Genomic DNA, 116,399 nt, shown 5'->3' on the forward strand with positions numbered 1-116,399 from the left:
CCAGGTGGCACAGGGAAGGAGAGGATCCCACCCCCTCTGCCCTGATTTCCTCAAAGGGCAGCAGGTCACCCTGTAGGCACAGCTCCCAGACCGAGGTGAATTGTAAAAAAGGGAAGGGAGTGGTGGCAGATGCCACCTGCCCATGGTCTGAGAAGCACGGGTGCATGTGACAAGAAACTGACCTAGGAGAAAAGCATTTTGTTTCCCAGACTTTCCGGAATGCCAAAACTAGGAGGAACCAGGAAGGTTCCACGAGGGGTTGAAGAGATGGAGAAACTGAGTCCAAAATGGGTTATGGCTTGCCCAAGCCCGAAAGGGAGGAGAGAGGACAGGACCTGTTAAAGGTCATAAGCCAGGGCAGGCAGGGCAGGGAGTACATGAGGGGCTGTGTGTGCGGGGCGGGGGGGGGGGGTGTTTTACACTGTCTGGCCACACCCGTACCTGAGTTCCTTGAGAGGAACCTCTGGCAGTGAGTCAGGCCAAAGGCGCAGGTGGCAAGGGGTAGTGGATGGGGGAGCCCCCCACCTTGGGTCAATGTACCCTCACCCTGCCCCAGGGACCATGCTCACCGCCTGGAGCCGGTCAGTCAGCTCCCTCCGACGATTCCTACACTTAGCTGCTGCCAGTTTGTTTCGTTCCCGGCGAACCCTTCTCTTCTCCTCCTCCTCCGGAGTCAGCTGAATAAGGGAGACAGAGGCCATGAGGTTTGGGGCATGATGCACTGCCTCCATCCATTCCAAACCTCCTCTTCTTCCAGAAGGCCCAAGGGCCAGAAGAGGACCCCTCTGGTCCTCACTGACTGTGGGCAAGATTTCTGTGGCACTAAAGCCTTGCTGGTCCCTCACCCCATGGGTGAGAAAGTTCCCACCTCTCTTGCTTCCCACTCCCAGCCCCAAGTTCGGGTGCCCCTTACTCACCGTCTCCTCTCGGGGTCTCCGAGGCCGGGCTCGGGCGGGGCGGGCAGGCCCAGGTCCACTGGTGGTTCCGCTGGTGGAAGGCCCACCGCTGCCACTAGCTCCGCCACTGCTGTAGCCACTCATGCCCGGCGTGGAGTAACTGGTTCCTGGCATGTCGTAGGGGTCGACAGCCGGGGGCTGGGAGGCCAGTGGTTGCCCCTGGGACTGGGCCATGGAAGAGATGAGGGTGGGTTGCACGAGCCACTGGAGGTCCTGGCTGGTTGTGATCGCGGTGACCGTGGGCACGAAGGAACCGGGCATTTCCCCGAGACCGGCGCACTCCTACGGGGTGACACATACACACACAGGCGTAGACACACAAACAGAGACACCGACACACACACACCCAACACACATACACACACCGACCCCGTGAGTGAGCACAGGGCGAGCGGGTGTGGATGTGTGTGTCACAGGCAAAAAGCCACAACACCCACCCTTCCACTACACCGTGACGCAGTGGTTAATGAGAGGATTTCTGCTCAACTGGCTTCTACCTCCTCCTTCTTCTTCGGGGAAAGGTTGCACGGTTCCAGCGGGTGGTGAATCACACCCCGGGTTGGTGACTCTTAGGTGGGGGGGTGGGGAGGAGGCTGGACACAGCCGGGTGACAGAACCCCCGGGAAGGAGTCACAGCCACACACACAGCCACAACACCCCACCCCCACCCCAGAGGCAAGGGGAGGGAGAGGGAGAGGCCTTAGGCCAAGCCTTCCTCCACACTCACACACATACACACACTCCTCTGAGCCGGGGGGACGAGAGACTGGAAGGTCCATGAGACCTCCGTGCAGGGAGGGGGGGTTCTTAGTTAAAGGGGTGTTGGGGGACAGGCCTAGGAGTTTAGAACAACGTTTCAAGTAATTGTCTCTCCACGGAGTGAGGCCAAGTGACAGGTTACGGTGGACGGACAGGTAGAGAAAAGTGACGACCCGGGTTCCCTCAGCCTGCCACGGGGAACGAATGGAGCAGGTCCTGAGCCCCCCCAGTCCCAGCGGCGCTCATCTACCCCCACCCCCAAATGGAATCCTAGAACTGCTCGGCAGGCTTAACTACTCTCCCGGGGGCGTGGTGAGGGATGGGCTGGCTCACTGGCCAATCAGAGCCCTGGAAACCCAGAGGGGGCGGGGCTCCTGGAGACCACCTGGCTGGTTCCCCCAGGGTTAGACCCTGGGTAGTCCCCTCTTCGGACACAGCGGAGGGCTCGGGCGTCCGGAGCAGGGGGATTGGGACTGTGTCTGTGTGTGCCCTGGGAAGAGGGTGACGGCCACCCATGTTTCCCAAAGAGATCCCGGCGCACGGACGCCCGCCGCCCCTGAGATCGGAGAGTCCTGATCCCCGCAAGGTCCTCGTGGATCCATTGGATCGCAGAGGGTCCCTCCTGTCGCGACAGGAATCCCATCACTCGGCCTCTAGAGGCCCGTAACGGAGACCCCAGTGCCGAGGAACCACGAGTTCCGGGGACGGAGGGGAGGGGGAAGGGAACTGCACCCTACAAATAGGAAGGGAAAGTTGATTGGCCAAAGCCCGCGCCGCGGCGGCCAATCGGAGCGCCGGGCTGCCCCCTCCCTTAGCAACGTGGCCCCGGCGTTCCAAAATAGAACGCTCCGGGACGTCAGGGGCGGGGCGGACGAAGGGGGCGCCGCGCGCCGTGCGTGCCCCGCGTCAGACGGAGGATTCCAGCGCGTCAGCCGTTACGCACGGGTCCCCCGTTACGTCTCCGCGCAGGAGGCGGAGGCTGCGCTTCCAAGTGAGGGTTCGAGGCCAGCTTGCCGGCGGGATCGAGGGCAACCCGATGCCGGAGTAGGCGCTCCGATGGAGAAGGAAAAGGGAGGAGGTCGTTGGCAGCTTCCCTGGGGTTTCGCCCACCTGCCTAACTGCGCTGGCTTCAGGTTGGGGACTGAGTCGGGAGCAGTCCCGGAGCGAGCTAAAAGTTCTCAGCCCTGCCACCGCATACACGTTGCACTGAACGGAGCATTCTCCCCACCCCCAAGCTTACCCCTCCGCGTTCCCTCCCTGCGATCCGCGCACACCACCAATTGCAAACGCGTCCCGACTCTGCAGTTTGCAAAGTGTGCGGTGAGCCTGTCTCCTCTCAGATCCTGAGTTTCGGTGCGTCTTTATTTGGGGAGAGGGGATTGCTCGCTCCACCCCGATTTAAAAAAATAAATGAAATAAAACCCGTAAAGCAGCACCCCAACCCTCCAGAACTTACCTGGGAGGCGGCGGCGGTGGGTGGACTGCCGAAGGAGTCCACCGAAGACAGATACTGAGACTCGGCGGAGGGTGAGGAGCTGCACCGGGAGCCGGAGTCGTAGTCTCCGGGGAAAGCTTGAAACATTTCCCTGGGCACAGGGGGGGCCCTGTGACCACGCTGAGGTCGCCGGGAAGCCAAGGCTATGGCCGGGTGGAAAAGAAAGGTGCGAGTCCGGGGTGAGCCGAGCGCGTCCCCAAAGCGCGCTGTCCGAGAAAACTCGGGATGAGGGCAGCGTCCCGCTCCAACAATGGCAAAGTTTCTGTGCAATTCCTCTGCGGTGCCCAGGCCCCCACAAGATGCCGCTGTGCCTCGAAAGTCCAGGCTCCGTAGGACCCAGGGGCGTGGGGGGGGATCGCTCCCCCAGAGGCTGAAAGCGCTGTCTTGCCGTACAGAATCTGCTTCGGGTGCGGTCTCCTCCACGCGTCCAGCGGGTCCCACGGGGGGAGGGGAGTAATAAAGAAGACAAAAAGAGTAAGTCGCTCCTCCAAGATAAAATGTAGAATTATCTAGAAGAATCCAGCCCCCAAAACTTTCTCGCCGGAAAAAAAAAAAAAGCTGAACTTCACAGCCCCCAAGAAGAACCACAACAATCAAGTCCCCAAGTCCCAGCTCCGCCTGTCCCTGCCGAGGCCGTAGCTCTCAGTTTTATGAATGAAGCCCAAAGCCGCCAGCCTGTATTTATATGCCCGGGGCCCGCCTCTCTGCTTACGTCACCCTACCCAAGCTCCACAAACTTCCTAAAATCTCTGGCCCCGCCGAACGCAGCCCCGCGCCGTCCGGCAAGAGGTCTGCCCTGGCCTCGGTCTGTCCACCTGCATCACCTTCGCGACCCTGGGGGTCGTGGGGGCTACGTTCCAGAGCCCTCGGCGGGAGGGGATCCCGGCCCCGCCTCCCAGAAGTTCCTGTGACGCAATTAGCCATATAAGGAGCTCGGCCGGCGCGGCTGAGTGTTTGTTTGGTATCCTAGCAATTACGTCAGAGGGAATCCCTCGCTCGCTCGCGCGCTCACCCCGCGCGCCTGCGGAACCCGCCCGCGCCTGCGCAGTACCGCGCCGCCCCGGGGGCTGAGTATTAATAGGCTCTGAAACTAGCCTGGAGAAGACCCCGAGAAGCGGGCACCCCTCACCTCTGGCAGGCCCCCTCAGTTCTCCCGGGGGTGCAGCGCCCTCGCTCAAGAGGAAGGTCAGATCCCCAGGAAGAGACCCTGGCTAGCGTGGCGTGAGTCACGTAGGTGGGGAAACTGAGTCTCGAGCGGAGTGGGAGGGGTTTTGCTGCTCCAGGTGAAAGTGGAGGTGGGGGTGGAGCCCCGAGGCTCTTGGAGGCTTTCGGCCCTGACTCGGGAAGTGTTTTCCCGCTCTGAGTTTCAGCTTCAGTTTTCCCGGCTGGACAAAGGATGTGTGTCTTGGAACCCGCTGGCCCCGCAGCCCGGCGTTCGGGGGAGGTATGCAGGTTCGGAGCGGGTAGAGAGCGAAATTTAGGATGAAGCGTCCCTGCTGACGGGGTTGGTAACCTCTCCTTCCCGCGTTATAATCCTACCTGTAGACAGAACGAATGTGTGCGTGAAGAATCATTAATAGTTATGATAGATGCTGGGCGCCTGGGTGGCTCAGTGGTTGAGCGTCCGCCTTTGGTTCGGGTCCTGATCCCGGGTGAGATCGAGTCCCGCATCGAGGTCCCCGCAGGGAGCCTGCTTCTCTCTCAGCCTGTGTCTCTCATGAATAAAATAAAAATAATAATAGATGCCCTGTATTTAACAATGACCAAATACCAGCTCCTGTACTAAGCCTTTGAATATGAGATTTGTAATCCTCGAAACGGTGTTTGAAGGTTAAGGGAGGAAAATCTTCACTTTCTAAAAGAGGAAAATAATACTCAGAGAGGTTAAGTGACTTGCCTGGGATCCGATGGCAAGAGATTCAAACCCAGAATGTTAAACTCCAGAGCTCCTACTTTCTTCCTGATTTCTGAGAACTGCCTGGTTCAGCGAAACTCCCTGAAGAAACTGGGTCTTGGGATTGTTGAAATGATAACGGTGATACTGAGCAGAAGCTCTAAGCCTTGCGAACCTGCCTGTCTGCTCACAGTGTACTGTTGTGACCCAGGCACAGAGGGGTAGAGTTGCTTCCCTGCGGCCCCTCCCAGTTAGGAAATAGAGTTCAGGAGTTTAATCTGGGTATTTGGGATGCCACAGTCCCTGGCTCTTAAGCGCCCACTGGAAAGGGTCCCACCTGCTGCTTCACAAATCTCAGAGATCCTGGGTTCGGTACTTCCCCTCCAGTGTGGAGCCAAACCTGGCCCTGGAGGGAGAAGCGCTTTGAGATTGCTGAAGCCCAGAGAGGGGGAGGCTCTGGCTCAGGGTCACACAGCAGGTCTGAGGCAGAGCAGGAGGGGGTGGGTGGACCCTGATTCCCAGCAGAATCTTCGTTCCCTGCTTTGATAGTGGGGAGGAGATGGGGAGATGTGGAAGGCTGGAGGAACACAGGGGGCAATCTGGGGAGGTCAAGGTTTCCAGACAAAAGTCCAGCTTCAAGCTTGCCCTCCACCCCATTCCCCTACGCCCCCTCTGTCTGCCATCAGTCTGGAAGTAGGGACAAGGACTAGGAGATGACACAGCAACCACCAGCAGGCAATGACTCGGCTCCAGCAGCAGACAGGGAGTGACCCCTCGTTCCCTGTCCTGTCTAAGCCCCTCATCTCTCCCACAGAATTAAGGAGACACACAAATACCCTGGCTGCCCAAAGATCTTCACACCCTTACACCCCGACACAGGTGGCCCACACGTCCACACAGTCACCGGCACATACTCACAGGGTCATGCGGGCACTCAGACATTCACCCACGACCAGCAACATATATGGCCACACAGAAAAACAGCTTCACCCACACCCACATATTGAAACACACAACTGTCATGTGGTCACTGACACACATGACCCACACACCTTCACTGTGGATGCACATGGACGCTCTTCACGTGATCATAATGAGGGCTAACTCTTCCCCAGCCCTCCAACTAATTTCTTTTCTTCTCACCACACTCCTGTAAGGTAGGAACTTGCATTTAACCTGCAAGGAAATGGAGGCCCAGAGAGGTGGAGTCACTTTCTTAGAGTCACACAGCAAATTAGCGGCAAAGCTGGGATGCCAAGACAGCATGTCAGAGCCCATGCTTTTATTTTGTTTATTTTTTTTTCAGATTTTATTGTTAAATAATCTCTACACCCATCATGAGGCTTGAACTTACAACCCCAAAATCAAGAGTCGCATGTTCCACCTGCTTAGCCAGTCTCGGTGCCCCAAGCCTGTGCTTTTAATGAGTTATGTATGTCAATATATTCACATGCATATGATTATGCTCATGTAGACACTTTGCATTTATGCTCTTGACAGGCAGACCCAGAATCTAGACACCCTGGGCTTACATTCTTGTCATACCACTTAGTAGTTGGGTGACCTTGATTCAGTGATGTTTGGAGCTTCCATTTCCTCATCTGGGAAAGGAGGACAGGAATAGTGCCCAGCTCATGGGGCTGGTGGGGGACTACATAAGATGAGTATCAGGAAAGCTTCTGGATCACACCTAGCACATTGTAGGGAGTTGTTTTGTTATGAAAACAGAGCCACCCTGGGGGACCTGGGTGGCTCATTTGGTTAAGCATCTGACTCTTGATTTCAGCTCAGGTCTTGATCTCTGAGTTGTGAGTTCAAGCCCTGTGTTGGGCTCCACACTGGGCATGATGCTACTAAAACAAAACAAAACAAAACAAAACAAAACAAAACAAAACAAAACACAGAAACAGAGCCATCCTGACCTTTGCAGATGTGCACCCTCCTAGAGATGTCACCCTGAAGCAGAGATGCACAAGGTCACATTATAACTCTCTTGAGCCATGGATACTTTTGTTTTCATTGCCTTCTTCCTCCATAAAGACATCTAAAATTATATTTTATGCAGCACTTGGGTAATTCAGTCATTTGGGGGTCTGACACTTTTGATTTCAGCTCAGTTCATGATCTCAGGGTCATGAGATTGAATCCTGCATGGGGCTGTGCACTCAGTAGGGAGTCTGCTTGAGATTCTCTCTCCCTGACTCCCTCTGCCCCTCTCAATCTCTCTCTCCCTCTCAAATAAATAATCTTTTAGAAAAATAATAAAATGGGATTATTATGACTGCATTGGTATAAAGACAGAGAATACTATATATTAGAACATTTTCTTTTACTTAGAAGTTCAGGGTTTTTTTTTTCTTCTCATGTTAAAAGAAATTGCATTTTGGGGGTGAGGCCCTAAAACTACCATAGGCTCTAGTGCCGTGCCCTCTGTGCCTAAGGGAAACGTTAGCCCTGGTGACCACACATGCACACACACACAAACACACACACAGGTATGCACACCTTGTTCACAGAGTATGGGGTGGGCAAGGCAAATCTTTCTTCACAGGGCTCAATCCCAGGGAGTTTCCAGGAGGAGGAGGACTGGAATATAGGGGAGAGGGCAAGACACACACACTCACTCACACACGTACATACCTGCTCTGGCTCTGGAGGGCTTGGCTCTGCATGGGGAAGGGGAAGAGGGAACCCTCAGCCTTCTGCCCCCATGGGTGGGGGCTGGGGTGGCAGTGCCAACTCCCCCTTGCTCAGAGGATCCTATAAGCAGCCCTGGAGGCAACTCTGCCAAAGGTGGACCTCAGCACATCCTTCTATCTTTCCCTGAACAAAACTCTTGCAACCCTGTTCCTCAGTTTCCCCATCCACAGAGCAAGACAGCTGGATGACAGTGGGCTCTGAAAGCCCTTTCTGGCTCTCTAATTTAATACTGAGAAGAAGGAGGAGGAGGAAGAGGAGGAGGAAAGCAAATGCTTAGTAGGCTGTGCTGGGTGCTTTCATGCACGTTACCTCAGTTAATCTTCACAGCGGGCCAGCCCCAGGAGGAGGTTGTGTTATTATCCACATTGTACAGAAAAGAAACTAGGAGGTGAAGCCTGAGAGCAGGGCGTCTGAGCTGTTGGTGTGATGGCGAATCAGTTGGGGAATCTGGTTACAGGGCTGATCTGATGGAGCCTTTTGCATTTCCAGCAAGCCCCTGGGTGATGCTGGGGCTTCAGCCCCCAAGAGAAATGTCTGTGGGGGTTTCTGCGTCATGGAGTAGGGTGGGGGTGGGATGCACCTGGAAGTGTGTGTCTTGCTGTTGTGACTGTGACCTCCATGACTGTAGGGCCAGGCAGGTTAGTTACTGCTGGCCCCTTGGTACCCAGCACTGAATAGTTTTACTGGCCAGCTAGGCCAGCTCCCCACTCAGCAGTCCCAGAGGCCTCCTGGAGTGGGTGTCTATAGCGTGTCAGGGAAGCCAAGTAGTCCAGATGGGGGACTCCTAGCTTGACTTTCCCAGCACATTTGCATTTGGAATTCAAACTCCTCATTCACCGTGGCCCACAAGGTCCACCATAACCTGGCCTGTGCCAGCTCTCCATGTTCTAGATGTCATGGTCTCCCTCCTTGTCTTCAGGTCTTTGAATGTGCTCTGTCCTCTGCCTGAAGCACTCTCCCTGTCCCTTGCTTAGCCTCTTCCTCCAGGTAGCCCTCCGAGGCAGCCCCCCTCCCAGCTCTGTCTCTCTGTATTCATCACCCTCTGGGAATTGGATCTTTCTCTCCCACCAGGCTGCATTGTAATTGAGGCCTGGGCTGAGGCTGTCCGGGTCACAGCCAGGTCCAGCACAGTGCTGGGCATTCAGTAGGCACTCAATAAACATTTGTTGACTAAATGAATCTTCACCATTCACTCATTTATGCATTCAAACCCTGACAGATTGTCTCAGACAGAAGCATATCGAGGCCTCTCTGTTCCTTTGCCATCATGCTCTTTGAGGGGGAAAGATGTTATAGACCAGTTGACAGGCGGGGAGGCTGTACGTGGGTGTTGGGGCCTGGCTCCAGGTGTTGATAAACAGTCGGCCTGCTCATACTTCCTGCCTGGATCTAAGGGGGGAACTGAGCCGAGCTGGTGACCTTGGGTCTTTCCAATCCTTGGTGAGTTGGATTGGGTTGGTGTGGACACATTTTTCAGGGGTACAGCAAAGAAGCAGGTTTGATTTACAGAATCCAAACCGTGGAGGCAGAAAGACACGTACATGCAGCAGATACACAGGCACATGCCTTTCACTTTTGTCTGCATAGATACACAGATAACGAAGTCAGTGCACAATCACACACACACACAGCCAAACACACACCATTGTGCATCCACAGCACAGAGGTGTGCATACACCAAACCACATAGGTACCGACATGCTCCTTTGTCGGTCTGCACAGACACACAACTCCACATGCACAAACTGGCTGAGTTTACCCCACTGCCAGGTAAGATCCCCCCAGAGCTGTGGACTCATGGAATTTCTTTGTGCTGAGATGCACCCACAGATGCATAGGCCCAAAGAGCCTCTATGGACTTGCTCAGAGTTGCATGAAAACCTATAGAACAAGGCACACAGATCACACACCCCACTCCAACATGCACTCACACACACAGTTCTACATCTTTGGGCCTGCAGACCTAGCTAAGCAGAGGCCACTCTCAGCTGCTGGCCTGTCTCAGGCCATGGGCCAGGGGTGCTGTGAACCCCTTCACTGTGCAGGTTAGCTTCTCATTCACCCCCAACCCAGACCCACACAGTGCAATGGTGTGTCACTGGCTATCATCACTCCAGGCATTGGTTGGCAAGAGTGGTCTGCGATGTTAGAGCAAGCCAGGAGAACTTCCTGGTAGAGGTGAGTCTGGACAACCACCAAGTCCTGAAAAGATTTAGATAAGGAGCGCTCTCTCCCTACTGTAGACATGTAAGACCAAAGAAGGGGAAGCAGCAGAGACTGTGGAAAGCTGAGAGGAAGGACCAACCCGAGGTGTTGAAGATGACTGTTTTGAAGACCTTTCTGGCTGGCTTTAGGATGAAAATAATCAGAATAGCAGTAATAATATGGTAACAGTCATTTAAGAAAATGACCATGTGCCAGGTGCTATGTTATGCAGAACCACTCTATCCTCTTCTTTAAGCCAGACACCCAGTGTGGGGCTCCAACTCATGACCCCAAGATCAAGAGTCACATGGTTCACTGAATGAGCCAGCAAGGCCCCCCTAGAACCACTGTATTTTTATTTTTTTAAGATTGTATTGATTTATTGATGAGAGAGACAGAGGCAGAGACACAGGCAGAAGGAGAAGCAGGCTCTCCATGGGGAGCCTAATGCGGGACTCAATCCTGGGACCCGGGGATTGAGCCAAAGGCTCAGCCACTGAGGCGTCCCACCCAGGCATCCCACCACCGTATTTTCTTGTTTAACCCTTCCAGTAACACCATAGGGTGGGCACTAGCTGTGTGACCCTGCACAAGTAACTTAACTTCTCCGAGCCTCAATGTCCTTATCTGTGAAGTGGGGGAGAACAGGACACCTCCCCCCAATCCTGGTTTTTAGGAGTACATGAGTTCATATGCAAAGTGCTTAGAATAGTGTCTGGCAGAAAGTATGTTCCCCGTGAGCTTAAGCGCTCAGGGCGAAAAGTCGTATCATCCCCATTCCCCAGATAAGGAAACTAAGGCCGGGAGCCCTTGCGGAACCTGCCCAACTTGCAGGCTTGCGTGTGGTGTGAGGCCCAGGTGCCAACCCAGGCAGGGAGGCCCCGCAGCCCCCGGCTGGATGGGCTGGATGGCTACAGGGCCTCACCACCTGGGGATCGGAGTGTGCGAGATCGCGCGTGCCTGCAGGTGTGGGTGTGCGTGTGCGTGCGTGCGTGAGCGCATTGTATGGCGATGGCCCTGTTCCCTGACCCCGTGGCTCCCTGCGCAAGCAGCGGGGCCCACCCCACCCCGGCAGGTCATCCAGCCGCGGGCCCGCAAGCCACAGCCTCCCGGTCACACCCACGCGGGCTTCCTCCTCCAGCGCTGGGGCCTCCCCGCCGCTCTCCGCCCCCTGCCCCCCCCCCCACGCTGTCCCTCCTGCACGTCGGGGATGCCTGCGGCCGGTGGTCCCCGCCAGTAGCCGCCCGTCCCTGACTCAGGCCCCGGTGCCCCCTCCCTGACCCCCGTGCGGCCTGCCGGCGGCCCCCGCACCCAGACTGGCCGCGCGGAGGTGTCTCCTGGGGGGGGTCACAGCGGGCCACGTGCCCGCGCCCGCGGTGGCTGAATTCCGCCTGTGATTCAGTCCGCTTGTCTGGGCTGCCGGGGGTGCCCTGGCTGGGTGATGTCAGCGGCCAGGTATGCGGCCCCGGGGTTTCTCTGAGGTGACTCAGGCGCCTGAGCTACCCTTTCCCTCCTGCAGCAGACACTCCGGGCATCCGTCCAGGGCGGGCAGCGGGCCGGCCGCTTGCCACTCCCTTCCCGGCCCCTTCCACGCCCTCCGCGGCGCTGAGCTGTGGGAACGGCGGGGTGGGGGTGGGGGCAGGCCCGGGGGAGGGGGTACCCACAGGCCGAGGGCCCAGAGCCAGCCCTGCATGCCCTCGGGCCTTCCCCACTCCCCCCCAAGACCCAGACTCACGGGTTGTTGTGGGATGAAATTCATCCACTCTGTATTCATCCAATCCACCAAACACACTCCTCAGCGGGGCCCCTGTGTCAGGCAGTCTAGCCACTGGTGTCAGAGCCGAGAACAAGACAGAAGTCCCCGCCCCCAGAGCCCCTAATGGTGTCTACACACTGTACCTTAAGATCATTGCTACCGTTACCCCCTCCCCAAATCCCACCAACCAGCCTGCAAGACTCAGACTGGTCTCTCTTCCTCCAGGCAGCTCTCCGACAGCTCCAGCTTCTTTTAATCCTTAGCCCTTCATGGTCCTTGGAAGAAGTCCTTTCTGGAATCTGACCTTCCATCAGCCTGCCTCAGTGGATACTTTTTCTTTTTTTCAACTCTGCGTTCCTGGTCCCCTTGAAGGATTTGAACCTCTACTCCTCCCCCCTCACCCCCAAACTCCACCCCTCCTTGGCCTTCCCAAGAACCTGAGCTTCACAGTGATGATCGTCACTGGGCCTTGTAGACTCTGAGTGCTCGTTGCATTCTTACACCAGGACCAAGACTTAACAGACATGGCTTCATTTGGCTACAGTCACTTCTGGAGGAGAAGTGCCCATTTTATAGGAAGGAAACTGAGACTCAGAAGTAGGTCACGACCACACAGCTAACACCCGAGTCTGTAACTTGAATTCAGGACATACGCATCCAGGGCCGAATAAACAGGAAGTAATAATACTGCTGACGATCAAAAGTGCTATTTTTGTAAATATTTATTGTGTGCCAGGCACTTTCTAAATGCTCTCTGTACAGACTCATTTACTTCCCACAACAGTCCCATGAGTGGGCCGATTACATCTCCATTTGACAGATGAGAAAACTGAGGTATGTAGAGGTCCTAATGCTAAAAGAGAGAAGCACACAGTTTCAAGTCCACAAATATTGACTGAGGCCCTCCTATGCGTCACATAGGGTGGCGAGTACTGAAAACTAGAGCTGCGCAGCCAGACACAATGCCTCCTCCTGTGATCCGAACCGCACAGAGGAGACCACCACCCAGAAGCACAGAACCACCCTCACAGTTACACCAATGCGTGCACTTGACATGGACACACATGATTCATTGATTTATTCACTCAACAAATAACTACTGAGTACCTATTGTGTGCAGGGCAGTGCTGGGGACCCAGCGGTGACAACAGCTCTGGGCCCTGCCTTCATGGGGCACACAGTCCAGTGGAGGAAACAGACTGTAGATAAACAAATGTATAACTAGTAGAAATTGTGATAAATGCTGGAGAGAGAACTCTAGAGATAATCTGCTCACTACAACAGGTACCTGCGTATAGTTACACGCACGTGACCTATATGAGATTCAGAACCACACACACAAAGGACTAGAAATGCAAACCAGAGGCAAAACCGTACACAGGCACTGTGCTTACACAGTTTCCACATATGACCACATGCAGAGACACAACTATACACTGGCATGCACGAACACACACACACATGCAAACACACAGAGTTAGCAGGGCTCCAAATACCCATATATCCAGATACACAAATGCAAGCTGGGGAAACTCTGAGTCTGGTAATTAGTTGCTCTTTCACTCACAAAGGAAGCCCTCATGATCATGCTTTCACACAGGAAATACCAGACGTACACATTGTCACTGGCAGAGTCATGCACCTCCAAGTCACATCCATTCACACTGTCACACACCCAATTTTTTCTCTCTGCTTGGACATCCGCCTCAGCCCTGGTCACATGAAGCTATTGTATGGGGGGTGTTGGTGGGGGGAAGAAGTTGGGAATGAGCTATTAGACCCTCCCAGCTGTGGACAGCATCTCCGACACAGGATGGAAGGACCACGGGGCTGCCTGTCTGATGAAAGAGGCTCAAGGACAGGCAAGAAATCAGAACCCGAGGGGGAGCGGGGAAAGGCTCGGGAGGGTGCTCTCTCGGGCTGTGGCTCCAACTGTGCGCGCGAGTACAGTTTTGTCTCCACTGGTTGACCTCCATAACAACAGTGCACCCAGAAACCCGGGAGGCTGAGGCAAAAGCTTGTGTCTATTTTGGTTGTTATTGTTTTGGGGGGGAATATGAGACAGCCACGGCGCGGGAGACGCTGGACAAACAGACATGCCGGGGAGGAGGGGGCCCAGACGAACAGATACCCGAGCGGAGGCGGTCCGGGGTCAGACAGGAGGAGCGGGCGACAAGCAGACGGCGGTTGTCTAAAGGGAAACCGGCAATTTGGGGACCCGGTTCTCCCCCGCTCCCATCACCGCAGCCCACCCCCCCACCCCGGGCTCCCGGTCGGCCTGTCTGTCCGCCCGGGCCGGTCCTGGTTGCGCCCTGTGCGGCCGCGCAGCCGAGCCGGGACAAACAGCCTTCACGTTGCTAGGCGACAGCGTTCCACAGCCCGTCGCGTCACCACGTCTGCGCGGGCGGGAGGGGGGGGTGCGCGGAGACGGCGGCCGCGTCGTTTGTTGACGTTGCCTGGCAACCACGTTGGTGCTGCTGGGCAACGCCGGCCGACTGTTCGCTCTCTTAAAGGGGCAGGAACCTTTTACAGGCGCCGGCCGAGCGGTGAGACGGAGGCTGCAAGAAGAGGAGAGGGTCCCTCCTCAGGGGTAGGGGAGGTGAAGTGGATTGCAGGCCGGGTTAGGTCCTCCTGAGCAGAGAAAGAATATGAGGCGGGAGCTCTGAACTAAAGTATTTAAGATGTTGGTGCTAGATGTTAGACTGGTTACACGTGTGCATGGGTGTACTGCGGGCACGTCTCGGGGAATGGGTGGCAGCGATAACCAGCCAGACCGACCTGGGTTCAAATATCCCTTCTATGACCTTGGCCTGTAACTTCATTTCTCCGATCCTCTTTCCTTCCTGAAATGGGGGTGATAACATCACTCACCTCCAGAACTGTGACTCTATGAAGTCCTGTTAAGCACATAGCACATAGTAAGTGCTCTGTACATAACGGGTGTAATTATGTTATTTAATAACTGGGTTCTGTCCTTACCTCACTGGGTTTTGGAATAAATGAGATGGTGTTTGTAAAGTACTCACTATAGCACAGTGCACTCAATACATGGTGGGTGTGGGTGTATTATTATTATTAGTGTCTGAATTTCTTATCCTCTGGAAAGCACATCAGAGGGTATTGACAGTCATTGTCTTTCTTGGTGCCTTGTGATGCAAAGGCTATGGAATCAGGCAGATATGGCTGGAATTCCCGTCCTGCTGGATCCTGGCTGTGTGACCCAGAGCAAGTGCCTTGCCCTCCCCTGGCCCTCTGCTTCCTCTTCAGCGAAACGTGTGATCCCTCACATCTCGCAGAGTCACTTACAGATAATGGTCCTGGGTGAGGGGGTCCCCTCTTGTTGGGTGTGTCGGGTCAGTGCCCCATGTCTGCAGCATGACTCACAGGGCTATGTTATGTAAAGCTCCTAGATTCTGCACAGAGGGCAGGTTATATAAATGCGTTTAATGTGCATCCTACATACCGGGCCTAGGGAGGAGACCTGGCTTGGTAAGCTTGCAATTGCCAAACTATGGCACAGGCTGCTTCTAGGAAGGAAGGCCTGTAAAACATGGGCCATGTGTATACTGTCTCATTGAAAAGAAAATGTTCCCTCTTGGGGTATCTCTATCCCCCTAAATGGCTTGGTCCTGCCTCTTAATGTGTGTGTGTCTCTCTGTGTCTTTCTGACCCCTGCTTCTCTGTCTCTGTCTCAATATCTCTGTGCATCTCTGTCCCTGTCTCTGTTCCCCTAAGTTCCTCTCTGAGGCTCTGCCTATCCCTGGTACTCCCTCTTTTCCTAAGTCTCTATATCCTGAGTCTCCATTCATTTCTGGGTCTCTCTTTCTGTCTGAGTCTTTTTTGATTTTATTATTTAACTACCAAGGGGATTCCACTGATTCTGGAAAGCTCGGAGTCCCTCACAGTGACTACTGTATGATGTTGGGATGGGGCCTCTGCTCTCTGAACTTCTGTTCTTCCCCACGTGCAAAACTAGAAGGAGTAACTAATGCAGGCCAACAGGGGTCCCAGTCACCTAGGGAGCTTTTTAAAGGTGGATTTCTCCAGTCCCCTACCCAGAAGCTGTGGGTCAGAATCTCAGAGAAAGAGGTGGCAGGGATTAGAACATGTGAGATCCTCCCCACCACCACCTGGGGTGCTTCGGATCAGCTAGCCAGAACCGCTGACCTAGGGCCTCCACATACTTGTTCCAGCGCCAGGTTCTGATGCCACATAATAGGTGAGGTTCTATGGAGACTGGTGGCCAGGGACAAGAGTGATTTTCACTGTAGGTAGAAGATCAGAGTGTGGAGATTCAAATAAGAGAAGGGAGTGGGAGTGGCAGTGGGGGGTCTGAGCAGACAGCAAGATAGAGACTTGGGAGTCAAAAAGAGAGGAAGAAAAAAAGAGGAACATTGAGGGATAGAAAGAGACAGAAGTTCAATGTTTTCTGCACAATGCCTACAAATGCACCTCCCTGGTGGAGGGCCACGTCCCTGTCTGCGTGCGAGCTGGTGACAGTTTAGCAGGTCGCTGCAGGCAGCGCTGGGGTGTGCCAGGACCAGCGCTGGGATTAAGCGTGGGAGGCAGATGCTGGGCTGGGAGGTTCTGGGCGGACCCTCTCTGCGTGTACCTGCCTGCCTCTGAGCAAGTGTCCCCGGCCAGCATGGGTGACTGGCTAACAACCTGAACACCAGTCAGTTGGCATTCTCCTGTTGGGCTACCGCTTTGCCTACTGGGTATGGCCAAGGAGGATCTTGCTACAGGAGCCCTGGGGCTCACAGAGAGGAGTTTGAGTGTAGCTCCGGGCACTGAGGGTGTTGTGAATTTGACAACAGTCACCTTGACAGAGAAGTAGAACCATAGCATCTTTGGAGCCTGACCGAGCTGTGAGTCCTTAGGCAAGTTGAGTGACCTCTTTGGGGCTCAGTTCCTGCATCTGTGAAACGGTGTGTGTGTATGTGTGTGTGTGATATGACTTCTATGGAGATGCTGTGAGCACCACCTAACATAATGGTAACTACTGCCATCTATTGAGGGCTTGCCATGAATGTGCTTGTCAGCAAGTTTTGTTGCTCTCAGTTCAAACACTTCCAGAATGGGACCCCTGCTGCCCCTAGTCCAGTCACCATCACCTGTTATGCAAAACACCTGGCCTGGGGCTCTTCCCTGGTCTCCCTACCTCCACCTTTGCCTCTCAAAATCCATTCCCTACATACAGACCCAGAGATGCTGCTCAAATCAACATCAGTTCGTGCCCCTCTTTTGCTCAAAACCCTCCCGTGACTCCTGACTCACTCAGAGTAAAAGTCAAAGGCCTCCCCATGGCCCATAAAGTCCTGCACAATCTGACCTTACTCCCTCTCCCTTGTCTCTGCCACTCTCCTCCCCTTGTTCTCTGTGTTCCAGGCACTCACACCGGACTCCCTGTTCCTCCAAGACTCCAGACATGTTCCCACCTAAAGGCCTTTGCACTTGCTGCTGGCAAGATGAGATACTTTTAGGTGGGATTCCTGCACGGCATCCCCATCACTCACCTCTGGTCTTTGCTCAGACACCACCTCCTCCTGTAAGCCTTCCCTGATACTCTATTTAAGATGACATGTCCAACCCTCCCTTTCTCCGCACTTCCCCAGCGCTCAGTACTTTCCAGTGGCTGCATACCTTGTTTATTTATGTTTATGCATCGTTCACCACCTCCCTCCCCATACCTAAAGCTAGAGCTCCCAGGAGAGCAGAGATCTTTGTCCTAGTCAGGTCGTAGACCTAGCAAATCATAGGTGCTCGATGCATATCTGTTGCACGAATGAATGTACGGTATGTGCCAGAACTGTGCTCCGAGCCCTAAGTCGGCGAATTAACTGAATCATCACAACAGCCCCACATGCTAAGCGCGCTACCCATTTTACCGACGCGGAAACTGAGACTCAGAGAGGGGAAGTCCCTGTGACAAAGTGCAAAGGCCCTGAGATCAGAGGTAGATTATCCAGCCTTCGGAGACGTCCCTGCGGGCCTGGGGTTGTGTTGTCCGTGTTCACCTCGCTATCTCGGTTTTTATTTGGGGGGCCCCCCGTCCTCGCTCGCTTTGACTCGTGGCCCAGCGTCCCAGACAGCTCCCTGTGCCTTCGGCCTCCAGGAGTTTCCCCGTAAGCTTCTTGCCCCGGGGCCCCGAATCTACGAGTTCCGCGTTGCTGGCTCCCGGTCTCCGGGTCTCTGTGCCCCGCAGGCCTCCAGGGGCGAGGGATCCCAACTCCAGTCCCGGCCCCGCAGCCTCGCCGCCCCCCGGCCCCGGCCCGGCCGGGCTCGATCGCTGGGGCCGCCCCGGGGGGGGCGGGGCCTGTTGCCCGGAGACCAATGTTTTGCGGCCGCAAACTGGGTCTCTGGGCCACCGCGGGGGGGCGGCCTGGGAACCCGCGCCGGGCGTGGGAGCGGCCGGGGAGGGGCGCGCGCCGGCGGGGCCTGGGGGCGGGGAGCGGCGGGAGGGAGGGGCGGCTGGGGGGGGACGCGATGGGGGGGGGGGGACAGGAGCTTGGGATATCCTGGTAGTTTTGAGAAGACAAGAGGAGACTTGGGACCGAGATCAGGGACAAGAGAGAGGAGTAGGGGGTCGGTTTAGGGACGTGGAGGGGGGTTTGGGGAAGACTGAGATCACGGTGGGGGGTGGGCCGAGGGAGAAGATTGGGCGGCCGGGGTAGGAGGGCGGAGGGGTTTGAGGGAGCCGGAAGAGGGGCCCTGGGATGGGTGAATGAGGGCAGCCATGGGAGAATGGAAGTTTCGAGAAGCACAGTGGCCGGAGTGAGGGCCGGGAGCTGGGAGGAGGCGGAGTGTAAATATGTGGTAGGTCGTGCAAAAAAAGCCGAGCTATAGGGGGTGCGAGAATCGAGGGTAGTGAGTTTGGGGGAGTTAAGGGTCCCCGGGGAGAAGGAGGAGGATGAAAGGGGCCGGAAACATGGGTGAATCAGAGAAGGGGGCACCCCTGCCACTTGGGCTCCTGGCAGGAGGGGCACTCTCCGCCCATTGTCCCCGGACCGGTCAGGACGTCCGGCGACATCCTTGGGGACGCGACGTCGGGTTGTGTAACACCGCCAGGCCCGGAGGAGGGGCCAGAGTCGGGACTCCCGGTTCCTCTCCACGCCGCAACCCAAGGGAGGGAAAAGGGTCGGGATCCCCTAGCGGCTTGTTACATCACATGTGGGCGGAGGCCACCGGAGGCGCGGACTCGTTTGCCTGGTCACCCCTTGGCCCCACTGGAGAAGCAACGGCTGGGGTCCGAGACCTTCAGTGGGGAGGGGTATTGCTACGGGCGCCTTTGGCTGAGGGGGTCTGCTGGCCACAGCTTTTAGGCAAGAGGGTAAACTGAGTCCCAGAGAAAGCTGACCCCTTTTGTTTGATGCTGTCATTCAACAAAGATGTATTGAGGGGGCAGTGTCCTAGGTGATGGGGACACAGCAGTGAACAAAGCATTAGTCCCTGATCCCAGCAGCCTCGGGCTGACCCCTGATTCTGAGCCCAGACCAATTCCACCCCAGGCCCAGCTCCTTGAAGCCAGACGTCCTTCACTAGAAACAGCCCCCAAAAGATGGGTCCTCACATCCCACCTCTGGGCCACCCTTCCCCAGGGCAAAGGACAGAATACATCTCTCAGCTCCTGAGTCCCTGGTCTTTGCACGCTGCCTCCCTGTCGCCCCCACCCCCACCCATGGCCTGTCACTTCCTCCTATCCTCATCCCCCCCCCCCCCCACAGGGCATGACTAGAGATGCTGGTTGTAATAGGCAGTTGGCGAATCACTCAGACGTCATAACAGCCCGCTGTGCTATCACTGTGTCCCTGAAATGTCATCAAGCAGCCCCAATCTCCTATAAACACCTCTGGGGTCCTGCGGGCCTGACGAGGGGTGCTGCCCTGCTGCCAGTGATAACTCAGCCACCTCCCCCCAAGGAAGTGATTTCATTCCATTCAAACTCTTCATCAGAAGGCTCTGGAAGCCACCTTTCTGACTACTCTCACTTCTCCTCCAGGCAGCCTTCCTTGACCCCGCCACTGTGCTCTCTCCCCTCCACCTCCTGCTCCCCCTCCTTGGTGCAGTTCCCCATGGGTCTAGACTCTAGCCTTATGGACCTTCCCTCTCTGACTTCATCAGCTCCCAAGCCTTCAATTTTGAAAAGCTGTCAGAGCCAGGCAGGTGAAAGGACTTCCATGCACCTCTCCAGGCCTTAGTTTTCACTTCTCTAAGATGGGCACAGCACTGGTGCCTAGCCCACACACTGAGTGGTGATTTGAGTGAGGTCACCACTCCCGGGCAGGGGTTTAGCACCGGCCAGGAAGGACATGGTGAAAGCTCTTTGTTTTTTTTGTTTTTTTTTTTTAAATTTGTTCTAGATCTTATATGTGGTTGTCTGTCTTTATAAGCATGCTTCAGATTAGTGTTCTTTCCTTTTCTTTCTTTCTTCCTTCCTTTCTTTCTTTTTTTTTATTATTTATTTATGATAGTCAGAGAGAGAGAGAGAGAGAGAGAATCAGAGACACAGGCAGAGGGAGAAGCAGGCTCCATGCACCGGGAGCCCGACGTGGGACTCGATTCCGGGTCTCCAGGATCGCGCCCTGGGCCAAAGGCAGGCGCCAAACCGCTGCGCCACCCAGGGATCCCCTGGTGAAAGCTCTTTGAATCCTATTGGCCAACATACACAAGAAATAGTTAACAGTGAGAAGTAGGGATCAGAGGGAGGAACAAAATAAACTTTTTCAAAGTATAACCAATATACTCTCCATAAATTAAAAAAGACCTTATTATTTAAAATTCACCATCTTTGGACTGGTTTTGGAATTTATCTGGGTATCCTCCACCCACATCTGCTCCTTCCTCCTCCTAGGCCTCATCTCAGGGGGATCCCACCACCCACCCTGATACCTTGGCAGGAACCTGGGCCTCATCCCAGTGGCTCCCCTCCGTCCACAGTCTCTTGGCCACCAAGTCTGGTCCTCCCTACCTCCCGTCTCTCCTATCTGCCCTGTCCTCCTCTATCTACCTCCATAAGGCTGGAAAGATCTAAAGCATAAATCTGTCCTTGTCTCTCCCCTGCTCAGAACCTGCTATGACTCCCCAGTGCCCCTGGGGGAGTAGTCTGAGCTCCTGAGCATGGCCCACAAGACCCAGTCTGATCTGGTCCTGGCAGACCTTTCCAGCTTCTTCATTCCTTGATTCCAAATACATGATTCTTCATGCCTTAGACCTTCCAGTTCAGTCCATTTGCCTGGTAGTGAGGTCCCCCAGCCATCCAGACAATAAAACAAGTAGGAATCTGGCTGAAGCTTGGTGTCCTCTAGGGACAGGGACCTTACGACCACCTGAGGCCTTCCATCCACAGCCAGGCAATTCTACCTGAACCAACATCTGTCTACTACATCCTGCTTTCTGGGGCCACAAAAGAACAGGGCAGTCCGTCTGTCCTGTGATGTTTCAGACACTAGAAGATGTAGGTGTTGCCTTTGGACCTTTAGAAAAATGCAATGTAAGATTCCTTGAAGCTGATTCTTGGACTAAGCACTGAAAGCCACAGGATATCAGAATGGGAAGGTGCCTTAGAGGATCCAAGTGCAAAGGGGTCACTTGGGCCCAGAAAAAGCAGGGTTCTGGCTGTTTCAATCAATGCCCATTCCCAGGCCTGGAGCTGTTGTGTCCAATCACAGACTTGCAAGGGAGGAAAGAACTGTGGTGGGCTTAGGATTGCTGGGAACAACACAGTGAGGAAGGGCTGTGCACAGAGGGCTGGGCTGCCGGCTCGGAGCCCCCCAACATTGGTGACCGGAAGACCTCCTGTCTGGCCCCAGCCTGAATCCTAAGGCTGGACATAGGGGAGGAAACTGGCACCGACCCAGACATAGACCTACCGGGTCCACTGTAGAAGCAAACCAAGAAGTCAAGGTGCCTCACCCCGGGCCCTCAGCTTGTCTGACTTCCTGTGGTCTCCCCACCCCCTCCCCTCTCCCCACAACCCACCCCTGCCCATAGAAGTTGGGCGGAGAACTGGGATGGGGGGTGCAGAGGCAGAGTCAGGAAGGCCTGAGGTCGGGGCGGCGGGGCGGGGAGAGCGGGGCCAGGGCTCAGGGACGGGTAGGTGGAGGGCCGAGCACCCGCTGGGGACGCGGCGGCGGCGGGGCAGGGCAGGGGAGCGGAGCGGAGCGGAGGGCCAGCGGTCGGGGATGAGGGCTGCCAGGGAAGCTGGGTGGCGGGGCGCCGCGGGGAGCGGGAAGCCAGGCTGGTGACAGGCGCGGGGCCGCCGGGGGCAGCGCGGTGGCCCGGGCAGGGGGCGGGCGGGGGGACGGCCGGGACGGCGCGGCGAGGCCCCGCGGAGCCCGGCTCCATCCTCCGCCCCCCGCTGCCTCCCCTTCCGCTCCCCGGAAGCGCTGAGTCGTCCTGCCTTATCTGGGGGCCGCTATTTCGGGCTCGGCTCCGAGCGCGGCGACTATTTTTAGCGGCGCTCGGGTAAAAATGGACGCGGCGCCGCGCGGGTTCCCGAGGCCGTGCGCGCCCCCTCGCCAGCGCCGGGGGCCGGGGGCGCGCGCCTGAGTCACCTCCCGCCCGCCCGCCCCCCTGCGCGGCGAGGAGCGCGGCCCGCCGGCCTCGGACGCCTCGCATCCGCTCGAGCCTCCCGGGTTCCGCTCGCCCGGGGCGCAGAACATTCCAGGGACGTCGGGACGCGTCCACCGGGGCTCGGCGGCCGCGGGCGGGCTGTGGGCAGGGGCGCCGCGCCCCCTGGTGGCCGCCGCGGGGATCGCAGGCAGGAAGGGGGCCTGGGGCCACCTGCCCGCGGACCCACTTCACTAACGACGACACTGAGACACTGAGGCCGGCGAGGGGCCTTGCAGCATGAATTGCGAGGTACGATCCCTCTGCTTCAGCCTGGATGCCTCTGCCAATGGGGGAGCTTACTGCCTCGCAGAAGTGATGTTTATCTCGTGTTCAAGGAATTTATCAAGGGCCGCCTGTGTGCCAGGCACTGGGGGCAGGTGACTGGGGCAGAGCCGTGAACAAGACAGGGATTCCCGATTCCTGCCCTCCTGAGGCTACGTTCCTTTTTTAAAAAAATATTTTATTAAAAACATTTTATTTATTTATTCACGAGAGACACACACACACAGAGAGAGGAGCAGAGACACAGGCAGGAGGAGAAGCAGGCTCCATGCAGGGAGCCCGATGCGGGACTCTACCCCCGGGGTGGGATCACGCCCTGAGCAGGCCTCCCATGGGACTGACGTTCTAATGGGGAGGCAGAAAGTAAATAAGATGCTTTCAGATTGTGATTAAGTGCTATAAGGAAAGTAAAATACGATGATTTGTTAAAATAAAGGGGGACGGGGCACCAGGCTGGCTTGACCTGGGAGTAGTGAGTTTGAGGCCCATGCAGGGTGTAGAGATCACTTGAATGAATGAATGAATGAATGAATGAGGATATTTTGGCAAGAGGAGTCAGGAAAGGCTTTTCTCTGAGAAGGTGAGCTGACTGCAATCTGTTGAGAAGAGGCATCTAAAACAGCCTTGTGTTTTAATTCAAACTCTCTTCCCATTTCACAGATCTGGTGACAGAAGCCTGGAAAGAAACCAGTTGGGCACTGAGCTTGCAGAAGGTAGACTGCATGAGCTTCCAGTGTGTGCTTGTTCAATTTTAGGTCACATCCTGTGCCTGGGAGCTCATGACCTCCCAGCATACAGATTCTGTTCATCCTCAGCAGTGGCAGTATTGATTACTATTTTATTTATTTTTAAAAATATTTTATTTGTTTATTCGTGAGAGACACAGAGAGAGAGGCAGAGACACAGGCAGAGGGAGAAGCAGGCTCCATGCAGGAGCCCGATGCGGGACTTGATCCCATGACCCAGGGATCATGACCTGAAATGAAGGTAGATGCTCTCAACCACTGAGCCACCCAGGGATCCCATTATTATAATTTTTAATTAAAATTAATATTAGGGATTCGTGGGTGGCACAGTGGTTTGGCGCCTGCCTTTGGCCCAGGGCGCGATCCTGGAGACCCGGGATCGAATCCCATGTCGGGCTCCCGGTGCATGGAGCCTGCTTCTCCCTCTGCCTATGTCTCTGCCTCTCTCTCTGTGTGACTGTCATAAATAAAATTTTAAAAATTAAATTTAATTAATTAATTTAATTTTTAAATTTAAATTTTTATTTATTTATTCATGAGAGACACAGAGAGAGAGGCAGAAAGACGTATTTTAAAAATAATAGCTGCAGAGGCACCTGGTTGGCTCCCTGCATGGAGTGTGTGACTCTTGATCTCAGGATATAAGTTCGAGCCCCATATTGGGAGTAGAGGTTACTTAAAATCTTAAAAAAAAAAAAAAGAGGTGCCATTTATTCGCCACTTAGTTATTTTTTGCAGAAGTCTGCTAAATGCCTCACCTGCATTATTTCTCTGAATCCTCTCTCTAGACCTAGGAGATAAGGTACTATTCCCATGCCTCGTTAACAAATGAGGAATCTGTTTCCCCGCCTCCCATTTCTCTGAGCCTCATGGACATCTGTAGCTTTGCCAGCCTTCTGCATTCTCCTTGTCCTTTGGGAAACCACCCCTGCCTAAATTTCAGTTCACCTGTATATCACACCCCACTCTTCCTTTCCCGGGAAGGGAACATGATCCAGGATCAGCGAATCAGAGCATTCCAGTTCTGCCTTCTGATGAAAGTGCTTGTTTCAAGGGTGGACATGTGGCCCAATCCAGTTTGTGAGTGATGGAACCACAGGGCAGGAGACCTTTCTTCCCTTTGGGGTCACTAAGAGGGTGGGATGTAAGCTCTAAGCTGCTGGGGCCATCTTTACTACCTCAAGGAAAGTCCTCTGGAGGAGAAAAAAAAATCAGAGAAAAATGGAACCTAGAGATTGGATAGTGACTTCATGTCATATTTGAGCTCCTGGATCAAGCTGTGACTGAAGGTGGTATTACCCTTGACCTTTACTTACTTATTATTATTTTAAAGATTTTATTTATTTATCCATGAGGGACACACAGAGAGAGGCAGAGACACAGGCAGAGACACAGGCAGAGACAAAAGCAGGCTCCCTATGGGGAGCCTGATGCAGGACTCGATCCCAGGACCTGAGCCCAAGGTAGACGCTCATCCACTGAGTCACCCAGGTATCCCATTATTATAATTTTTTTAACGTGAGACAATACATTTCCCTAAATGTGTTTGCACTTGAAGCTGAGAGACTTCTAATTAATTCCCTTTCCCTTTCCAAGCCCCTTCTAGGAACTGGTCCTGACACTTGCCCTGTCCCTAGTCCTTGCGAATGGATCTCTGTACTTCCTGGAGCCCACGTTCATCATACACTTCCCCCTGTGGAGGCATGGACTGCTTGTGTGCATCTGGGCTCTTCTACTGATCAGGCTCTCCTGTGGGGCTCTGGGCTTACCCATCTCCATGTCCCCAGGTGTAGACAGACATGAGAACCTGGGGGCCAAGGCTGCTGTGCTGGGCAGGGCCACTTCCCACAGTCATGGTTGCCCGATGTGAGATTACCCTGCTGCACCCTCCACCTCCCACTGTCAGGATTTCAGCCCTGTCTGAACTCTGACAGCCTCCTGGTCTCAGCCTGGCCAACTCTTCTGCCCTTTAGACTCAACTGTCTGGGCAGCTCTTGGATGTTGCCTCCTGGATGTCCCACAGGATTTCACCCTGACCTCAATAGCTTCCTTCCTGTGCCTCCTCCTCCAGGGTCCCCAGCTCAGGCATAGGCCCACCACTGACCCTGTCTCCTGGACCAGAGGCCTGGCCTCATCCTGGATGCCTTCTTTCTCTTTCCCCCCATAGCTTGTCCCTCCTCTTCATTCTATCTTTTAAAGATTTCATATGTTCTTTTTTAAAAAATATTTTATTTATTATTATTATATATATTATTATATATTTATTTATTTATTATTATTATTGAGAAGGAAAACAGAGTGAGCATGAGAAGGGGTGAGAGGCAGAGCCAGAGGCAGAAGCAGACTCCTCACTGAGCAGGGAGCCTGATGTGAGGCTCGATCCCAGGACTCTGAGATCATGACCTGAGCCAATCAAGAATCGGATGCTTAACCAACTGAGCCACCCAGGCGCCCCAAGATTTCATATGTTCTGGCTCTTCCCCCTTCCAACTTGATCCCCTATCCCCACTTCATCCTGCCCTCCACTCCTCCGTTTTCCTGCCCCAGTACTACCTACCTCCCATCCAGAAGGATCTGGCAAAAACACAGACTTGCTCCTGTCAGGTCTTTCTCCTGCTCAGAGCCTACTATGGCTCCCCAGTGCTCCAGTCCTATGACCTACGAGACCCTCTGTGGCCTGAATGCTGCTGCTTCTTCAACCTCATCTCTTGCCCCCCGCTTTGCCCCAGCACACTTTCATTTTGCCCTCAAATCACACCTGAACCCCCTTGCCTTTTCCTGATCATATTGTGCTCTGGCATGCTACCTGAACTTGAACTTTGGTTCCTTCTGCCAGGATACCTTCCCCATGCTTTTCCACCTAGTGAATATTTCTCCATCCTTCAAGGTCCATCTCAGCCATCCCCTCTGCTCAGAACCTAGCATGGAATCCCTCTACCTAAACCCCCACTTCCCCCCCTCCCTGCCTAAGAAATCTGGGCAGTGTAGATTATTTTCTGCTAGGCAGTGCGCTGGGCACTTTGCACATTCTACCTCATGGAGTTCCCCCCAATAACCCTCGGGGCCAGGAACAAACATTCCCAGTTTCTGGATGAAGGCACTGAGCCCCAGTGAGAACAAGTGACTTACCGAAAGAATCACAGCCAGGAAAGGGACAGAGTCTGTAGTTGACCTCTGGACCTTGAGGTAGCCTGGCTTGTCCAGTTATGTCGAGCATCTATCTCAGTTTTGTAAGTTTTTGTTTTATAGCATTCTCCGTAGAGGCACACACTTATATGAATGAAAAATAAACTCTAGGGATGCTTGGGTGGCTCAGTGGGTTAAGCATCTGCCTTCGGCTGGTCATGATGTCAGGGTCCTGGGATCCAGCTCCACATCAGGCTCTCTGCTCAGCGAGGAGCCTGCTTCGCCCTCCCCCTCCCTCTCTCTAAAATAATAAGTAAATAAATAAATAAGTCTTTTAAAAAAATAAATTATATAGAGTGACCACAAAATCCTATATGTGGTACTGTGGCCTCTCTATCTGCGCATGGTGGTGGAAAGGATTTTAGAAATTCCTTTAGGGGCCACATTTTGACCTGAGTATCAGTCACTCTACTTGACTGTTCTTCTGGGATGGATTGTTGTAGCACATGGGAAGAAATCTCAAGGTTCAGTGGCCCCAGAACAAATGGCACCCCAGCACCCAATGTCCTCCCGGATGGAGAACATGCTAATGGCAAATTCCGTGGACCAGAGCTGCCCGTGATAAATACGATGCAAGCCACCTGTGTAAGTTTAAATGTTCTAGGAGCCACCCTAGAAAAAGTAAAAAGGAACAGGTGAAAATAATTTTGTTCATGTGTATTATTTAAGCGGAGAGCTGCAAAATATTAATTATATCACCATGTGCTCAATATCATCAGCATATTTTTAAGTTTATCTTTTTTAGTAGTCCCTACATCCAGCACAGGGCCTGAACTCTTAACCCTGAGATCAAGAGTCACATGTTCTTCTGAATGAGCTACCCAGGCATCCTTCAAAACCAGGAACTTTTAGGATACCTGGGTGGCTCAGTGGTTGAGCGTCTGCCTCTGGCTCAGGGTGTGATTCCTGAGTCTGGGGATGGAGTCCTGCAATCAGGCTTCCTGCAGGGAGCCTGCTTCTCCCTTTGCCTGTGTCTCTGCCTCTCTCTCTGTGTCTCTCATGAATTAAATAAATAAATAATCTTTTTGTTTTGTTTTATTTTGTTTTATTTTTTTTTTATTCATGAGAGATACACAGAGAGAGGCAGAGACACAGGCAAAGGGAGAAGTAGGATCCCCATGAGGAGTCCTATGTGGAACTTGATCCCTGGACTTCGGGATCACACTTTGCACACTCAACCGCTGAGCCAACCAGGCGTCCCAAATCAGCAATTTTTAATGAAATATTTTACATTTCTTTTTCTGGCTGCACTAAGTCTTTTGGACCAACCATGTTTCAAGCACTCAAGAATGCCATGCAGCCAATGGCTGCCCTATCTGACAGCATAGCTGGACAATTTTCTGAGCACAGATCTAGGAGTGTGGTTTCCTCAAAGTCCAGATTTTTTTTTTAAGATTTATTTATTTATCTCAGAGAGAGAGACAGAGAGAGAGAGAGAGAGCATCAGGGGGAGGGACAGAGGGAAAGGGAGAGAATCTGAAGCAGACTTTGCATTGAACTTGGAGCCCCATGTGGGGCTTGATCCCAGGACCCTGAGATCATGACCTGAGCTGAAATCAAGAGCCAGCCATTTAACCAGCTGAGCTCACCAGGAGTCCCCTCAAAGTCCAGATTTAACATGTGATGGTTTATCTTAGGTTACAGTCAAGCCCCCAGACTCTGCACCCAGACTGCAGGGTTCCAGTATTAGCTCTGTAACTTGCAACCTGTAATTGCAACCTCCTGGCACCTCAGTTTATTTTTCTATAAAAGGACCTCAAAGGGATTTTGTGGGGATTAAGTGAGTTCATAGATTTTAAACGTTTAGACCGGGGCCTGGCATAATTAAGTGCTGTGTGAGTATTGCTTTTTACTACTGTTTGCTGCTTTTGTGTAGGAGAAGGTCCCTTGACCCCACATTAACAGTTGAAGAAGGGGGGGGTGCCCTGGGTGGCTTAGTCCGTTAAGTGTTCAACTCTTGGTTTCGGCTCAGGTCATGATCTCAGGGTCCTGACATCTAGCCCGCTCTTAGCACGGAGTCTGCTTGTCCTTCCTCTGCTCCTCCCTTCCCCTCCCCTTCCTCTCTCTCTCTCTCTCTCTCTCTCTCTCTCTCATTCAAATAAATAAAATCTTTAAAACAGTTGAAGAAAAGCTCCCTTCAAGACTTCCCATCCTCTGGTGACACCTGGGTGGCTCAGTGGTTGAACGTCTGTCTGCCTTCTGCTCAGGGTGTGATCCTGGGGTTATGGGATCGAGTCCCACATCGGGCTCCCTGCATGGAGCCTGCTTCTCCCTCTGCCTGTCTCTCTCTCTCCGTGTCTCTCATGAATAAATAAATTAATTTAAAACATGAAAGGACTTCCCATCCTCGGAGTTGAGGATGTCCAGGAGTAAGTAGGCAGCACACACACAGCCTCTAACAGTGACGTTCAGGTCACTTGGATTCTCAAGGGAGGGTCTCCACCATTCCACGCTGGAATGGGCATGTGCAATCATGAAGTTTTGGACACCTCCCAGTCTAACTGCCATGTATTCATTTCCCTGTTATGGGTTTTCCCGTTTGATCTGTGTCATGGGTTGAATGATGTACCCCTCCCCACCCAAGATATGTCCACCTGAGCCCTGTGGAGGTGAGCTGATTTGGACAAACGGTCTTTGCAGATGTAATTAAGGGGAGGATCTCGAGATGACATCATTTTGGATTATCCAAGCAGCCCCTAAACCCAGCGGCAAAGTGTCCTTAGAAGAAAAAGGCAGAGGGTGATGGGACTCGCAAGGTAGAGGAGAATCTTTGTGAAGAGGAACACAGAGACTGGAGTGATCCGGCCACAAGCCCAAGAGTGCCTGGAGCCACCAGAAGCTGCAAGGGTCAAGGAAGGATCTCCCCAGAACCTTCAGGGGCATGGGGGGTGGGGACTGTGGCCCTGCTGCCAGACACCTGGATTTAGGATTTCCGGCCTCCAGAACAGTGAGAGAATAAACTGTTGCTTTAAGCCTCCAAGTTTGTGGTACTTTGTTAGGCAGCCACAGGAAATGAACATGATCTATTTGGGGGCCTGTCTCCTCCACTCGAAGGCAGAGTTTCTGTGGCTTTCAGATACCATCTTTTCCAACCCTCCATCACCAGAGGAAACTGAGTCTAGGCAAGGGGGCGGAGCCAGAACCAGACCACAAGTCCCCGGCTCCTCATCCAAAATTCAGAGATCCCTGTGGAAATTTGCAGAGTATTTTGCCTGTTGAAAAAAATATGCTTATTGAGTTTTCTTTTAAGGCGGTGGTTGAGAACACAAGCTTTGGTTGTAATCCAAGTTTGACTGATTCCTTGCTGTGTGGCCTTGGGCAAGAGACTACCTTCTCTGTGCCTCACTTTCTCCCTCTGTAGAATGGAGATAATGAGATGAGTCATATTCGAGGGTTGTAATGTGCAGGGCATGAGAATCGATCAACTTTGCCACTTGTCACAGTCCTGGAAGTCTTTGCAAATGCCGTATAAGACAAGAAAAATAAACGAGATGTAAAGATCAGAAGGCAAGAGAGAAAACTGCCATTTGGATCATTTTATTTTATTTTATTTTTTAAAGATTCTTTATTCATTTATTCATGAGAGACACAGAGAGAAAGAGAGAGGCAGAGACACAGGCAGAGGGAGAAGCAGGCTCCACGCAGGAAGCCCGATGTGGGACTCCATCCTGGGACTCCAGGATCTCGTCGCAGGCTGAAGGCGGTGCTAAACTGCTGTGCCACCCGAGCTGCCCCATGTGGATCATTTTCAAGGAAAAACTTAAAGAATCAACAAACTATTTTAGTATGAGAATTTGGCCAGTTTGCCTGTTAGAAGGCCAACCACCAAATATTTGTGTGAGCATCCAACTCTTGGTTTTGACTCAGGTCATGGTCTCAGGGTGCTGGGAGCCCCATGTCTGCTTGTCCCTCTCCCTCTGCTCTTACCCCCACCCACACTCTCTGTCTCTCAAATAAATAATTAAAAAAAACCTGAGAGTTACCAGTGTACATGCAGTTGGTATTTTTCTAGTTTGCTAACTCCTTATTTTTATTATAATTTCTAGCTGATTACTGCTACTAGACATTGTTGGTTAAAGACCTGCAACTATTGGGGCACCTGGCTGGCTCAGACAGAAGAATATGTGACTCTTGATCTTGGGTCTGAGCCCCACTCTGGGAGAGCTTACTTAAAAATATTTTTTTTAAAAAAAGATCTCCAACTATCTTTGTATTTTTAATAATAGATAAAATTCCGTTCACACAAATATTTGGTGGTTGGCCTTCTAACAGGCAAACTGGCCAAATTCTCATACTAAAATAGTTTTAGCTTTTAATCTTCTTTTTTTCTTTTTTAGATTTTATTTATTCATTTGGCAGAGAGAGAGAAGAAGCAGGAGGAGCGGCAGGCAGAGGAAGGGGGAGAAGCAAATTCCCCACTGAGCAGGAAGCCTGATGAGGGGCTTGATCCCAGGACCCCTGGATCCTGATCTCAGCCGAAGGCAGACACTTAAATGACTGGGCCACGGAGGCACCCCAGATTTTAATCTTGAGCCTGGAACTCCCTTCTATCTATTTGACCTTTCCCCCCAGGATGTCTTAGAGGTTTCAACAACCTGAGGAGGCTCAGCCGGAATTCTCAACTTTCTTCCCCAGTCTGCAATTGTGGTTCGTGTTACTGCCCTCAAACCTAAGCTTTGCCCTTGACTTTCCATCACCCTAGTCCAGGTTACCATCTGACAATGGCAGTTCCTTTTTCACGGGGCTTCCTGCTTCCATCTTTGCTCCCCTATAGTTCATTCTCCACTCAAAATAACATCTAAAATACTTACTATAGCCTTCAAGGAATCTGGTCCCTTAATTGCTCTGCCTTATTTCTTTCCATTCTCCCCTTTGCTCCCTGTGCTCCAGATACATGGGCCTTCTTAAAATTCACCTACTGGGACACCTGGGTGGCTCAGCAGTTGAGCACCTGCCTTTGACCCAGGGCCTGATTCCAGGGTCCCTGGAACGAGTCCCACATCCCCCTGTGGGGAGCCTGCTTCTCTGTCTGCCTGTGTCTCTGCCCCTCTCTCTCTGTGTCTCTCATGAATAAATAAATAAAATCTTAAAAAAAAAAAAAACTCACCTAGCAATTACCTATCAGCCTTTGCATAACCAGCCTTTGCATAAGCTGCTTCGCCACCTTGAAAACTCTCCCTCCCTTCACCTAGCCAATTCCCAATCATCGTTCCATTCTCTTCTTTTATGTATATATGTATGTATTTAAGTAGGCTTGAACTCACAACCCCAAGATCAAGAGTTACATGCTCTACTGACTGAGTCAGCCACGTGTCCCTTTAGGTCTCTTCTTAAACGCTACTTTGACAGAGAAACCTCTCCTGTCCTCAGTGGAAATGATGTATAAAGGACAAGAATGTCCTTTATATAATACTTACCAAGTATACATGATTATTAGTTCAGTGATTTGTAAACTTTTGGTCTCAGGACCCCTTATGCTCTTAAAAATTATTGAGGACTCCAAAGAGTTGGGCTTTTTTTTCTTGCAAAGAGGTTTTTTTTAATGTGGATTATATCTATCAATATTTACTGCATTATAAATTAAAACTAATTTTTAAAAATTTATTTTTTTTAACTTTTATTTATTTATGATAGTCACACACACAGAGAGAGAGAGGCAGAGACACAGGCAGAGGGAGAAGCAGGCTCCATGTACCGGGAGCCCAACGTGGGATTCGATCCCGGGTCTCCAGGATCACGCCCTGGGCCAAAGGCAGGCGCTAAACCGCTGCACCACCCAGGGATCCCAAAAATTAATTTATTTATTCATGAGAGAGGCAGAGACAGGCAGAGGGAGAAGCAGGCCCCCTGTGGGGAGCCTAATGTGGGACCCGATCCCAGGATCCCAGGATCACAACCTGAGCTGAAGGCAGACGCTCAATCACTGTGCCACCCAGGCACCCAAAACTGAGAAATTTTAAAAACATTTGATTCTTTAAAAAAAAAAACAATTTCAGGCAGCCCAGGTGGCTCAGCGGCTTAGCACCACCTTCAGCCCAGGGCCTGATCCTGGAGACCCTGGATCAAGTCCCACGTCAGGCTCCCTGCATGGAGCCTGCTTCTCCCTCTGCCTGTCTTTGCCTCTCTCTCTCTCTCTCTCTCTCTCTCTCTGTGTCTTTCATGAATAAATAAATAAAATCTTTAAAAAAATTTCATGTTAAAATAAAATCATATATTTTTTGATTAAAAATAACCATATATCCCCAAACCAGAAAACATTTAATGAGAAGAGGGGCATCATTTTATAATTTTTGCAGATCACTTTAATGTCTGGCTCGCCGGCAGATAGTTATGTGTTGTCCTCACACCTGCTTCTGTGTCTAGTGTATTGTGGTATTATACAGGCTGCACCTTGCACACGAGACAGTGAACATGAAAAAGGCAAGTAAGTGTTTTTATATTATTATAAACATTTTAACCTCTTGAATTCCTTGAAAGAGTACTGGGGAATGGGCCAGGGTTCCATGGACTGCACTTTGAGCATCATTCGTTAGCTTCGGGTTTGACAGAGCCCAGAGACAGTATCCTGGGAAAGTGAACATCTTTGGGGACCAGGGGCCTTGTTCAAGAGACAGCTTTGACTACAAGCAAGATGAGCTTATATTCTTTGAGCTGAGATACTGTCTGAGCTCAGATATTCTCTGAGCTGTGGTTTCTTCATCTCTAACGTGGGGATAGTAATCATTAAAATAGTAAAAGCACCTCTCCCTGCTAAGGTTATAGTGAGACCCGGGGGAGATGACTCTCCGACTCACACCTGGCTTGTAGCATATAATAAACACTTGCTATTATAATTTGGGGAACGTCATTTTATTTTATTGCCAACATTTTTTATTCATGTAGTTAATTTCTCCAGAGGCCTGTCTTGTGCTGGGCAGTGCTAGGGACGTAGTGATGACTGAGACGGGCCTGGCCCTGCCTTTGTGGTGCTCCAAGTCCTGTGGGTCACAGAGTTGTCATTTGGGAGGGACTGCCTTTAGCACTGGGTCCCTGAGGGACACAAGTTCTTATAAATGGGGAAATAGGGAAGGGCATGCTAGGCAGTGGGAAGAGCATGCAAGGAGCCCTGGAGAGATGGACAGCTCTGGTCTGGTGATTGGCCAGGTTATTGTTTCTCTGTCCACAAGATGATTTGGTCCTGTCGCTGGTGAGAAATAGGTGTGTGTGTGTGTGTGTGTGTGTGTGTGTGTGCATATTCTAGTTCCTAAATCTTCCTTCCTTCCCAACCTTTTTTTAAAATATAAAGTTAGTTCCTGGAAGGGCACCTGGCTGGCTCCGTGACTGGTAGAGCAGGTGACTCTGGATCGCAGGGTTATGGGCTCAAGCCCCGAGTCAGGTGTAGCACTTATGTGAAAGAAAAGAAAGAAAGAAAGAAAGAAAGAAAGAAAGAAAGAAAGAAAGAAAGAAAGAAAGAAAGAAAGAAAGAAAGAAAGAAAGAAAGACAGACAGACAAAAGAGAGAAAAGAGAAAAAAGAAAAAGAAAGGAAGGAAAGAAAGGAAAGGAAGGAAGGAAAAGAAAGAGAAAAGAAAGAAAAGAAAGGAAAGAGGAAGGAAGGAAAGAAAGGAAGGAAGAAAGAAAGGAAAGAGAAAGAAAAGGAAAGAAAGAAAGAAAGAAAGAAAAAAAAGAAAGAAAGAAAGAAGAAAAGAAGAAAGAAAAAAGAAAAGAAAAGAAAGAAAAAAAGAAAGAAAAAGAAAGAAAGAAAGAAAGAAAGAAAGAAAGAAAGAAAGAAAGAAAGAAAGAAAGAAAGAAAGAAAGAAAGAAAGAAAGAAAGAGAAAGAAAGTTCCTCGATTCTGGGCCCTTCGGCGGAAGTCCCACCTCTGATCTAACCTCAGTCTCTCGCGCTGCAGATCCTCGCTTCTGCTGCATATCCGTCCCCAGCGACGGGTGGAGACTTGGGACGGCCGGACAGAAGAGGTGCCCGGGATGGCGCGGGGTCGGGGCCGGGCGCCTCCACTGTCCCCCCATCCGGGGGCCGCCGCTCGGGGCCGGGTGAGTCAGTCCCCGGCGGCTCCCGCGTCATGCAGGCCGCTCGGCTCCGCGCTATTTCGGGCTCCGGGCGCTATAAATAGAGGCTCTCGGAGCCGAGCCGCCCCCCTCCGCTCCGGCCCCCCTGCGTCCCCAGCCCCGCCGCGATCGCCGGGCCGCGCGTCACTGCGGCTAAGTTTAGAGGCGGGTGGGAACGCCGGCCTGGTCACTGCGCCCCTCGGCCGCACCCCGCTTCCAGGGCCTTCGGATGGCGCCTCCGTGCCCCCCGCCCAGGGTTCCTCCGCGGAATCGGGGGCGGGGGTCCCCGTAGTCTCCATCCCCACTCCAGTGCCTCGGAGGCGCCCAGGAACCTCGACGTTAGGGTTAGGGGACGCTGTGGGAGTGGAGCTGGGGCCGGATTCTCGGGGAGTCCCCCCGGGGAACTCGAATTGCAGTTGGAATTTGAACTTGGAGCGTTTGGAAGGAGGACGACGCGGAGTCGGAGTGAGGACAGGTGGAACGTTCCAACTCGCACCTCTGGGAGCCGGGAAGCTTCCAATCCAGGATCTGAAAGTTCTATTGGGGAATCGAGGAGAAATCAAAATGGGGGGGGGGGGCGCACCTGGGTGGCTCAGGACATGATCCCGGGGTCCTGGCATCGAGTCCCACATGAGGCCCCCCACAGAGCGTGCTTCTCCCTCTGCCTCTGTCTCTACCTCTCTCTCAATGTGTCTCATGAATAAATAAAATAAAATAAAATAAAATATAAAATAAAATAAAATAAAATAAAATAATAAAATAAAATAAAATAAAATAAATAAGGAAAATCAAAACTTGGAAATGATGTAGAACCGAGGGCAACGTGTCCCGGCGGCAACTACCGCTGACAGGCTCCCCACTACGTTAACCGCAGGTGGCAGGGCCTTCGCTGCACTTCCTGCCACGAAGAAACGAGAGGGAGGTAGTGAAGGGGCTCCCTGCGCAGGGTCCTCTGTGTGTTGGGGGGTGCTTTGGGGGAATCCTAGCGGAGCAGCTCCCCGCGCCCCGGCACCCCAAATCCTCTTGTGGGGCGCCATCGCCCCCTGGCGGAAAAGGCTCGAGTTGCAGGTTTGTTTGGCAATTCCATTCTCCAAAGGGAGAAACTAAGCCCACTCAGGTTGGCCTCCTTCTAGAATAAACTCTCTTGCCCTTGGATTCAGGAACACATTGGCATGGTCCTTCTCTGTGTCACTGGGGCCTCAGTTCCCTCGCATGTCAAGTGACCTATGAATGCCTAAGGGGAAGATTATTGTGAGGCTAACTTAGCTCAGAGTAAGTGCTCTATTTTGATGGTACTCTACGTGGCGGTAATATTTTTATTATTTATAGAGCTCCTCATCCTGTGACAGTGTGACCTTCCCTCCTGCATCACCTGCTTCAGGGCACCGTGCTTTATCTTCTTCATAGCACATGTGGCCCGCTGAAACTCTCTTATTTGTATGCTGCTTTTTCTTTTTTCTAAAAGATGTTATTTGAGGGGCACCTGGGTGGCTCAGTGGTTGAGCATCTGCTTTAGGCTCAGGTCGTAATCCCGGGGTCCTGAGATGGAGTTCTGCATTGGGCTCCCCACAGGGAGCCTGCCTCTCCTCTGTCTATGTTTCTGCCTCTCTCCCTATGCCTCTCATAAATAAATAAATAAATAAATAAATAAATAAATAAATAAATAAAATCTTAAAAAAATTATTTATTGGGACGCCTGGGTGGCTCAGGGGTGGAGCATCTGTCTTTGGCTCAGGTCGTGGTCCCGGGGTCCTGGGATCGAGTCCTGTATCGGGTTCCCTGCATGGAGCCTGCTTCTCCCTCTACCTTTGTCTCTGCCTCTCTTGCTCTCTCCCTGTCTCTCATGCATAAATAAATAAAATCTTTAAAAAAATTATTTATTTGAGGGAGAGAGAGAGCTCACAAGCAGGGGAAGCGGCAGGCAGAGGGAGAGGGAGAAGCTGACTCCTCACTGAGCAGGGAACCAGATGCAGAACCAGATCTCAGGACTCTGAGCTCATGACCTGAGCTGAAGGCAGACACTTAATGAACTGAGCCACCCAGGTGCCCTTGTGTGCTTCTTTCTCATGGTGTGTCTTCTCCATGAGACCACCAGCTCCACAGGGCAGGGACTTAGGCTGATTTGGTCACAGCTATGTCCCCAGTGCCTGGCACATAGTAGGTGCTCCATATATAGTTATTTAAGGAATGAGTGAACCATCCATCTCAATACAGTTCTCTGTGGTCCTACTGAGTCCTCAGCAGTTACAGATGGGGAAACTGAGGCTCCCAGCAGTGCAGTTGCTTGCTGTAGCACTCGGCCTCTGTTCTCTGTTCATTCACACAATACATAGTTTGGTAGCCTATTCTGGTTGCCAAGCGCATAGGGGTGGAGGGTGGGGAGTGGGAGGTTGGGGGGGAAAGGGGGACAGCGTAAGAAGGCCCACTGTGATACAACAGTGGCCCAAATAGCTCCAGCCCCTGCTGGCCAGGACTTGGTTATGGTTATTTATTTATTTATTCATTTAATATTTTATTAATTTATTCATAAGATACACACACACACACAGAGGCAGAGACATAGGCAGAGGGAGAAGCAGGCTCCCCGCGGGGAGCCCCATGTGGGACTCGATCCCAGGACTCCGGGATCACGACCTGAGCCAAGGGCAGAAGCTCAACCACTGAGCCACCCAAGTGCCCTGCCCATCTTATTTATTTTTAAAGTTTATTTCATTTATTTTTAAGTAACTTCTGCACCCAACACGGGGTTCAAACTCACCACCCCAAATCAAGAGTCACACACTCTACCAATTGACCCTCCCAGGTGCCCCAAGGAGATTCCAATTGTGAGGATGAAATGAAGGCATTTTGAGATGAGCAAGACTCAGAACATGATTAGCCAGGATGCTTTCTGAAAGAATTAGAAGTGAATAGACTCTGTAGCAAGTAGTCAAATGAATCTAGAAGGAAGAAGTTCATAAAAAGTAACAGAATTGTGGGTTAACTCCTGTCCTCCAAAAAAGATACGTTGGAGTCCTAACCATGGTACTTCAAATTGTGACCTTATTTGGAAATAAGGTCTTTACAGAGATAATCAAATTAAAATGAGGTCATTAGCATGGGCCCCAATCCAATATGACTGGTGTCTTTATGAAACAGGGGAGTTTAGACACAGAGATAGACACACACAGAGAAAAGACCACCACACAGGGAGAAGGTGGTCATCTACAAGCCAAGAAACTCCTGACACTACCAGCAGCTAAGAGAGGGGCCCGCAACAGATCCAGCCCTTGTGCATTCGGAGGGAACACAGCCCTGTCAACACCTTGGCTTTGGACCTCTAGCCTCTAGAACCATGAAACAATTCATTTCTGGGACCTAAGTCACCCAGTTTTGGGTACTTTGTTTTAAAGATTTTCTTTATTCATGAGAGACACAGAGAGAGGCAGAGACATAGTAGAGGGAGAAGCAGGCTCCCTGCAAGGAGCCCCATGTGGGACTTGATCCCAGCATCCTGGGATCAGGACCTGAGCCAAAGGCAGACACTCAACCAATGAGCCACTCAGGCGTCCCTGGGTACTTTGTTATAGCTCTCCTAGAAGACTAGTACAAAAATGTATTTATGAATCAGTTGTGCAAATAAAAATTATTTACAAAAAACTTTTAATAGTAGGCTCATAACAAAAGCTGGAATCATTGGAGAGATAAAGGCAATCCATATATTCATGTATATGAAAAAGATGTTAGGGTGCCTGGGTGGCTCAATCGGTTAAGTGTCGGCTTTCAGCTCAGCTCATGACCAGGGTCCTGGGATCGAGTCCTGCATTGGGCTCCCTGCTAGGTGGAGAGCCTGCTTCTCCCTCTCCCTCTGCTGTTCCCCCTGCTTGTGCTCTCTCTCTCTCCCTGTATGTCAAATAAATAAATAAAATCTTAAAAAAAGATATCAAACTTCTTTTAATTAACCCATCAATTCATTGAAACTCCAATATCAATCTCAGTAGGATTCTTCATGGAAGTGGAAAAACAGCTGCTAAAATCCATCTAGAAGAGAAAAGGTTGGAAGAATGGTAAAGGCAGATTTGAAACTGAACAGAGAGGAGACTTGCCTGCTGTGATCACAAAACATATCCAAATAAAATCTTTGAACAGGGCAACATGAAAAAAAAAAAAACAGTGTAGCATGGAGGCAAGGAACAGATATAGAGATTAATAAAACTTAATAGAGGGGCCCCTGGGTGTCTCAGTGGTTGAGCGTCTGCCTTTGGCTCAGCTCATGGTCCTGGGTTCCTGGGATGGAATCAGACAGGGAGCCTGCTTCTCCCTGTGCCCATGTCCCTGCTTCTTTCTCTGGGTCTTTCATGAATAAATAAATAAAATCTAAAAAAACAAAACCAAAAACCCCACTTTAATAGAAATGTCAGAAATAGATGCCTGTATATGAGAATTTGGTTCATCAAAACTAGGGAAAAGATTGATTTTTAAAATAAATGGTTTGAGGACAATTGGCTACATTCATCATAAATTCCTGCCATAGTGCAGTTTCAAAAATAAGTCTTGTATAGATTAAAGACAAACAAAATCCAGAGTTGGAAAGTACTAAAAGTAATTACAGGATATATTTATGACCTTGGGGTACTGCAGGTCTCAAACAATACACCAAAAGCCAAAGTCAGGATGAACAGACTGATAAGTGGTGTGAATAAACACTAAGAATTTCTCTGTGACATAAATAGTTAAAGTACAAAGTACAAACTAGGAGGGAACACTGGAAATACACACAAATAAGAATTAGAATCGGAATCCGTAAAGTATCCCTACAAATAAATACTAACAAAAAAAAAAAAAAAGAAAAGAAAAGAAAAAAAGAAAAAAAAAAGGCATACAACCCCATTTAAAAAACTGAAAGGATATGAGCAAGCCATCCACAGAAGACAAACTACCTAAGACCAATAAACTAAAAAAAAAAAGATGTTCTCTCTCCTTAGTAACCAGAGAGCCGCAAGTTAGAACAGTGTGATTCTGTTCTTTCAGGAAATGACTAATACTAACTCATCGACCAGGTCTCTGCTCAGATGTCCCTTCCTCCAGGAAGCCCTTCCCTACCCTGGGGCTGGGCTGGGCGGCCTCTCCCCTCTCCCCGGCCATCGTGGGGTCTCCCATTCCAGCCTTGCCCTCTCCGGGTGGTCACTGTTGGGGAACCAGTCTGTCTCTCCCACTGGACCACTGGACGGGGACCGCTCCAGGAGCACAGGAGGGCGCTATGGTTGTCAATCAACGGTCACCGCTGAGTCGCCAGCCCTGCCCCGCACAGGGCGGGGAACAGAGGCGGCGCAGGGGGAATGCGTGTGGAATGCAAGAATGAATGAATGCGGACGCCGAGGCGAAGCCAATGGCAGGGCTGGGATGCCAACCCAAGCCTGGGCTTAGAGGAGGAACCCAATTTGATCTCCTTCCACCCCTCCCACACCCCCCACCCCCACACTGAGTCCTGTCCAGAGGTCGAACACAAGGAGGTGCTTAATAAGGACATCCAGGGACGCCTGGGTGATTCAGTGGTTGAACGTCTGCCTTGGGCTCAGGTCTTGATCCCAGGGTCCTGGGTTCGAGTCCCGCTTCAACTCCCCGCAGGGAGCCTACTTCTCTCTGCCTATGTCTTTGCCTCTCTCTGGCTCTCATGAGTAAATTAAAGAAAAATCTTAAAAAAAAAAAAAAAAAAAAAAGAGCATCCAAATGGAACTTCTTGACAACCAGAGACAACCAGGAGGTAAGTCCGCGGCTCTCTCCCACCCAAACCGCCGCAGTCCTCCAGGACCATAGAGAGCGGCGCGGGGACCGCCCCTCTCGAAGCTCTACCCGTCGGGGGAACGCGGAGGGCGGGATCGAGGGCTAGAGAGGCCGGAAGTGCGGCGAGCCCGGGGACGCGCTGGCCGCGTCGGGGGTGGGTCGCCTCGCTGTCTCTCCGGTCTTCCGCTCCCGGCTCGGGGGCAAGGAGGTGAGTCCTCCCGGCGCTCCGACGGCGGGGCTGGGTCGTGAGGGGCGGACGGGCGGGGGGCGGGAGGGGAGGCGACTGGCACCCGCAGAAGCCAATCAGTCGTCGCAGTGTCTGAGAGATGGACGAGATGGGGCGAGGGGAGGGTATCAGGTGCGAGCCCGGAGGCGGGGCGGAGGGGACGGAGGCTGGACTGGGCAAACCCAAGGCGGGCAACAGTGAGGGCGGGGTGGATAGGACGTGGGGTGCTTGAGGGGCGGCGCTAATGAAGAGTCTGGACGGTAAGGGGCGGGGCGCGCTGGAGGTGGCGGCTCCTTGTGGGCGGGGCCTTAACAAATCTGGGGCACCGGCTCTTTGCAACTTGATGCTCTGTGGAGCCCTGGGGTTTTGAGGGCGGGATGGCAGTGAGTGGGGGTTCCTGCGGGGAGGATGGGAAGGCAGACTCTGGTGTCTCACTCGCTCCCGCCGCCATGTCTTCATCTTCAGGCCCCAGAAGAACCCTGGGATGGACGGAGACGCAGTGCGGCCCCCCGCCGAGCCACCCACGAGGAAGAAATTCTTCATACCACTGGGCGAGGATGAGGCCCCTCCTGTAGGGGTAGGATGAGGAGATGGGGAGAACGCTGGGAGGTAGGGGGTGATTGAGAAGAAGGGTCCGGTCCGGTGGCCGCCGTGTGGGTTAGGAAATGTGGCCTGGGTCACCTTGGGAAAACACCTTTGCTCTCCGCAAGTCTGTTTCCCTGTCTGTCACATGTTATGGTGATTCCAAGAGGGGGCTCCGGCAAGCAGCCTGTGGCCTTGGCATGTGTTTTCTGTGGCCAGCACCCTGCCTTGCAAAGCATGAATTTATTGCTGACATTGGAGAATTGGAAGGCTTTGCAATTAAAAAAAAAAAAAAGTCTGCCTTTTGACATCTTTTGGTAAATTGAAGGATCTGACCACACTGTGATCGCATTCCCACAGGAAAACAATCGGCTGGTGTTGAGTACTGGCTGCTCCCTATGGGCTAGGAAGGACAACAGAGTGGGCTAAAGATATAGGGGATGATGGAAGAGAGGGACTGCTTCTCTGAGGAGGTGACATCTTGGCAGTGAGGTGAAAGAGCGAGCTATGTGAGGACATCTAGAGGCAGAGGGGGCAGCCAGTGCAAAGGCCCAGGGTCAGAGAGAGCCTGACAATGTTGAGGGCAAGCAAGAAGGGCAACGGGCCTGGAAGAGAGAAAGCAAAAGGAAAGAGGTAGGAGGTGAGACCCCTGAGGCAAGGGGGCAGGGACTCTTTTAGAGTTTTGTGGGCTACAGTGACAGCTTTGGCTTTTGCTCTGAGATGGGAGCCGCCAAGGTTCTGAACAGAGGGATGTGAAATGACAGTGAACAGACTGTGGGGAGTAAGGGTGTAGGCAGGGAGATGGTGAGGAGGTGACTATGGTGGTCCAAGGGAGAGAAAATGGTGGCCAGGACCAGTGCAGAGGCTGGGGAGTGGGGAGAAGCGGCTCAGACTTAGATTTTGACACTCCCCTCCCCTGCACAGGTCAAGCCCTTATTCAAATCCACCCGGAGCCTGCCCACTGTGGAGACCTCGGTTCAGGCAGCCCCTCAGACCTATGCAGAGTATGCCATCTCGGGACCTCCAGGACTGGCTGGAGCTCCACACCCCACTGGGCCAGAACCCCTGACAGGAGAGACCCCCAATCAGGCCTCCAAACCAGGGGCGAAATCCAACAGCATCATTGTGAGCCCCCGCCAGGTGAGGAGGGGATGGAGAAGTGGGGCTTTGAGCTTTCTGGTTGGGAATAGGGGTTCTGGGGTGGGGGCATTCTGGAGGACCGTGGAAGGAAGTCTGAACTATGGCTGTTGTGCTCTGAGCTGTGCCCCTCTTGCATTCATCCATTCAAGTATCCTGTGTACCTTGAGATTGCCCCATATCCTATTATTTTGTTATAACAAAAATACCATAGACTGGTAGTTTATTTTATTATTTATTTATTTTTTAAAAATATTTTATTTATTTATTCATGAGAGGGACAGAGAGAGAGGGACAGGGACACAGGCAGAAGGAGAAGCAGGCTCCCTGCGGGGGGCCTCATGTGGGACTCGATGCCTGGACCCCAGGATCATGACCTGAGTTGAATGCAGATGTTCAACCACTGAGCCACCCAGGTGCCCACATAGATTGGATAGTTTAAATAGCATATATTTATTTCTCATGGTTCTGGAGCCTAGGAAGTCCAGGATCAAGGCACTGGCAGATTCAGTGTCCAGAAAGGACCCGCCTCCTGGTTCATAGACTGCTGAACCTTCATAGAAGAACTATTCGTAGTTCTCACTGTGTCCTCACACGGCAGAAGGGGTGAAGGAGCTCTCTGGGTTCCCTTTTATGAGGGCACTAATCCCATTAATGGGGGCTCCACCCTCATGACCTAATTGCCTCTTTCACCACCTAATACCATTACATTGGGGATTAGGATTTCAACATGTGAATTTTGGGGGCACACGAATGTTTAGCCTGTAACATCCTGTCTTGTCTTTTTGGGGGATGTGACCATGTTAGTGCAGCTAAAATTCCTGTCCCTGGGTTTGTTCATTCATTCAAAAACTATTTCTTGAACACAGGTTTGAATTCAAATCCTGCTCTGGCATGCAGTAGCTGTGTGATCTTGAGCAAGTGACTTAACTTATCTGTGCCTTTATTTATTTATTTTAAAGATTTTATTTATTTATTCATGAGAGACACACAGAGAGAGAGAGAGAGGCAGAGACACAGGCAGAGGGAGAAGCAGGCTCCATGCAGGGAGCCTGACATGGGTCTTGATCCCGGGTCTCCAGGATCACGCCCTGGGCAGAAGGCGGTGCTAAACCGCTGAGCCACTGGGTATGCCCTATCTGTGCCTTTATTATTACTATTTTTAAAGATTTCATTTATTTATTCATGAGAGACACATAGAGATGCAGAGAATAGGCACAGGGAGAAGCAGGCTCCCCATGGGGAGCCCGATGTGGGATTCGACCCCAGGACCCCAGGATCACGCCCTGAGCTGAAGGCAGACGCCCAACCACTGAGCCACCCAGGGGTCCCTCATCTGTGCCTTTAAAACAAGGACCAGTGCAGAGGCTGGGGAGTGGGGAGAAGCGGTTTTGTTCACTTGTAGTCTGCAAATATGTTCAAAAGTTGTCCGGTGCTGTTCTAGGCTCTGGGGATAGAGCAATTGGAAAGGCAGCAGGTGAGGTCTCTGCCATTGGTGGAGCTGCCATTCCGGAGAAAAGCAACTACTCACAGAGATAATAGTAGGACTCAAGAATGTGAAAAGAAGCTCAATATTATCAGCTACCAGTGAAATGCAAATCAAGATCACAATGAGATGCCAGTTTACACCCTCTAGGTTGGCTGTAATCAAAAGGCCAAAGGACGATCTCAAGACTGTGGAGGAATTGGAACCCTCATAGGCTGCTGGTGGGAATGTACAGTGGTGAGACACTTTGGAAAACAGTCTGGCAGTTCCTCAAACATTTAATATAGAGTTACCTGGGTGCCTGGCTGGCTCAGTCAATGGATCATGCAACTCTTGATCTTAGGGCTGTAGGTTCGAGCCCCATGTTAGTTGTAATTACTTTAAAAAATACAATTCTTGGGGATCCCTGGGTGGTTCAGCGGTTTAGCACCTGCTTTCAGCCCAGGGCGTGATCCTGGCTGGAGTCCCGGGATGGAGTCCCACATCAGGCTCCCTGTATGGAGCTTGCTTCTCCCTCTGCCTGTGTCTCTGCCTCTCTTTCTGTGTGTGTCTCTCATGAATAAATAAATGAAATATTAAAAAAAAATACAATTCTTTAAAAAGACTTTATTTATTTATTTGAGAGAGAGAGAGAGAGAGAGAGAGAGCAAGCATGGAGAGGGGCAGAGGGAGAGGGAGCACCTCAAGCAGGCTCCCCGCTGAGCATGGAGCCCAGCTTGTGGCTTGATCCCAAGACCCTGAGATCATGACCTGAGCCAAAACAAAGAGTCAGTTTTTTTTTTTAAAGATTTATTTATTTATTTATTCATTGAGAGAGAGAGAAGAGAGAGAGAGAGACAGGCAGAGACACAGACAGAGGGAGAAGCAGGCTCCATGCAGGGAGCACGACATGGGACTTGATCCCAGGTCTCCAGGATCACAGCCCGGGCTGCAGGCGGTGCTAAACCGCTGCACCACCGGGGCTGCCCAAGAGTCAGATCTTTAACCCACTGAGCCACCCAGGTGCCCCCCAAAGATAAAATTTTAAAAAATAAAAATAAACATAAGCGTTGCCGTATGACCCAACAAGTCTATGTCTAGGTATATGTGCAGGAGAGATGAAAACATACATCCATATAAAATCCTGTGCACGGACTGTCCCAGCAGCTTTGTTCACATTAGCTAAGAAGTGCAAGCAACTCAAATATCTATTGCCTTTCACTCAGCACGAGGTAGCGTGTGCCCATGCTTCCTTCCTTCCCATTGCTGGCCGAATAGTATTTGTTGTATGCAGGTGCCACGCTGTGGTCTCCATCCAACCACTGATGGGCTAGCCATTGGATTGTTTGTACTTGTTGGTTATTCTAAAGATGCTGGCGTGAACATTTGTGTTTGGGCCTTTTTGTAGACATGGGTTTTGAGTTCTGGGTATTTATGCAGGTGTGGACTTAATGGGTCGTGGGGTGACTTGAGTTTTTGCAGGAGCTCCCAAACCATTTTCTTTTTTTAAATTTTTTTAGGTTTTATGTATTTGTCTGAGAGAGAGAGAACACAAAGGGGGGAGTGGCAGAGAGAGGGAGAAGCAGATTCCCCACTGAGTAGAGAGCCTGAGGCAGAGCTCAACCCCAGGAGCCTGGGATCATGACCTGAGCCAAAGGCACACACTTAACTCACTGAGCCACCCAGGTGCCCCTCCCAAACCATCTTCTAGATGCAGCATCATTTTACATTCCTACCAGCAGCTTGTGGAGGTTCCATTTCCACCAGATGTCCTTGTCTGTCTTTTTAATTTCAGCCATTCTAGTGGGTGTCAAGTGGACAAAGCAATCCTTTAAAAATGAAAATAGGCTCCTGTCTCAGGATCCTGGCATTGAGCCCCAGGTCAGGCTCCCTCACTCAGTGGAGAGTCTACTTCTCCCTCTCTCTCTCTCTCTCTCTCTTTTTTTTTAAAGATTTTATTTATTTATTAATGAGAGACACACACACAGACTGAGAGAGACAGAGACAGAGACACAGGTAGAGGGAGAAGCAGGCTCCACACAGGGAGTCCGACGTGGGACTCGATCCTGGGTCTCCAGGATCATATCCTAGGCTGAAGGCGGCGCTAAACTGCTGAGCCACCCAGGCTGCCCATACTTCTCCCTCTCCCTCTGCCCCCCACTCATGGCTCCTCTTTCTCTCTCTCAAATAAATAAAAATTTTTAAAAAAATTTATTTACTTATTCATGAGAGACACAGAGAGAGACAGATACCTAGGCAGAGGGAGAAGCAGGCTCCTTGCAGGGAGTCTGATGCAGGACTTGATCCTAGGACCCTAGGATCACAACCTGAGCCAAAGGCTGCCACTCAACCACTGAATCACCCAGGAGCCCTAAATAAAATATTTTAGAAAATAAAATAAAATGAAATAAAACAGGATTCTGCTCCTCCTTTCTTCAAGGCCCTTTTCTGGCTCCCAAGTGCCTCACTTCAGGCACCTGACTGGCCCCATGGCCTGTGGGACTTGGGACTTCGGCAGACCCTGCTCACCCCAGCTGCTCTGCCCCACCCACACCCTACCTCACATAATAATTACTTACTCACCCGTGACGTGATTTTCTTTACTGTCGTGTCCCCTGCAAGGCAGGGATCTTTGTATCTTGGTCCCTGCCATGTCCACAGCACCACGGCACCCAGTGGGCACTCAATGAATACTGATGGGATGGATTAGAGCCTGGCTTGCTCAGAGAATTTTGGTCTTGGGCTATGTTTATTTTTTATTTTATTTTTTTAAAAGATTTTATTTATTTATTTATGAGAGAGAGAGAGAGAGAGAGAGAGAGAGAGAGAGAGATACAGGCAGAGGGAGAAGCAGGCTCAATGCAGGGAGCCTGATGTGGACTTGATCCCGGAACTCCAGGATCACGCCCTGGGCTGAAGACAGGCGCTAAACCCATAGGCCACCCAGGGATCCCCTTGAGCTATGTTTAGAGTGGAGTGAGAGGCAGGAGACTGCTCAGCTGCAGGGCCTACCTGACCTGTGTTTAGGGGTCGCAGGGCACATGGGGATTCCGTAGGACACTGGGAACCACAGCAGGGTTGAGAGCAGGCAAAGGGCAGGTTTGTGCTTTAGGAAGATCCTTATGGCTACTGTCTAGAGGCCAGGGGCAGGGGCTGTGGCAGTGGATGGGGAGGCATTGATGGGGATGCTTAGGAGTTAGATGTTCCTCCTGGAGAAGGAGGGGGAGACGGATGTGTCCATGGCCAGGGTGTGGGGTCTCTGGATGGTGGGGCTGTCCCTGAAGTGGGGCCAGGAAGAGAAGTGTGATGGCTGATGCTGAAGGCACTCGGGATGCAACAAGGCAGGCATCCTGGAGGAAGTTCCCGTAACCCCAGGACACATACATGGGGCGAGGGGAGAGGGCTGAGCTGGAGAGGGAGACTCAGGGACCCTTTAGTTAAGGCCCAGGGCCAGGGGGAGGAGCCTAGATCAGAGCCAGAGCACCAAGGACATTTCAGGCTGAGGAGGTGGGCTTTGCAGGGAGCCACCCTGGGATGGCAGTGATCCCAGGGCCATCGTGGTTAATCGCTCTTCCTCCCTCCCCAGAGGGGCAACCCGGTGCTGAAGTTTGTGCGGAACGTGCCCTGGGAATTTGGTGACGTGCTTCCCGACTATGTGCTGGGCCAGAGCACCTGTGCCCTGTTCCTCAGGTGAGCTCTGAGGGGCTGCCCCACCTTCCAGGACAGCCTGGGAGTGCATGCTTCTGTATTTTGGACTATTCAGTGGGAGACCTTTGGGTGTGGCCCTGTCAGCTCTAGGCCTAGGTGGGACCTAGTATGGGAGGAAGGGGTCTTAGTCTGGAGGTGCCCAGAGCAATGAGAGGTGCAGGCCCAGACTCCAGGTCTGAGGGAGGAGGGACTGGGGGCCTGGACTCCTGGGTCTGAGGGAGGAGGGGGCTGGAGGCCTGGACTCCCAGGTCTGAGGGAGGAGGGGCTGGGGACCTGGGCTCCTCAATCTGGGGGAGGATAGGTTGGGGACCTGGGATACTCAGTCTAAGGGAGGAGAGGGTCGGGTCCCCCATGTCCTAGGCATCCAGGACAAGTTGATGAGAGCCAAGATTCCTGTAACCTCTATCCCAGTTAAGCATGCTCCTCCATTCCCTGGGGCTCCTCTCCAGACAGAGCTGGGGGGAAGTGAAACTTCTTTTTTTTTGTTTGTTTTTTTGGAAGTGAAACTTCTAAGTTTCTATCTTCCCTGCAAGGTATGAGAGCTGGCAGCTCCTGGGAAGAGATGTCCCTGAGTTCCCTGGGTGGAGAAGCCACCCCATCCCCTCCCTGCCAGTGGCCTTTGAGGTCAGAGCAGATATTCCCTAGGATGGCCTGCCTCCCAAGACCCAGTGTCCCCCGCCCATACTCTCTAGGGTCTAGTCTGTCCTCTATGTAAAGCTCAGGTCTCTTCCCTTCTGCAGTGAAGAGGGGTTCCTCCCTCCAAGGAGCCAGAGCCAGAGCCAGGCAGTCCTGACTGCCAATCCCCCGTGCCCTTTCCTTGATGGGTGACCGGGGCAAGTCACTTCTCTGAGCCCCAGGTCCCTATGTTGCCGGCGCCCTCTGCATCCAGTGAGAGTGAAGAAGGGTTCTCGGGGTCTCGGGGAGACCAAGACCTCCTAACTCCTCCCTGTCTTCCATTCCCCAGCCTCCGCTACCACAATCTCCACCCGGACTATATCCACCAGCGGCTGCAGAGCCTGGGGAAGAGTTTTGCGCTGCGGGTCCTGCTGGTCCAGGTGGACGTGGTAAGCAGCAGTTGTTTCCCCACCAGCCTCATTGGCCCCATCTGTGAAATGGGGCACATTGGCCCTCCCAGCAGCCAAGTAGACTGTTGAATCCTGAGGGAAAGTACAAGGTGAAACCTTAGTGAGGAACCATTTCTCACATCTGAGATGGACACCCTGTGTTGGTAAAGGGGTAGAAGGGTAAAATTTTCTGGTTCCTCCTTCTCCGTCCCACTTCAGCTGATCCCAGTCCTCTGCCACCTAAATGGTTATTGAACCTGTGTCATCCTCTCTGTCCACACAGCCTGGCCTGCCTGGGCCCCTGCTCCAGCCTCTCTCCTTGTCTCCTGGCCTCCAGCCTCAACTCCTCCCATCCTTACAGCAGCCAGAGGGTTTCCCTAAAGCACAGATCTGATGTTCAGATCCCTCCATGGCTCCCCAGTGCCCTCTGTGCTTCGTGAGGCCCTATGTGACCCCCTCGCTTTCCACTCTCTACGTTCATTTCTAAGCTTCCGTGTGGTTACCCCTTCACATTCTCTATCACCTGCTGTGTGAATTGCAACTCCTCAAGCCCTCTATCCCCTCCCATCCTTTGTATAAGCTGTTCCCTATATCTGAAATTCTCTTTTTGCTCCCTTCCCTCCTCCTCATCCTCCTTCAGGTCTCAGTTCAGATGTCCCCTCCTCCAGGAAGCTCTCCCTGATTCTCTAGGCAGCTCAGATGCTCCTGCTCTCCTATCCCAGTCCTGGCTCATCACTGTATGGGAACAGTCTTATTCACCAGATCAGACTGTGAGCCCCAGAGGGCAGAGCCTGGACTGTCCCCACGGGTGGGCACCCAGTCAGAGCTTATGGAGTGTCAGTAGAGTGGGAGGCTCTTGGCATCCTAACCTACTGTGTTTTCAAGACTATAATTCCTTGCTTTCAACCAGATTGCTCATTCTGCTTTTCTGTTCTACCCAGAAAGATCCTCAGCAAGCCCTCAAGGAGCTGGCTAAGATGTGCATCCTGGCCGACTGCACCCTGGTCCTTGCCTGGAGGTGAGACCGAGGCTCCCCGCGCAGGTCAGGCTCTATCTGAGCATCATTCCAATGCTTTGCCCACCTCCAGACCTTCTCCTGCCATGAATTTCTTGTACGACCCTGGTCTAGGCACTGCCCCTCCCTGGGCCTCAATTTCTTCATCTTTAAAATAGGGTCTTAATATTAGAGCGCTGTAGTCACAAAAGCAGGTGATGTAGATCAAATTGCCAGGACCATACTAGGCACTTATGAGTTAGACATTAAGTCTGTCTGAATAATTAATTCCACATCTAGGTTTCTAAAGACTATTTAGATTGGCTAATTTCCTTTTTTTTTTTTTTAAGAATTTATTTATTTATTAGAGAGAGAACATGAGTAGGGGGAAGGGCAGAGGGTGAAACAGGTTCCCTACTGAGCAGGGAGCCTGAAGTAGGACTCCATCCCAGGACCCTGGGATCATGACCTGAGCTCAAGGCAGATGCTTAATTATCCACTGAGCCACCCAGGCGTCCCTAGGAAAAGTCTTCTAAAGCAATACCCAAAACCCCAGAGCCATAAAGGAAAAGACTGGCTAATTTGAGAATATTAAATTTTAAAACTTCTGGGTGGTTAGAGATACTGTAAACAAAGTTAAAAGACAAGTGACCAATTATGAAAAACTACTTGTGTGTCGGTGTATATATATACATGTGTGTGTATATGTGTCTATATATATGTAAATATATATTTATGTATTTAAAACATATATTTATATATTTTATATATAATATATATTTAAAATATATTTATATACTTATTAAATATATATTTATATATAGAGAGACACATAGACACAGACAGCATTTCTATTTTATATGTGTATGTATAAATTATATTTATACAGTGTGCAAATACATTTAAATATTAATACTTATATGCATATACTTAAATATAGTTATATATTTATGTATGTAAAAAACTTCCCACAAGTCAATAAGAGCCCAAATAAGAGGTTGCCAAGACACATGAAAAAAAAATATCAACCTTATAGTTTATCAAGGAAAAAGTAAATATTATTTATTTAAAAAATTTTTTTAAGGATTTTATTTATTTGAGAAAGAGCACAAGTGGGGTGGAGCAGAGGGAGAAGGAAGAAGGAGCAGACTCTCTACTTAGCGGGGAGCCTGAAATGGGGCTCAATCCCAGGACCCCAGGATCATGACCTGAGCCACCCAGGCACCCCCAAAAAAGTATGTTTTAAAAAATGAGGTGTCCAGGGATGCCTGGGTGGCTCAGCAGTTGAATGTTTGCCTTTGGCTCAGGGAGTGATACTGGATTCCCAGGATGGAGCCTGCTTTTCCTCCCTCTGTCTATGTCTCTGCCTCTCTCTGTGTCTCTCATGAATAAAAAAATAAAATCTTAAAAAAAAAATGAGGTGTCCATTTTTTACCCTTAAACTTGGTGAAAACTTCTCAGATGGATAGTGTGAAACGGGCACCTGCATGTTTGGTTGGTGGGAGACTTGATTGGCTATTAAAACAAAATAGACATCCGTCTTCAACGCAGACCAGGATTAGCTACACCAGGATTAGCTCTGCTTGTGTGCAGATGTGCATCCACGATGACGTGGGCCATCTCTGCAGCATTGGCGGGTGAAAGCCAGAGTGATAGAATCAAACAGCATCATATTTTTATATATAGACAGAAGGAGGGAAAAGGAGCTGTGTTTATGAACAGACATGTATGTGGATACATTAGAAAGGGTTAGAGTCACCAGGCCCTGGACAATGTTGACCTCTGGGGAGCGTGTGAGGAGTCGGCAGTGATAGGAAGGGGACTTTCTCTCTCTCTCTTTTTTTAAGATTTTATTTATTTATTCATGAGAGACACACACAGAGAGAGGGAGAGACAGGCGGAGGGAGAAGCAGGCTCCCTGCTGGGAGCCGAATGCTGGATTCGATCCCAGGACCTCAGGATTACAACCTGAGCCAAAGGCAGATGCTTAGCCACTGAGCCACCCAGGCGTCCCTCTTGTGTTGCTTTTACTGCTGGTACAAAACATACTTCTGACCACTAGACGTGTTGAGCTTTTTTCCACACCAAGCCGTTCTCTGCAACACCAGCCCAGTGTGCTAGCATCTAATGCAGTTCTGACACTGTCTGCGTGGAGATGGGAGTCAGGTCACTCTGGTGAAGGGCTCAGTCCAAGACTGCCCCCCACTTCACCAGCCCAGCTTGTACTTCTGACCAGCCCACTTCCAGTGGCCCCCTCCTTGGGTTTAGTTTACTAGAGCAGCTCACAGAACTCGGAAAAACATTTATTGGTTTAGTAAGGGGTATGATAAAAGGTCAGAATCAACAACAAGATGGCAAGAGACATAGGAAGAGAGGTCTAGGAGGGTCCTGAGTGCAGGAGCTCCTGTTCTTGTGGAATGGGGGTATGTGCCCTTCCCCCATGATCATGTGTTTGCCCATCTGGAAACTCTGAACACCCTGATATCAGAATTTTATGGCACGATCAACTGTTAACACCATTTCCAGTCCCTAAATGGGTGGGGCTGGAACCTCCCAGCTTCTAATCGGTTCTGGTGACCAGAGCCAACCTCTGGAACCAGAGCTCCCCCTCCCGGGGCCAACCCAGAGTCTCCTCACAATAGAACAAAGACAGAGGGCACCTGGGTAGCTCCATTGGTTAAGCATCTGCCTTCAGCTCAGGTCGTGATCCTGGGGTCCTGGGATTGAGTCCCATGTTGGGCTCCGTGCTCAGCAGAAAGTCTGCTTCTCCCTCTTCCCCTCCCCTGCCTCATTCTTTATCTCTATCTCTCTCTCTCTCAAATAAATAAAATCTTAAAAAAAAAAAAAAAAAAAGAACAAAGACGTTCCTGGTGCTCTTATCACTGAGGAATTTACAAGGGTCTCCAGGAACTCTGTGCCGAGAACCAGGGGCAGAGACCATAGAAATTTCCTCTTACCTCCCAGAAGCCTTTTCAGATTGGCTTCTCTCACTTGGCAATATGCTTTTAAGGTTCCTCCATGCCTTCTTATGCTTTGGTAGCTCACTTTTTATTGCTGAATAATATCCCATTGTCTGGATGCACATTCTTTCCCAACTGTGTAACATTCCATTGTGCAGCTAGGCCGGGTCACAACCTTGAACTCACGATTCTGAGAGATTAAGGGTTGAATACTCAACTGACTGAGCCAGATGGGCACACCAGTGTTAGTTGTATATTAAAACAAAGGTCGGGATGCCTGAGTGGCTCAGCGGTTTGGCACCTGCCTTTGGCCCAGGGCATGATCCTGGAGTTCCCAGGATCGAGTCCCACATCAGGCTCCCTGCATGGAGCCTGCTTCTCCATCTGCCTGTGTCTCTGCCTCTCTGTCTTTCGTGAATAAATAAATAACATCATAAATAAATAAATGAATAAATAAACAAAAGCAAGCGTAAGCATTACGCTATTTTGTGGGAAGTCACGCCATGTAAAGTTAAGAGCCCAACTTGGTGACTGTGCTATTTCTTCTCCTGGCTAGCTGTGTGATTTTAGGCAAATGAGTCCACCCCACTAGTCTCTGCTTCCCCCTCTGTATAATGGTTTGAAAATAATAAGTGCCTTAAAGGATTGCTCAGAGGAGGAGGGGTTCTGGAAGCTTCTGAACCTAATGAGTTAGAACAGTGCCTGGCATGCAGCTAGGCCCCCACAAGGGGAATGTTTCCTGTGGCTTAACATCCAAATCATGGAATGTTTTGCAACCGTTAAAAGAGGTCAAGCTCCTTCTGCTGACATGGAAAGCCATCTGCTTATATCTCAGAGTGCAAAAACAAAAGCAAATTCTAGAACTGGACACAGCGTGCTAACTTGGGGGGCTCTTGAACAAATTATTAAGAACCATAACAATAATCCTGCTGCAGTAAAAAGCTACAAAGCCCATTTAATGGGGAAAAAACAATTAGAAAAATGAATGTTTCTTTCAAGAATATAAACCATTGCTTAATCAAAAAACATTGCTAATGGGGCGCCTGGGTGGCTCCATTGGTTAAGCATCTGCCTTCAGCTCAGGTCATGATCCTGGGGCCCTGAGATCAAGCCCCACATCTGGCTCCCTGCTCAGCTAGAAGCCTGCTTTTCCCTCTCTTTATAAAAAAAAAAGATGCCCCTACTCATGCTTGCTCTCTCTCAAGTAAATAAAATCTTTAGAAAATTGTTTATTAGCTAGGATCTGAAGGCCAAGAAGATACTCAACCCGAATCCTTTATTTACTTCGACTCAACTCCTCACAAGTTCCCCAAATAAAAAAAGGCTTGTACTTCTGACCAACCCACTTCCAGTGGCCCCCTCCTGGGGTTTAGTTTACTAGAGCAGCTCACAGCTCACAAAAAAAGGCCAGCTTTTTCCCAGTGCCGATGAAACTCTTGAGTTACTTTCTTCTGCACACAGACCCTTTTTAAGATTTGGCTGTGTCACCTATCTTTGAAGCAGTTCATTACATGTCAGAAAAACCAGTGCCTGACGTGAAAATTAATGGCAATTATTAGATCCCGTTTGCCGCTATAAAGGATTCAGCAGTCAGCTCACCCACAGCCTTTCTCTTGAAGGTGTGCTCTATTAAAAGCCTTCAGTGGGAACTGAGTGCCTCCTGAGTTTGTCTTCCGTGGCTGGGAAGAGAATAACTGTTTTTGGTTTTTCTCTCTTTCAAACTCCACATACCCACTTCCCTTCCAGAATAGCTCATGTTTCTTAAACAGGTCTCTGAGTGTCAGGTGTGGCTCTGAGCGCTTGGAGCTGGCACTGGTGTAATTGTCACAATCCTACCATCCACTCCACTTTACAGATGCGGAGGCTGAGGTCCCGAGAGAGAGAAAATCATGGGCCCGGGGTCACTCGGGTGTGAAGGGGGAACCTGAACCCAATGGCTCAGGCTCCCAAGCTCTGCCCCTTAGCCAGTAAAGATGCGCCTGGTTGGGGTTATTGCCAGGGAGGCATTTAGGGCAGGAGAGATAATTTTTCTCCACATTAGAGTTAGCGTCATGATCTGAATCTAAAACATAACCCCCTCACCCTGGCTGACCCGAATGTTCTCATCCCAGCCCCGAGGAGGCCGGGCGGTACCTGGAGACTTACAAAGCCTATGAACAGAAGCCGGCCGACCTCCTGATGGAGAAGCTGGAGCAGGACTTCGTCTCCCGGGTGAGGCCCCCACATCTCCCTGCCTTGGCCTCCCCCAGCTCCTTCCTGGTGCCTGAATCCTCCTCTCTCCTCCCCAATCCCTCCCTCCTTTCTCACCCAAAGGGCAGCTAGAGGGATCTTCCTAAGCACAAAGTTGGTTCTGCCCTCCCTCTCTCAAAACCCTCCCATGGCTCCCCAGTGCCTGCAGGAAAGCCGGGCCACTCACCACTCTATAGGGCCCTGCCTCTTCTGCCTAGCAGCCCTGTCCACCCCTGGCTTTGTAATCTCTGTCACTTCTCCCAGACCTGGCCCACTCCTCTGAGTATGTGCCCTTCTGTTCCCCCTGCCGAATTATCTGCCTAATTCCATCTTTCACATCTCAGCTCTGAGACCTCTTTGTCCAGGAAGCCCTCCCTGACAAGTGCCCCTGCTGGGGTCCCCCATCCCAGCCCTGCCCATGTGGGTCACCACTGTCAGGAGCTGATCTGTCCTCCACACTGGACTGGGAGCCCCAGGAGTGCTGGGCTGGGGCTGGCTCCGTTTCTGCTGTGTCCTCAGAACTATGCAGCACTCAGGGATACTCAGGGAGCACTGGCTGAATGAAGTGTGTAACCTGGGCTCCAACCACTAAGTAACGGTGGATGTCCACCACCACCCCTGAGGTGGGTGTTCCTAGGGCCCCCATTAGCCTGAAAAGAGGCCCAGAGAGGTCAATTCCATTGTCTCATAGGGAGAAAGTAGTGGGCCCTGGTTTTAGACTCAGATCTGCCTCGAGAGTCTATGGGCTTCCCCTGGGCAGCACCAGCTCAAGAGAAATGGTATTTATCTTATGTGATCGACACCCTCTCACCTAGTTGGGGACCACTCTGAGAACTTTTATTTTTTAAGATATTTTATTTATTTATTCATGAGACACACACACACACACACACACAGAGGCAGAAACACAGGCAGAGGAAGAAGCAGGCTCCATGCAAGGAGCCTGACGTGGAACTTTAGTATATGTGCCGTCGAAGCGAGCACCCAACGTGGAACTTGATCCCGGGTCTCCAGGATCATGCCTTGGGCCAAAGGCAGGCGCTAAACCGCTGAGCTACCCAGGGACCCAAACTTTTATTTTTTAAAGATTTGAGCACATGCACGCTTACGTGAGAGAGGAGAGAGAAAAGAGAATGAGCATGAGCAAGAGGGAGGGGCAGAGGAAGAGGGAGAAGCAGACTCCTTGCTGAGCAGGGAGCCCTACGTGAAGCTCATGTAAAGCTCAATCCTAGGACCCTGCACCCATGACCTGAACCAAAGGCAGACGCTTAACCGACTGAGCCATCCAGGTGCCCAACCTGGATGAAGTTTAAAAAAAAAAAAAAAGGCATTTATTGAATGCCTCCTGCATTCTGGGCAGTCTGGGGACACATTGGGGACCAGTGCTACCATAGGGGTTGTCTGTCTTGCAGTTATTTCTTCTCGTGATGCATCTCTGCTTCCTTCTCCCCTTCCAGGTGACTGAATGCCTGACCACTGTGAAGTCAGTCAATAAAACAGACAGCCAGACCCTCCTGACAACTTTTGGGGTAAGCCCTCGTCCCAATGGGCATTTTGACCCCCTTGCCCTTTCAATGAACTCCCCCTCCCCTCATCCTTCCTGGCTCCTCTGCACTCCCACAGGACCTCACATCCTTTCAGGGATGTCTTAGATCCCTGGTCAGCTGGGCACGCTAGTTTTGTGCTCCCCATCTCTGACCCCTCACTCCCATCTTCCTCAGTCTCTGGAACAGCTCATGGCTGCATCGAGGGAAGATCTGGCTTTGTGTCCAGGCCTGGGGCCCCAGAAGGTAAGAGCTATGGGGATGGGCCTGCGGGGTTGGGGACAGGAGGGAGCTCCAAATAAATGGGACCTCAGATCCGAAAACTCTTGAGGTTTTGGAAGGCCCACAGTGCTTCTCCTACAGATGGGGAAGACTGAGGCCCAGAGAAGGTGGGGACCAGCCCAAACTCACACAGCCAGTCTGGGATGGAATCAAGATCTGGCTCTTTCTCTCCTAGCCCCCAGAGCCCCCTCTGAGCTGAGAGAGAAAGAACCCAAGTCCACTCCGGATGTAGAAAACAAATGGCTCATTTAATGACTGGTTCCATTTCTCTCTTGCTCTCACCCAGGCCCGGAGGCTGTTTGATGTCCTACACGAGCCCTTCTTGAAAGTGCCCCGATGACCCCAGCTGTGAAGGAGGAGGCCCTCAGTGTAACAATAAAGCATTTTTCCTGGCCCAGGCTACTGCTGGCGTGCTGGGGCAGTCACTGGGAGGGGGATTGGTCCTCTGCTCTTGCACTCTGCTGGCCCAGGCGGTCACCTCCAGCTTTCCTTAATTGCGGCCGTTTCCCTGGAAGAGTCTACACAGGATCCTGCTGTAGCTTTTTCCGCTTTTTTTCCCGTCCCGCGGGAGCCACCTCCGCAGACCCCAGATCCAGCGATGGCTCCAGCGTCTTCTCCTGGGTTGTGATCTCAGGGACCCCACTTCCCCGGTCCTGCTTCTTCCTCTTCCTGGTGGATGCAGGATCTGCCCTGGCCTCAGGCTCACCCTCAGCTGGCACCTCGGGCTCCACCACCCCGCCCTCCTGTGGGCCAGTCATCTCAGCCCTTGGCTCTATTGCTTTCTGCCCCCGTTCTTTCCTTTTCTTTTTGGTGGGTGCTGGAACCGTGTGAGGCTCAGGGTCACCTGGCGGCTTAGGCTCCATCGGAGGCTCCATCACCTCTGCCCCCAGCTCCAACATCTCCACTGTCGTGTTTTGCCATTTTTCTTTCTTCTTCCTCTTTTTGGTGGGCACTAGAGCTGCCTCCGCCTGAAGCCCAGCTTCCTGTAGTGGCTCAGGCTCCATCATCTCACCCAGGGGCTCCAGAAGTCCCATCTCAGGCTCTGCAGCCTCAGTTCCTGGCTCCATCATTACTTTGTATCCCTTTTCTTTCTTCTTTTTCTTCTTCGAGGAAGGCAGTGGGATGGCTTCCTCCTCTGGCTCCACCTTCAGCTGCAGCAGAAACTCACCTGGTATCCCTTCCCCTGCCTCTCTCCCTTCTGTCCCCTTCTGCCTCTTCCTCTTCCGGGTAGGGGACAGGATTGGCTCTTCCAGGGGCTCTGTTTTAACCATGAGTTCCAGCTCCACTGTCTTTTCTTCGGGCTCTGGTGTCTGCTCTTCTGGTTTGACCATTTCTGCCTCTTTGGACTTCTTTTTCCTCTTCTTGGCGGGAGACGGGAATGGTGCTACCAGGGGTTCCGACATCTCAGGGGGGGCTTCTGCTGCTGCTGGCTTCAAAACCTCTAGTTCTTTCGGCTCCTGCTTTTTTTTCTTCTTCCCCACCTCCGTATCTGGGGACCCCAAGACTGAGTCCACCTCCAGGGCCCCAAGCCCATTCACTGCCTCCTGGGCAACTGAGGCCTCTGGCATATGCATCTTCTTCTTCCTCTTCCTTGAGGCTGGTGAATTCAGTGTCAAGACTGATCCAGGCCCTGTTACTGGTAGGTTACCTCCAAAGGCACAGAACCGAGGCCTCAGGCCAGGGGGGATTTGTGGAGGGGGGCTTGCTGGAATGGTCTGCAGCAAGGTCCCTGATGAGGGTTCTGGGGGACTATCAAAGATCCTTAGGCTGCCCTGGGGGGCTGGGGCACAGGTGAGTCCCCCTGCTGCCTCCTCGGAGGGAGCCAGCAGGATTGCTTCTTCAGCTTGGGGGCCACTGCTTCTGAGTACCCGGTAGCGGCGCCGCTTGCCTGCCAACTTGCCCTTCACAATCTGGGAGCCTGAAAGAGGCACTAGCCGCCCATTGAGGCTGGAAGGAAAAAGGGGAAGGCAGAGTTTCATCAGTTTCTTGTGGAGAAAGAGAGGAAAGGAGCTGAGAAACGACATTTTAAAAAAAGATTTTATTTATTCATCTGAGAGAGGGACCACTAACACAGGAGGGGCAGAGGGAGAGAGGGAGAAGCCGACTCCTGCTGAGATGGAGGAGCCGAGGTGGGGCTCCATCCCAGGATCCCAGGATCATGCCCTGGGCCAAAGTCAGATGCTTAACCACTGAGCCACGCAGGCATCCCAGAAAAGCCCTTCTAAACTTCCCTCCAAGTTCAGCCACCGGAGTGAGGAGTAGTATTCCCAGGAGGTGGCCTGGGACCACTCACCAGTCTGGGACAAAGTCCACAGGAGCCTGGATAAGCCACAGTTCCGTATCTGGGTCCTTTAACGCCTCCAAAGAGAAACGAGTGGGTTCTGATGCTGGGGACGTCGCGGTAAAGTTGGAGGGACAAGAGAAGGGAGCAGCACCTACAGAAGAGGAAACGGGGGTCTGCTGACACTGCCCCGCGGCTCCAATCCTCCGGGGCGCCAATCGGCCCTTAGGTCCCAGCCCCCTGAGCGTCTCGATCCCCTCACCCGGTCTGTTCGCTCCTGCCTGTCTCCCAGAGGCACTCCAGTCTCCACCGAGCCAACTGCTGGGGGCGCCCTTCGTACTTCCCCTAACCTGTACCCGCCGTCGGCCCGAAGTCCCTTCCTCGGGGGAGATACTCTCTCCGCGAGTCCCGTCTCCGGGATGTCCCTTTTTCCGTCTCAACCCCCCACCCGGGGGCCCATTTCTCCTCCCCGGAGCCAGCCCCTGCACCCCGTCGACCCGCCCCAATGCAACTCACCGCCGGCCGGGGTCCCCGCCATCCCGGGACGCGTGCCTCCCTCAGCCCCAGTCGCCAGAGCCACTCGAGCCCCGCCGCAGACCACGTGGAACCAGGGGGCGGGGCCTCGCCCGGGAGCGCCCATGTGGTGCAGGAGCGCGGGGGTGTCCCTCGGAGCCCGAGCGCCCTGCGAGCACAACTGGGGGAATCTCCGTTTGTGCCGAGCAGACAGCCGAGGAAGAAGTATTTCTCCGAAAACCTGCTCCCAGAGCAACTGACTGGCTGCTGGGCGGGAGTCAGAGCCTCACCGGGTCCCGGCGGGCGTCCCCCCAGTCTCAGCCATCATTGGCTCCACCGTCGCCTTAAAGGGGCAGCCACATTGGTAGCTCCTAACTCTTAAAGAGACAGGAAGCTCGATTGGTCTGAGATTCTTAAAGAGACAGGTAAGAGTCGAGGTAGGCAGGGCCGTGCTTTCAGTGTTACAATCCCTTCTTGGGCGGCCTGGATGCCTGGGAAATTCGGAACTTGAGTGGGACAGGTGGGAAAACGGAGAAACTGGGTCGTTCCTCCGGAGGGCGTGAAATACCAGCTAGGGGCGGGGCTTGTGAACTCCTTGGGAGCGGGAAACGCAGCGGGAGGAGCCTGTGGGCCACGGGGCGGGGCCTCCAGGCTCCTGAGCTAAACACGCGTGGGGCGGAGCGGGCTATGGGGCGGGGTTTGTGGACCGAGTGAGACCGATAGACGCCCCCGAGGACTTAGTCTAGTGCGTGGGGGACTTTTCCGAAGGCTTTGAGGATGGGAGGAGAGGGAGTGGAAAGTTCAATCAGTGCCCTTTCTCCCCGGGGGGGAGGGGTCTCGGGGGGCGCGGGTAAACAGCGGCACGTGGATGCAGACTTGGGGGTCGCGTCCACGCCCCTTTCCACGGAGACCGCACAGCTCGTGGCGGCGGGCGGAGCCGGGGGACGGCAGCTAGACAGGGTGACCCGACTGCATTCCTGGCGCGTGTGTCAGCGCCACAGCCCGCCTCCTCTGCCGTGATTTCGGATCCTGTTCGAGAATCGGGGCGTCCCCTCTTCCCAGGGTGTGAGCAGCTCCCCAGAGCGGAAGGAGGGTCGGGGGAAGGGGACGCGTTCCCTCCGCCGGGGATCACCGGGCAGTCCCCCCAGCGTGGGCGAGACTCCAGGGCGCCGCCCCTGCGGGCACGGAACTACAATTCCCAGGCGACTGGAGGAAGGGAGACGCCCGACGTCCGTCGCGGAAGCTGCTGGGGATTGTAGTCCCAGCCTACAACTCGGGACTCGGTAGCTGGGAAAATCTGTAAAGATCCAACCATCCTTTTCACCGACGGGGAGATCGAGGCTCGGAGACTCGAGCGAATACTGATTTAGCGAGGCTCTCTTCTCGCCTTACGGGCGAGGCATGTGAGTCCCTTCCCAACCTCTAACCTTTTTACTCCTTTGGTGGCGTCCAAATCTTTCTAGAAGGGGGAAACGAAGCCTGGAGGGGTCGGGCAGGGACTCGGGAGTCTGTCTCCCGCTGTCACGGCGAGATTAAAGTCTGGATTCTATCTACGGAGTCAGTTCGCCCTCGGCTTCCGGACCTCGCCTTTTCTGTCTGTGAAATGGACTCTGAGTGATTCCCAGTGGGAACGTCTCAGGCTGCGTACTGCCCCTCCAGGACTACAAGTCCCAAGGTGCTCGAGGCGACCCCTACTCCCCCTCCCCGCTGGGACCCGCCTCCCTCCTGCCGGAGTCACGTCGTCTAACCTGTTCCCGGCGCCTGCCCCGCCCCGTCCTCGGCTCCCCGCAGCCGGAGCCTGAGCCGGAGGAAGTCCCCCCGGTGCCAGGATCTGCCCCGGATCCGTGAGTTCCACCCGCCCCCCTGGGGTCCAGCGGCTCTGGAGGAGGCCGACATCTCGTCCCTGGGAGGACTGGGAAGGGACAGGGACGCCCAGTCCCAGGGCGGAATTGGGGGTGCGCAGCTGAGTTCTTTCCTTCGGAGGAAAGAACTCAGATTTACTAGGCAAAAGGAAAGGGGACTCCGATGCCAGCGTTCTTGGGATGGAGGGCTCGGACCCGTGGTCCCGGGGACACGCTGGAGCTGGGACTTCTGGGTCCCACCAATTGGGCTCTCCCAGAAGCCCGAGTCTTTGAGTAGAATGGGGGTATCGGATCCCTGAGTCCCGGGCAGAAATGACAAGACTCGGGCTGGTGGGTCTCTGGAAAGGGTGTGCCGCCCTCCAGCTGTCTTTTCCACCGAGCCTCTATCTCGAGGCAGAATTAGGCGTGGGATGGGGATAGTGGAATTCGGGTCCCTGAGATGCAGCAGGACGAGCCCCCGGGGTCCCTCTGGAGGCTGGGTTCCGGCGCTCCCTACACTTTCCGGCCCTGGGGTGAGGGCCGGCGGCAGGGGTGTGTGTGGGGGGACCGGGGCAACTCTCCAACCTGTGTGCGCCTGCGAGAGATCCCCAACATATCATTAACCCGGGCGTCAGACCTGCCTAACCAGAGGAGGGACCGCCACCCCAGGGCGCCCCCTGGTGGGGGCGGGGGCGTCCCATTACCCGGTGGAGGTGGGAAATATTTGGGGTTTGCACAGGGGGTTCTAGAACCCAGGGCAGAATTCCAGAAGGTGGGATTGGATTCTGGGAGGCTTGCATGGCTGGGCGCTACACAGCCACCACGCAGAGAGGGGAATGGGGGTAAACTGAGGCTAAGAGGTCACACAGGTAGAGTTGATTAGAGTTTGGCTCCTATCTTCTGTGACCCTCTCAGATAACAGAGTTGTTAAGAGTTTGGCTTCCTCTTCCTTCTGCAGCTGTCAGGGGACGGGATTCCATCCATTCCCACCAGATTTTCTGACTAACCTTCTCCTTTCTAGGGCTCCTTGCCCTGACCCTGAGGTGAGAAATGTCACCTCCACCCCCATCTGTCTGACCTGAGGTAGTGTGGGAGATAAGCGAGGGATAGAGGCTAATTCTGGAGGTGTGTGTCTGTCCTTGAAGCTGGGGGAGGGCAGGGACCAGCACCTCCCTCTGTCTCCCCTTCTCTCCACCCCGCTGTGTCATGTGAGGGGATGGAACAGGGCCGTGGAGGAGGCAGAGGGTTCTGATGAGAGAGGGAAGAACTTCCTAGTGTCTGGGCTTGAAGGGCATTTGGTGATAGCCTGAGATGAAATTAAAAATAATAACCAGCCGTGGCTGCCAAGACAGAGCTCACAGCGGGCCGGGCTCAGCGCTGGTAGGTAGATGGGGTGGTTCCCACCGTCTACAGAGGTCTACACCCTACACCTACACCCTGGGCTTCTGCCACCTTCTCTCTAGAATCTTCCAAGGCACCCCATGCCCCTCTGCCTGAATTTTTGGGGATGACCACTAGCCAGAGCTCACTAATGTACAGGAAGAACTTAGGGCTTAGGAAGTTGAGACTCCAGAGGTCAAAACCCATGGCTTTTAGACTCTCAGAAAGAGCTGAAAGGGCTCTTGGGGTGGGGGTGGGGGTATTACTCCGGGTCTTGAGCCCTCGCTGTGTCAGATCCTATGTTATCTTAATGAACAGCCGGGGAAGGTCCGTAATTAAGAATCCAGTATGTGTGAACTTTATTTGCCCTGCATCGTTCCCAACACTGTAAGGAAATTATGCCACTCAAACCTCACACCCTTTGGAGGTGAAGGTATTAATTTCCCCTTTATACACACGAGGAAACTGAGGCATGGAGAAGCTATATAACTAGCCTAGGGTAGAGACTTAGACAGGGGAAGGCCCTAGCCTGTTCCACAGTCGTCGGCAGAGGGGAAAACCAAGTCTCAGAAAGGGTGGGGTCTCTTCCAGTGTCAATCTGTCGGGACAGAAATGTAGGATTCTAACCAGGGTATTCCCAAACTAGCCTGGCGCTCTGTCCCAGTTCCCACTGAGGATGATTCCTCCAGGAAGCCCCCGAGATCCTTAACCCCCAAGGGGGCCTGGCCTGGCCGCGTGCACGAGTCCCCGGGAACGAGCGTTAGGGGTGGAGGGAAAGGGGAGGAGTGGGAGCTGGGGTTAGAGGGTACCCAGTGGTGGACTAGAGCCCTCCGGAGGCGGAGCGGGGAGCTGGAAGTGGACGGCAGGGGCCTGGGAACAGAGGGCGCGGCCCGCGCCGCCCTGGTGCCCCGCCCGGCCCCCGCTCCCCGCTCCCCTGCCGCCGGAGATGAGGCACCTGCCCGGGCCCGCAGCGCATTCCCAGGGTCTGAGCTCAGGCGCGGTCCGCCCGCCCCACTGGGGTCGGGCCGTGACCCGGAGCGCCCCCTGGTGGCCCCGATAACCCCTCTGCCCGCACCGGCCCTGGGAGGGCCCCACGCCCAGCCTTGGCATTTCCTTAGAGCCAGAGGATGTCAGCATGGGATAGGAGAGGCTTAGAAATTTGGGAATCCTGAAATCCCCCCAAAGAACATCTCGTTGCCAGGATGCTGGCACTGGAGGCTGCATAGAATTGTTCGTTATTATATTTTAAGAGTTTCTTGTGGATCTGAGGTTTTTTTGTTTTTTGTTTTTTTATTTTTTATTTTTTTTTTTTTTTTTTAATTTATTTATGATAGTCACAGAGAGAGAGAGAGGCAGAGACACAGGCGGAGGGAGAAGCAGGCTCCATGCACCGGGAGCCTGATGTGGTTATTTATTTAAGAGAGAGGGAGAGCGAGTGAGCAAGAGAGAGAGAGAGAGAGAGCACAGGAGCAGGGGCAAAGGGAGAAGCTGACTCTCCTGCTGAGCAGGGAGTCAGAACCAGGATTTAATGTCAGGACCCCAGGATCATGACCTGAGCCAAAGGTGGCCATGTAACCAACTGAGCCACCCTGTACCTCTATTGGTCCTTATATCTGAGGTTCTAAGAGACCCGAGTTCTGATTCCTGTAGTCTCTAACTTTCTCAGGCCTGAATTCTCAGAACCTTAATTCTTCTTGCATCTCCCAGCCAGTTGGATCTTCGCTATAGTCCTCCTAGTGAACTGCTATATATCTTCACTTTACAGATCAAGAGGCACTCTTGTCTGGGTCATAGTGGTGCCACCAGATGTGAACCCTGGAAGTCTATCTCCTTACTTGTGATCTTACCCGCTCCACTACCCATGCATTCAACTAGACTTGTAGGACAGCGGAGCCTGGGATAGATAGAAAAACATGGTGCAAGAAGATGGAGAAATCCAAACTAACAAAACTGGAGAATTCTAGAATGTTCCAAAGATAGATTCTAGGACTTAGAACTTTTGGACAAGAGACGCTCAAGCTGAGAGTTTTAGGCTTTGTAAAGTTTTAATTACACCCTCAAGGTCCTTACAATTTCAGAATCTAGGCCTCTAGATTCTGAGAGATTGAAGAGGCCTCTTAGAATAGCTGATTTGCCTCCTCCTTTCACTGTTGGGGAAACTGAGGCCCTAGGAGTGGATGGGACTTGTTGCCCAAGGTCACATGCTCCCAGTACACCCAAATGAACCACCAGCCCCAACAGGTTCTGTTCTGAGGCTTCCCAGACAGAGGCCAGAATCAGCATGCCCCAGCCCGCCCTGCTGCCCACGCCTGCACCTCCAAAGCTAAGCAGTTGGTGCAACCTGGGGAGGTGCAAAGCCACCTGGGCGTGGTGGCTACCATGGGGATGGGGATGGTGCTGGCTTGACCGGTTCCTTGTGGCCTGGCTCCTTCCCACTGAGCCAGTGACCACAGCGGCCCAGCTGCCCCTAGCTACTTCCCTCCTCTTCCTGTTAACACTGGGTCCCATGAATAAGGTCGGCTCTGGGGAGAGGAAGCTGAGTGGTCCCTGCCTTCTGGGACTCTTCCAATCTGGTGGAGGCGACCCAGACTAACAAGTTAGATTCAGGTGTGAAACCTAGTACTGCTGACTCCTTACAGGGTGATCTTGAACAAACAGTTCTGAGCCTCACGTTTTTGCCTGTCACTGTGATTTTGGCCACCAAATGGAATGTTGGGTGCAAGCACTCGGCACAACTCTAGGAGACAGTGGCTGCTCAGTTAATAGTCATTATTTGATTTCATTATGGCCTCAAGCAACTATCACAGGTACACGGTAGGCGGCACAATTATTATTTTAAAAAATATCCCTAGCATAAAAAACAAATGATATCCCTAGGATCTAACACACTGTCTCCTGGTCCGTAGTAGGCACTCAGTAATTGATAGTTATTTTGCATCCTTTGTTCCCCAAAATGCCTGGCACACAGTAGGTAATCAGTGGATAATTGTCAAAAGAGTGATTTAAGTCTTATTAGGACTGATCTAGAAAGATGAGCAAGGAGCCACGTAAAGAGAAGGAATTGTCCAGGGCCATGTAGGAGGATTTGAAGGAGTTGGCATTTCCCGGCCCGGGAAGTGGAGGGGCATAGCGCTTCCAGTGGAAGGAACCAGGAAAGTAAAGGCTCGGTCTCTGGTTCCCAGCGGGCGGGGTCTGAGAAGGTCCCCCCACCCATGCCCCCGCAGGCGCCCCGCTTCGGCCGGCACCATGGACAGCGAGGCATTCCAGAGCACCCGGGACCTTCTGGACCTGAACTTCCAGTGTGAGCTGGGGTAGGGGGCGGGGCTTGCCCCGGAGGGGTCTACCTCCAGGGTAGAGGCGGGGCGCTGCCTGGAGGCCCCCCGCCGTCCTCACCGCTACTCCCCTCTTGCCCAGCTCTGGCCATGAAGCACATGGACCTGAAGCAGATGGAGCTGGACACGGCGGCGGCCAAGGTGGACGAACTGACCAAACAGTTGGAGTCGCTGTGGTCAGACTCGCCGACGCCTCCGGGCTCGCAGGCTGGAGCCCCTACGAGGGTGAGCCCACTCGCCTTGGGCCCCACCTAGGCCCCCAGAGCCAGCTTCTTTCTGCCTGACGTTCTGTCCCATAGGGTTATACGCGCCGTGAGCTATTTAAAGGGCACTTGAGGGATCCCTGGGTGGCGCAGCGGTTTGGCGCCTGCCTTTGGCCCAGGGCGCGATCCTGGAGACCCGGGATCGAATCCCACATCAGGCTCCCGGTGCATGGAGCCTGCTTCTCCCTCCGCCTGTGTCTCTGCCTCTCTCTCTCTCTGTGACTATCATAAATAAATAAAAAATTAAAAAAAATTAAAAAAAAAATAAAGGGGACTTGAAAGAGGGAGCCAGTGACCACAGCCAGTGGTCTACATGGAAACCTAACAGGACCCTTGGAAGAAAAAAAACTTTTTCTAAGAGGCAGAAAGGCGCTGTATGGGCCAGCCTCAGCCCTGATTTCAGGGCTCTCTCACCGGGACCCGTCACCAGGGCTCCCCGAGCCGCCTGAATCTCCAGCCCCGGTCCCAATCCCCCAGGTTAATTTTCAAAGACCTCTTTTGATCTACTCACCCCTCTACTAATGTCTCCTTTGACCCTTCAATGTCCCGGCCTCCCCACAGGTGTCCCGGTACAGCTCCAGCCCTGTCCCCGAGCCCTTCAGCAGCCGCGGGTCTCCCCGGAAGGCGGCCACCGACGGTGCAGACACCTCGTTCGGACGCTCCGAGAGCGCGCCGGCTTTGCACCCCTACAGCCCGCTGTCCCCAAAAGGCCGGCCCTCGTCACCGCGCACCCCGCTCTACCTGCAGCCCGATGCCTACAGCAGCCTGGAGCGCGCGCCCTCGCCCCGGCCCCGCGCCTTCGATGGCGCAGGGAGCCCCCTCGGCCGAGCGCCCTCCCCGCGGCCCGGGCCCGGCCCGCTCCGCCAGCAGGGTCCCCCCACGCCCTTCGACTTCCTGGGCCGCGCCGGTTCCCCGCGCGGCAGCCCCCTGGCCGAGGGGCCCCAGGCCTTCTTCCCCGAGCGCGGGCCCTCGCCACGCCCCCAGACCTCCGCCTACGACGCGCCCTTGGCCTTCGGGGGCCCCCTACTGGGCGCGGGCGGCAGCGCTTTCGCCCCGCCTCTGCGCGCTCAAGGTGAACGCGGGGGCCTAATTTTGGGGAGGGGTGGGAGGGAGCCGGCCTGGGACCAGCGTCCCCCTATATCCCGATCTGCCACCTCTCCCTAGACGACTTAACGCTGCGCCGGCGGCCCCCCAAAGCCTGGAATGAGTCTGACCTGGACGTGGCATACGAGAAGAAGCCTTCGCACACGGCGAGCTACGAACGTGAGAGCTGGGAGGCCAGAGGAGTGGGGGAGCCGGAGAGGCAGCCCCCAGACCCTAATGATTCCCGCCTTGCAGGCCTGGACGTCTTCTCGCGGCCTGCTTCGCCAGGCCTGCAGCTGCTACCCTGGAGAGAGAGCAGCCTGGATGGGCTGGGGGCCACCAGCAAGGTGAGGGGCGGCTGGGGAGGGGGCCAGTGGAGTGCCGTCAGGACCATCTCCTGCTCCCGGCTGCACCCCCAGTCTCCATCCACCCCAAGCTTTTCTTTCTGTACCCTGGATTGCCGCCCTCTCCCTGACTCTCTTTCCCGCATTCCCTCTGGCTTCCTTCACCTTCTCTCCCTTCTGACCCTGTCCTTACCTCCTTCCTCCTTACCCCTCCTCCTTTATCATGCCCTCCCCCTCACTTCCTCCCACCTGAACCCTTTTTATTCTCTTTCTCTTTGTCCCCCAGGACAACCTCACCAGCGCCACTCTGCCCCGCAACTACAAGGTCTCTCCTCTGGCCAACGACAGGCGTTCTGATGTGGGCAGCTACCGCAGATCACTGGGCTCCACGGGGCCATCAGGCACTTTGCCCCGCAACTGGCAGCCCGTTAGCCGCATCCCCATGCCCCCTTCCAGCCCCCAGCCCCGGGGTGCCCCGCGCCAGCGCCCCCTTCCCCTCAGCATGATATTCAAGCTGCAGAATGCCTTCTGGGAGCACGGAGCCAGCAGGGCCATGCTCCCTGGCTCCCCCATCTTCTCCCGAGCACCCCCACCTAAGCTGCCTCCCCAGCCCCAGGCACCCCCCCAGCCCCAGGCACCCCCCCAGCCCCAGGCACCCCCCCAGCCCCAGCCCCAGCTTCCACCCCAGCCCCAACCACAGCCCCAGCCTCAACCGCCTGCCCCAGCCCCCCAGTCTCCCCCACAGACTTGGCCCCCTGTGAGCGAAGGTGAGTCAGCAGTGGGGGGCCCTGAGGGGTGGTTAGAGGGAGGACAAATGGCTGGGGACCAGAACAGCTGGGTGAGCCAGCACAGCCAGACACCTGTTTTCAGACACTGTCCCTACAGAGAGCTGGGCTAGAGGAGCTTGGGAATTTGCTTAGGAGCTAGGGATAGCACGGTGGTTAAGCACAGACTGCCTAGCTCCATGCTGTGTGACCTTGGGCAAGTCACTTAACCTCTCTGCACCTCAATATCCTTGAGTGTAAAAAATCTAATACCACCTTATTGAAATATGGTATTAGATTATTTAATCCATATAAAGTCATTAAAATAGGGCCTGATGCATAGGAAGATCTCAGTAGCTCTTATATGAATTAGAATAATTATTAATATGTTTATGTGCATAAAACTAGCATAAGGCAAATAAGATGCCGACTCCAGGTCTTGGAAGTTGTGGACTTAGAGAAGGGAATCTTGGGGTTCTCACAGGGACCCATTCTCTGGTGAGCTTCTTGTTCCTTCTAGGTCCCCCCAAACCTCCCCCTGAGCTGGAGCCGGAGCCGGAGCTGGAGGGGCTGCTGACACCGGTGCTGGAGGCTGGTGATGCAGATGAAGGCGCTGTGACTCGGCCCCTCAGCCCCACAAGACTGCAGCCAGCACTGCCACCCGAGGCACAGTCGGTGCCCGAGCTGGAGGAGGTGGCACGGGTGCTGGCAGAGATACCGCGGCCCCTCAAACGCAGGGGCTCCATGGAGCAGAGCCCAGCCGTAGCCCTGCCCCCCACCCACAAGAAGCAATACCAGCAGATCATCAGCCGCCTCTTCCATCGTCACAGTGGGCCTGGGGGGCCTGAGCCCGAACTGTCCTCCATCAGTGAAGGATCTGAGGCTAGGGCAGGGCCCCCAGCTCCTGCCCCACCAGCTCCCATACCACCCCCGGCCCTGCCCCAGATCAGCCCACCAGAGCAGCTGCAGAGCATGGTGAGTAATACACAAGGACACCCGAGTATAGTAGTTAGGGCATGGAAGTGCCCCTTCCCTTTTAGGACCGAACCTGGAAATTGCACACATCACATCTTCCATTTGGTCAGGAACCCAGCTGCAAGGGAGGCTGGAAAATGTAGTTTTAAGGGGTTGCCTGTGTTCTAAAGACAGGGGAAATGTCTATGGAGAGGCATTCAGAAGTCTTGGCAACACAGAGACTTTCTCTGCTGCCCCCAAGGGTATCCGATCTTCAGGAATCTTTGAGTATTACAACCTGGAAATGAGTGTGTCAGTGGGTTTATTCCAGGACCCAAAAAACCTGCCTGAATCAAGACAGTCACCATTTATCTCCCCAGCTGCTGCATGGTCTCTTTTGTCTGCCTTCTCTGGGGATCTGTGCTTTCTCCTCTGACCTCAGCAAGCCGGTGCTATGGCTAGAAATGGCCCATCTAGCCATTGCTAGACTTGCGAGAGCAAGTCTCTGGTCTCTGAGGCTGTGGGTGTTGTGATTAAGGGTACCAGCTGCAGGACAGCCCTGGTGGCCCAGCAGTTTAGCGCCACCTTCAGCCTGGGGCGTGATCCTGGAGACCTGGGATCGAGTCCCACATCGAGCTCCCTGTGTGGAGCCTGCTTCTCCCTCTGCCTGTGTCACTGCCTCTTTCTCTGTGTCTCTCATGAATAAATAAATAATCTTTTTTTTTTTTTTTAAAGGTTCCAGCTGCAGAGCTAGGCTGCCTGGTTCAAATTCCAGGTCCATAGGACTTATCAGCTATGCAGCCTTGCCCAAGATATCTTGCCTCTCTGGGCCTCAGTTTCTTCATCTGTAAAATGGGGATGAGAACAACCATAGGGTTGCTATGAGCATTACGTATATGAATATAGTGCTTAGAACAGTGCCTGGCACCTGTTAACCACTGTGATTATTGTTAGCATTTGACCTGGGATGGTCTCCTGCTAAACTTGCTCCAGTCCCTGCATCTTGGCTTAGGGTGGGTGGTGTCACATGGAACAGTCCTGTTCTCTCCAGGTAGATGGACAGAGAGAGGGGAACGATGCCCAGAGAAGAAGCAGGGGCTGGGTAGACACCCTAATACACCTATTTCCAAACCCTCCTAATAGGAGAATGGAGCCAGGAGATGTTGAGATTCAGGATCTTGAAATCAAGAACAGAAGAATGAAAATCACCTTATAAAATCACAAAGTCCTGGCCATAAAGAAACTTGAAAACTCACAGAATTCAAGAATTAAATCCTGTTATCAGTCTCAGAACAGTGAAGCTTCAGAATCTTAGAGCGCAGAAGGTTCAAAGAACAGGATCTTAGAATTTAAAAGTCAATAGCACGGACCCTGATTATTAACTGATTTGTGAAGTCACCAAAACTGAAAATTAAAGACTCTTCTCATTTGAGTCAGAAAAATCACAGATTAGTTCACTAATATGTTATAGAATTTTATTTTATTTTTTTAAAAATATTTTACTTATTTATTCATGAGAGACACAGAGAGAGAGGCAGAAACACAGACAGAGGGAGGAGCAGGCTCCATGCAGGGAGCCCGATGTGGGACTCAATCCCGGGTCTCCAGGATCACACCCTGGGCTGCAGGCAGCACTAAACCGCTGCACCACCAGGGCTGCCCAAAAATGATTTTATTCTTTTGAGTAATCTCTCCACACCCATCATGGAGCTCGAACTCACAGCCCCAAGATCAAGAGTCTCATGCTGTGCCAACTAAGCCAGCTAGGTACCCCCAGAATAATATTGTAAATGAACATTTTTCACTAGAAAATACACAAACGCCATAGTAACTAGGAAGACATAGATGAAAAAACGAAGAAGCCAAAATCACAGCATTCAGAACCATGATTAACATTTTGAGTATCTCCTTTCAATCTGTTGGAATGAAATTCTAACCATAAAACGTTAAGATTCCCAATCATAGAATCTTGGGAATGCAACGTCTTGGGTCTTCAGCAATTTGACGTGGCATAACTTAGCATTTCTGGACTCACAACATATTGGAGATTTGAAATAGCTGAACCTCAGAGAATTTTGAAATCAGTGGCTCTTGGGATCTCCAAATTCCAGGATCTTTAAGTCATCGACATCAAAGACCAGAATCACAAATCCGACATGCTCAGAAGAAATGAATCTTGTAGGAGGACCCATGAACATCAAAAATACGAAAGCATGGGGAATGATAAGCTAAATATTCTCATCCCAAACATCTGGAATTAACACTGGGCAACATTTTGTTGGGTGTGCTTCATAGCATTTTTTCTTTCAAAGATTTTATTTATTCATGAGAGACACACACACAGAAGGGCAGAGACATAGGCAGAGGGAGAAGCAGGCTCCCTTTGGGGAGCCTGATGTGGGGCTCCGTCCCAGGACCCTTGGATCATGACCCCAGCCAAAGGCAGATGCTCAATCACTGAGCCACCCAGAGGCCCCAGCATTTATGTTTTATAAAAGAAATCTGGCTTCCACCATCATAAACTCATTGGTCTGCCAGCTTCCTTTCAGGTGTCAGGGCCCAAGATCCTATGATCACCCAATTCTCTGACTATTGTAGGGAACAATAGCTGTGGAGCTGAGGCATCCCCTTCCCTAAGCCCCTCTGGACTCAGGCTCTGTACCTCCTTGTGTTCCAGCCCCAGCTCCACCTCTGGCTAGTTGGATGACCTGGGGCGGCTACTGGGGGGTCCCTGAACCTCTGTTTTCTTCTCCAAGTAATGGGTATATTAACAGTCTCCCTAAGTCACTGAAGCCCCCCCCCCCCCGCCGCCCTGTCTCCCAGGAGATGCGCTCCGTGCTGCGGAAGGCGGGGTCCCCCCGCAAGGTCCGCCGCGCGCGCCTCAACCCGCTTGTGCTCCTGCTGGACGCGGCGCTGACCGGGGAGCTGGACGTGGTGCAGCAGGCGGTGAAGGAGGTGAGTGCTGCAAAGTGCAGGGCAGGCGGGGCGGGCTGGGGGGTGATGCGAGGTGACCCCTGCCGCGGGGACTGAGCCTCCGCGTCCCCGCCCCACCCAGATGAACGACCCGAGCCAGCCCAACGAGGAGGGCATCACCGCCCTGCACAACGCCATCTGCGGCGCCAACTACCCCATCGTGGACTTCCTCATCGCGGCCGGCGCCAATGTCAACTCCCCCGACAGCCACGGCTGGTGAGCCCTGACCCTGACCCGCGCGGGGTGCGGTGCGGGCGCGGGTGCGGGCGGGACAGCGCTGCCGGCGGGCCGGGGCACCCGCTGGCGACCGCGCGGCCACTCACGCACGCCTCCACGCCCAGGACACCGTTGCACTGCGCGGCATCGTGCAACGACACGGCCATCTGCACGGCGCTGGTGCAGCACGGCGCGGCAATCTTCGCCACCACGCTCAGTGACGGAGCCACCGCCATCGAGAAGTGCGACCCCTACCGCGAGGGTTACGCTGACTGCGCCACTTACCTGGCAGGTGCGAGGCAGCGCTGGGGCGCCTCTGCGGTAGGGAGGAGGTCTTGGGGACTGGGCCGCCCAGCTGGCAGCTGGGGGGGAGGGGGGTGACTGCCAGTCGCTGGAGAGAAGATGTGAGGGCTGTCCCAATCACTAGGCAGGATTACAGAGGAAGGGTGGAGGGATGAACCACCTCGGGGTGTGGGGGGGGACCGGGCCTCACATCTGGCAGGTGCAAGCGGGGTGTGTGGGGTGAGCAGACTGCCAACCTGAGGGGTGGTGGGGAGACATGGGCAGTGTGCCGTGCAGACTGGAAACCTCTGGGGAGAAGAGTGGTTTTGGAGATTGCACTGTTCACCTGCTTTCTCACCTTTGGGCATGGGGAGTTGGACGTTCCAACTATACCATTTACCTGGCATTGGGCAGCGCAGGTGGGCTGTGCTACCTGTGGGAGACACAGTGCCACACAGCTGGCGGGTGAGCAGGCCACCGCTTCTGGGGAGGGGCTTGGGGACTCTTCCACTTGTAGGGAGACACGAGGCTTCCCTTAGGAGGGGGGCCATATCACCTAACCAGGTGATTGGAGGAAGTAGGTAGCCTGGACCATGGGAGTGTGCAGAGCGTCTATATTGCACACCTGGAGTGGGTGGGCAGATTGTATCATAGGGTGACGTTAGGAACATCCCACAGGAAAAAAAAAAAAAAAAAAGGAACATCCCACAGCTGGAGCAAGTCAGGCTCCAGGACCTGGGGGTGGGATAATGTTTCTGAGAGGTGAGCCTGTATGGCCACAGGACAGTCACACTGGCCGAGAGCCTTGGGACTTGTGGATGAACAGGGGTAGACAGGGACTGCACCACTGGCGCCAAATAGGCTGTAGGCTTTGGGGAGTAGCGTTGGGCCAGTGCACATTTGTACAGGTAGGTGGAGCCTATGAGACGTGGGGATCGCACCGTTCTGCTTGCCTCGGACATGGAGAGTTCTGTGAGGGTGAAGTAGACGTTGGACATCACACCTGGCAGGGCAGGCAGGGACCCTGGAACCTGGTGGACTGCCCCACTAGAGAGAGGGAGCATGGTGGACTGTACCATTCAGAAGGGGGACTAAATTCTTGACGGAGATTTTACCACTTATGGGGTGGGGTTCGAGCGGTTGCGCTGTACCCTCCAGAGAAGTTATTGCATCCTCTTTGGAGATTTCTGTCTCTTGGGGAGAGGGAAGCAATGTGGACTCACCATCTGGAAAAGGGGGAGATGGGCTGTACCATCGGAAAGAGGGGTTGAGGGCAGCCCCAGGTGGCCCAGCGGTTTAGCGCCGCCTTCAGCCCGGGCTGTGATCCTGGAGACTCGGGATCAAGTCCCACGTCAGGCTCCCTGCACGGAACCTGCTTTTCCCTCTGCCTGTCTGTCTGTCTGTCTCTGTCATGAATAAATAAATAAAATCTTTAAAAAAAAAAAAAGGAAAGAGGGGTTGAGGCTATGGAAACTATAGCTTGCTGGGGAGTGAGGGGTGCAGTGCGCAGATGATTGCATCTCTGGGAGTGACACAGGGACTTGATGATGTTCCAAGAGGGGATGGGGGCCAGTGACCCTGCCTCTGGGGGTTGGAGGCCCAGTCTGATGCACCCTGAGCGTTCTCAAATTTTCGAGACTGCCAGTCCTGGCAGCTGACTCCAGCTTAGGCAGCCTTCTCCAGATAGGGGTGCACAACTTTGCAGGTGGCTCATCCCTCAGCTGTGGGGGTGGTTTGCCAAATCCCAGGGCATGTCCCTGTCCTCAGCGTGTCTTGTGAACCTGAGTGTTGAACCCCACCCCCACCCTTTCACCTGGTGCTCATAATCCCTGACCTTTTATGTTTCAGATGTGGAGCAGAGCATGGGGCTGATGCACAACGGGGTGGTGTATGCCCTTTGGGACTACAGCGCGGAGTTCGGGGACGAGCTGTCCTTCCGTGAGGGCGAGTCGGTCACAGTGCTGCGGAGGGATGGACCAGAGGAGACGGACTGGTGGTGGGCTGGGCTGCACGGCCAGGAGGGCTACGTACCTCGTAACTACTTCGGGGTGAGCCCAGAAGAGATACTGTCCCGGCCTCCTGTGGCTATTTGGGGAAAAGAGTGATTCTGGGAAAAAGAGGGTCAAGAGGGACAGCCCTTTCATTATATTGGGAACAAGGTAGGTCAGAAGAATCCATTCAAGTTTGTGGGGAGATGAGGAAAATTAATTTTTTTAAATTTTTTTTATTGGAGTTCAATTTGCCAACATATAGCATATCACCCAGTGCTCATCCCATCAAGTGCCCCCCTCAGTGCCCATCACCCAGGCACCCCAACCTCCTGCCTACCTCCCTTTCCACTACCCCTTGTTCGTTAGAAAATTAATTCTAATAATGAGGGAGGTAGGGGAGAGCCCCTTACAGTTAGGGAGAGAACCCCCTTCCTGGTGAACTCACTGCCTTACTAGTTATTTGATTGGTTCATGCTCAATCAAATATTTTTATCATCCCTAGTTATATTACTGGGGAGGTAAGGAAAAATGTAATGTATTTTAGCCAACTGGAAGTGATGAAGAATCCCATTTTAGTAATGGGGGATGTTAAAGAATCGTGGAGTACTGGTGTGGTAGTGAGGAGCTTTTTTTTTTTTTTTAATATTTTATTTATTTATTTGCGAGACACACACACACAGAGACAGGCAGAGACACAGGCAGAGGAGGAAGCAGGCTCCCTGGGGGGGACTCGCTCCCAGGACCCTGTGATCATGACTTGAGCCAATGGCAGACGCTCAATCACTGAGCCACCCCAGTGCCCGGAGGAAGTTTTTGTTACAGGGCAGAGGCAGGGAGAGGAAAGATCCATTCTTAAAATGATAGAATCCAGGGAGGTTCTACTAGTTTAAGGGAGAGGACCAGGAAGATCCATTATATTTCTAGGGGAGAAGATTCTTTTCATTTGGGGATGGGCGGAGGTGGGTCCCAAACACAACCATGATGGTAGGGAGAAGCAGGTGTTGCTTTCATGGCAATATGGAAGACCCGGGAAGTTCCATCTCATCAACTGGCCTGCTGACTCTGTCTCCATCTGGTGCTTGGTAGTGACAGGGCCCCCGGAGATTCTACTGGAGAAGTCTGTTAGGAAGGGAGAAGAGGATGGAGACAGCCCATCTGTTTGGGGGTGGATTAGGTGACTCCATTAAATTTGGGGGTGGGATGAGGGAGTGAGCATTCCTCATGTCTAAAGATCCTGTCTTCCTCAGCTCTTCCCCAGGGTGAAGACTCAGAGGAATAAGGTCTAGCTGCACAGAAGGACATTTTCAAGGGAGGCAGGATAGAGCCATCCTGCCTTTGCTTCAGACCTCTTCATCAGTAACTGCTGCCTCTCCTTGGGCTCCAAGCCCGACAGGGCTGGGGTCCTCACCTCCAGCTCTCTGCTTCCCTGGAAGCCCAGGGGAAAAGGAGAACCCCAGCCTTAAATTTAGAAACTGCCTTAGCCATGGGAGATCGCCTTGGGGTTGGGAATCATTGGAGGCAAGAGACCCCACCACCAGCACCAGCACCAGCACCACCACCACCACCTCCATTTGCCAGATCAGATCCCGTCCAAAGTGCCTCCCACTCCTACTGCCAACCCCTCTCACTCCCTCAGAACAGGCCAATGCACCATCCTAGTGGAGCCTGGGATGAATCACCTCCACTGGATTTCCCTGGGAGTCACCTCTGCCCCCATCTCTCCAGGGCTGGGTGAGACACACTGGCCTCTACCAGGACCTCTGTCCCACCTCTCTCCAGTCAAGGGCTTTCACACAGTGCTGGTTTTATAACCAAATGGGGGACATTTTTCCTTATAAATAAAGGTAGTTTGCACAGAAATTGACTTCCCTGTCTTTGGATCCCCATCTGACTTAATAAGTGCTCATCGTTATTACTACATTTGGCAAACCAGTCTTTTTTTTAAAATACATATATAAAGCTTTTATTTATTTATTCATGAAAGACACAGAGAGAGGCAGAGGCACAGGCAGAGGGAGAAGCAGGCTCCCTGAGTCCCCTGATAGGGGACTCGATCCTAGGACCCCTGGATCACTACCTGAGCCGAAGGGAGATGCTCAGCCCCTGGAACCACCAGATGCCCCCACCTTCTGGGCTTCGTTATTTAGTCCAATCTCTCTCACAACAGAGGTGTGTCGGTTTCCTATTATTGTCATAACAAATTACCATGAATATAGTAGCTTAAATAACACAGATTTATTATAATTTAGGGGGTCAGAAGTCTGAAATGGGGACCCCAGGAAGCGATCAAGCCAATTTAGGCTGCTCACCTTGGCCTCAGAGCAGCCGCTGCCATGACCAGCCGTGGCAGGGCATCTAACAGCTGCTGCAGGCCTACAGGTGGGCTGCTGAGAAGGTGTCCGAGGCCTACAAGCCAAAGAACTTGAGGCTGAAGCAGGTGGAAGGAGCACCTGAGGCTAAAATTGAAAAGTGCTGCCTGCAAAGAGAGAAGGACTTCAAGGCCAAGGAAACTGCAGCTCTGAAGTCCCTTGGAAGCTGCAGCCTCGAACTGGAGAAGGCGACACAGGAGAAGTAGGTCCTCCAGACCTACTTCCATCCCTTCCAACAGGGACGAAATCCTGGATAACTTCTTGGCCTTTGTCTGTGACATCCGGCCAGAAATCCATGAAAACTACTGCATAAATAGGGAAGGAAGGAGCAACTCTGCATGTGGATTGGCATTTTATTCATTTTTAAAGGTTTATTTATTTATTTTAGAGAAGAGGGTGGGGAGAGTGCAAGCAGGGGGAGGAGCAGAGGGAGAGGGAAGAGCAGACTCTGCACTGAGCAGGGAGCCCCATGTGGGGCTGGATCCCAGGACCCTGACTGAGATCATGACCTGAGCCGAAGGCAGATGCTTAACCCACTGAACCACCCAGGCGCCCCTTTTTCTAGTTTCTAGAGGCTGTCTGCATTTCTACCAAAGGTCTATTTATGATGATTTAGGTATTCTCTGAAATGATCCAGATTTTCTCTACCTTGCTCCTCACTACCTTCTGAGCCCCCACCAGCAGAATTAATATCCATACTTTACGAACAGTCTGTTCCAGGCAATCTAGGCTTTTTTCCATCATTTTCTCAACATTCTTCCAGCCTCTGCCCATTGCCCAGTTCCAAATCCACTTCCGTGTGTTTAGGTATTGGTTACAGTGACACCCCACTTCCAGGAGCAAAGTCTGTATTGGTTTCCCATTCCTGCTGTAACCAATTCTCACAGACTTTGAGGCTTAAACAATAGAAATATATTATGTTACAGTCTGGAGGTAGGCATCTGAAATGAGTCTCATGGAGCTAAAAATCAATGGGTCAGGACTGCTTAGTTCCTTTCTAGAGTTTCCTTCTAGACACTAAGGAAGAAGCTCTCTTTGCCTTCTCCAGCTACTAGAAGTTGCCTGCATTCCTTGGCTCAGACTCCTCCCTCCATCTTCAAAGCCCATGCTTGCCTCACTCCTGTCTCTTGTTCCTACTGTCACATCTCCTTCTCTGTCCCTCCTGCCTCCCTCTTTCACTTATAAGGAGTCTTGTGATTACACGCCCCTCCAGATAATCCAGGATGATCTGCCCATCTCAGGACCCGTAACTTAATCATGTTCAAAAAGTCCATTTTGCCACACAAGGCAAAAAAAGAAGAAGTAAAACAAAAAGGAGTCCGCACCCTCAAATTCAAATACTGTCTGGAACCTTCGATGATATTAATCAATGATTACTACATTTTTTGGAGGTGTGCTCACGATAGAGTGGTTATGTTTTTAAGGAGTGTTTGCTTATAGAAATACATTCTGAAAAACCTATCATAACATGATATGTATATGGGATTTACTTCATTTTTCTTTTTAAGATTTTTATTTATTTGAGAGAGAGAGAGAGCAGGAGCAGGGGCGGGGAGAGGGAGAAGCAGACTCCCTACGGAGCAAGGAGCAATCAATCCCGGGACTCCAGGATCATGACCTGAGCTGGAGGCAGACACTCAACTGACTGAGCCACCCAGGTGCCCCTGGGATTTGCTTCAAAACAATTGACTGGTGGCAGTGGTTGGGGTGTACATGAAGCAGGATCAGTCCTCAGCTGAAAATTAATGAAGCTCAGTGGACGTTGGTCTTCATACTATTCTCTCAACCTCTGTGTCCATTTGAAATTGTCCCTGGTAAACAGTTATAAAATGACTGTGATATTAGAGCTGATATTCTAGTGGAAGAGGTAGACAATACATAGAATAATTAGCACATACACACACACAAATCTCATATGCTGATCACCATTAGCGAAAAAAATGGAATCAGGAGAGGTGGATATATTCCTGCACCTGATTAGGAGGTATATTCATTTGCTATGGCTGGTGTAACAAATGACTCCAAGCTCAGTGGCTTAAAACAACAATTATTTTCATACCATTCTGAAGGTCAGAAGTTCAAGATCAGTTTCTCTGGCTGAAATCCAGGTGTTGGCAGGGCTAGGCTCCCTGGGGCTCAGTGGGAGAACCCATTTCCTCGCCTTTTTCAACTTCCAGATTCGTGTTCCTTGGATTCTTTCTTTTTTTTTTTTTTAAGGTCTTATTTATTTATTCATGAGAGACACACAGAGAGAGGTGGAGACATAGGCAGAGGGAGAAGCAGGCTCCCTGCAGGGAGCCCGATATGGGACTCCATCTCCCAGGACCCTGGGATCATAACCTGAGCTGAAGGCAGATGCTCAACCACTGAGCCACCCAGGTGCCCCTCTTTTTTGCTTTGTTATGATTTTTAAATTTTATTTTGAGAGAAAGAGAGAGGAGCATGAGTGGAAAGAGAGGGAGAGGGAGAGAGAATCTCAAGCAGACTCCACACCCAGCATGGATCCCATCTCAGGGCTCCATCTACGGTCCTGAGATCAAGACCAAAGCTGAAACCAAAGTCAGGTGCTCAACAGACTGAGCCACCTAGGTGCCCTGAGATATATTCTTTTTTTTTTTTTTTTTAAGATTTTTATTTATTTATTCATGAGAGACAGAGAGAGAGAGAGAGAGAGACAGGCAGAGAGAGAGAGAAGCAAGCTCCATGCAGGGAGCCCAACGTGGGACTCGATCCCGGGTCTCCAGGATCAGGCCCTGGGCCGAGGCGGTGCTAAACCGCTGAGCCACTCGGGCTGCCCTCCTGAGATATATTCTAAGAAATGGAACACAGCAGAAGGGATGGACTGTCATTTCTGACATCAGATTAGAAAAAACAGTGACTTCCCTCTTGCCAGCAACCACCTGGTGAGCTTAGCAGTGGATTGTTTCCCAGATGAGCTGGGATGTCTGCAGCTGCATGCAATTCCTGACCTACAGAAACCATGAGATAATAAATGGTGTTGTTCTGGACTATTACACTTCGGGGTGATTTGTTATACAGATTAGCCAACTTGTGCAGGTCTGGTGCCTGCGTGGAAGAGTCAGGAAGCCAAGTGTGGCTGGGAGGAGTAGCTTGGGGGCAGGGGGAACAGTAAGAAATGATGTCAGGCAGGTAGCAGAACGCTTAGTATGACGCCTGGCTCATGTCAGTCCAATACTCAATTTCATTTTATTATATTCTTGATTTTAAGACATCCTTCTGGGACGCCTGGGTGGCTCAGTGGTTGACATCTGCCTTTGGCTCGAGTCGTGATCCTGGGGTCCTGGGATCGAGTCTTGCATCAGGCTCCCCATAGGGAGTCTGCTTCTCCCTCTGCCTATGTCTCTGCCTCTCTCTTTGTGTCCCTCATGAATAATAATAATAAAAAAGACATCTTTCTTCCCCGTCTTCCCGCTTGAGCAAAGTAATCACGGATAGGCTGGGGGAGCCCAGAGAAAGTGCCTGGCCCAGACTGGGGGGGTCAGAGAGGGCTTCCTGGAGGAGGGATATCTGAGACCTGGAGGAGGAGGGAGGGCAGGATAAGGTGGGGGAGATGGCACAGGACACTATCAGAGACAAGTAGAAAGCAGGAGAGTGAGCAGCAGGATGGGGCTGGTTACTGCATGGGGGGCACAAACAGTGGGAAAGCATTACCATGATTTACTCCCAATGATCTGAAGTCATGCTGTGCAGGTTCTCTGTTTTATTCTCCTTGGACGTGATACTGCAAGGAGCATCAGTGTATGTGTAGCTTTGGTTCAGGCTCAGGGTCATGTCAACAAGCTCATGAACTGGCTTGACCCCTGTCCCCACCATCAGCACCACTCTGAATCCTACTGGCTCCCTAAGACCTATTTTTAGAGACTTTGTCTAACTTTGGAAGTATGTTATCATTCGTATGACTGTAGAGCAAATGTCATTTGTTGATATAAGCACCAGTTATTCCCATCCCACGCATATCCCAGCCTGCTCACTGTGGGTCGTCACCGTTGGGTTGGTTCTGTCTCCTCCACTGGGCTATGTGACCCAGGAGGACAGGGCTGAGGGTGTCTTGGTCACCGCTGGGTGCCTTTTGCCCTCGCAGCTCAGAATGTACACAAAGTAGGGGCTCAGGTAATATAGGATGGGTGAATGAATTAACAAATGAAAGAGCAGATTTTTTTTGTTTAAAGATTTTATTTATTTATTCATGAGAAAGAGAGAGAGAGAGAGAGAGAGAGGCAGAGACATAGGGAGAGGGAGAAGCAGGCTCCATGCAGGGAGCCTGATGCGGGACTCCATCCCAGGACCGCAGGTTCATGACCTGAGCCAAAGACAGATGCTCAACCACTGAGGCACCCAGGAGTCCCAAGAGAAGATTTTGAAGGAAGTCACAACCTTGGGTGGCCCACTCCCTCCTGCCTTGTGTCTCTCTTGCTGAACCCTGTAGTCATGTTAATGAAGCTCCTTTTCTAATCTCAGCTCTTCGGAGAATTCAAATTCAAGCCTCATTCCCCTTCTCTGCCCAGACCAGCTCCAGAAACTATCACGGCACACACATAGACACACAGATACCAGAATAAAATGGGCTCGGAGCAACTCACCTCACCTGAGACTGCTTTCTCATCTGTGAAATGGGGGTAATAAAATCACGTGATTTATAGGACCACCACGAGGATTCAATGACATAATTCTCTCCACTACCCTAGCCTGAGCCACTGACTCGTTCTGTTTGTCAGTCTTACTCCTTCTGGTTCATGTGACACAAGGCACCCCCACTGACTTATGGGTTCAGAATGCAAATTTGACCATTCCCCCCTCCACCCCCACCCTTCGCTTATTTTGCCCTTTCAACAGGTATTTGTTGATGCTCCATTGTGTGACAGGCACAGCAGCAAGGACCGCAGATGCAGGAGTGAGTAAAACGGACAAAACCCCTGTCCTTATGGAGCTGACCTTCTAAACAAAATAAATAAGTCAGGGGCACCTGGGTGGCTCAGTTGGTTAAGCATCTGCCTTTGGCTCAGGTCATGATCCCAGGGTCCTGGGGATCAAGCCCCACATGGGGCTCCCTGTTCAGCAGGGTGTCTGCTTCTCCCACTTGTATTCTCTGTCAAATGAATAAATAAAATCTTTTTAAAAAGTCAAATATTTGGTATGTCAGATGGTTAGATGGGCTCTGAAGAAAAACAAAGCAGACAAAGGAACTGCAGTGGGTAGTGTATGAGTCCGTGTGTGTGTGTGTGTGTGTGTGTGTGTAGGGGGTTGAATTTAATTTGGTGCCACTAAGGAGGTGACATTGGAGGCAGAACCTGAAGGATATGAGGGGGTCCACCCAGGTGGATGTCAGGGGAAAGAGCATTCCAGGCAGATGATGTAGCAGGTGCAAAGGTCTAAAGTAGGATGTGCCTAGAGTGTTCTGGAAACAGCACAGAGGATGATGGGACCGAAATACAATGAGCTAAGCAAGAGAGGAGGGGATCACAGAGGTAAGGTGGGCTGATGTGGGGTGAGGAGGGGGTATGCTGGTTAGGATTCTGAAGGTGAATCCTAAGAATCTTTGGATCTTTGGCCTGGCCCTATCGCTCGCTCCCTCCAGCTTCATCCTTCAACTATACAGGCTTCCCTTCAGCGCTTGGACACATCAGCTTTCTTCTGGCGGCAGAGCTTTTGTATACAATGTTCCCTCTGGCTGGGACACCCTTGCCCTTTCTCGCATCTATCTCCTTTGGTTGGTTGGTTCCTTCTCATACTTTCTATGTCTACTCAAGCCTCATTTCCTCAAGGAAGGCTTTTCTGACCACTCCACCCACCCTCCTTTGGTTGACAGCATGTTTCCCATACGTGGCCCTTATGGTTTTCAGAATTTTCCCATCAAAGTACTTGTCATACTTGTAAGCATATATTTGCTTGTATGTTTAATGTCCGTTCTTTGAGGACATAAGCAGGGGCTGTCTACTGCCTAGCACAGTAGAGATCCCATATCTATTTGTTGAACAATCACATAAAAGCTACTAGCTACTGAATGCTGAGGATGCGCTAAACCCAATTTTAACTGCTTTATGCGGGTTAATTTAAGCATCATCTACATTGTAGGTAATCTTTTTTTAAGATTATTAATTAATTAATTAATTCATTCATTCATTCATAGAGACACACACACACAGAGAGGCAGAGACACAGGCAGAGGGAGAAGCAGGCACCATGCAGAGAGCCTGACCTGGGACTCGATCCTCGGACTTCAGGATCACACCCTGGGCTGCAGGTGGCGCTAAACCGCTGCGCCACCGGGGCTGTAGGTAATCTTTTAAAAAAATATTTTTTACTTTTTTTTTGTAACGTAAGGTCTGTGCCCAATGTGGGGCTTGAACTCATGACTCTGAGATCAAAAGTCCCCTACTTTATCGACTAACCCAGCCAGGTGCCCTCATGTTATAGATAATCTATTGTTCCTACTTTGTGGATGACAAGTTAATTTGACCAAGGTCACACAGCTGGTAGACACTGGGGCCAGGATTTGGACCCAGGCATCCTGGTTCCAGAGTCCACACCTTAGCCACCAAGCGACAGTGCCTTTGCATGACTGCCTGATAAGGACAGTGTCTGTCTGGCAAACCATGGGCGTTCACCAAATAGGAGGAGTTATTTATCCCAGAGAAGTCTAGGACACAGCAGGCATTTTATAGTCGCACGTTAGTCTGGTGCGATGAAGCCATTCCTAACTCGTGGGCTCCGTAAATGTCAATTTCCTTGTCGGTTCTTTTAGAGGATCCGCTGCCAGGTGATCTGGGCAGACGCCCGAAGACCAAATCTTAATGAATGGGATCGATGATCTCGGTTCTCTTCCCTCAAGTGTTGCTCTGGGTACTCTGCGATCCTCAGCGACGCCTCCGCACCTCCTCTCCCGGGAGCCCGCCCCCCCCGCATTGCTGTGCGCATGCGCATCAGCCCGCCCCCAGTAGAGTGACAGGCAGGATCAGCCAATGGCGTCGTGAGAAAGGTGGAGCGGCACCTCGAGGACGCCCCACGGGTCCTGCTTTCTGAATATTTATGAGGGAGGCGGGTCGACGCCGCTTCTCGCAGCGGCCGGCGCCATGAAGTGAGGGGGGTCTGGGGTTCGCCCCTCGCGAGCCGGCTGGTGGGGGTCGGGGGGGGCAGGCTAAGAAGTTGGGGAGGCCCAGGCGGCGCTGCCGGGGTCCCGGCGGGGCGAGGGGGTGCTGGGGGAGTGGGGTGGGGATCGCCGCGGGGACCCGCGGGGCGGTAACGGGGACGGTCAGCGAGGTGATGCCGGAGGGACCCGAGGCTCCTAGGGAACTGGGGGACGCCCGGGTGGTGGTGGGGGGGGCCGGCGCCCGCAGGTGACCCCTCCGGGCCCCACGGCAGGGGCGCGTGGCGGCTGCGGAGGGGCTGCGGGACGGGGCACTGACCCGGCCGCCCCCGCCGCCAGGCTCAACGTGGACGGGCTGCTGGTCTACTTCCCTTACGACTACATCTACCCGGAGCAGTTCTCCTACATGCTGGAGCTCAAGCGCACGCTGGACGCCAAGGTGGGGGGCGCGGCCCGCCGCTGCCCAGCTGGCAGCCGGCGTCTCGGTCTTGGGCACGTGCGGTCCTTGGGAAGCCGGCGCTCCCAGACCTCGGGTTACCTAAAAGGATAGTTCGTGATAGCAGCACCTGGCGTTTATCAAAGGCTGCGCCGCCTGGGAGCCGGCTGTCTGGGTTGGAATCCTCGACCCACAGCTGTGTGCCCTTGGGTGAAGCCCTTCGTCTCCCTGTTTCACAGTTTTCACCTCTGTAAAACGGGCTTAGTATGATTGCCTACTCTCGGAGGTTACGGTGAAGGTTATGTGGGTTAATTTCAGTAACTTAACCCGGGATGATTTTGACACCCCCCCCCCCCTCCGCAGAGGCCGTGCCTTGGTTGTCATATTATTGAAGTGGAATGCTAGTGGCATCCTGTAGTTAGAGACCATGGACACTGCTAAACATCCTGCAGTGCACAGTTCAGCCCCCCACAACCGGGTCTTATCTGGCCCCCAAAGGTAGAGCCTAGGTTAAGAAAGCTGGATGGAAGACTCTTAGAAGTGGTGCCAGGCACAGAGTAAGTGCTGTGGAAGTATTTGCTAAGTTAAAGAAAAAAAATGGATTGCTACAAATCAGTTATTTTGTCAAATATTCAACCCTCAGTTTCTCATTAGTCCTTAGTCATGATCTGAAGAAGTACTTATGAGCCCAGTTTTATTTATTTTTTTAGTTTTAACTTAAAAAAAAAAAGATTTTATTTATTTAATCATGAGAGACAGAGATCTCTGAGAGAGAGGCACAGGCAGAGGGAGAAGCAGGCTCCATGCAGGGAACCTGATGTGGGACTGGATCCTGGGTCTCCAGTGTCATGCCCTGGGCTGAAGGTGGCGCTAAACCACTGAGCCACCAGGGCTGCCCTAAAGTTTTTTTTTTTTTTTTTTTTTTTAATATTTTAATTATTTGAGAGAGAGAGAGAGGAGAGAGCACACACACAAGCACGGGGGAGGGCAGAGGGAGAGGGAGAAGCAGGCTCCCCACTGAGCAGGGAGCTTGATGAGGGGCTGTATCCCAGGACCCTGGGATCATGACCTGAGCTAAAGTCAGATGCTTAACTGATTTAGCAACCCAGGTGCCCCTAAAGTTTGTTTTTAAAGCAATCTCTACATCTGACATGGGGCTCGAACTTGAAATCCTGAGATCAAGAGTCGCATGCTCTTCCGACTGAGCCAGCTAGGAATCCCTCAGCCCATTTTAGAGGTGAGGTGAGGCTAGATAGGTGAAGGCACTTGCCTAAGACTACTCAACAATGAGGTGGCAAAAGTGGGGTTCAAACCCATTGCCCCTGGGGCCTAGCTTTTTACCTGCTGTTGTCTCTATATTTCAAGGTGGTGGCATTCTGGGAGTGGTCCCCAGAGTTTGTATCCCTGAAGATCTGTCTCTCTCAACACTTAGGGTCATGGAGTTCTGGAGATGCCCTCAGGCACTGGGAAGACAGTGTCCCTGTTGGCACTGATCATGGCATACCAGAGGGTAAGTGCCCCCTGGGCCCAGGGAGGGAAGCAGAGGGAAGGGGCCCCAACAGGGGCTGAGCTCATTGTCACTGGCAGGCATATCCACTGGAAGTGACTAAACTCATCTACTGCTCAAGAACTGTGCCTGAGATTGAGAAGGTGAGCCAGGGCCATCCTGGGGCTCCGCCACTCCCACAGGACTTGCTGGACCCCCGGTGGCTGCCCTCATAGCTTTCAGGGGGTGTTGGGAAAGCTGGGGAAGGACCAGGCTGGACAGGGTCTTATGCTGGAGTCCCCCTCCATCCTTGACTGGAACAGGTCATCGAAGAACTACGAAAGTTGCTCAACTTCTATGAGAAGCAGGAGGGTGAGAAGCTGCCATTTTTGGGGCTTGCTCTGAGCTCCCGGAAGAACCTGTGTATTCATCCTGAGGTACGTGCCCATTTCTCCCCTTGCCCTAAGCCTCCATCCAACCAGAGTCCTAAATCCCCAAGACCAGATCTCTCAGACAGACAGTCACAGACTTCTCACACGTCAAATTCTGACTCCTGATGAGGTGGCCCCAACAAACACACCTTTTCCCCAGCCTTAGAGAAGTTAAAAAGGCAGTTCCTGGAGTCTTGCACTCCAGCTTATTTGGCTTTGAAACTTAATAATTGTGTATTCTTAGATGATTTTTTTAAAAATTTTTATTTACTTATGATAGTCACAGAGAGAGAGAGAAAGAGAGGCAGAGACATAGGCAGAGGGAGAAGCAGGCTCCATGCACCGGGAGCCCGACGGTGGGATTCGATCCTGGGTCTCCAGGATCGCGCCCTGGGCCAAAGGCAGGCGCTAAACCGCTGCGCCACCCAGGGATCCCTAGATAGGTGATTTTTATAGTGGAGCTTCAGTCTTCCTTTCTGTAAAATGGGGATAATTACCTGCTTTATACAGTTGATAAGACTGGACAAGAGGAGAGAGGGTGGGTGAGATGGGCAAAGGGGGTCAAAATGTACAAACTTCCAGTTATAAAACAAATTGGTATGGGATGTATTGTACAGCATGGTGACTATAGTTAATACTCTATTGTATATCTGAAAGTCACTAAAAAAGTAGGTCTTAAAAATTCTCATCATACGCAGATGCCTGTATGGCTCAGTAAGTTAATCATCTGACTTTTTTTTTTAAGATTTTATTTATTTATTCATAAGAGACACAGAGAGAGAGAGAGGCAGAAACATAGGCAGAGGGAGAAGCAGGCTCCATGCAGGAAATCCAATATAGGACTTGATCCCAGGACCCGGGGATCACTCTTGATTTCAGCTCGAGTCATGATCTCGGGGGTCTTGGGATTGAGACCCACGTTGGGCTCTGCTCAGCAGGGAGTCTGCTTCAGGATTCCCTCTCTTCCTCTGCCCTCCCTCCTACTTGTGCTCTCTGTCTCTGTCTTCGTCTCTCTCTCTAAAAATAAAAAGTAAAAAGAGTTCTCATCATAAGAAATTGTGGGGTGCCTGGCAGGTTCATTTGGTAGAGCATGTGATGCTTCATCTCCAGATCATGAGTTCAAGCCTTGTGTTGGGTGTAGAGCTTACTTCAAAAAAGAAAAAAAGAGGAAAAAAATTGTAACTCTGTGGTGATGGATACTAACTAGACTTAACTGTGGTGGTCATTTTGCAATATTTACGAGTACCGAATCATTATGTTGTACATCTGCAACTAATACAGTGTTTTATATCCATTTATATCTCGATAAGTAAAAAGATAGGGTGAGAAAATGCACGTATAGCCCTAAGCATGTACAAAATAGTAAAACATTAGAAATTATCGTGATAATATATATAATAACATGACACATAGAATATTGGTATTAAATTATGTTACAAAACTGTGGTAACTCACGGAAGATATATTCTATAACATGAATTGTAAGAATATGAGAAACGGTGGATGTGATGGGTGATAATTATAGTAGCACAGGCCTTGGCAGGTGATGAAAAGGGAAGGGAGAGGGAGGGTCAGCAGCCTCAGAGCCTGCCCCTTGGTGAAGGCAAAGGTTTTGTTGTGAGAAAGGACAGTCCTGGGCTGTGAGAGTGTCACCCATATAACCTCAGAGTGGGCAGGGCAGGGCAGGGGCTCTCAAACCATTCCATAGAACCTCCTCTGATTCTTAGATTTGCCAAGGTTCTGGGTGTTTTAGCATTTAGAAGGATGAAGCAGTTATCCTTAATCTACATGCTAAACATTCTTTAAGGCTTGATTTTTTTTTAATCCGGTAAAATTGACATATAATGTTAGTTTCAGGTGTATAATGTAATGATTCAGTATTTGTATATATTGCAAAATGATCACGGTAAGTCTAGTTAATATCTGTCACTTAACATAGTTACAAAAATTGTTTTTCTTATAAGGAGAACTTTTAAGATCTCCCTTAGGAACTTACAAATGTGCATTGTGGTATTATGAACTATAGCTCCCATGCTGTTTGTTGCATTACATCCCTAGGACTTAATTATTTTATAACTGGAAGTTTGTACTTTTTGATCCCCTTCACCCTTACCCCCTGACCTCTGACAACCACCAATTTGTTTTCTGTATTATTTTTTTAAGATTTTATTTTATTTTTTAATTTTTGAATTTTATTATTTAATTATTCATGAGAGAACGAGAGAGGCAGAGACACAGGCACAGGAAGAAGCAGGCTCCATGCAGGGAGCCTGACGTGGGACTCGATCCCAGGTCTCCAGGATCCTGCGCTGGGCTGAAGGCGGTGTTAAACTGCTAAGCCACCCAGGCTGCCTTAAGAGTTTATTTTTTAGTAATTTCTACACCCAACATGGGGCTCGAACTCAACTCCAAGATCAGTGTAAGAGTCCAACAGTTGCACTGCTCTTACACTCCCGGGGTCTAAGTTCCCAAGTGTCTTAACTGTTTAATAATGAAACAAGGGGATCCCTGGGTGGCGCAGCGGTTTGGCGCCTGCCTTTGGCCCAGGGCGCGATCCTGGAGACCCGGGATCGAATCCCACGTCGGGCTCCCGGTGCATGGAGCCTGCTTCTCCCTCTGCCTATGTCTCTGCCTCTCTCTCTCTCTCTCTGTGACTATCATAAATTAAAAAAAAAAAAAAAATTAATAATGAAACAAATTGAGGTTTCAGTTTCCCCCAAAATTCCTGATTCTTATCCCAGACGGAACAGGACAGCCCCCCTCTTCCATTTAGCTGGCAGGTATAGAAACCCAGGTTCAAGGAATGGTTCTTATGACCCCCCAATCCTGGTCACCCCCAGGTGATGCCCTTGCGCTTTGGGAAAGATGTCGACGGGAAATGCCACAGCCTCACGGCCTCATACGTGCGGGCGCAGTACCAGCAGGACTCCAGCCTGCCCCACTGCCGCTTCTACGAGGTGCCTGCCGACTGGGTTCAGGGAGGGAAGGGCAAGACGGTGGCAACGGCCTACCTCCCTGACCCCCAGGTACCCTCTCGTCCCCAGGAATTTGATGTCCATGGGCGCCAGGTGCCCCTCCCTGCTGGGATCTACAACCTGGATGACCTGAAGGCCCTGGGGCAGCGCCAGGGCTGGTGCCCGTACTTCCTTGCCCGTTACTCGGTGAGGAGGCTGGTGGGGGCCGGGCAGAGGGGCAGGCATGTGGGTTACCGCCTGCCTTCCTGCCTGCCTGCCTGTGTGTCCCTCTGTCTCTGTCCATTAGCTTATATCTCTGCCTTGCCCGTGTCTGTCTCGCCTTGCCTCTCTGGGCCCACCAGGGGGTGACGTGGTGGGGTGCAGGCAGCAGGCGGCAGGGCAGGGTGCTGTCAGGTAGGCTGGGCTAACCCTGCCCTCCTCGGCCCCCTAGATCCTGCACGCCAATGTGGTGGTTTACAGCTACCACTACCTCTTGGACCCCAAGATTGCAGAGCTGGTGTCTAAGGAGCTGGCCCGGAAGGCTGTCGTGGTCTTCGATGAGGCCCACAACATTGGTGAGGCAGGAAGGCAGGCCACAAGATGATGCTGGCTCCTCGGGCTGCTGCTCCGCTGCTCCAGCTGCCTGACTGAGCTTGGCCTTCTCCCCTCTCTGCTCCAGACAATGTCTGCATCGACTCGATGAGTGTCAACATCACTCGCCGGACCCTTGACCGCTGCCAGGGCAACCTGGAGACCTTACAGAAGACGGTGCTCAGGTGGGCTCAGCGGGGCTGCATGACCTGGTGCCTGCCCCTGCCCCCTGGCCCCACGCCTCTCCTGGGGCCCTGTGTTCTTCCTGACTTACCCCCGGGGACCAGCCCTGTTCTAGTGACCACCTCTGCCCCCAAATATCCCCCACTCTTCCCACACCCAACTCGCCCCTCCCCCACCACAGGATCAAGGAGACAGATGAGCAGCGTCTGCGGGAGGAGTACCGACGCCTGGTAGAGGGGCTGCGGGAGGCCAGTGCTGCCCGGGAGACCGATGCCCACCTGGCCAACCCTGTGCTTCCTGACGAGGTACTACAGGGTAAGCTGCTGCTTCCTCCTGCCACCCGCTCCCTGTCCCGCTCCCCCCTCCACCCCATGGTGGCTGATCCCCTCTTCCCACAGAGGCGGTCCCTGGCTCCATCCGCACGGCTGAACACTTCCTGGGCTTCCTACGGCGGCTGCTGGAATACGTCAAGTGGCGGCTGCGGGTACAGCACGTGGTGCAGGAGAGCCCCCCTGCCTTCCTCAGCGGCCTGGCCCAGCGTGTGTGCATCCAGCGCAAGCCCCTCAGGTGTGACCCCATAGCAGCTGGGGGTGTTGGGTCCCCGTGCGGGGTAGAGCAGACCCCAGGCCCTCTGTGCCCCGGGCCACCAGGTTGCCAGTGTGGGATGTGGAAGGATCCCGTGGCTTCCTCAGAGAGCTTACCTGAGGAGCGCTTGGTGGAGGGACTACTGACCAACGGGGGCCCCTCGGACTACTAACAGAGGGTCCCCCAGGGGTCCTGTAAGAGCTCAGGTATTACAATGGCAGGGGAGGGGGCGGCCCGGAGTGGGGCTCTTGACAAGACCCAGCAGGGTGGGAGCTGAGGGCTGAGAAATGCTATGGATCCCCTGGACCCCTGTCTCCTCCTACCAGTGCTTCTCATGTCCCCCAGAAGCCTGCGGGCAGGAACACCCCAGCAGGCAGGCGGGGGGTGGGTTGGTCTCCCCAGCACAGAAAAGGCAGAGCATGGACCTGGCAGTGGGGTTCGGCCTTCTGTCCTGTTCCTCCTCTGCTGTTTGGGAGAAGTCCTGGGTCTCCTCTGAACCTCAGCTTCCTCCTCTGTTGAATGGATAGGGCGTTACCACCTTTCCTCTCTGGTTTCTGTGGTGGTTAAATGAGAAAGCAGTGATAGAAGTAACTCCCTCATATCTTGGGCACCGATGATGAGCCAAGTGCTAGACGTTCCGTAGCTTGTGGAATCTCTGTGCAGCGTCCCTGGCTGTGGGTGAGGACAGTGTGGCCCAGAGACGGGAAGCCATCACCCAGGGTGACATGGCACCTCGTGGGGTAGTTGTCTGAAGCCAGGCCTCTAGGGCTCTCCGAAGCCCCTGGCTGCCCTGCATCTTGGGGTGGGACGGCCCTCAGGGTGGCTTCATCTGTCCCTCTTCATGAGACTCGCGAGGGCAAGGATGGGATCTTAGTCATGTTCCCTGAGCACCTGCTCTGTGCTGGGGCCTCTGCTCTGTGACCAAGACCATGTTGGACTCTGCTCTCCTGGGGCTCAGAGCCCACTGGGTAGACAGACCTGTCCCCAGATTAGGACGACCTCGAGTGGTACGGTGGGGTTGGGGGAGCCCCCAGGAGGTGCCTGATCGAGCCAGGATGTGGGCACAGAGAAGATGGACTTGAAGCAGTGATGTTCGGAGTCTGGTTCTAAAACTCTGACCGTCTGCCTGGCTCTGAAACCAGGCGCTCCTGTTCTAGGACCTGCCCTCCTTGAAGGGTGACAGCCTCAAGCCTGTCGGTGTTTGTGACTGGGTGACCTTGTGTGTGTGTGTCCATGAGGGTGTGTGGGATTGTACCCTGTGAATGTGTGGGTCTCTGAATGTATGTGTCACTAGGGTGGCCGAGTGTGACTGACGCAGTGGGAGGGGTCCTGGGCATGAGTATATGTGTGGCCATGCAGGATTCGGGTTGTGACTGGGATTCTGGGTGTAGCTGTGGGTCTCCTCTTTGAACCAAGAGCCTGCGTGAGATTGTGTGACCACGTGGGACATGTTTCCATGTGACTCAGTGTATGGTCACTGCTCTGTATGCACCATCATCTGGCCGTGGCTCTGTAGGACGTGTAGCTGTACGGTGAGGAGACACTGGTGACTGAAACGGCTCCAGTCTCTTCTCACGGAGCTCCCAGTCACCTGGGGAGGTGTGTTTGGCCGCGCGCTGACAGTGGGTAGAGAGGGACTGACCTGACCCCACATGGCTTCCGCCCCAGATTCTGTGCCGAACGCCTCCGCTCCCTCTTGCACACCCTGGAGATTGCCGATCTTGCGGACTTCTCTCCCCTCACCCTCCTCGCTAACTTCGCCACCCTCGTCAGCACCTATGCCAAGGGTAAGCTCATCTCCTGCCTCTGCCAGGCCCCCTGGCAGCTGGAATCAGGATCCCAGCAGAGTCCAGGGGGTTGGGACTGGGACCTTCAGGACCTCGTAGGGCTGGGCTCAGGAGTTTGGGTTTTGTTTCGAGTATAGTGAGGTTCCACAGATAGTCCTTGAGCTAGTGAAGCCTTATGCTCAGATGTATATTTTCAGAGGCTCCCTCTGGCTGCAGAATGGAGTAGGATGGGGGACGAGGCCAGACAAGCTTTGTGGGGTCACTTACACTGTAGGGTATGGTGGTAAGGAGTTGGCCCTTCTACTTCTGGGAAGTGGGAAGCCATGGAAGGTTCCAAGCAAGGGAAGAGTAGAGGCAGGGACCTGAGGCAGGATGGGAGGATGAGAGGGGCTGGAGAGAGATGTGGGACCTGGTACCTGGGATTGGGGGGCAGGAAGGCATGGCAGGAAGGGGAGCTGAGTATAGCACTCAGGTGCCAGGGAGAGGGGACCAGAGACTTTACTGGTCAGCACTACCTCCCCTTCCTTAGCATTAATCTGGCCGAGGGCTCAGTCTGATCCCCGGGGATTACTACTCTATCCTGGAAACCAGGTCAGGCTTCCTGATACCCTGTACCCAGCCTAGAGGATAGAGAGGCTGTCCCCCAAACCAGCATCCATCAGCAGCAAGTCCCACTAGAAGCTTCCTTCCGTGTCCATACCCCTGTCCTTCCCCATCTTCCTTCTGGGGCTGGCTTTCTCCTCTTCTGCCCACTTCCCTGTCCACCAACACCTCACATTCTTCTGCCTGGAATGTCTGTCCTGATATTCCTTAGCCCCCAACTACCTCCTACTCATCCTTCAGTTCTTGGCTCGTTAAAGATGTTCCCTTCTCCAGGAGGTCCTCCCTGACCCCCCAGGGTGTGTCTCTTCCTCTTGGCTCTCCTGTTCCAGCTCTGTCTACTCTGAGTGGTCACTCTCTGGGGACAGGACTATGAGCCCTGAGAGGACAGGGCCAGAGATGTCATGGTTCCCACTTGTCCCCAGTACAGGGCCAGGCATAGAGAATTTTTTTTTTTTTTTAAATTTTTTATTTATTTTATTACAGTCACAGAGAGAGAGAGAGAGAGAGAGAGAGAGAGGCAGAGACACAGGCAGAGGGAGAGAAGCAGGCTCCATGCACCAGGAGCCCGACGTGGGACTCGATCCCGGGTCTCCAGGATCGCGCCCTGGGCCAAAGGCAGGCGCCAAACCGCTGCGCCACCCAGGGATCCCGAGAATTTTTTTTTTTTAAAGATTTTATTTATTCATGAGAGACAGAGAGAGGCAGAGACACAGGCAGAGGGAGAAGCAGGCTCCCTGCGAGGAGCCCGATGTGGGACTCGATCCCGGAACTCCATGATCACACCCTGAGCCAAGGGCCGACGTTCAGTCACTGAGCCACTCAAGCATCCCAACTTTTTTTTTTTTTTAATTAAGTAAAATTGAATATGTGAATTCATTCATTTGCCTATTTTTAAGAAAGATTTTATTTTTATTTATTCGTGAGAGACACAGAGCGGCAGGGACACAGGCAGAAAGAGAAGCAGGCTCCCTGTAAGGAGCCCAGTGTGGGACTGGATCCTGAGACCCCAGGATCAAGACCTGAGCTGAAGGCAGATGCTCAACCACTGAGCCACCCAGGCATCCTCACCTATTTTTTTTTTTTTTTTTCAACAAATGGGCCCTGCCCAGCACTGAGGAAGTGGCAGGAACCAAGAGGGACCCCATTCCTGATCTCCTGGCAGTTATACTGTAGAGGAGAAGACAAGTAACAAAGACTCAAATAAGAAAGATAATTCCAGAAAGGGATACTTTTTCACAAGAAAAATGTTGCCATGTTGGAGCATGCCTGCAGTGGCTAGGATGGCCAGGGAAGCCCTGAGGTGCTGACATTTGAGCTGAGTTCTAAATGACCAAATGGAACCAGCTGCCTTGGGAAGCTTTTCAGGCTGTGAGGCCAGCAAGTACAAAGGCCCTGGGGTGGAGTGAGCCTGGTGGTTTTTGAAACTTAGGAGGCCTGTGAGCTAGGAGGAAATGGGTCAGCGTGGCTGGGTCTCGCAGATAATTTTGGACTCCGGAAGGAGTATGGGGAGCTGTGTAGGGCTTCTGAACAGGGCAGGGATGTGACCTGAATCAGAATTTCACAGGGTCCCTCTGCTTCTGGGAGGGGAGCAGGGGCAAGAGCTGGATGCCCAATGAGGTGACTGCAATGGTCCAGGCTAGAGGTGATAGTGGGAGGGAGTGGGGACAGTGGTCAGATTGCAGATAGGCTTTGGAGGCAGAGCTTGACCCATGGCTTAGATACCATGATCATGGAAGGCTCCAGGCTTTGGCTTGAGTGGTGGTGTGGGTTCTTGCAGCCTTGAGAGTGACTGAGGAGTAAACCTTTAGTGCTCTCTGCTCATGATGCTCCCTGAGTGGATGTCAGCCCTGGGAGAAGCGGGCAGGTTGAGGTGTACTTTGGACTCCCAAAGACTGGGTTTTAAGCTTGAGCAACTGGTGGTTGGCCCCAATCACTAATGGGGGGAGGAGGTAATAGCCAGGTGGGCTTGGCTATGACCGGTGACCTGGAATCTCACCCGGTTGTAGGTTTCACCATCATCATCGAGCCCTTTGATGACAGGACCCCCACCATTGCCAACCCCATCCTGCACTTCAGGTGAGACCCAACCGCAGTGTGAGACTGTGAACAGACCACGGGGGCCCAAGCATGGTCCTCACCACCCTCCTCTGCTTCCTATAGCTGCATGGATGCTTCACTGGCCATCAAACCCGTGTTTGAGCGTTTCCAGTCTGTCATCATCACATCTGGGGTGAGGACCCTTATCTGCCCTAAACTCCCAGTCCTCTACTATGGGGATCCTGGTTTCTGCCCGGTCCTGCTAAGATTTCTCCTGCTGTCCCTGCTATAGACGCTGTCCCCACTGGACATATACCCCAAGATTCTGGACTTCCACCCCGTCACCATGGCAACCTTCACCATGACGCTGGCCCGGGTCTGCCTCTGCCCCATGGTGCGTGGGAGAGGGTGGATGCTGGGCCAGGGGAGATGGGCCAGCTCTCCTCCCCCTGTTCCTTCTCAGGCTGCTCAGGCAGGAGAGTATTAGCCTGAGGGCATAGACTCTAATTCAGACAGATCTGGGCTTGATGCTACTGTTTCCTGTGGGTCTGACTCCCCAAGCCTCAGTTTCTAACCTGTAACATGGGGATGCATCCTCCCTGACCTCCCAGGGCGGTTGAGGCGATAGTGAGATAGTGGATACAAGATGCTTATGTGGCCCAGGGCCTGGCACCGGTCAGCCCTCAGTCAGCATCTTGGTTAATGTGGGCTTTGCCTGGTTCATCATCTGGTCATGACCTTGATGATGACCCTTCTCTGCCTCAGGCTCCTTTGTAAAACAGGCATCGTAACATGAGCCCTCAATTCCTTATCTGAATCCCTTGGGCCAGATGTATTTTAGAATTGAGAATTTTCCAGATTTTAAAGACAAACCACATGCTGTACAGTGTGTGACATCCCCAGTGGGGTCTGAGTAGCTCCCTCCAGTGAAAGTTTTATTTCAGCAGGAACATGTTTTGAAACGTCAAACTAAGGGAGGTAAGTCAGGACTCTAAATAGACTCAGGTCAGGGCAGATTTTGCCATTATAGGAGTTTGCACCAAACGTAAATATCTGGAGTTCCTTGGGTTTTGGAATTGCCCTTCAGGGGTTGTGGACTGGTGATGGCCACATTCTGCATCATGGTTTTGTGGAGTTGCTGGGGGGGAAGGGGAGGTGCACCTGTGGCTGGCGGTTGGTGAGGTTGTGGTGGGACCCTTTCTTCTGGAACTGCCTGGCTGGGAGGCTGAGGCCAGTAACACATATTTGCTGGTTAGCAACACAGACAGACTTGGGTTGTGTCGGCTCTGCCCTTGATTTGCCACGTGACCTTGGGCAGGCAGGCAGCTCACATCTGGGCCTGAGGTCATCCATCCGTGCAGTGCAGATAACAGGGGAGCTGAGGGTTCACTCAATGACATTGTGTCTATAAAAAGCTCAGCCCGGCACCGGCAGGCATCAGAATGGTGCTGTTTGCTTATCGTTTGCTTATTGTGACGTCTGTTGCTCTCTGCAGATCATTGGTCGTGGCAATGACCAGGTGGCCATTAGCTCCAAATTTGAGACCCGGGAAGATATTGGTATGCTGCTCATGGTGGTTTGTGTGGCTCCTGAGAGGGGAGGTGTATCAGTGGGCTAAGTCATGCTGCAGCAACAAACATCCCCAAATCACAGTGGCTTGACACAGAGGTTACTTTTTGCTCACAGTATGTGACATTGTGGACTGTGGGGGCCTGCCCCATGGCTTCTCACTCCAGGAACCCTTACCACGTCCCCTAAATTGTGACGGCAAAGATCCTGGTAATGCTGCTGGGCTTCACGAGGGTTTACCCGGAAGTGACACATAGCCACTTCATGCATTTCATTGGCTAGGGCAAGTCACATGGCCACACCTAACTTCAGGGGTGGGGGGGTACAGTTCTCTCGGGCCAGAAAGAGAAGTGGAAAGTATGTGAACAGCCCTACAGGTGGCCTCTGTGGGATTTCTAGGAACTCCAAGTTCAAGACAGGGCATTAGTTAGGAAAGCTCTGACAAGGGAGTAGGGAGCAGGACCCAGGCACACTCTGACCCCTACCTCCCCACCCCTAGCGGTGATCCGGAACTATGGGAACCTCCTGCTGGAGATGTCTGCTGTTGTCCCTGATGGCATCGTGGCCTTCTTCACCAGCTACCAGTACATGGAGAGCACCGTGGCTTCCTGGTATGAGCAGGTAAGCCCAGCCACCCACTCTCCAGGAAGGCCCCACTCTCCTCGGTTCTTGGCTCTGTTCCTCTGTGTGTTGGCTTTGTCTGTCTTGTGTTTTAAGTGGTAACGTGGATCTAAAACATCTGAACAGTTCAAAGAATAAACAGCATCATACCCTGGTCCCCCCTTCCTCCCACATCCCGGTTAAAAACTTAAGAGCCCCTGTGGGACAGTGCAGGGGTGAGGTCATAGAGCGTTCTGGAAATGGGGCTCACCACAGCCAGGCCCTGGGTGGCTGCAAGGATGGGAGTGTGGAGGGGCCTGCCGTGACATGTCTGCTTCTAGGGCACCACGGCCCAGCTCTTGGGTGGGTGAAAGCAGGTGCTTGTTAAGGGTGAGAGGAGAGAACTTGGCTAATCACTAGAAAGCACTCGCCCCCCTGAATGGTACAGGTGACCCATCGCTGTGGGGATGTGTTTCTGCACCTTCTGTCCCAGCGTCTGTCCTTGATCAATGTCGCATGGCTAGTGTGGGGTCACTGAAATCTCTGGGCAGCCGTGGCCTGGCCTCCATCAGCCCCTCCACTAACCACCAGCTGGAGGGGCGGAGTGTCCCAGTTGGCCATCTTGAGCGCTCTGCCTGCCCCACTTATCTGAAAGATGGGGGGCAGGGGTGGGTTCTTGCCTGGATTGCAGAGCTTCCCGCAAGGAGTGAGGCCAGCCTCAGCCTATACCACCTTCCCCCTACCTCCCCGAGTTTCTACTGGCCCGCCAAGGCCTGGGAAGACAAGTGGTCTGTAGTATGGGAATCGGGGCAGAGTTGACTTTAGCCAGGATGCCTGTACCAACCCCCAGCCTGACCTGCCTGCTGTCTATCCTTCCCTAGGGCATTCTTGAAAACATCCAGAGGAATAAGCTGCTCTTCATTGAGACCCAAGATGGGGCTGAGACCAGCGTTGCCCTGGAGAAGTACCAGGAGGTGGGTGGGGGTGTGGGAGGGTGCCCCAGGAGACTGTGTGCAGAGGGCCCGAAGGAGGCAGTTCTGAGCATGTGTCTCCTGTCTCGGCCTCCCCTCCCCAGGCCTGTGAGAATGGCCGTGGAGCCATCCTGCTGTCAGTGGCCCGAGGCAAAGTGTCCGAGGGAATTGACTTTGGTGAGTGGACAGGCTCTCCCCTTCCAGGTGCCTGCCTGGAGCTCTAGCTGTTTGTTCACATGCCCCCCCCCCCCTTTCACACACACACAGCCTGGGCACACAGGGACCTCCCCTCCCCTCCTCTCCATCCCTGGGCACCCAGCTGGGCCCTCGAAGCATGCCCATGCTTTTCCCCACTCGAACAGCACAACCTTCTGGGCCCTGCAGGGTTGGCCCCTCCAGTGCACCACACTGGTAACCCTGCTCCCCTTCCTATGCTCGCTCCCCCAGTGCACCACTACGGGCGTGCTGTCATCATGTTCGGTGTCCCCTACGTCTACACCCAGAGCCGTATTCTTAAGGTGAGCAGCACCTGCAGTTGCTAAGGATGTTTGGGCCTCTTGGGCCCTCCTGGGACTTGGGTGGAGGAGGCAGGGGGACCACTCTGGCTTCTTCTCCGGGCAGGCACGGCTAGAGTACCTACGCGACCAGTTCCAGATCCGAGAAAATGACTTCCTCACCTTCGATGCCATGCGCCACGCAGCCCAGTGTGTGGGTCGTGCCATTCGGGGCAAGACAGACTATGGCCTCATGGTCTTTGCTGATAAGGTGTGTGCATAGGGGCCTCTGCCTGCCAGGCTCTTCCTGGGCCACGCCCACCCCCAGGGTCCTGATGTTTCTCTCTCTTCCTTGCCCTCTTGCTGAAAGCGGTTTGCCCGGGCAGACAAGCGTGGGAAACTGCCTCGCTGGATCCAGGAGCACCTCACTGATGCCAACCTCAACCTGACTGTTGACGAGGGAGTCCAGGTTGCCAAGTACTTCCTGAGGCAGATGGCTCAGCCATTCCACCGGGTGAGCTGACGTGGCCTGTGCTCACTTCCTTCAACTTCCCAGGCTCAGCTCCTCCTTCAGGAAGGCCCCTTGACTTTCTTTTTCCTCAGACTCCAACCCTAGCCTGCCCTCAACAGAGGGGTGTGTGTATGTGTGCCCACATGCCAGGTCTGGGGACATGGGGTTGGGGCACAGCCAGTCCTCCAACTTGGAAACTGGTTGGCTGCTTACAGGGATAGGCTGTTCCCCCTTAGATGGGCGTTTCTAGATTCCAGCGTCCTGCCCATGCCTCTGTGCAGGCCGCCTCCTGTCAAGGCTCTCAGGGCTTGCACCCCTGTGTCCCTGTGGGGCCTGCGGGTAATCCCTACAGCCGTCTGGCCCTCTCTCCCCTCCAGGAGGACCAGCTGGGCCTGTCCCTGCTTAGCCTGGAGCAGCTGGAATCAGAAGAGACGCTGCGGAGGATAGAGCAGATTGCTCAGCAGCTGTAGCTCCAGGTGGGGACAGGGCCATAAAAGGTGTTTGTGGTGACTCCGGAGTCTTACCTGGCCCTGGGTCCCAGCGGCTTGGAGGTGGCCTCGGGTCCTTACAGGAAAGCTGAGGCAGACATTCCTGGCTTCCAAGTCTATAGCCTTTAATCGCAGGGAAGCCCCGTACAGAGGGTGCCCCCCAGTAGGTGTGGGGGCAACTTGGAGAGACAGAAGGCCGCCCCCTCTCCCCCTTTCTGAGAAGCAGCAGCCACACTGTCCTGTCAGCTTCAGCGGGGGCCCAGGTCCTGGGTGCTGGCGCTGAGGGTCCGTGCGGCCTCGCTCAGGTGCTGATGGGGGAACTGTGGACACAGCAGGGGATCGGCAAGGGGCAGGATACAGCTGTGCTTCGGTCGCCACGAGGACCTACCCCCTAGCATCCTCACTGCTGGCTTGTCCCTCCCATCTCTATCCCAGCTAGAACCTGTCCATTCTGACCCTACCCACCTCTCCCTTGCCTCTGGGCCTGCCAGCATGGCCTCCTACTCCATCCTTGCCCCAGGTGCCCCTGTCCCCCCTCACCTGGGTCCCAGCAGCCTTTGGACCATCTGTGTTCAGCATGTTGAGTGACATGGCTCTCTTCATCCTGTAAGGGGAGGGTGGGAGGATGAGTCTGAGTGTCTGCCTCACACTTTGGGGAGGACTTCCCCGACACTGGCTTTGACTGTGTGGCAGAGGAGATGGGAACCCTGGAAGGTTCTGGAATAGGACAGGGAGCGGGGTGGGTTGCAGAAGCTGCAGCCCTTGGGGCTCTTTGCTGCCCCACTTGAACACTCACCCGGCTGCCCCTGCCACCCCCTCGCCTCGGAGACGGGAGACCAGCTTCTCACTTCCACGCCTTAGGGACTCACGGATCTTGGAGAAGGAGCTGCTCCGACGGAGGGTCTGGGGAGGGCGCCAGGGACACCGGTCAGTCCCCCCTTCTCATCTGGTCCCCACCCCAGGAGCCAAAGCGAAGCCCCTCCTCCATCCTCACCTGTTCTGCATCACCAGTTGTGCCCACGTTGGGGGCTCCTAGGAACAGAAAGGGGACAGTGCAGTGGAGACACTGAGAATGTCACCTGAGGGGGGGAGGGGCCGGGGGCTCACCCAGAGGAGCAGGCAGGTCCTCCCGGCTCAGGATCTCTTTGTACAGCTCTTCTGCTTGCTGGTACTTGTTCTGTTTTAGGTAGGCCGAGGCCTGCGGGGAGGGTGGGTGATCGAGGCTCAGATCTGGAGCTCCCCAGGCATATCCTCTCCCTTCCCCCCCCTCATGACCTAGGGCAGGTGATTGGTTCCTGCTCCACCTTGGGCTAGTGATACCACCGTTGTGCCTCAGTTTCCTCATTTGCAAAATGGGGTGACAGGAGCATCTACCTCCTAGTGTCCTTTAAGAAATGGACAGTACAGGGAAAGTATTAAGAAAGCGGGTCCAGAGCTCAATAAATATGAGACGGTCATCTGGCCCCACCAACTTGTGTGTTTCCTGATTTTTCTATGTCCTAGCTGTGCTGAGCAAGCTCACCAGTTGGGGCCCAGATAAGAGGCCAGGTCTTCGGGGACTCTTGCACTGGGAGCTCAGCAGAGGGCTCCAGGGTATCCCACCCTTGAGCCAGTTGGTGCCTTTCCGGGGGAGCCCCTGGCAGTCGGCCCCAGGGCCCTCACCAGGTTGTTCTTGGTCTTGGCCACGTTTGGGTCATGGGGCCCTCCCAGGGCCTCATAAATGCTCAGGGCTCGGGCATAGTGCTGCTCCACCTCCTCGAACTTGCCCTGGTTCTGGCACAGCAAGGCCAGGTTGTTGAGCTGCTTGGCCACGTCCGGGTGGTCGGTGCCCAGGACCTAGGGGTGGGGGCGTTGGTGAGCCACAGGATGCCCGTAGCCATAACAGGGGTCATGAGTTAAGGTTCATAGGATCAGTGGGGAGAGTTACATGAGGTTACGAGCTAGAGGGTGGAAGTGACACAAACTGGGGATTAATCGGGTCAAGATCAGGCTGGTCACATGGGATTAGAAGGTTAGGACTGGGTTGGGGGGCATATGAGGTGATTTCTACAAAGGATCAGAGTCAAGATCAGGGAAGTTCACAGAAGGTCAAGGGTAGTGGGTTGCGAGATTGGATCATTGAGGCTCAAACTGCAGCCTCACGGTATCAGATGGGAAGGACATCATAGGATCAGGGTTACAACCCGGGAGCCAGTGAATTGAGTGCATCAGGATCAGGTGGGAGGGGCCGGTGGCCTAGGGACCCCGTGGGGGCTGGGCAGGACCTTCTCTCGGATCTCCAGGGCACGCTGGCACAGGGGCTCCGCCTCCCGGTACCGCCCGCGCTTCCCGTAGAGCACAGCCAGGTTGTTGAGGGTGGCGGCCACCTGCAGGGTCGGGGAGGCAGGTCAGGGGTGGTAGGCTCCGCCCCATGGCCCTCACTCCTGGGCCCCCACTCACCGCAGGGTGCTCAGGGCCCAGCGTCTGCTCCCGGATCTGCAGGGCATCATGGAGAAGGTCTGTGGCCTCTTTGTACTTGTTCTGGTCCCTGTGATGTGGCCCAGGGATGGAGGGGGGTCAGCCATGCTGGGGCAGCACCTGCCGGGCCAAGCCTGGGTGGCAGGCACCCTTCCACGGTCGCTTGTGGGTCTCCCCACACTTTCCAGGTCTGGCACAGCGTCCCTTTGCTGTCAAGCCTCCAGCCCCCACAGGTCTCTTGCCTATGGTTGTCTGACTCCTTGCTTGGATCACTGGCTTCTCCAGATCCCTGTCGACACCCCCTGCTACCACCAATCCAGGTGCCCCATGCTGGCAGAGTGGGACGCCAGCTCCCCTGCCCCCAGCAATGGGTCCATGGCCGGCCGCAGCCCTCACCGGTACACCAGCGCCAGGATGTTGAGCATGGTGGCCACATCGGGGTGGCAGTGGCCCGAGCTCCGTTCCAGGTCCTCTAAGGCCTGGCGGCACAGTGGCACAGCAACCTCGTAGCGGCCCTGCCCTGCGTACTGGATCACAAGGTTGTGCAGGGTCCGAAGGCGGGCTGGGATCTCGTAGCCACCCTGCTGAGCCGCTGCCGCCCCCGCTGCCTCAGGGCCTGTGAGTGGCAGATGGACATCAGGTCACTGCCAGCCTCCTACCCTTCCCATCCCAAAATAGGGAACATACTCCAGGGCTATAGCTGCCTCACTGGCCCACTGGCCCCTGGGATGACGGGGCCCCGCACTGACCTTGGAGATTGGTTCATGGGATGTGAACGCGGGGTCCGCCTGGCGGGTGCGGCTGTGGCACGCCTGGTTTCACAGCTTCCAGCCTCGGCTGTCATGCGCCCTGGCCCGGCCCCTTGCTCATGCTCCTGCCACCCTGCCCTGACATCCACCTTGGGTCTCCGTCCCTCCCCAGCCTCAGCCTCTTATCCTCCGTGGCCGAGTGGCCCAACAATTGCGTGCTCCCCCACACCCACCTTTCCTCTCTTCCTCCTCGCTGGAGAACAGGGGGGTCAGGCTGTCTCGTCGAGGAGGGGATTCAGGCCGCTGCAGAGGGCAGCAAAGTGGGGAGTCAAAGAGGGCTGGGAGTTTGCTTTAGAGACCAGGGTCCTGGATCTCCGAGTTTGAGGGGGGTTTCTGAGGGCTTGGGGAAGATCTGGGGATTTTGTGGAAGCTGGGAGGGCTTCTGTGGAAATTTTACTGAGTCTGGGGGTTGTGGAACCCTGTTGAAGGTCTAGGGCTTCTTTGGAGGGTCTAGGGCACTGGGGGCTCCATGGAGTGGTACAGGTCTGTGGGGGATCTAAGGAGAATGGGGGCCCCCAGTGCCTCGGGCCCCCTGGCTTGCCCAGCCCTGCAGCACCTGGCTCTCGGCAGGGGGGTCATACTGGCGCAGCTGCCCCAGGAACTCCAGGTGGCTCTTCTCCTCTTCCAGTTGGGCCACGGCCTCCTCGCTGGCCCGGAGGCGCCGCTGCGTCTCCTCCAGCTCCTCCCGCAGCCACGAGTTCTCCTGGGCCAGCCGCCGGGCCTGCGCTCGCAGCCGCTGCTTCTCCGCTTCCAGGGACCCCACGTGCGCCGACAGGGCCAGCAGCACCTGCAGGGGGCCGGGGATCAGGGGCCTAGTCCCTCGCCTACCAGGCAGTCCCTGGCCCAACCCAGGGCCTCATGTCATGCCAGAGCACCCCAACTCTTGGCCCTTCCAAGTGACTCTGAGGATGTGCAGGAACTCCCAGGGGCACATCCAAACCCCACCCAGGGACCCTTCTGATTTCATTCAGGCACACAAATCACGTGTAGGGCCACTTCATATCCTACCCATGTGACCCCAACATCTCCCTAGAATCTACAGTTCTATAGATGGATGCCATTGGTTCAGGGACTCCTGTCACACAAAAGGACCCCCTAATGCCACCCAGGGATCCCATTTCCAGCCTAGAACCCCTCCCTCCCAGGCCTGGCTCCCCTAGGCCTCCCCTGCTCCAGGCTCATCCCCCCCCACCTACTTGCCTCCTTCATCCCGGGCCTCCTCCCAGCTCTGAGCCTCCCCCCCATGGCTGGATAGCTGCCCCCCTCATACCTGGGCCTCGCCCAGTCCCAGCTCGATGGCCTCCAGCGCGTGGCTCACCACCTGCTGCTTTTCTTCCAGCAGTTCCAAGCCAGCCACCAGGCCCTGTCCTGCCAGCGCCTCCGCCAGGTGCCTGGCCAGGCCATGGTGCTCTGCTCGCAGGGCCTCCAACCCCTGCACCACTTGTCGCGTCTGCCGCACCAGCTCCTCGGGGCTCAGGCGCTCCGGGCCCAGCCCCACACTTCCAGGGGCTGCCACCTGCACGGACATTGCTGTTCCTGGGGTGGGTGGCAGGGATTGGGGGGTCAGGGCCAGGCAAGTGGGCCCATCAGCCTCTACACCACTCCAGCCAGTAGAACCCTGCCCGACTATCTGTCCAGCCAGCTTGGCCAGCCCTCTGTCTCCGCGCCCTCCTCACTGTCCCGCACCCATCCCAGCCAGCTGGCAACTGGAAACATTCTAGTCTAGCTTTGCCTGTCCTCAGCCATGGGCCCTGCCCTGAGGGCCACTCAAAACCTGGGGGCAACCAGTGGTCTCGTGGCCTCTCACCTGCCCTCAGCTCACCTGGCCAGCCCTGTCTACCCCAAGGGCCCCAGATACCTGGCCCCAGGACTCCCCGTGTGACCTGGACTGGAGGCACCCGCCTCTGCTGGGTGTGTGGGGCGGGGCATGTGGAGGCGGCCTCTCCGTGAGCTCATTCTTAGGGTGTTTTTGTTGGGAACCAGTCGGACCACTGGGGCTGGAGGGGTGGGGCCGGAGGAGAGGGCCAAGGGGCTGGGGCACTGGAAGCGGAGGAGCCCTCTAGATTTAGGGGGATGGGGGGTGCCTGTGTGTCAGCTCCCAGGGCCTGATGGATCCCAAGGGAACAGGGACTCCACCCTCCACTGCAGACAGGCTCCTCCAGCCCAAGGCATGTTGGGACACACGTGTGACAGGCACGGCCCGTGGATGTCACACTAGCCCTGTGACAGCTCAGAGTCTGAGGCCTAGATGCTAATGGGTGGGGGTCTCATGTGTGGCACTTTATGTGGTTGTATGTAGGTGACAAAGTCAATGACACAGCTGCTGGAGCCTCTGGAGCCTCTGTATTCACACACAAGCACACTCACTCCCCTCCCAGAAACAGACCCCAACACACGCACACCCTCCCTTCTTAAATACACAATGCGACACACACGTTCTCCTCCTCTCAGAAACTGAATTACATGCTCTTTCTTCTTTCAAATACAGTGCAATATACGTACTTTCTCAGAAACACACCTGCTCGTACACACACACACTCCCCTCTACAAGAAGACGGCTCAACATGCACACCTTTCTTTCTTAAAAACATAATATACATTTTCTCTGATGCAAGACATACAGGACACTCTCTTTCTCCTCTAAAAAATAAAAATACAGTCCTATACATCCACATTTTCCTTTCAAAAAACCTAATCCAGGGGTGCCTGGGTGGCTCAGTTAGTTAAGCGCCTGCCTTCAGCTCAGGGGTTCCAGAATTGGGCCCCACAATAGGCTTCTCCCTCTCCCTCTGCTCTTTCCCTGGCTCGTTCTCTCTCTCAAACAAAATCTTAAAAAAAAAAAAAAAAAGCAACACACTTACTCAGGCTCACGCACGCACACCCACATACATACTCTTTCAGAAACAACACATGTATGCTCTCCCCTCTTGGAAATACAACCCCACACACTGGTGTATTTTCCTCTTGGGAAAAAAAGCCAACACACACAGAAACTCTGTCCCCCCTCACTAGTGAAAAGATAACCAAATCTCAAATCACTCACATTCAGGCTATCTCTTTGCAGTTACCCGCATGACACACCTTTCCCACACTTATAAGGTCCTGCAAGCAGCTAGCTCTCCATTACATGCCCATCACCTCCTCCAGGCGCGCATGCACGCGCAGATGCACGTGTGCGCGCGCACACACACACACACACATACACACACACTCTTGGGATTCACTGTGGACCTATCATCTCCTTCCCCACTTCCCCCAACACCTTGCCGGCCCAGCCAGAGATTCACGCACCTGCACCAGCATACACACAGATACACAGAGCTTCAAACATGGACATACAGACAATTCCTGAACTCAGATTCAGTTGTGGAGACGCACAGAGGTGTTTGCATAGACCCTCTTGGGCATATGCCTCACTCAAGCCACCAGGGTGCCGTAAGCAGCCTAGTGGTTTGGGTACCTACTTACCTGCTCACGACCATCATACACCAAGACACACAGGAAGGCAGGCACATAATCCACGGATTTTCTGCACTGTAGGCTCTCCCCTGCCATCAATCTCTACGTATACGTGTGTGCAGACACCAGTCTCTCTCACTATACGTGTATATGTGTGTACATGTCTCACCATATTCCGTGTCACACACAAGCCCCACAAAGTTACCATCACACGTTCATGGAGTCATTCAGACAGCTCCATTATTCCCATGATTTTTGCCCACACTCAGTCCCGTGAACAACTCCCTTTCACACACGTACAACGGCACAGCTGACAGTGTTAATCACGGGCACACCCTCCCCGTCCATGCGGGTCCCACATCGCCCACCTCCCTGCGGCTCCCCGGCCTTAACAGGCAGAAAGACCGCCCCAGCCACGCAAGCTCTGAGTCACGCACCTAATCCTATAAACAGAGCAACTCCCTCCCATACACACGGCCCCCACCCCCATCATTAGACGCACAGAGGTCCGCCCACGTGTTGCATCTGAGACAGCTCCACGTCGTTCCCACAGTCCCTGGGCGCCCGCACACGGTTACACGGACCGTCCCTCTCCCTCCCTCGCCCGCACCCACCGCCGGAGCCCGTCGCGCACACACCTGAGCTTCGTACACCATCACACACACCTGAGCCTCGCACACCGCCTCTCGTACGCCCCATCTCCACGCCCGCACCTGCAGGCCAGCCCCCTAAACCGCACACCTTACCGCGGCCGGCCTGGCCCAGCCCGCGCACCCCGGCTTCCCCGGCCCCCCCCCCCCCGTCACAAGGGCCCCCGCCCTCCCTCCCCCCAGGCCCCGCCCCGTCTTCGCTCCTGTTTACCTGCGCACCGGGGAGGGGGCGCGGCCCCAGCTGGGCCTCGGGACCCGGGAGGGGGCGCCCCAGGGCGGGGCAGGAGGGCCCAGGGGGCCCAGGAGCCCCAAGGCCCGTCCCCGTCGCCAGGCCAGCGGGCCCCAGGGTGCGCGGGGCCCAGCCCTCACCCTCCGCCCCCACCCTCGCGGTCCCCGGGACTCCCCCGCCCAGCACTCGAGGGGCCCACCTGAGCGCCGGCGGCTCCGGGACCCGCTCCGCCGAGATGCGCCGGGCCGCGTCCCGCACACCGCGCACGCCCGGCGGCTCCCAGCTGCGCCCTGGGTCTCGGGCCGCGGGCGGCTCCTCCGAGGGGCGGGGCGGGCGGAAGCCCCGCCCCCGCAGGTGAGCCCGCCCCGCCCCCGCCGGCTCCCGCGGAGCCCAGCCCGCCCGCCGCGGGGGAAGCGCCAGCGCAGCAGCGGACCCGCGAAGCCCACCGCGTGCCTGTCGGGCCGTCGAATCTGAGCGCGAGCCCAGCGCGCCTGAGGCTGCAAAGCCGGGATGCAGCGCAGCTCGAACCTTGGAAACTTGGGATCCCAGGCCGAGGGCTTTCTAGCAGCGCCCGCCGCCCGGCCTTGCCTTCGGCTGTGTCCGCTGCTTGGGCCCCCTATTCCCACCGACGCCATCCGTTACTCTGGTAGCTTCACAAAGGCCGCTTCCTCCGAGAGGCCTTCCCTACTGCCCTTTCTTTCTTTTTTTAAAAAATTTTATTGGAGTTCAATTTGCCAGCATATAGCATAACACCCAGTGCTCATCCCATCAAGTGCCACCCTCAGTGCCCGTCACCCAGTCACCCCCACCCCCCGCCCACCTCCCCTTCTACTACCCCTTGTTCGTTTCCCAGAGTTAGGAGTCTCTCATGTTCTGTCTCCCTCTCTGATATTTCCCACTCATTTTTTCTCCTTTCCCCTTTATTACCTTTCACTATTTTTTATATTCCCCAAATGAATGAGACCATATGTTTGTCCTCCGATTGACTTACTTCACTCAGCATAATACCCTCCAGTTCCATCCACGTCGAAGCAAATGGTGGGTATTTGTCGTTTCCAATGGCTGAGTAATATTCCATTGTATACATAAACCACATCTTCTTTATCCATCATCTTTCGATGGCCACCGAGGCTCCTTCCACAGTTTAGCTGTTGTGGACATTGCTGCTAGAAACATCGGGGTGCAGGTGTCCCGGCGTTTCACTGCATTTGTATCTTTGGGGTAAATCCCCAGCAGTGCAATTGCTGGGTCATAGGACAGGTCTATTTTTAACTCTTTGAGGAACCTCCACACAGTTTTCCAGAGTGGCTGCACCAGTTCACATTCCCACCAACAGTGCAAGAGGGTTCCCCTTTCTCCACATCTTCTCCAACATTTGCTGTTTCCTGTCTTGCTAATTTTCCGCATTCTCACTGGTGTGAGGTGGTATCTCATTGTGGTTTTTTTTTTAAATAAATTTTTCTTTCTTTTTTTTTTATTTATTTATGATAGTCACAGAGAGAGAGAGAGGCAGAGACATAGGCAGAGGGAGAAGCAGGCTCCATGCACCGGGAGCCTGATATGGGATTCGATCCCGGGTCTCCAGGATCGCGCACTGGGCCAAAGGCAGGCGCCAAACCGCTGCGCCACCCAGGGATCCCTCATTGTGGTTTTGATTTGTATTTCCCTGATGGCACATGATGTGGAGCATTTTCTCATGTGCGTGTTGGCCATGTCTATGTCTTCCTCTGTGAGATTTCTGTTCATGTCTTTTGCCCATTTCATTTTTGGATTGTTTGTTTCTTTGCTGTTGAGTTTAATAAGTTCTTTATAGATCTTGGATACTAGCCCTTTATCTGATACGTCATTTGCAAATATCTTCTCCCATTCTGTAGGTTGTCTTTTAGTTTTGTTGACTGTATCCTTTGCTGTGCAAAAGCTTCTTATCTTGATGAAGTCCCAATAGTTCATTTTTGCTTTTGTTTCTCTTGCCTTCGTGAATGTATCTTGCAAGAAGTTACTGTGGCCAAGTTCAAAAAGGTGTTGCCTGTGTTCTCCTCTAGGATTTTGATGGAATCTTGTCTCACATTTAGATCTTTCATCCATTTTGAGTTTATCTTTGTGTATAGTGTAAGAGAATGGTCCAGTTTCATTCTTCTGCACGTGGATGTCCAATTTTCCCAGCACCATTTATTGAAGAGACTGTCTTTTTTCCAGTGGATAGTCTTTCCTCCTTTGTTGAATATTAGTTGCCCTTTCTAATGACACTGTCTCACCAAAACACTACTCCATTCCCCTGCTTCATCTTTTTTTTTTAAGGATTTAGTTATTTGACAGACAGAGCACAAGCAGGGGAGCGTCAGGCAGAGGGAGAGGGAGAAGCAGGCTCCCCACTTAGCAGGGAGCCAGACTCGATACCAGGACCCTGAGATCACGATTTGAGCCAAAGGCAGACACTTAACCAGCTGAGTCACACAGGTGTCCCTCCCCTGCCTGATGTTTACAAAACTTCTCAGGACCTAAGATTATTTTATGTAACTTGGTCATACGATATTTCATTCCATAATATATTAGCGGGGTAATTGTAAGGACTAGAAATTGGGCTCTGGGTTCGAAGTTGATTTCAGCATTTACTGGTAGTGAAGGCCTTGGGCAAGTAACTTAACCTCTGTGTGTGTCAATTCTCTGAATCTGTGAAATGGGGATAAAGGCTGCGAAGACTGAGAGTTAATGTATGGACAGGGCTCTGGATGGTCAGCACTGCATCACTAGCGCTTGAATAGAGTCCGGTGCAAAGTGCTTGCTCACTGAGTAGTTGAATGAATCAAGTCTTGGAAACTTAAATCGGCCAAAGCTGGGCGCACAGGAATCTCAGATCAGAATTTGGTTCAACGTCAAGCTTTTCCAAACCCCTGCAGTACCTCGACCGCTCCCTACAGGATGCTTCCAGCAGAGGGCGCTGCTGGTCCGTGATCCCGGCCTCAGGCTGCCGCGCAGACCCGCCCCTTCCCTCAGAGCCTAGGGCCACCTGCCCTCTACTCCCGCGTTCTCTGAGCTCCAGTGCAGCTGTTCCCTCCTCCAGGAAGCCCTCTCCGCCCCCACAGGGGCCTGGCAGCCGCCTGGGCTCCCCCACGTTTCAGCCCTGCCCACTCTGGGTCATCGCTGTCTTGAGGACAGGTCTGTTTCCCACGTTGGAATATAAGTCCCAGGAGGGGACCGTCTTAGGCACCACTGTGTCCCCAGTGCTCCCCAGCACAGGCTGAACACAGAGAAGGCACTTGGGCGAATAGCTGTTGATTGAATAATAGCAAATACAACTCAAGCTCCTGCTCTAACATCCCCGGGGGGTTTCTAGGGAACAGGGTAGAAGGAGGCAGACAAACCCTACCCTCCTCCCCACACTGGGCCGGCCTCAGGGTGCTGGGCACCAGTTCTGGATCTGCCACATGCTTAGGAAGAGGCAGGGCAGGGGCACATCCCAGCTCCACCGCCTGCTGGCTGTGTGACCCCAAGCCAGGAATGAACTTCTCTGGGCCTCAGGCTCCTGGACTGTAGAATGGGACTCACAGGTAACCTACTTTGTGAGGCTGTTGTGGGGATTAGGGAGTAATCCCTGTAAAAGGCTCAGAACAGAGTAGCACGTGGTTAACACTGTGGGGGAGGCAGTTGGAGCCTGGCAGGTCTGAGTTCAAATTCTGATCTTGCCATTTCCTTTCCATGTAACCTGGGGCAAGCAATGTTTCTGAGCACCTATATCCTCCTCTATAAACCCTGAATGATTACGCTCCCCACAGAGCATAGCAGTTGGGATTAAATAGGATCAAGGCTGAAAGGAGAAAGTGTCAACTGAGCTGACTGTTTCTTTCGGCTGGCCCCGTGCCAAGCACTTTTGTACAACACCAACGAGGGCTGGGGTTTCTGAGTTCTTACCCAGGGTGGGCCCGAGGCCAAATCTTGTAAATTAGTTCTGCGAATGTACACCAACCTGATAGGGTAGGTGCCGCGATTATCCCCATTCTACAGGTGAAGAAGATGAGGCACAGAGAGGCCAAATGACTTGTCCAAGATCACACAGCCAAGGATTAGCAGAGCCCCTGAATCCAGACAGCCACCCCCCTTAGGTAGGCATCTCTAGCCCTATTTAGAGATGAGGAAGTCGAAGCTCAGAGAGGGGAAATCCATTGCTCAAGATCATGGCCAAGAAGGCACTTAATGGAACCCCCCTCCTATCACTGAAGGCCACAGTTTGCCATGACAGGAAAATGGATAGATAGGTTAGGAGCTTTTCTCTTTTCACCCCCTGGCCAGTTTTTATTTGTGTTTATTATTTCTTTAAGATTTTATTTTTAGGGATGCCTGGGTGGCTCAGCAGTTTAGAGCCTGCCTTCGGTCAGGGATGTGATTCTGGAGTCCTGGGATCGAGTCCCACGTTGGGCTCCCTGCACGGAGCCTGCTCCTCCCTCTGCCTGTGTCTCTGCCTCTCTCTCTCTCTCTCTCTCTGTGTGTGTGTGTGTTTCTCGTGAATAAAAAAAAAAAATCTTAAAAAAAATTTTAAGTAACCTCTACAGCCAGTGTGAGGCTCGAACTTACAACCCTGAGATCAAGAGTTGCATGCTCTACCGACAGAGCCAGTGGGCGCCTGTCTTGGCCATAGTTTTTAAAAAGCTCACCACTTTCTTTTTAATTTAAAAAGTTAAGCACTGGGATCCCTGGGTGGCTCAACGGTTTGGTGCCTGCCCTCAGCCCATGGCATGATCCTGGAGTCCCTGGACCGAGTCCCACATCAGGCTTCCTGCATGGAGCCTGCTTCTTCCTCTGCCTGTGTCTCTGCCTCTCTGTCTCCCTGTGTCTCTCATGAATAAATAAATAAAATTTAAAAAAAACTTAAGCACTGTCAGAGAGTTTTACAGAGAGTAAAAGACTGAAAAGTAGATCTTTGTCTCTTCTTGATCCCCAGACCCCCTTCCCAGAAGCAAACATAACTGCCAGTTTCTTTTCTTTTTTTTTTTATTTTTAAAATTTAAAAAAAATTTTTTTATTTATTTATGATAGTCACAGAGAGAGAGAGAGAGAGAGAGAGAGAGAGAGAGAGGCAGAGACACAGGCAGAGGGAGAAGCAGGCTCCATGCACCGGGAGCCTGATGTGGGATTCGATCCCGGGTCTCCAGGATCGCGCCCTGGGCCAAAGGCAGGCGCCAAACCGCTGCGCCACCGAGGGATCCCCATATGTTGAAATCCTAACCTCTAAAACTGTTGGTATTATTCTGTGGGTCCTTCAGGGGGTTATTAGGTCATGAGGGTGGAACCCTCATGAGTAGGATTAGTGCTCTTAGAGACCCCAGGCACCTGGGTGGCTCAGTTGATCAAGCGTCTGACTTTTGGTTTTGGCTCAGGTCATGATCTCAGGCTTGTGAGAGGGAGCCCCACATCAGGCTCCCTACTCATTGGAGGTGGAGGGGTCTACTTGGGATCCTCTTCCTTCCCTCTCTTTCAAATAAAAATAAATAAATATTTTAAAAATATATTTAAAAAAAAGGCTCTATAGAGCTCCCTCATCCCTCCTTCCACATGAAGATACAAGAAGTCTGTGTTCTAGAAGAAGGACCTTCACTCCACCAGGCTGGCACCCTGATCTCAGACTTCCAGGCTCCAGAACTATGGCAAAAATTTCTGTTATTTCTCCAGTCTGTATTATAGCAGCCTGAATGGACTAAGACACTTGGCAATTATTCCAAAGCAGTACCTATAGATTAGCTTTATTCTTTTTTAAAAAAACATTTTTTTAATTTATTTATAGCGTGAGTGGGTAGAGGGGCACAGAGAGAGAGAAAGAATCTCACGCAGACTTCGTGTTGAGTGCAGAGCCCAACATGGGGCTCCATCACTCGACCCTGAGATCCTGACTCAGGCTGAAATCAAGAGTCTAATGCTTAACCGATGAGCCACCCAGGTGCCCCCAGGGACTAAAATATTAAGAAATGTGACCATCCATACACTCCAAATATAATATTTTCAAAATAAAGGATAAATTTGAAGTAAGAGAATGCAAAAACCAATATTAAGAGATTAAGATGTAGCTAAAGCAACACCTAGAGGAAAATGTATAGTTATGTTGATAAAGATTGATTTGGAGGGAGTGGAGTGGGGCGGGAGGGGAGTCATGAAAGACTATTTTATTTGCCTGTCTTCCCAGCAGCATCACCACCGTTGGGGACTGGGGATCCAGTTGATTACAAGGCTGCAATGGGCTTGCCCCTGGGGAAAGAGAAGGAGGGGATGGGTCTTTAACTCTCTGGCTCTCTGGTTCTCCAGTTCTGGGGCTGGCTTTGATTTATAACTTGTCTTCCCTGAACCAGCTGGCATCATGGACTGCCAGGATTGGCAGAAGAATTTGGGAGTTGAATGGTTGAATGAGGAAAGCATTCTGGGGTGATGGGCCATGGGGGTGGAGGGGTGCCTCCCAGAGTTTCTGCCCCTAGGGCAGCCTCATCCCTGGGTGGGGTAGCAGGGACAGGAGAGATGGAGGATAAAAGGGAGGGTTTGGGAGCAACGTTGCTCTGTAACACCAGGGCTTGGCGGTGAAAGGAAAAGAACACGGACTCTGAAGTTTTAGAATGCTGGTTGTCACCTTGGGCAACTCCTTCCTTTTTTGAGCCTCAGCTTCCATCTTCTATAAAATGGGGCTTCAGCACGGGGAGGTGGGATTGGGGAGGGATGAGAAATACAAACTCAGGGATTAACTACTTGGTCCAGTTTGGTTCTGTAATCTCCCAGCTGTGTGACTCTGGGCAAGTGACTTGACCTCACCGGGCTTCACTTTTCTGACTTGTAAAATTTGCAGTACCCACCTCATAGGACTGCTGGGGAATTAAACCGTTAAATACACATAAAGTGCTTGGGCTCTGAAACCAGATGGCCGAGGTGATGAAGAGGGCATGGGGAAGTAGGTTCATATTACCAGGGCCTGAAGACCCACCTGCAAAGGGACTCTTGGGTGACAATATGACTTTGTTGAGAGGCCTGTAAATTATCTTCACTGAAGCCAGAAAACCCACTCTTGGCAGCCCTGTGCCGATTTGATTCCCAGCTCTGCCCCTTTCCTGGCTGTGTGACCTTGGATAAGTCATTTTACCTTTTTGAGCTTTATTGTTGGGAGTGTTAAATGAGCTGATATATGCAAAGCACTTAGCATTCTACTTGATATTTGGGACTGTTCCATAATAGTGGTTAGGGTGGGGACTGTGGAGTGGCCACTCAACATCCATGCTAACCTCTTTCTGGCATGTTCAACTTTCCAAATGGAGCATGGTTCTGGGGGTGAGAGATGTTCCTAGTGGCCCAGCCCAGAGTGTGCTCCTTCAATCCTTTCAATTATTTTGAAAGATCCTAATATCTGGGGTGAGGCCCTTTCTTTTTTTTTTTTTTTATAATATATATATATTTTATTTATTTATGATAGTCACACACAGAGAGAGAGAGAGGCAGAGACACAAGCAGAGGGAGAAGCAGGCTCCATACACTGGGAGCCCGACGTGGGATTCGATCCAGGGTCTCCAGGATTGCGCCCCCGGGCCAAAGGCTGGCGCCAAACCACTGCGCCACCCAGGGATCTCGGTGAGGCCCTTTCTGCATAAACTGGGGAGAGTAGTTTCCAACTGACTGAAAAGGCTACTATTACTTCCTTAGTCAACAAATACTCATTTATCCTGAGGGCGCTGGGAAGCCACGGTGGGTTCTAAGCAGGGGTAGTCAGAAGGTAGGGACGAGGTGGGAGGGGACAGACTGGGGCTGACCAGGGGGGAGGCTAGGGTAGAAGGGAATGTGGAGAGGTCTGGAGCTAGGGTAGGAGGAAAGATGGACGGGCCTTGGAGACTGACAGGCTTTGGAGGGTTGGGGGTTGGGGTAAAGATACACCATGGGGGTCTTGGCTCCTCAAAGCCAACTATTTCTATGAGACTCAAAGAAGATAAAGGAGTAGAGCTCATGACTGAAGTGTTGGGGGGGGGGGTCCCTCAGCCAGGTCACATGACTAGAATGTTGCTGCAAAGGGTTCTGGGAAACTGAGTTTCTGACCTTTTTGGCTTCTCTAAAGGAGGCTGTTATAGGGTGGGAAACTCCCCAAACACAGAAAGGGCTGTATGGCCAAATGGAATGTCAAATGTCCCAGTAAGTGGTTACTAGGGCTCCAGGGTGGGGGTGGGGGCTGGGCTGGATCCTATGTGTGCATGTGATGTGGCTGGATCGTGTCTCTCCCCTGCTCACAGCCCTCAGGGGTTCTCATCCATCCGCGGTGGGATGGAAACTCCTCCATGGCCCCTAGGGTCCTACAGGTCTGCTTCTATCTCTCATCTTCTTCTTTCCACTCTCCCCTCTGGCCCATCTGTTCCAGTCCTCTGGCCTCTTCCCTGTCTCTCAGATATGCCAAGCCACTCCTACCTCAGGGCCTTTGCACCTGCTGTTCCCCTTCCAGATCCTCACATGGCTGGCTCTCACCTCTCCCCCAGGTCTCTGCTCAGATGTCACTTCCCCCTAGAGGCCTGACCTGACCTCCCCTGCTGTGCCATCACTCTGACCCCTTACTCTCTTTGATTTCCTGTCAAAGCCCTGTTGTCCCTGCCATGACAGCATATACTTACTTGTTCATGCTCACTACAATGTCACCTCCATGAGACCAACGGTTTTGTTGTTTTCTGCTGTGTCCCCCATAAGTGCTTAATAAAGAATTGTTGGGGCACCTGCGTGGCTCAGTCAGTTAAGCCTCTGCCTTTGGCTCAGGTTGTGAGTCCAGGGTCCTGGGATGGAGCCCAGGG

At 52.9% G+C, this 116,399-nt stretch overlaps 6 protein-coding genes and 1 pseudogene across 15 annotated transcripts in view; 4 read left to right on the forward strand and 3 right to left on the reverse strand.

Moving 5' to 3' along the window:
• The window catches only part of FOSB (FosB proto-oncogene, AP-1 transcription factor subunit), a 7,426-nt gene extending 3,121 nt beyond the window's left edge, over nt 1-4,305 (reverse strand). Inside the window, exons 1-3 of the mRNA XM_041746356.1 lie at nt 3,172-4,305; nt 918-1,238; nt 570-677 (exon numbers count right to left, since the gene is read on the reverse strand). Coding sequence (XP_041602290.1) covers nt 570-677; nt 918-1,238; nt 3,172-3,297 — 555 coding nt within the window. The 5' untranslated portion in view covers nt 3,298-4,305. The remainder of the gene's footprint in view (nt 1-569; nt 678-917; nt 1,239-3,171) is intronic.
• An 18,178-nt stretch (nt 4,306-22,483) lies between these two features.
• Nucleotides 22,484-56,982, forward strand: ERCC1 (ERCC excision repair 1, endonuclease non-catalytic subunit). Of its 4 annotated transcripts, XM_041746361.1 has the most exons (11): nt 22,484-22,625; nt 23,319-23,371; nt 41,090-41,201; nt 42,131-42,346; nt 47,395-47,498; nt 48,481-48,580; nt 49,522-49,598; nt 54,646-54,745; nt 56,221-56,292; nt 56,485-56,553; nt 56,876-56,982. In XM_041746361.1, exons 3-11 carry the CDS (start codon nt 41,109-41,111, stop codon nt 56,927-56,929), a joined length of 885 nt encoding a protein of 294 aa, XP_041602295.1. In that variant the 5' UTR covers nt 22,484-22,625; nt 23,319-23,371; nt 41,090-41,108; the 3' UTR covers nt 56,930-56,982. The 4 variants fall into 4 exon arrangements, with proteins under 4 accessions (XP_041602295.1, XP_041602294.1, XP_041602293.1 ...); XM_041746360.1 differs by lacking the exons at nt 22,484-22,625; nt 23,319-23,371 and adding an exon at nt 40,472-40,606; XM_041746359.1 differs by lacking the exons at nt 22,484-22,625; nt 23,319-23,371 and adding an exon at nt 40,618-40,756.
• Nucleotides 56,819-59,454, reverse strand: POLR1G (RNA polymerase I subunit G). The gene is made up of 3 exons (XM_041746317.1): nt 59,387-59,454; nt 58,883-59,024; nt 56,819-58,536 (listed from the first exon to the last, which is right to left on the reverse strand). The coding sequence occupies exons 1-3, from the start codon at nt 59,406-59,408 to the stop codon at nt 57,108-57,110; spliced, it is 1,593 nt and encodes a 530-aa protein (XP_041602251.1). The 5' UTR covers nt 59,409-59,454; the 3' UTR covers nt 56,819-57,107.
• A 335-nt stretch (nt 59,455-59,789) lies between these two features.
• On the forward strand, nt 59,790-76,664 carry PPP1R13L (protein phosphatase 1 regulatory subunit 13 like). 5 transcript variants are annotated; one of them, XM_041746276.1, is made up of 13 exons: nt 59,790-59,808; nt 65,829-65,905; nt 66,019-66,161; nt 66,761-67,271; nt 67,364-67,462; nt 67,538-67,629; nt 67,913-68,393; nt 68,911-69,365; nt 72,168-72,299; nt 72,400-72,533; nt 72,659-72,825; nt 74,664-74,863; nt 76,054-76,664. In XM_041746276.1, exons 2-13 carry the CDS (start codon nt 65,851-65,853, stop codon nt 76,090-76,092), a joined length of 2,508 nt encoding a protein of 835 aa, XP_041602210.1. In that variant the 5' UTR covers nt 59,790-59,808; nt 65,829-65,850; the 3' UTR covers nt 76,093-76,664. The 5 variants fall into 5 exon arrangements, with proteins under 5 accessions (XP_041602210.1, XP_041602208.1, XP_041602212.1 ...); XM_041746274.1 differs by lacking the exon at nt 59,790-59,808 and adding an exon at nt 60,119-60,786; XM_041746278.1 differs by lacking the exon at nt 59,790-59,808 and adding an exon at nt 60,836-61,227 and having other exon boundaries at nt 65,829-65,915.
• Nucleotides 76,665-77,072: 408 nt separating this feature from the next.
• LOC121478969 lies at nt 77,073-84,139 on the forward strand (annotated as a pseudogene).
• A 97-nt stretch (nt 84,140-84,236) lies between these two features.
• ERCC2 (ERCC excision repair 2, TFIIH core complex helicase subunit) lies at nt 84,237-101,477 on the forward strand. Of its 3 annotated transcripts, XM_041746283.1 has the most exons (24): nt 84,237-84,271; nt 84,620-84,719; nt 86,149-86,226; nt 86,304-86,366; nt 86,526-86,639; nt 89,474-89,590; nt 89,678-89,794; nt 90,039-90,162; nt 90,267-90,363; nt 90,543-90,676; nt 90,760-90,928; nt 92,615-92,733; nt 95,343-95,412; nt 95,497-95,566; nt 95,666-95,767; nt 96,869-96,932; nt 97,442-97,563; nt 98,424-98,516; nt 98,618-98,690; nt 98,961-99,031; nt 99,135-99,278; nt 99,378-99,521; nt 99,896-99,994; nt 100,868-101,477. In XM_041746283.1, the coding sequence occupies exons 1-23, from the start codon at nt 84,267-84,269 to the stop codon at nt 99,986-99,988; spliced, it is 2,283 nt and encodes a 760-aa protein (XP_041602217.1). In that variant the 5' UTR covers nt 84,237-84,266; the 3' UTR covers nt 99,989-99,994; nt 100,868-101,477. The 3 variants fall into 3 exon arrangements, with proteins under 3 accessions (XP_041602217.1, XP_041602215.1, XP_041602218.1); XM_041746281.1 differs by having other exon boundaries at nt 99,896-101,477; XM_041746284.1 differs by lacking the exon at nt 84,237-84,271 and adding an exon at nt 84,292-84,310 and having other exon boundaries at nt 99,896-101,477.
• Nucleotides 100,115-107,924, reverse strand: KLC3 (kinesin light chain 3). The gene is made up of 13 exons (XM_041746319.1): nt 107,810-107,924; nt 104,543-104,808; nt 103,829-104,059; nt 103,446-103,515; nt 102,860-103,079; nt 102,446-102,533; nt 102,271-102,372; nt 101,669-101,842; nt 101,114-101,204; nt 101,001-101,038; nt 100,803-100,909; nt 100,547-100,610; nt 100,115-100,326 (listed from the first exon to the last, which is right to left on the reverse strand). Exons 2-13 carry the CDS (start codon nt 104,798-104,800, stop codon nt 100,255-100,257), a joined length of 1,515 nt encoding a protein of 504 aa, XP_041602253.1. The 5' UTR covers nt 104,801-104,808; nt 107,810-107,924; the 3' UTR covers nt 100,115-100,254.
• Between the last annotated feature and the right edge of the window lie 8,475 nt (nt 107,925-116,399).

Source organism: Vulpes lagopus, chromosome 2 (genome assembly GCF_018345385.1).
Source record: "Vulpes lagopus strain Blue_001 chromosome 2, ASM1834538v1, whole genome shotgun sequence".
Lineage (NCBI taxonomy): Eukaryota > Metazoa > Chordata > Mammalia > Carnivora > Canidae > Vulpes > Vulpes lagopus.

What these genes read in the sequence shown, in the direction of transcription:
- ERCC1 (XM_041746359.1), top strand. Translation starts at nt 40,725, where the DNA reads ATGGACGAGATGGGGCGAGGGGAGGGTATCAG. An exon ending in TCATTGTGAGCCCCCGCCAG is followed by an intron (nt 42,347 to 47,394) that starts GTGAGGAGGGGA and finishes CTCCCTCCCCAG; the next exon opens with AGGGGCAACCCGGTGCTGAA. An exon ending in TGCTGGTCCAGGTGGACGTG is followed by an intron (nt 48,581 to 49,521) that starts GTAAGCAGCAGT and finishes TGTTCTACCCAG; the next exon opens with AAAGATCCTCAGCAAGCCCT.
- PPP1R13L (XM_041746274.1), top strand. An exon ending in GCACACGGCGAGCTACGAAC is followed by an intron (nt 67,463 to 67,537) that starts GTGAGAGCTGGG and finishes CCCGCCTTGCAG; the next exon opens with GCCTGGACGTCTTCTCGCGG. An exon ending in CTGCGCCACTTACCTGGCAG is followed by an intron (nt 72,826 to 74,663) that starts GTGCGAGGCAGC and finishes TTTATGTTTCAG; the next exon opens with ATGTGGAGCAGAGCATGGGG.
- POLR1G (XM_041746317.1), bottom strand. Translation starts at nt 59,408, where the DNA reads ATGGCGGGGACCCCGGCCGGCG. An exon ending in GGCGGGGACCCCGGCCGGCG is followed by an intron (nt 59,025 to 59,386) that starts GTGAGTTGCATT and finishes CCTCTTCTGTAG; the next exon opens with GTGCTGCTCCCTTCTCTTGT. An exon ending in GTGGACTTTGTCCCAGACTG is followed by an intron (nt 58,537 to 58,882) that starts GTGAGTGGTCCC and finishes TTTTCCTTCCAG; the next exon opens with CCTCAATGGGCGGCTAGTGC.
- KLC3 (XM_041746319.1), bottom strand. Translation starts at nt 104,800, where the DNA reads ATGTCCGTGCAGGTGGCAGCCCCTGGAAGTGTGGGGCTGGGCCCGGAG. An exon ending in TGGGACTGGGCGAGGCCCAG is followed by an intron (nt 104,060 to 104,542) that starts GTATGAGGGGGG and finishes GGCCCCCTGCAG; the next exon opens with GTGCTGCTGGCCCTGTCGGC. An exon ending in ACCCCCCTGCCGAGAGCCAG is followed by an intron (nt 103,516 to 103,828) that starts GTGCTGCAGGGC and finishes TGCCCTCTGCAG; the next exon opens with CGGCCTGAATCCCCTCCTCG.
- ERCC2 (XM_041746281.1), top strand. An exon ending in CGATGAGGCCCACAACATTG is followed by an intron (nt 90,163 to 90,266) that starts GTGAGGCAGGAA and finishes TCTCTGCTCCAG; the next exon opens with ACAATGTCTGCATCGACTCG. An exon ending in AACCCCATCCTGCACTTCAG is followed by an intron (nt 95,413 to 95,496) that starts GTGAGACCCAAC and finishes TGCTTCCTATAG; the next exon opens with CTGCATGGATGCTTCACTGG.